We start from the raw sequence: 144,179 nt of genomic DNA, 5'->3' as shown, positions 1-144,179 counted from the left end.
GCTTTTGAAAGGCTAAAGTGTGCTCTACAGTAGATATGAACGCACATGGAGGCCAGTCATGGCAGCATGTGCCTCTTTTGGGTTCTCACATACACACATGCTTTCCATCTAATCCCCCACCCCTGCCTCCCTAATGCTGCGTTAGATTATTACAGCCGCATCTGAATTTACTTAAGACAAGCACCCATAAAACTTCAAATAGGGAGGTCTATGAGGCCCACTCGAACCCGCTTCCCCCCGTTTGGGTTGTGAAATACTGTTGTCTGTTGTTGGCTCAGTTGCTGACTAAACAATGCACAAAAACAAAAGCGCTCTGAGTATTAATGGCAGACCTGCACAAAAGCCTTTGCATGTGTTTGTCGAACTACAATATCAATGCTAGTATTCAGGGTCTTGATTCTTTAAAGTTACAGCCAGCAAATTTACTGGACCATCAAAATTTAGGGTTTATTCCAGTACGTTCGGGTTGGTGCCTAAAAGGATGTATGTCGCCTACAGGAAACATCTGATTAGTGCAATAAAAGGAGAACTACTTCAATTTATTTTATACATTGATTTGAACACAAAAAACATTTTGCTGTCAAAACCAAAAATGTGTTTTGTAATGGGGATTGCATACTAGTTTTTTCTCTGAAGCTACATGTGTCTGTTAACTTCAATAACAACTTTAATTCAACTAAGACAACTCTGTTAATGACAATGGCAATTAAAGTTGCAAACAGCCTATTTACACATCTAACAGACACATAGCAGCATCTGCATTTTTTTCTTTCTGCATTTACATTTCTGGCTCCGTGATGAATGATCAATATTCACTCTCCTTCTAGATCTGTTTTTAGTCTTAAACAACTCCAGAGAGAAATATCTGACTGCCAAATGTTCCACTATTACACTCTTTGTTCAGCAGCTAGTCGCTGATTTTGTTTGTCATCCGTTTAGTTCCAGGCAGGTAGCGTACAGTTGGTTTATCAGAGCTTGTTTGCTGAAAAAGCTGCGTGCTGGGTCCAAAAACTACGTTGATAAGAGCAAACCAGAACAGTTAAGTTGGGGGTCGACAAACCAAAACAATGAGCTAAAAGACATAAAAGCTCCATAGAGTTGAGGGGAACTGCAGAGTCTCACATGTGACTCCTTTAACATACAAGTCAAGTGATCCATCGTTGGTATAAAACATGTATTATAGCCGCTTTAAGTATCCAATTATAAAGTGGACAGTGATCTATGTGTATGAAAAAGTAATATAGATGATGGATTACGTTATGTGGGTTTCACCACACAAAACATGCACATGTGACTATAGGAAGGAGGCTCATGGGACACGTGATTGAGCGATTAGGTGATCAGCCGGGGGCTCGATGGAGGTGACATATATAGTCGCTTCTACCATGAGCAGTCAACCAGAAGTCCCACCGAGCCGACTTACCTCGCTGTGGAGCAGCTCCCTCCTGCGGCCCTGGGGCTCGGCTGGTTCACCGAGAGAGAGAGAGAGAGAGAGAGAGAGAGAGAGAGAGAGAGAGAGAGAGAGAGAGAGAGAGAGAGAGAGAGAGAGAGAGAAAAGATACAGAGAATAATGAGTAGAGGAAGGGAAGAGAGAGAGTCCGCTACCTAATCACTTTGTTTGTTCAAGAAGAGGTCAACTACTAGATTGGATTTCGCTAGTGTGTAGACTGTTCTAATGTAGGCCAGTGTTTTCACAGTCAGTCATCCTGGAGGGGGAGAGTGACAGCGAGTGCCGAGAGAGGGGAGGAGGAGGAGGAGGAGGAGGAGGAGGAGGAGGGCTCTCTGGTGGCGAGGCATGTTGGGAAGCTGTGCAACAAAGAGCTCTTAGCCAAACAAAGAACCAATGTTTTCTCCCCACATCGAGGCTCCCAGGCACTGTTGAGAGAGGCTGGCTAGGATGGCATGAGATTGGTTGGACCAGTATATCATATGTTACGGATCCACTGACAAGATGATGGTTCTGTGTAACGCATCCAATAAAAACTTGCATATCCATTTAATTGCTCAGCTGTGTTTTTGTTAAGTATTTCTTCAGCCACAGGTCAAAACCTTACAAAGACTCCTGGTGCAGCGTAGGGTCAATGTGGTCAGTCATCCACCATAAAGAGCTGCTAAACCACCTAAAAGAGGCGTTTAGGTTTCGCTCTGATGAATAAAGATTCAATCAGAAATGAAGAGAGAAACACTGAATATTTGTAATTTTTTTTTTAAAAGAAGAAACCAGCTAAAACTAAAAGCACTCTATTTTAAAAGTATCAGTTTTTCAAACTCGAACACTAGATAGCACTGGCTGGATTAGAGCTCTCGTCTATTAGAGAGACAATAGTTTTATTTTGTTTCCAGAGTGTGTGTAATAACACAAAGAAGTAAAGTGTGCTGTCTGAATGGGAAGCAGATGGCAGGGTTCTCATACCACACACAGGGCGCTGGCACCGGGTCTCATCCCGGCTCAAAGCCACATCTGGATCACTCTATCCCACCTCTTCCATTAGGCTGATCTCCCAGATGAGCTCATGAGCCCGGCCTAATGGAACGCCAGGCCACAGACGGAGTTACTGGAGTCTCTTCTGTAGTTCCTCTGTCTGTTTGTCTGTCGCTTATTAAGTGTCCCTCTCTCTGACAGTTTGTCTTTCACTCTTTCGAAATCACTTTATCCGAGTTATTTTCCATCTCACTGAGACTTTCTGAGAGTGTTTTAATATTCATCTCTCTCCAAGATTCTCTCTGACTGTTAAGAGTCTGTGTCTCTCTTTCGAGTCAAGTATAGTTATACTGTATCTATAATGTCTCTCCCTCCTGAAGTTTTTCATTTTCTCTATCGAGCAATTTCTGGACGTGTCTCAGTTTCTGGCTCTACTCTCAACTTTTAATGAATTTCTCTCCTGGTCTGTTCGTTTGTACGCACTCTCTACATCACTTTATGTGGCTTTACACCCATCTGTCTTTCAAAAAGAAGTTTCTTCAAAGTATCTGTTACTCCGTTTCTTTAATAACAAATGTGTGCACACACACACACACACACACACAGCCGCTACCATCTGAGGTATGCGGTACTATAAAATGGTTTCAAATTTCTTCCTCATTTACAATCTACTGCCAAGGTGCCCTTGAGCAAAGGACAGAGCAGGATAACTGTATAAAGGATAATTGTATATATTCCGTTTTGCATGGAAAGAAAGGAGTTTGTCTACCTGCTAGTGCCAACAGGAGTTCTCCTAAGCACTGTTGGTACACATCCAGGGCCTCGTGATCATCCAGTCCGCTCTCCTCCTGTAATGGAAGGTTGACAGCAAGGAAACACATTGTTTTACATCTGAATACCACAACACTTGAGCCATTCTGGGACTTGCATAATTACACTCATTTATTATACTAAATCTGTTAGCATTGCAATATTTGTTAATCAATGCTTGTTCACTCTTAAAATGTTTTGTCTGTTAACAGCACAAAGGCCACAAATATGTTAAAGTTTGCATGACTAACATGACGTCAGACAAGCAAAACCGCAAAATAAATGTTTTTGGTTCACCAATGATCATAACAGTTGTGGTTTGGAAAGTGATCTATTTAAGAGCGGTGGGTAAGTATCCTGCTAGTTTTGTTGTTTTGTTCACCCAGCCTTTGTGTGTCTCCCTGTCACAGCAGCTTCCAGCAGCAGCCCGATCTAACCTTAGCAATGGCAGTAGAGGCTATCTCCAGAGCAGCCAGCAGTCGTGGTTGGTCTCGAGACATTTCTGTAGTAGAAGGAAAAGGAGAGGACTACTTTGAGGACTACTGTATCAATCTATATGCACAATAAACATTGAAAATATGCAGAACTGTGTGATAGACGTCTCCCTAGCAGTATCTTAAAATTCCAGCGTTACGGACCTGAGATACACTGATTTTTTTAAGATGTCATTATATGTGACAGGATAGTTGAGCACATCTGTATCACACCCAGGGCAGCCACTTTGACCCTCACCTCTAGGGCAGGAGAAAAAAGGGGTTTTATTAACCCTCTGTGGCATGAATTTTTATTTCTTGGGGAAACTTTTTGTTTTTTTAATTAAATTTGTCCCCCCCAGCCTACCAGATATCAGCTCGCAACAATGTGCTGAAACACTGAGGATACTGAAACACAAAGGTTTTCTATAATACAAATGATAAGTGGAATGAAGGGAAACAACAAGCATTTAAACAAACATCAGCCAAAAATGGTTTCAATGAATCATAATATGAAACTTTAATGTCAAAACATCAAACAAACGTGAGTGTGTGTGGAGGCGTTAGCCTGTGTGTGTCAGTATTTGTGAAAGGGTGTGTGTTGCCATCGTGGCTGTATCATGGGCTGTTTCCCTACCGAGGTAAGTGTGGAACATCATCCTCTGATGCATCATCAACATCTTCATCCACAGACTCAGTGTCATTATCAACACATGCACAGTACGCATGTGCGCGCACACACACACACACACACTTTGCTCGGGGCAGCTGTGGCTCAGGAGGAAGAGTGGGTCATCCACTAATCAGAGGGGTTTTCCGCCTCCTGTCCGCATGTCGAAGTGTCCCTGGGCAAAATATTGAACCCCAAATTGCTCCTGATGGTTGCGCCAGTGCCCTGCGTGGTAGCTTGCCACCTTGTGTGAGTGTGTGTGTGTGAATGGGTAAGTGAGCAGCAGAAACATTGTAAAGCACTTCAGATACAAGTGCTATATAAGCAGCCATTTACCATTTACCATTATTCTACTGCCTGACCCCTGACCTCCTAACTGTGTCTAAAACCTAATTCTGGGATCCACTTAGTAGATAGTAAAGTAACTGACTATGGTGATAAATATGTATCCCAGCACATCTTCATGCATGATATTGTCCTAACAAGAGTGGTCTAAATGTACAATGTTTCCCTGAGGCAATGAATGAAAACTGTTTTAGTATGTAAATAAAAACAAACAATCACATATACTTCTTTACATACTCATGCATGCATGCATATATATATATATATATATATATATATATATATATATATATATATATATATATATATATATATATATATATATATATATATATATATTTATATATATTTATATTTATTTATTTATTTTTTATTTTTTTATTTTTAAATATAAAGTTATTTGAATTTAAACATGTTAAAAAGTGAGTGTGCCAACAATTGATGAGTGATCATATCAATTGCTGGCACTGTGTCACATGTGACTTTGCGTCCTGAAAGGACTGCTCCAGCCCCAGACAAAAGGTGTAACCTACTTCAACCTCTCATGTCAATGGACACAGACATTTCTTGTAATATCTTTTTTTTTTTTTTTAATTAAAAAAATGTATAGGGACGGTGTGAGTTCCAAAAATGTGGTTTGTTGACTGAGGGCAACACCATGCCATAGAGGGTTAAAGAATAGCATAATTAGTGTTTATTACTAGTAACTTATAAACATTTACACATCTACAATATTCAAGGCAGAAATATCTGCCTTCTTGTATACAGTGTTTTTATTCATATGCAACTTCACATATGGTATGCACCTATACCAGGGATAATGGTTATGGGGGAACAAATCTACTGAATCCTGATTATATGAAGAAACTTCTCAGTGTTTTATGTCAGAACAAAATCCATTAAAATTACAGATTTCTGACTTTGTGAAGCATAAACATAAGGATCACACAAAAAGGTGTCTTTTCATATTTAATGTGTGTTGCTGTGTAGTGTTAGAGGTGATGTTTCATGATCTGATTCATGAAACACTGAATTTTACTCTTGACAGTGATATTAAAAAATAAATACACTGACAATGACACATTGTCAAGTTGTCCTGTCATACAGCTCCTGACCAGAGAGGCCTAATGCCTGCATACAGTGGCCCTACCTCTACACTGAGCTGTGTTTTTTACCTCGGAGGACATCCCTGGAGGTCCGGGCCTCCTCAAAGCTCAGTCTGTTGTCTGAGGCCACCAGGGCTTTCAGTTCCTCGGCTCTGGACACATACTGGCTGACCTGCGGGAAGTCCTCTTACATTGACTCAACTTAATCATGTCAACCACGCCATATGTTCTACTTGCACACCATATGGTATTCATAGAGAATTCATACCAAGTGAAAGCCACTGGAGTTTAAAAAAAAACCCAATTGAAAATAGAGAGCAATCCAAATGTGAATGGAGGGAGTGTTTTCAGGCCTACCTTCTGCCTGAGGGCATCTTTACGTTGTCGGTCTGTCTCGTCTGGGGAGGGCAGAGAGAAGACATGTTTTGGTTTTACATTTAGTGAGTTTACTTTGCCGGTTTATTGTGGTGGAACAAAGGCGCTGCATTGTTGAAGGGCTTAAGCCACAGACAGGATATGAGAGTGGTTGTTGCTCTTACAGTGAATGGCGGGGACAAAGTGCTCAAGGGCACTGCAGTAAAGAGACAGAGCGGCGGTCCTCTCCCCTTCCTGGTCCTTCTGAACGGCCTGCAGGACCAGCGCTTTCTGATAAGAGGAAACAGGAACTGGCATCACTAAATGCTGACCTACTGCAACTCTTCATTGCTTATGCATGCGTGCAGAGTCATATGTGAACGCACATGTGAAGCAGGCTAACCCTAACCCTAACCCGACAAGCACATGTGTACATATGCTCAGTCAATCACACACGCATTATTCATGGACACCTAGAGTAGAAACACACATGCCAGAACATATTCCCCCCTTTCTTCTTATTCTCTTACCGCTTTCCCTAGGCTCTCTACACTTGGCATGTGCTCCATATCCACAAAAGGGTGGGTGAAAAACTCTGCAAAGGTGATCCGGGCATCTGGATTTCTCTCCAGCAGCCGCAACAGAAGGTCCCTGCAGTCCTTGGATACCCTGGCCCCTGGAGGGAGCTGGTGCACAAAACACGGCCTTATTATGTTGCACTCAATCCACAGGACAATCCAGCGGAAAGGACAGCAGATTGTTGCCAAAGACCTTCTAGTCTCACATCACTACTTTTTATCAAAAGATGACCTTAAAACTCTGTACGTGAATCCCTGGGTAATTGACCACATGCTAATGCGATCCATTAGTTTGACACAAGAATGCCAGTGTTTTGAAAGCCTTCCATCATTTAAAGCACAGTTACCTCCTTTAATTAATACAATGGTAATAAAAATGTGGTTTGTGTATGCAGCAGGCAAATCAGGACACAATTATTTTAATTGCTATCAATCAGTTATTATTTCTCTCTGACATATTAAAAACAAGTACCTAGAAACTCTTGTTCGACATATGTAAACATCCAATCATAAAAATATTTGCATGTTGCGTTTCTCAATAAGTCATTATTGAACAAGTCCTTGTTTCAGCTGAGTGCCTCCTCTGCCAGTCCTCCTTGAGTAGCCAAAGAGTATAGTATACTGGGTATATTGTGAAAGTATGCCATCTAGTGGTTTAATAGTTAATATTCACAAATGAAGCGGGGAAAATCTCCAATTCATGCTTTGGCTTTGGTAACAGGGCTGCACTGATACTTCCTGGGAAAATTACTGGGTAGCTCATTATGCTCTTCCACAGGTTTTCACTATTCATATAAGACATTTGTCATTTGCACAACACGTGCGTGCACTAAAATATGTAGCACAATGTGGCTCTGTTTTAGAGCACCAGTGCAAGCAGTGACTCATTCACATTTTTAACAGGATAGCTGACCGTCTCAGTCCAGCACATTCACTAATGAGGAACTCAGTTATTGCTTAATACTTACCTCAATAGGTTGGTTACTCCGGATCTTTTCCTCCAATTCAGCGTATGACTTTGATGCGAACGGTGCTCGCCCAAACATTGCCTCTATATGCATTCAAAGAATGTTGAGTAGATTATTACAAATTGATAATCTGCAGTTAGTACAGAGTGCTTAACAATGAAAACAAAGTCTAAGATGTGCTGTCAGATGGGACATATGTGATGGATCAAATTCCTGTAATCCATCTCATCTCTCCATTTTTCTAAAAGGTTATTAACACTACTGACATTAGCAATTTGTGTAAGATAAACTCACTGCATCATCTTCCCCCAACCCGTTAAATTTACTGAATCTTTGGACTGTTTTAAGCTGCTTCTAAAAACTCATCTTTACAGGCTTTTTATAAATCTCCATCCCTGTCATATGTTTTAGTTTGTTTTAGTTTGGTCTGTTTCTATTTGTGCTGTGTTGTATGTTTTTGTTCGTTCTGTTTTGTTCTGTTTCTCATTGTGCTGCGGTTTATATTGTAATTTAATTTTCTTTATTTATTTATTCGTTTACATTTTTCGCATATGTGTGAGAGGCACTTTGTAACTGTGTGTTTTAAAAAGTGCCGCATAAATAAAACTTTACTTACATCAGTAAACTCACATATCAAAAAAAACAAAAACAGGTGTCTTCAAAAATAAATAAACCTATTACGGTTTATGAATTGTTTTTTATTATTCTTATTATAACTGTTGTTATGATTGGTATTCTTATTATCAATTTCTTTTACATTGATCACATCCATATTGCTTTGAACTATGGGTATCTTATAAGTGAAGTCTAGTGAAGTCTGCACCCAAAGTGAACTCTCTTGCAGACTTGATAAATTGTGGATTTGGACAGTTCTCAGGCGGATTTCAGGGGAATGCACCTGTTAAGTCCATGAGTCTGCAAGTTTAGGGGAAGTCCAGACATTTGGATCAAGCCTAGCAGATCACCTGAAGCATTGTGTAATTCATGTTAATGGTATTCCACATTCAAAAGAAAGTGAACACAAAGTACTCACCGTAGAGAATGACTCCTACTGACCAGAGATCCACCCTGGAGTCATACTGCCGTCGGCACACCATCTCAGGAGCCATGTAAAGAGGAGAGCCTCTCAGGACACTCTGCTCATCCCATGGTGACATGTACTGGGCAAAGCCAAAATCTGACAGGAAATCAAAACAATCATAACAAATCATAACACATGGGGGCTCGTCCATTATGGTTAGTTAAAAAGTTTGTTTTGTGCCTCAGGGGGCATAGCGTGACTGCACAGCTGATGAGATGATTTGGTCCAGCTGCATGCTGGCTTTTGGGCTGTGTGTTCTGTGGCCAGGGCTAATTTGGTCTTTGGTTTTGCTTTGTTTTCTGATTTTTGGGAGATACACCATGTGTTCTTTGGAAGTGCTGGTTTCTGACCCGGTGTCGGATTGTCATGTGCCATTCAGAAGATAAATGTTACTGTCCTGATATGCTGTATACAAAGAGTTCCCTGTTAAGCTGTGATGGCGTTTCCCCTTAGGTTGCATCCATTTGTTTCATTTGTAGTGTTGTGGCGACGTGGTTAGTGTCAGTTGTTTTTGGACAACTGTCTTGGAGGTATATCCGTGTGATTTTGTGGGGTTGTCTGCTTGCAGATCACTTTACAAGTCCACTGTTTTTCAGTGCGTAAATACCTGCTGCAAGCTGCAAGAAGACCAGGGGTGAGTTGTTAGTACGTTTTGGTAATCAGGAAATTCTCTGGTCAGGGTGGTCATTTGCCCAAGTATGTGTCTGGCAGTGAACACATTACTATCTGTATCGGTAATTTGTAATTATGGTTTCCTTGTCGCTTTTTTTGAGGAGCTTATGGTGGTGTTTGTAAATAGCTGTAAAAAGGAGCAGTTGGTGCAAACAGCTGACCATTATGGCATTAGTGTTACAGAGAAGAAACGTAAGGAAGAGATTAGAAATGAGGTTTTGACCATGCAGTTTGAGCAGAAGAAGTTACAGTTAAAAGTGGACATGGTGAACAAGGAGAAGCAGCTTCAGTTGGAGAGATTGGAAAAGCAAGTTGAGATGGAGAAAATTTGGCAGAGCACTGAAAGAATGAAAATGGGGTTAGAACAGTCCAAATTGCAGTTAATCAGAGAGGGCAAGCTTTCTCTGGGGGGGTTTAGTACAGAGGATTCTGCTTCTGTTGGCTCTGCACTGGGTGGTATTGATGTTGTGGCTAATTTGCCTTTGGTGCCGAATTCAAAGAGTAAGTCCCTGATAGTTTTTCCACTCTCTTTGAACGTGTTGCTGATGCAAAAAAATGGCCAGATTGGGACAGAATGCTTATGCTTTAGTATGTGTATGTGCTGAGGATGATTTGGATTATGATACGGTGAAGTCAGCTGTATTAAAAGTGTACGATCCCTGGTCCCTGAAGCCTATTGCCAGAAGTTTAGAAATTGGGTAAAGAGTGATAAGCAAACTGCTGATTGCAGCTCTCTGCTCTCCCCTCCAGTTACCCATTTTGGTTCAGTTAGTTGCCTTAGTTTTGTTATACTTTGCTTTTATGCACTGTACAACACCCACATCTAATCACTCATGCACATTACACAACTGATTATACTGACATCCACACTGCATATTGTAAATATTTAATTAATTTGTTTATAAATTACCTTTTGTTAAACTTTGGCATGGTGTGTCTCTTTTGTCTCTCTTGACCCAGGTCACGACACATGTAAATCAGCGTGTGTTTAATTGCTGGTGTGAGGGTGCATGAGATTACCTGCCAGTTTTAGAACAGAACCGCTGAGCAGGATATTCTGCGGTTTCAAGTCCAAGTGTGAGATGTTTCGGTCATGAAGAAACTGGAGGGCACAGGCTGTTTGTGCAGACACAAACCGGTATATACATACAAAATAAGAAAAAATAATTAAAAAAGAAAAATCATAATGTAATACATTTTCTGTACTTTTCCCAGACATAGGTAGCTACCTTGACTGTAACTTCCTCAAACGGTGGGTTTGTACCAATTTTTCCAAATAATTCACAGGTGTACATAGCTGAAAAAGTGTCAAAATTCACAAAATAAATACTAAATAAAGAGAAAAAAATGTATGCAAAGAAGTTGTTGACATGTAACCAAAGCTGGCATGGTGATTTTTTTTTTTAAAAGATTGGCCACAAAACCTGGAGGTACATTGCACAAACATGTCTACCATATGACTACCGTTCCTAAAGTTTGGTCTGTTGTAAATCCTTGTTTTGTTTTGAAGAGTATCAATGTAAAAGTCAACAAGAAGATATTTGAAAACAGGCTTTAACCAGGTCTGGCAATAACTCACCTATCTGCTGCAGGAAACGCTGGGCCACTTTCTCAGGTAAGATCCTGCGACTGCGGATGAAGCGGGAAAGATCTCCTCCAGAACACCATTCCAGGATCAGATAAATGTTTTCAGTATCCCACTGATGAAGGACACAAGGAGAAGAGATTAAATCAGACACACACACAAAAAAAGATTCAAATTGGATACTGTTGTTTTGTTCCAAAACTTTCCCTACTGGATGAGTAGAAGTTTCCTGCTGTGCACCCTATATAATGGCCCTAATTCAACACCTGGCAGTCACGGTTTGGTGCTCACCACTGTTTAAAAATACAGGGCATAGTTTCATCATATCCCGTGGCCTAGAAAAATCTATTTTGTTAAATACTTAATCACATCCCTAATATAAGCTACAACTGATCTAAAAGCTATAGATGAGCTTACCAGAAAGTCTTTTAGCTGGACTATATGAGGGTGACGTACAGTCTTGAGGATTTCAATCTCTGTGAGCAGGTTCTCTGTAGACGCCTTGTTTAGAGTCTTCTTCCCAACCACCTTCACCGCCACCACCTCTCGACTGTCCCCCTACAACATCACAGAGAGGAACTTGATTTCATCTTTTACTTTCACTTTTGACTACAAAACTATAATAAGGAAAAACAGTGTCTGTCTGTGCAAATATGCTCAATGTGGCAAAGCAAAAGACAAAATTGTGAGAGCAGAAAGCACTTTTAGTAATGACTAATCACTTTCACATTCATTGAAATATCATAGTTTATTAAGTAAAGTGAGAAAAGTCCAGTAAAGTACCAGGAACTTCACTACTCAGCACCTTTAATGAATAGAAACATGAAACATGACAGTTATTTTTTGACTTATGTGATGTTTCTGCCTTCAGCTCCACAATCTCACCTTCCTGTAGGCTTTGTAGACTGTAGCATAGGTACCACTGCCCAGCCGCTCTGTGAGGATGAAGTCAGCCAGTTTTGGAGGGGCAAAGCTGGAGGACGAAGCCATGCTGACAACAGCATCAAAATTTCCCAAGCAGGTCTGGGCTGCAATGTATCAACAATCTGCAATTGATTTCAAGTAAATAGCCTGATGTTCGTCTTTCCACAGTGAGGTCAGAGGTCAGGTTCAGCTGCAGAACGATAATGTTAACCTTGGTCCAGGTAGTACAGTAAGGACAGTAAGGATTCATTATCTTACACAAGAACACTTTAACAGAGGTGGTGGTCTATCAGATCATTCTTCTATTACACTGTTCAAATTAAACAAACGCGTCAATTATTTCCATTTACTTTAAATAACACCAGTGTGTCTGTCTGTCACTTACAGTTTTACTGTCATACTTTTTGATAAACGACACACACAAGCGTAGCTACACACCTTGTCGAATTTTTGGATCTTAACGAAGCGGTTTATTGTACAACAGTGACAGCTTTTGATGAGGAGAAAACGTCAGAATACAGAGCGAACAAATTAACAAGCTAACTGAATTAGTTTGTTCTTACTGTCGGTGCGTCCTGAACACACGCCGAATTTCACACAGGCTCTTAAAAGGTACGTGATGTGACAAGCATTTGCCTTCCTCGTAAGCAGGGAAATTGTGAACCGAAAGTTTACTGAACTGAATGTGGTTTACCGCAGTTGCGTGGGCTAGTCATTTAAGTTAGCTAGCTAAAGTAGAGAGTTAGCTGGTATGTAAACAACCACTGTAGATGTTCATTTGTCGTTCGCCAAGAATAAAGCTGAAGTAGTTACATTGTTCTGCGTTCATTAAAAAAATAGATATGGAAACTGCTGACTTACCTGTAAACTAACAAATCCACAGCACATACATGAAATCCACTGCACATGAATAACGAGTGGATGATTAATTACATTGCTGCTGACCGCCCACTTCACTGCAGGTGATCCTCCTCCTTCTCCTCCTCCTCCTCCTCCTCGTCATCGTCGTCGTCTTCTTCTTCTTCTCGGTTTACTGGCGTATCACAAACAACTTTGTGGTGCATACCGCCACCTACTGTGCAAGAGTGTGTAGCATCGTGTCATTTTACCCTATTTCTTCACTTCTGCCCACTAACCATGTGTCTCTTAATAAAGTAAAGAGTGCCTTCCTGGCTACTTTTACCCCCTCTTCCTCTCTTTTTGTCCCCAGTATCCCCATCAGATCCCACTCCCGCCCAGAACACGGTATTTTTTTCCAAGGATGGCGAAGTCATGACCCTCCCTACTCTGCCTCTGATTGGCTTACCCTGATATTATTTCCCTAACCCTAACCAATCTCTCTCCTGATGCCTAAAACCTAACCAACCCAGCCAACGACGGTAACGAGTACTAGCCAATCAAAGGCAGAGTAGGGCGGGTCATGACTTCGCCGTCCTAGGAAAAGTTGAGAAGGGTCCATGGCTGTATAGGTCTAGCTGCAGTCTTGCAGACTCACCCTAACCCTACACGACACACCCACTTTACTACACGACACCCTCCCCTGACCCTACTAACGTTTTAACCCAAACTTAACTATGCCCCTCCTCATACTTGTAGTAAAGTGGGTGTGTCGTTTAGATATTTGCACGTTCGTGCTGCGGCTGCAGTTGAATATACTTGGAAAAATTTAGCGTCCTGCGTTGCAGCGATCTGCTGACGTCAAAATGTATTAGAAACATTAGAAAACACGTTACTGCCACCGTGCTGCCACCGTCCGTGCTGCAGTACTAACGGTGCGACGCCTGAGGAATATCAACCAATAATTAGCTGAAGCACGTGAAAGATCTATTATTTAATTGAATTATAAGAGCCATTAAGGAAACAACGCAGACCTCAAATGTTATTAGTTCATAGTCTTCTCAGGATAGTAATTCATTATTTTGACTAAATAATATGTTGTCAGATGTATTTTTGCACTTGTCCAAATAAATGAGATTTGTCATTTACACTGGTCTGATCTTGAAAATAATGATACAATACATATTTATATTATTTATATTATAACTATATTATATTTTTAATATGTATGGCGCATTCTCTGAAGTCATGTTGTTAAATTAATTTGATTTTCTTTTTTTCTTTTTTTTACCCTGGTTGCTGTTTTTACGATAGTGTGTCAGTGAGGCTTATATTTGTAGTAAACCCTCACCGGAAGTCAGCTGTCATTGTGGCTATGGTGGTCATTTAAAGATGGCGGAGTGCTTGGCTGCACGTTTGGCAGCTCAGGAGGAGCAAATCCGGCTTCTCGCCGGGGAAATCTCCTCTCTTCGGGATGGACTAAGCCGAGGTGCTCTGAACGCCACCGGAGCTGCTGTGATCACCCCGGAGCTGGAGACCCTGAGGACGGAGAATGAGAAGCTGAAGTACCGGCTGCTGCACCTCCGTCGGGGTCTGCAGGCAGAGCTGCAGCTGGAGGAGGTGGCGCAGGGCGAGAGACAGCACTCAGCCAAGTGTGGCAGAGGTCCGGAGAGAAACACCAGTAAAGAGCAGCAGATACACAACCGAGTGGATAAAAAGGTAGTGGTGAACACTGGGCCAGGAGACGTGAACCAGTCTGAATGGATACATTTGTAACATGATGCGGGAGTGAGGCGTAGCTGTGCAGTGGGCCAAATGACAAACTAATGTCCCCCATTTCCAGAAATAGCCGAGCGTGTTCACCGACATTAATAACAGGCTGATATTGTGACTAAGAGGAGATTATTGTAAGTGTAAAGACAAAGCCCTCTCTGCTTGTTACAGGTTGCAGCCCCAGTGACCAAACCAGGTGACAGGAACAAGGAGAAGAAGCAGGATAAGGGACAAGGAGCTGGAGGTGTGAAAGAGGTGGTTATTAAAAGAAGCACAAGACACTGAATTAACCTGCTCCACTGTTCACACTTTCTCCCAACAGGAACGTCACCTTCACATTTCAGTTTCTCACAAATAATGCTTAATAATCTCTCTCTAATCGTTGCCTCTCACAGAAATTGGAAATAGAAATGTTCACATTGAGGCATTGGAACTGGTGATGCTTGAATTTTAACAAATGAATGGGCATTATTTTGGACATTTCTTGACTTTGATTGCTTGTTTGTTTTCCTGTGTAGCTGAAGCCTTGGCCTGGATACATTGCAGAGCGCCTCAGCCTCTATGAAGAGCTGAAGACGGAGAGTGATGCCCTCCTGGCCCAGAGAGCTGCAAACAGCAAGCCCATTACGGTGGAGCTGCCCGACGGACATAAGGTGACGGGCAAGGCTTGGGTCACCACCCCATACCAACTGGCCTGCGACATCAGGTTAGTCACCTGCATGGGAAATGATGTTAACGTGGTGTGAGTTATGCAGATAAATCTAAAACACTTACACAGGTTTTGGAGTACAAGGCAGTTCCCTAATATTGTTCCTAATGTTTACTTTTCATTATCATGAATAACACACTATCACAATATCCATCTTGTGCGTCATCTTTCAGCCAGGGCCTGGCTGACAATGCAGTGATATCTCGTGTCAACGGGGAGCTCTGGGACTTGGACAGACCTCTCGAGCAGGACTGCTCTCTTGAGATCTTGCGCTTTGACAATGAGGACGCTCAGGCTGTGAGTACATTGTGTTGTACTGCAATATTTGTGCTCTGCAAACTGTCTTTTGCTTTTGCAAAACCTTTTATTTACTATTATTATTCATAGAATGGTTCCCCTTTTTGAACATCTTCATTATCAAGCAGTCCTACCTTTTGGTCTGCCAGATTACATTTCAGGCATTAACTCCACACTATAATTGTGTAGAGAATCAATAATAAAAATGTTGAAGCCACAGCATCCCAACAACAAACGTCCTTTAAGTAAAGCTATTCTTTTGTCTGTATGTTTTTTAAAGAGGTAATGCATCTTCATCTTATATCATCCTAGGTGTACTGGCACTCCAGTGCTCACATCTTGGGGGAGGCAATGGAGCACTTTTATGGAGGTTGTTTATGTTATGGACCCCCCATAGAGAATGGCTTCTACTACGACATGTTCCTGGATGGACAAAAGTGAGCAGCCAACATCTTCTCGGTTTAGCTCAGCTTTCCAACTCTACAGGATTTTTCTGGGATGGGTTATAATTATCAGAAATGGATATCAGTCATGTATTTCACTACCTTTTGAATCAGTTATTAATGGCTTTGCTATGTTGGACCAAAAAGTGTTGAAGTGTTAAAAATAGAACAGTCTTCTCCTTTTAAAACATACTTTGTTGAAACACAGGATCATCATGTCCAAACAGAACATGATTAAGTCATTACAGAAACTTAATAACACTTGCCAGAGCAGCACTGACCATGATCATTTTTAACGACCTGCTGTTTTCCAGGGGAGTGTCCAGCACTGAGTTTGGGGACTTGGAGACTTTGTGTAAGGGTGTGGTGAAGGAAAAACAGCCTTTTGAGAGGCTGGAGGTCAGCAAGGAGACACTGCTGAAGATGTTTAAGGTAAAAGAAAGACGACTCTGTCCACTGTCAGCTTGGGATCCTTTGCTTGTCTCAAAAAACAAACCATGGCTTATTAGTTGTCCATTTTTTTTAATGTTGGAGATGTGTACATTAAGGGCTATAGTGTCCCACTACAGTTTCACAAACTGTCTTCACTCAAAATGTCAGAAACAGGTATTGCCTATTTTTCTGGCTATTCTTGTTAGCATGGTTTTCATGCATGTAACCACACAAAGTGAAATCTTTGAATCAAGACAAAAACTCTGAGCTACAGGGAATAACTAACTCAAGGTATTTGTGCCTTCCAGTACAACAAATTCAAGTGCCGCATTCTGAATGAAAAAGTCACCACCCCCACTACAACAGTCTACAGGTTAGTTGGTTATATTGATGTATTTATGTTTAATGACAAGAAATATCAAATGCATCTTTTGATTTTAAAACATTATGTGTTCTTTTTTTTATCTTTGTAAACCTAACTGTTGTAACTTATGAATCTTGGTTAGATGCGGGCCCTTGATTGACCTGTGCAGGGGTCCCCATGTAAGACATACAGGCAAGATCAAGGCCATGAAGATCTATAAGGTATGTGGAAGAGACATGCAGGGTCCAAGGTTAATCTTTTTTTAAAGTCTGAAGTCCACAAGCCCCAAACTAATTTATGCTGTCCTCAAATAATGTGTTATTTTCCCCTCAGATGTTGTCATGTTGTCAACTTCTTAACAGGGAATTTAACCAGTTATCTCCCAAAGTTGTTTTCCTTATTTGCAGCTCTCGGTTTGATTTATGATTGTGTAAAATTACTTAGTAGTCTATATACTTATACGATATACTCTTCTACCTCTGTAATCAGAACTCTTCCACCTACTGGGAGGGGCGCTCTGACATGGAGACACTTCAGAGGATCTATGGGATTTCTTTCCCGGACTCAAAGATGCTGAAGGAGTGGGAACGTTTTCAGGAGGAGGCCAAGAATAGAGACCATCGCAAGATTGGCAAAGTGAGTCAGCGTAGGCAGTCATGTTCGAGCCCACCCAGCTAGCTTTAAAACTGGAAAGAGAAGCCCGGTACAAAGTGAATTTTGATTCCTAATTAATTGTATAATATGATGGCTGACTCATCTCCTTTGAGGTTCTTTTAGGAGTTTTTCCTCGTGAGAGTCTAGGTTTGTGGTTTTATACATGTGGTGAACCCTGAAACCAAACTGGATTATGAGCACAGACTCCAGGCAAATGTGAACTGCAAAATTTTAATACAGCAGGCAGTTTTCTATTATCAAACATGCTTTCAACCATAAAAAAGTATAAACATTCTGCATTGAACCTACCTTCATGTTCTTGATTATCATGTTAAACTCAGTCACGTTCACCAGCTGCAGATCATTTTACACTTTCACCCAGTGAGTAATTTTTGTTGCAGCTTTAGACATGAAAACCATTGTTTTGCAACTCAGTCATCTGTTGTTGCTGTATACCAGCTGAGGGCACTGTGCTTCTTCTTACTGGCACATTTGGGACAACTGTGAGTCATCTGAGCACCCCAGCTGGTTTCCCAGCATGGGAGATCCAGACGGCAGCACCTCAATCCGCACTGATTACAACGCGGTTCTATGTTACATGCAAGTGTCAAGATATCACTGTCTTCAACAGCAATATCAGAGTGAGGTGACAAAAGTGGCATGCTGTTTTAAAGATGGTGCTCTGTGGTGTGATCCTAAGCCGACCCCTCTCATTTGCACAGTGCATCATGAAAGCACATTTTCAAAAGCTCTAGATGCAGTCCAGTGACATGTGGATATAGAAAACCTCTAATCCCGTACTTTAATTTATTAGCATTTAAAATTAGTCAGTGAATAAGGCATTAGGAAGACGTTTCAGCTACAAAGCCTCATTCTCAAATCAGGAGAGCAATTGACAAAGCTTTATTGTCATTATAGTATTTGTATCATCATGTATCACCTCATCTTCACTGCCTGTTTGTCTCTATTGTGAAGGTGCAACTGTTTTTCTTCAATTACAATCTAGCGCAGAAAGATAGAAGTGAATGAATGTTCTTAAATTAAAACTACCGTTAAAGGCTGCTACAGAAATCATAGATTACTGGACCTGTATTTTAGATTTTTTGGGGAAAATGAATAAGATCTGTTTTCACATTCTTTTGAGGAAACACGCTGTTCTGCTTTCCAGTGTGTGTTAATTGGATAACTCCCTGCTGTGTATGGAGGAGTTTTGTGCTGGTTGTATCTGCAGATAAAGGATATATCAAGTCATTAAAAAGTTGTTGCTCTGCTTCACAGGACCAGGAGCTGTTCTTCTTCCATGATCTGAGCCCTGGCAGTTGTTTCTTCATGCCACGGGGAGCCTACATCTACAACACCCTCACTGAGTTCATCAGGGTAGGAGTTGTTTCAGTGCACTTGCCAAGTGCATTCAAGAAGGAAAAATAAATTCATTTGTGGTCGACACAAATGGATGCAGAAACACAAATGCTTAAAACCGCTTTCAACCTGTGTCCATGCGTCCATTTTAGGCTATATTTTACATTTCCAGTGTACTTGTCGTGATTGCTGGCTCATTGACATGCAGATCACCAACTGTTAACTTTTGCAGAACATGCAATCACCAAGGAGCTCAAAGATAAGCTGTGAGTATAACAGTGACCTGAATAGTTTAGTTCTGCTCTCTCAGTTTAAATACTGCCTGGAGCCTCAGAACGGGGTGGACCAGCCTTGTCTGCTCTACATAGTCTGAATTATGTCCTGAACTTTTCAAAGTTTTTTTCCAGTCACCTTAGACATACCTCTATTGCACAAACTGCACATTAAAAAGTCAGAAGTGTCAGAACCAAAAGTGTCAAGATTTGCAGATTGTAGTCCCAATGAGCTTGTCGTTTGACGTGTCATTTATCCAATTGGCCTCATGGAGTGATCATTTGAAAGCGTTCTGTTGGTTTAAAGATGAACTCCATGTGTTTGGGAAGTCACCATATTTCTACATTTAGTTATTAGGTTGCGTCATTTCTAAAGAAATTCTCAGTTAACAGCAGACCGCAGTACTGTCCTGAGTTAAGCAAACTTTAGTTTTCAGAGTAACTTGAACGCCTTTGCCAAGTTCAATGACTGTACAGGAACTTGTCCCTGAGATGTATTTGCATGTTAACAACTTGAGGAGTTTCACAGCACCCACTAACACACTGGACCAAGCCAAGAAGGCCTGACATACATTGCACAGAAACGGTGCAAGATCATTATCACATCACTTCAGTCTGTTATGACTGTTGCTTTAAAAAGGAAAAAAAAAGATATTTGCAGTAAATTGAGTCAGTTGTCACTCAGAACATGACATTCAGGTTTTGTAGCCCACTCTTCTGCTAAACTGTATTTAGTCAGGAAAAGCTGAGCATGCATTATCTGTTTTGGCACCGTCCTGTTTCATATTCACAGTTGAAATCAGTCCAGTTACACCAGTCTCCTACTATTTGCTGCTGAAAATCTCACCTGGACATTCAGAAGTCCTGATTTAGCTCAGCTCCATAAAGTACCTGTGCAGTCCAGCTGCTGTGTTTAGTTTGTTGATATGGTTCTGCTGTTGTTCTAGGATGAGTATTGGAGAAGAGGCTTCCAGGAAGTAGCCTCCCCCAACATCTATAACAGCAAACTGTGGGAGACATCTGGCCATTGGCAACACTACAGCGAAAACATGTTCTCCTTCCCTGTGGAGGATGACATCTTTGCACTGAAGCCCATGAACTGTCCCGGACACTGGTAAATTTAGAGCGCTCAGAGTGGAAAGATTGGAATTGTTTCCCAAATACTGTAAATCAAAATGTCTTTTATGCCGCGTTACTATCATATGATTTCTTGCCCTCTGGTTGTCCTCTAGTTTGATGTTCAGCCACAGGCCTCGCTCATGGAGGGAGCTTCCTCTGAGGCTGGCGGATTTCGGGGTCCTCCACAGGAACGAGCTGTCAGGAACACTTACTGGGCTCACCAGAGTGCGGCGTTTCCAACAGGACGACGCTCATATTTTCTGCACGATGGATCAGGTGACTGTATCAGTAATTTTCTGCAAGTTTGACAATAAAATGGAGAGTATTTTGTTTGACAAACAACTAATGCATGTATTTATTATGAGTCATTTTCCTGAATGCTGAACCATCTTCTTTTTTTTTCCCTCCTACAGATCGAGTCAGAGATGAAGGGCTGTCTTGACTTCCTCCGCTGTGTTTACGATGTGTTCGGCTTCTCCTTCCAGCTTCACCTCTCCACTCGTCCAGAGAAGTACCTGGGTGACATCGCTGTGTGGAACCAAGCTGAGAAGGTAAACTGTATCAGGCATCATAGTTACAACATAAGGTAGAAAATCAGCCCCAGCTGTCACTCAAATTTAGGTACATTTTCAGCATAACATCTGTCTTCCACCTATGAATCACTGTTTTGGTGGCAAAATGCACTGTCTTTGCTACACCTTACTTTTTAGCAAATAAACGCTGACACTGACTTGGCACTGTGAATGAAAACACTGGCTGCCTGCTGTGTGATCATAGTATCAGAGCTGTGAGTCATTGTGAATTTCCTTGAATCTGTAGGCGTGTTGTCAGAAAAAGACATCTCTCATTGGCTTGTCTTGATATCTATTATTTTCGCCCATTGTAAATTGCATATGTAGAAGTCCTTTAGGCAGTGCAAAGACCGGACTGTATGTCCTTTACTTGACTGCATACTTCAGTATGACTTCACGTCTCCAGAAAATCCCACTTTTGATGATTGGCCTGCTTCACAGAAATAGCTTTTTGATGTATAGATTTACTTTATATTTTAACCTATGCCTCATGTTTGGCAGCAATTGGAGAACAGCCTGAATGAGTTTGGGGAGCCATGGAAACTCAACCCTGGAGACGGTGCTTTTTATGGACCCAAGGTCAGTACATTTCTGATAGTTCCTGCCAAACGCGAAATCAATTAAATTCTCTGTGGTCTGGAAAGTACTCCAACGCTTTCTGTGCTGTTGCAGATTGACATCAAGATCAAAGATGCAATTGGACGTTACCACCAGTGTGCAACCATTCAGCTGGACTTCCAGCTGCCCATCCGCTTCAACCTGACCTTTGTGGGGTGAGTCACCTAATCAAAACATTGACACACTGCTGAGCCTGTGTGCTTTATTGCACCAAGGATTATATGTTAATCCTCTCCTGAATAAAACGTCTCAGCTTGTGCACTGTGTTCCACAGAGACTTGTTTTAAAAGAGGTGAAGAGTTCTATGCAAATTTGAACTCAGTGAGCAGGTGAGGGGTTGATTTATTATCTCACCAGGAACTTCAATCTGTAAACCAGCATGGTAAAACAATGCACAGCCTATATAGCAATAGACAGCAGGAAGTACATGAGTTACTGGAATTCACAGTTTGTGCATTAGTCCAATCAGACCAGTATTACATATGGAAAGGGAAGGGGATGGATGTGTAGAGTTTACCTGTACAGCCAATAGGTAGATGCAATGATTGTGACGTTAATGGTGAAACTTTGTAGCATTTTACAGGAAACCCTAATATTCTTTATCACATGATGTCTTACAGGAAGGACGGGGATGACAAAGCCCGGCCAGTAATCATCCATCGTGCCATCTTGGGCTCAGTTGAGAGGATGATTGCCATTCTCACAGAGAACTATGCAGGAAAATGGTGAGGTGTTTTCTGGTTGCTGTTGCATTTTAGAGAGTCATTTATTTAGAAAATGGTGCTTGTCACAAATGTTAAATAAAATGCCAAAAAAAATCTCACTGTAATATTAGCAAAATTTTAACCATGATGTCTCTCTGGAACAATTTAAATATTCACCCACCATAAAGATTTCAAGCATTAGTTCCTTTTTGTCAGTAAGAAATATAGGTGGTAATGTTCTGATCTTTACACCAGTATATCATTGTGAAGGTAGTTTTAATGTAGCCTGTCTGTTCTTCCACCAGGCCTCTGTGGCTCTCTCCGCGTCAGGTGATGTTAGTGCCTGTCAATCCCTCCTGTGAGGAATATGCCAAGAGGGTAAATCTTCAACTTCCCTAACTCAACCACATTTAAGTACAATCATATGAATGTAGACAGTAAATTGTGGCATTCAGAATCTTGGGATGCTTTTGAACCATATATTAATGAACAGTACTTCTGCCCCACAGGTTTGTAAGCAATTTACTGAAGCTGGTATCATGGCGGATGCTGACCTGGACTCTAGCTGTCTTTTGAACAAAAAAATCCGCAATGCTCAGCTGGCCCAATATAACTTCATTCTCGGTAAGGACATGTACTGTCCTGCAAGTATATAAGCACTGACTGACCTCTAATTTAAGAGCTTTTTCTGTTCATTTCTGCTCCTGACAAAGTTTCCTGCAGTCTGTTCAAAAGTACATTTCATTTGTTTCTGCCACAATATTGAAGGTCTGTTTTATAGAGAATATCATTGGTTTTTCCTTTGTAATCACTGATTGAGCAAACCACTCATCTTAAGTGTTCTAGTTTTGATGACCATGAGGGTTAGGGTTATATAATGTTTTTTATTATTCCTTTCAATGTGAAGATTGGTTTCCATTCATTTTTACTGTAGTATGAAACATCATGTCGTCATATTTGCTTTTGGTTTTGTCAGAAATACTGCTAATGCAAATGATACTGTATATGATCTTTAGTAAATAGAAAGAACTGCTTTGGTCCTTTTTTAAACTGCAGTGTTGTCAGTAGACTCACTATCAGAGGCTTGGTGAGTCAAAATAAACATTCCTAATTGGTTGAATGTAAAGCAAATGGACCTCCAAGTTGGCTAACCACCCACTGTTGTTGAACTCAGTGGCACAAAGCAGGGAATGTGTTAGGGTAGCTGTGCGTATGTGTGGTATGACTTTGCCCATGTCAAGCTGTTGTGTCTCCTCGTATCTTGGCAGTGGTCGGAGAGAAGGAGAAGATGACTAACAGCGTCAATGTGCGCACAAGGGACAACAAAGTCCACGGAGAACTGTCGGTGGCTGAGGTGCTGGCCCGCCTGACCCTGCTCAAACAGTCCCGCTGTCAGAACGCAGAGGAGGAGTTCTGATAGAGACAAAGAACAAACCGGACATTTGAATACCTCAGTCATCTCTTAGAACTACAGTCAGATGAGCAGGAAAGGGAAAAATTACATGTCACATAAAAGTGGTACAGGGAAAGTGTAATACACAGGACAGAAGTCAGAAAGTGAAACTGCTGAACTGATGGATAGACCTGTAAGTAAATGAACGGGGCTGCAACTTGCCCACAAGGTTACATGTGCAGGATGACTGTGGTGTTTTCAGTATGTATGTGGTCTTGGTAATTTAAGAAAACAATGCATCGTCACAATGAAGGCTGTGTGAATTTAGCACTGAGTTGTTTCACAAAGATCTGTCTCTGTGGGGAACTGTGTATGACCAGAAATAAAGTAAAACTGCTGAATGTGAGTGTTTTGTTTTTTGTACTTACACAACAGAAGAGGCTGATGTTTTTGCAAGAATTAGATTTCATGATAAACAGCAGTAGGTTTATTTTGTTGTGACATGCAGCCTTTCAGGAATTTTTCATGTTTTACTTATTCCAAAGTAATATCATGATAGTGAGCGAATGCTTTTGGCCAGCAGTTTTCAGTGTAGTGCCTAGGTTAATAGTTGACTGCTGTTGCCTAAATTAATAGAGGACTCATAACCTCTTCAAAAATCCAAACTAAAATGACATCTTGAGGCGTAGTTAAAATAAAACATAAAATGTAAACATGCAGTGGGCGTGGCAAGATGAGGACCAGGAAGTTCTGTTGCTTGTAATGCTGCGTTCAAATACTATAGGAAAGATGCGTGGCGCACATAAAACTCGTTTTAGAAACTAACTTTACCTCATTGATTTTGATGCCGCCACAAATACAGTTGTTACAGATATTGAAATTGGAACATTTGTATTAATAATGGTCATTATAATACAGTCATCACTCTCAAGAATATTGTAGTGTGCTTAGACCTAATCCAAGACGTGTGTGAATGGTTGAATGTAACAATCGCATTATGATCTATTTGTGTCAGCTGAGTTCCTCCTGTGTGGCATCTTAACGGCATTAATAAGAGAAACTGATTCGTAAAACTCCTCTTGCGTCAGACTACTGAAGGATCGCTGACGCTTTTTTCTCCTACGGGACGTGAAGACAGGGTCGTCTCACTCTGCGGCAACAATGGCTACTATCTGTCAGATATGGAGACCGGACCGAGGACGGTGCTTCAAAACCTACGGAATTGTTCTCGTGTTGTTTATGGACCTGGTCTTACAGTGTGTCAACGGTATGTTACAGACTTACGCCACCATTGTTGTGTGTATGGCCAGCTTACATATGTGTAAATTGACATTATCGTACCAACGTTAGCCTTCCTCTCCCTGAGTTAGCATCATCTGGCTAGCTAGCAAGCTCACATCTAGCAATGAAAACATGTGAAGCATTGAGTTGCACTGATTGAACAGATGTTTGGCAAATACAACAGACATCCGTGAGCATTTGAATAGTATTTTACTGACTGTGTTAATATTCTACAAGCCCTGGAAAACAGCTACAATGAGTTAGTTAACGTTACAGGTAAGCTAACGTCTTTGGCTGGGGAGGGCGTCACGTCGAAATTAGTCATATTTTTGGTGTAAGTTAACTGTTAAATAATTTTTAAAAAGTGACAAGACACAACATTTTAGAGACACCGATATTTTCTCATTATGTTTAACTCTCCAAGCAGAGAGTAACACCTTGTTGCCAACTAACACCTCTTTGTACTATAGGTTAAAGTTATTGTAAAGCAGAAATGTTAGCGGTTAGGAAAATAAGCATGTCTATGTTACTATCTTAAAGCGCCTGAACTACATCTTAATAAATGACTTAACATACGTTTGGCTTGTCATTCTCTTGTAACAATGACTTCAACAAATGCTAACGGTGCCCAATTCTGCAATCATTACAATATGTTTTGTATATAGTAGGTTTGTTTACTACAGTCATAGCAGATTTGGACTCATGTCTTATATCCTCTTTTTGCTTTTTAGGATACATGAGCTCTCATATTGGCCAGGAGCTCCCCTACGCCAGAGATGCCCAGCGTGGCTCTGTCATCACCAGCCCAGAGGTCTCTGCTCCAGCCTCAGGTAAACACTCAACCAGAATGTGTTTTAGGATGACATATGTGGGGGACTGCGGATGTAAATTAGCTTTGAGCTAACTCCGGTGCAGTACATCTTTTATGTTAAAAACTGTACACTGTCCCAATAAATAAATTCAATCAATATACATTTAAGGGACCCACTCTTACATTTTTTGCAGAAAAAACTTATAGAGAAATAAGGCACTGTTTTAAGTATTTACTACCCTTAAGTCTGAGGTTAATGACATGCAGTTATTTCACAGAATACATTTGCTGAAATCATATCTACTGTCTTATGAGCCTCACAGCACTCTCCTACTCAAGAATAGTGTTATCAGAAAGGAATTCATCACCAACACCACCAACTATAAACTGCAAATCTGTCTATATCCATAATATATAATACACAGGTACACTGGGTATTTGTAATGTAACATTTTTATTTCTAAAACTTTCATAATAGAAACAAGAATAGAGAAACAATGGCTAGTCTTGAAAGGATTGTTCAACATTCAAATGCTTTTTCTATGTTTTATTTTAAGTTTTCAAATGAAAGGTTATATTTTAAATTTTCTCCCTCTGTCACATCAAAGAGAACATTGCTCTCGTGTTTTCTAGCCTTCCTCATGGCACATTTCTTTTGCTGGCTAGTAGGCAGCCTGAATGGAGCAATCAGGAGTAAATGGCCCCTCTTCAAGGACTCTTTGATGGCCTTTTTGTTGAGGACAGAGTGTTAGTCATTCACTTCCCATTTTTTCCCAATTTGGAAAGAGATTCAAAGGGTTTCAGTCACAACCCTGCTTCTCCCAACACATACGCTGTTGCAACACCCATTAATGACCCCATAAATAAATTCAAATATCAAACTTGCACAAAATCTTGCTTACATCGCATAGATTATTCTAGTTAGAAATTGAACTCCTTATGTTTGCTATATTTCAGCCTCTCCTGCAGATAAAAAGAGCAACACTTCAACCTGTCCTAGTGGGGGATTGTGCAGTCGCTTGCCAGCTGAATGCATTAACTGCAGTTACCACCACAACTGCACATACGGGAAACCAGCTTCCTTCACCTGTAGACCCAACAAAGGAGTTCACTGTATAGTGAGTAGCAGTTTATGTTGTGATAACTGGCACATATGGTCTTATTGTTCTTGTAGCATTTATGTCAGCTGTGACACTAGAAGTTGTCTGTATCTTTCTTGATTAAAGTCACCAAGACAAATTGTTTTGCATAGTGGTAGAATCAGAGATTGTAATAAAAAGCTCTTGTGCTTTAATTTAGAAACTGTTTTGTAGTGATGACGTGATGTGTTTTTGTGTTTATTGCAGGGAGAGTCAGGACAGCAACAAACCAACTTCTCTCTCTCCATCGTGTGTCAGTTCTGCTGGCAGCTGGATCCTTCCCAGTACAAATGCAAAGACTCTACTAACTGCATGACAGTGTCCTGCCCACGCAAGCGATACAACACCACCTGTGACGTGTTAGGTCATGTACATTGTATAGGTATGAAAAAGGATCTGCTTTAAAGGTTGCTTGGTGTCTTTAGAGTAGAGATGACTCTTAAGATAGTCATCAGTGGAGTAAGTGTGTGTGTGTAGTGCCTGAGGGAAGTGTGGGTTTTTACTGATTTTCTTGTTCAGCCTATGTTTACAAATGGAACTTAGCCATTTGTGGTTTCTCTAAAGATTCCAATGCAGGGTTTCACATTCTTTCAGTGATAAATAATGTGATAATTTCCTGTTCGTCAAAGGGAAATGCAGAACATGTATGGGGAAGAAAATGGTAGAAAATCAGTTGGGGGTTTTTTTCTGATGCACATTTACAGTAACTGTGTATGTAGTTGTTAGACCACTGACATTTTTAATGTTGTAGTATCTGAATATCTTACATTTAAGTGATTATGGCCCATGTGGTTTTTAGTCCTCGTCCTCAGGACTTAGAGGACTTTTAGTTTTCTGTTGTCACAATAAAATAAAGAAGTATAATTTAAAATTAATATAACTATATAACGTTTATCACTCTTAACATCTTAACTGTCAATATGAGAACAGTATTTTCAACTGTGTTTTCATAATGGGTTTAGCAATATCTGACCAATCCTCATATCAACCAATCATAACGTAGTAAATAAGGTCATTCATGACAAAGAAGGCCAGTCACACACTTTGTTCTTATTAAGAGTTCTTCTCACTTTTTTCTTTTTTAAATAAAAGTTGCTCTTGACAGCTCAGTGAATATGTCTTAGGAATGTGTATCATTTGTAAAAGACCTGGTTTGAAAATGTTTAGTGCATATGATCCATGATCTCCTCAGATAGATCATCACACAGTCAAGAGCCAGACTGAAAACCAAAAACACAATATTTTACAAAATTAAACACATTTTGTTGATATGTCGTCAATTGTTATTTTCTAGAAATGTTTGTATATTGCACATGTGTCAAGGGAAATGTGCTTTCAGTTATGTTAATTTGTTTTCCTGAAATTTAATGTGGTTTTAGTTTTGTTCGTTTGTTTGGGAAATGTCCGCTAAAGGTCTTTTTCCTTTTGCAGGTAACAGACGTTTTAATAAACGTTTATTTTGCAACTGGACTGGAGGATACAAATGGTCAACAGCACTAGCACTCAGGTAAGCCTGCGAGTTATGGCCGGCTTTGATGCTGTAAACAGTCTTAAAAAGTCCTTGTTGAATCAGAATGTGTGCTCTAAAAGCATCTCTGATTTTCTCTCTTTTTTTCTCTCACCGCTTTCTGTAGCATTACACTTGGTGGTTTTGGAGCAGATCGATTTTATCTGGGCCAGTGGAGAGAGGGTCTGGGCAAGCTGTTCAGTTTTGGAGGCCTGGGCATTTGGACTTTGATAGATGTTCTTCTGATAGGGGTTGGTTATGTGGGACCTGCTGACGGTTCGCTCTACATTTGAAACAAAGCTCTGAGACATGGCTGGATGGTTTGCACCCTGTTCTGCTTCACTCTCAAAGAATGAAGATCTGAGATGCCGTGTTCTTAGCACGTTTGCCCATCTAAGCCTGTTGTGCAACACATCCCCATCCCATCTGCTAGAAAGGAAGTTTTTTCTTCATCACACCAAGGATGACTCTACCCACACAACCACCAGATCAATCCCAATCATTCTGCGTCCGTCTCCTGTTGAGATTCTGCAGATGGAGCTGTGCAGGGGGATGAGGAGCCAGTAATTATGTCTATCGGGTCAGTTTGACTTAACTGATGGTTAGGCTCTGTCATGCTGATATATAGATATGTTTGGTTTCCTGTGGAGCTGTGCTTTCACAGACATCCTGTCACCTTGGAGCCATGTGTTGCTCTTCCCTTATGGCAAGGTAAATGCATCAGTGGGGGTCAAATGGTAACCATGGCTACAGAGCTTTTATGGTAACAGTAGACAAACCGAAAGGTAATATTTATATGTTGAAAGAAAGCATGAATATGCAGAAGGAAAGTATATGTTCACGTGTTTTAACAGGCAGCAGATAGTTGTATCTGTAGATGAATACAACAGTTACTTTGCATGTACTTTTTTTTCTTACATTGAGTCAGCAATGCAGGCCACAACTGTAAGAACATTGCCCCAAGGGCAATATATAATAATACCCTGGCCTTTCAAAAGCTCATATCAAGTGTTGACAAGTTTGAGTTCATTGTTGAAGTTCATATGGTTTATGAATAATGCACAAGATGCACTATAGGTTCAGACAGCAACTGAAACCGGTAAAAAACCAGAAGGGAGCAGAGGTGCAAGAACTATAATTGCTGTCATCACTTACTGCAACCTTTAGATTACAATCTCTAACAATATGTGTTTGTACATATTTTGACACAGTCAGTTTTGGTTTCCCATGTTTGAGATATCCGGTGCATTCAAATGGTATTTTTCCCCAAACACATATCATTCTTCACATTGCAACAAAATACTATCTGTGTACTAACACTGTAGGATCTTTTCTTGATACTGTGTGGCATAAATTGGTTCACCTCTCAGTTCATGTAAATTCTGTTTTTGATGCCAAGTCATTTTTTTTCTGTTGCAACACTGTAAATTACATTTTTTTTAAGTTATGTAAATAAAATTGTGAAATATTACATGTTTATCTAATTGTGTTTCTAGTACTAACAAACTGTCAGTCAATATATGATAACTATGGCTAATGTTTTCATTTACTGTGGTGGATCACACTGCAACGTGGTCAGGTTTTACAGTAAAACAGTGAAGTTTGATGGCAAAAGAAAAGCTGAACAAGCTATTGACTGTAGAGTATAAACACAAATATACTTAAAGATCCCTTTCTAGTTTAATTTTCATTAAGCAAGCAGCCTGCATCATTAGTTGACTGTTTGAACAATATTCCTGGATAAAATCCCTCTTGATTTTCTTTCTGATGTTCTTTCAATTCCTTAAAGAGAGACACATTTGTCTTTTTTTCCATCACCTGCAAGGTAAGAGGTCCACGTCATTTGAGGATATTGAACTTGAGCAGGACAGATGCTTTGATTGAAGGGGCCATGAGCATGTTTCTTCTGATTGAATGCTGTTCTCCCTGCAGCCTCTGATAGGAATTCAGAGCTCTATTATTAGCGGAGGTCATTTTCACAGATGTCTGTGCTTTTTCTCACATTAAACACAGTGAGTGGTGCCAGAAGCCTATGTAACCTACAGGCGTGTGACAGAAGGAGAGCTAGCAGTGGTGAAACCTGTTCAGCAGAGAGTGGCAGGGTTATATAGTGCAGTCATTTAAGTAAATCAGTTATGCTTAAGTTTTTACAACAGCACCATTTAATTCCACAATAGATGTCGATGTCTCTGTGCTTATGTTACATAATGAGAGTGCAAAAAAAAAAAAAAAAAAAAAGCACGAAGCAAAAAAATAATTTCCTTTCTAGTACGTTCGTGGGTTTTGTGTCGACTTTTCCAATTGGCTGCTTTGTTCAGACTGTTGTAAATTTACTCCACCCTCATTCTAGTTCCTCAAATTTGACACCAGTGGCTCACAGCCTATACTCCCTCTCACTCCCTCCCACAGACTGATGCAAGTGTTAGTCATGTATCCTGAGTTGAGGAAGAGACATGAAATGCTAACCTATATTTATAGGGACACAATTTTGTATTTTATGTCATGTTATGATGAAATATTGACGAAAGGCTTCATAATCCTGAATCCACAATATATTCTTGTTGCCCCCGATTGCCCCAGAGGGACTTCAGTTTGTCTGACTCAAAATATGTGGTCATGTGCAGGCATGTATGAGTTTACATGCATTTGTGACCTTATGTCAGCTGTCAATGTATATTACATGTAACGCATACTGAACAAGTGTATTTTTGTATGTCTGTGTGTGTAAGTATGTGCATTTAAAACAGTATGATGAATAAGATGATGGTAGAACATAATGCTTAGTGCGCAATGATGTGACAAACTCTATAATACTGGACACATACACAAAGCTGGAAGGTACTCTTCTTTAACAGATGTGATCTGATCACCACATCTTACTGATTATGTCTGGGAAACATCAAGTCTGAAATAAACAACTAAATGACTGCACTGAATAACTTTGTATTCACACATCAATGGATACTGCTCAATTACAAATAATGGCCAGAGTGGTATTTGGTTTTTGCTATTATTTCTCTTTATGAAGTTCCCATTTGCTGTGAGTATGAAACCATTCTTAAAGATAATTATATAGAACTTCGTCTCATGAGAATAATAGTTTAATTTTATGGTACTTATCCCAAACAGTAATTATTCACATGGTTATAATGAACATCATCAGCAGTAGAGCCAAAATATTGTCTGTCAAAGACAGACAGTATCACGACTTCCTAATTTTGCATTGCTAATCATGGAAAGAGGAGAACAAAAGTTTATTCATCCCACTCTTACGCAATCCCACTTAGTACCATCACAGCTCTGAATTTTGAAGCATAGGTTCTGACCCTCTTTATACCTAGCAGATTGTGTCCTCACATTATGCTCACTCCTACAAGAGATAGCATCTCTAATAAAAAAGTGGATAAACAGAATACTGTAACAGCATGAATCCAAAAGTCTAACAACTATAAACCCAATGTTTGCTCCTTTTCTCTCACAATTTTCTAAGGAGCATTTGAAACCATCTGAGGATGTGGCACAAATTACAGTGCCCATAAATATTCACCTCCACACTTTTTCATTTCATATTGTAACACAACACTGAATCACAATGGTGTAATTAGCTTTTTTTGACACTAATCAACAGAGGACAATTTAACAGAGACATAAAAGCAAATTTCTACAGTGGCATCTAAATTAAGAACAAATATAAACCAAAATAAATGATTGCATGTACCGTTTGCTATGGCATACAAATCATCAGCAGTGCTTCCTTTTGTTTTGTTTTTTTGTTTTTTAAAAAAGCATGTGGTTAGCAGAATAAGAGATCACCTGTGTGTATTTGGGGAGTGACAAGTGTTTTCAACATAGCTGTGTATCCAGCTGTGGGACCATTTCATGGCAAAAAAAAGAGGAACATTCCAGATGAATTTGAGACAAAGCTAACAGTGGATAGGGAAGGGTACCAGAACACTTCCAATACTGAATAGCCTTCAAAAATAAATCCCCAATAAAAGTGTTTTTGTGAGAGCGTTAGTGAAGAAGCCACCAAGAGGACAATATGAAGGAGCTGCAGGTTTCCACGGCTGAGACGGGACACACTGAAAACAACAGCTGCTGCTCCTCCAGCTGCACCTTTACGGCTGTCACTAGCTGACATCTAGGCTAGAAGACATGTAGCAGACTAACACAAAATGGAGGAAAGTTATGTGGTCTGGTGAGACATCAAACACACGAAATCCTGTGTGTGATGCAAGTCAAACACTGCACATCAGCAGATACACATCATCCCCAGCATGTAACCTGTTGATGATGGCAGCATCATGCTGTGGGGATGCTCCTGTGTAGCAGGCCCTGGAAGGCTTGTGAAAGAAGAGGTTAACATAAATGCAGCAAAACAGAGACAGGAAAACCTGCTTCAGTCTGCCAGAGAACTGCAGAGGATGATTTATTTTCCAGCAGGACAACAAACCCCAAACATAAATCCAAAGTTATGCAGGAATGTACTGTATTCAAAACAACAATGACACAGTCCACTGGCCAATTCTGAATCCAAACCACAATCATCATGAATTTGTGGTGAGACGTGAAAGAATTGCTGTTTTGTCACAGTCACCATGCAACTTGACAGGGATTTAGCAAAGAAGAAAGGGGAAGTCCAGATGCACAAACCTGATACAGACACATCCACAGGCTCATGCTGTAGCTGTCAAGGTGCATCTGCTACATACTGACTTGTGTGGATGAACACTAATGCAACCACTTATATTGTATTTAGATTCTATAAATTTGCAGCAGTCTTTAAACGTTGACATTACACTTGTCCTAATGATCTGTATCCAAAACTTACACCCACTGGGAGTCCAATGGGAGTGATACCATCTCTGGATGTTGCACATACTAAGATATTGGGAGCTTGAATAAATCACCTCTGTGACTGGCCTGTTCTTCCATTTTGTCAGTTTTCTGTTCCTTGTAGCTGGCTGATATAGCTCATAACCCATTAATTCTCTTTTCATCCTCCCATCTGTGCAGTCCATTTTAAAACATACCAGTGTGCCAATTCTGCTTTCCAAGTCTGGAATCACTTCTACAGTTTTGGCACAGCAGCATTATCTTGCCTTACATATTGAAATGAAAAATAAGCTTGAGTCATTGTTGTTTCAGACTGTCACAACCACCTAAAAATGTGTCACAAACAAAAGAAAAAAAGTCAGGCCAATTGCAATTTTAGTGATTTATTTGTACAATAGGAATCACACTGTACAAATACCCCAGCTCAGATGTAAATGCAAGAACATAAGACCTGCTTGACTTGATCATCCCTCAAACCTCACTGTGAGCTTAGACTGATGGAAACCAATATGACAAGGAAAAATAAAGCTAAAAAATAAATAAAGCAGCTACCTGCCAAACAAATAAACATTTACAGGGCTAGAAGAGACCTTTCCCAACTAAGTGCCAAAGCATACTGAAAATGTTGAAATTAAAAAAGGCAAAAATAAAAAAATCATGTGAAAGTTCAACTGTCCAACCTTTATGGCAGTGGAGCAATTATGGCCTCAGTTTAAATAGCATGTAAAAATGGAACTCACAGTAGACAAATACAGAAAAAAGGCATATGGTGATATCCCTATAAGGTCCATGTGCCTATGCCACGCACACCACTTACATTTACACAGCATCCACAGACAATATTGTGAGCTTTTACACACATACGTCAAGACAGAGGACACTTTTCAATTAAAAAAAAAGAAAAGAAAAGAAAAGAAAAAAAAAGAAAGAAAGTGTGCTCCAACCTGCCCCATGTAGAACAAGTTTAGACAGCAATGTAGGTGAAATGGTCCATTTCAATGGAGTCTGTGAATTTTTCTCTCAAACAAATATCAATTTACATTCACTCAAAATTCCATTAGTAAATCCCTAATGTTACCATGTCAACTCAAAACCTCGTATAAAAATATAACAAAGACTGAAAACTGATGCACTCAACAAAAATATATCTACACAGTCTTAAATGTGAGGTGGGGGCTGAGCGACAAGGCCAAGAACAGCTCAAATTTCCATCATTTTATCTCTGGGGGGTAAGGAATGCATAAGGATCCTCTACATATCAAGTCTGAGTGGCTGCAGTCTTTCCCCTCTCACCAACAGTGACACAGTGAAAGCCACGGGTTCCATCAGGACCCCTTGGCAGCCTCATTACACCTGGTGGCAGGCCATCGGCGTTCTGGATCTTTCTACCCAGCATCGGACTGCCAACTGGACTGCTCTCCTGAGATGCCACCTGCTTGCGCCGCTGAACCCATGGGCTCCCTGAAGGGGTAAGGCTACTGTCCGAAGAGTAGTCTGCCCAGCGACGCCCAGGCTCAGGGCTCAGTCTGCCCTCGATGACTAAAGGAGACTTGTGGGAATGAGGAGATTTGCGTTGAGGACAGGGGCTGGCACGGGGACTCGACCAGGGACTGTTACGTGGGGACATCCCAGGACTCAGGTGATTGTTCTGGAAGCTGATGCCTGCAGTAGTGGGGCTGAGCTTGTTGCAGGACTGAGACTTTCTGGCCAGCCGGGGCGACGTCGGATTGCTCTCCGTCTCTGAGGAGCTGCAGGCCGAGTCGTCCCCGTGGTATTGAAGCTCTCGTACTCTGCTGTTGAGCGAGCGACTTTTGCGCATCCCTCCCTCCTCGCGCGGCCGTTCTTTGGGTACCTTCTTCTTGGGCGGCTTGGTGCCAATCAGGACAACTTTCAACCCCAGCGAACTGGCTCCTCCGTCCTCGCTCCCCACAGCTTCATTGGCTTTAACAGCAGCCTCCACCTCCTCAAACTCCACAATGGCACATTCCTCCATGCCCAGCTGGGTGTAGCGGCCGCTCAGCCTCTTCAGGTCAGCCGGCAGGTCCTTCCCGGGCTTCAGGACTCTGACAGAAGCAATGGCGCCATATGTTCCAAACGCTTTCAGCAATAGCTTCATCAGCTGCTCCTGCTGAGTGGCTCCTCCCTCACTGCCTCCATTATCCTTAGTGCCTCCTGTGAGAGCAGCCAGCTCTGGCCACCTGTGCAAATCACTTAACAGCAGCATGCGACTAGGCAATGACTCGCTGGCAAAGACTGGCACTGCGGACTTGCGTCGCACCTTCCGCCCCTCGTCGTTCAGCTCAAGTATCTTTGAGTGTCTTAGAGCGTAAGCAGTTGTTCTCCAGTCACGAGTCAAGTGCTTCACCTGCAAAGAGACAATGCTAGTGTTACATAGGTGGGACGCTGAGTGGTTTAAGAGGGCCATCTCATAAACACTAGGTCACTAATTTGATCCCTGTGACAACTTCTCTTTGTTTGAAGCATCAGTTGAAAAACATTCATTTAAGTCCATCAGCAGGATCAATTAGTAGTGTGTACCGCCTTCCTTTTAGTCATACTTCCTGAATCAATAACTGTACTGATGGCATTATAACCGATTCAACACAACCAAACATCCTGGTTTCATGGCATTATTCAATTTATCACTGTATAATGTGCCCATGTTTAAAATGAGTCACCTCACATTTGAATCCTTGTTTATTATAAAAATGAATGTGTGTGGGGAATCCGATAACTCGTGGAATAAACAGATAAAAATAAACAAAAAAAACACAACAACCAACAAATCTGCATGCATGAGCCTAAAGTAGCACCAGCTGTTGTGAATGAATGTGAGAATCTTATTCCATCCTCAACAGATAGTCATGTTGACACTAGAAACAGCCAATTTAAAGGAATCTCTTGCGCTTCAGTCCCTCCACAGACGGTGCTCTCAGAATAGGACACTCATTGGTATTCAATTCTCATGAGCCTCTGCGTCATTTGGAATTAAAAATGGCAGACTTGGAGCTTTATCAAGGTTTCCATTTTAAAAATGCTTTTCTCCAAGCCTTGCTTTAAACTTCATTTGAACATTTTGGTCAGTGTTCAAGTATCTTGAATGCTGGTTTTGGTTGTACGCTATACCCAGTCGACTACCTCAGAAATATCAAAATATAACATTAAAAAAAACATTAGCTACCAGTGGACTATTTAGCATATATGTACACTGTATTTTTAGCCTGTAATAGCAAAGACTTTGTGTGCAGTTTCTAGCCTTATCAGGACAGGTAATTAAAATTGATTTCTATTGTGCTTCCAGAGTATGCCTGAGTGCTTTGCAAACATGGTTACCTTTTTAAATGAGGTGAGCAACTTGACGCTGACAAACCCAAGTTTGTTGCGTCTGACATGTTTGAGCAAGAAGGCATCATGCTCCAGGTTCTCATCAGACAGGTAGTATTCGATCTGAACAACCAACTTTTGAATGAGTTCTGGATCTGGGGGCTGCCAGCTCTCCTCCTCCAACTCCCCTCCACTGGTCCCGGCACCGCTGTGTGTGGGAAGACAACATGCATCATGGTCAGCAGACTCTTCCCTAGTACATCATTGAAAGCAGCAGATTGCTTCATATACTCAACTGCCAGCATTACAACTGTTACACATTTCATTTTCATTAATACAATAAGCCAGAGGCTTACAAGTTGTTGGCAGGAATACATCCTCATCCCTCTGCAACATGCTTGCGCTAAGAGAGATCGACTCTGCTGCTATTTGCTTCCCCTTTTTCACATTTTCCTTGCAGCAGTGACAAGCTGTGTCTCTAGCCATAGTCACCATGCCTCAGTGCCAGACCTCGACACCACAGTGCCCCACCAATCCTGAAAGTGCCAAGACCTCTCCATCTGAAGGGTGCAGAATCGCAGGCTCACCCTCCCACACAGAATATGGTAGCTCATCAAATCCACTTCACACGATTTACAAAAACTGGTAGAAACACTGCAGAGCAGAGACTTTAGGCACATTTTGATCTCAGTCAGACACCTGGCTGACGCTGTGAAGCAGTGCAGTAAGTTGGCCTGGCAGATTAGAGTGAGGGTCTGAATGAAATTTTGTGGGATGACTCATCACCTCCTTCAGCATCCTCCCTCCTTCCCTCCCTCGCACACCCTCAGTCAACAGCTTTCTAGCCGGCTGACCACACAGCTGGCACGAGCCCACAGCCTCCTCAGAACTTCAGATGAAGACAACCACAAGCATAAAAGAGAATACTGTCAGCCAAACGAGATAATCTAAATATGTAAATTAAAGAAAACACAGCAAGAATGCTAGGGATACTGGAAATAGGCTGTGATTAAGTTCACTCTCAAATCAGTATTAAGTAGCACACTGTAACTCTCTAAAGGAATGTTACAGTAGCATGTAAAGAAAAATGACATTATGCACTTCCTCTCCCTGTGAGTTCCGGGCATGCTTCCTATCAGAGCTCGTGTGAAAATACATCCTGCGAGACAAACGTGTTGCAAAGCAAAGGTCTGCACAGGTGTTACAGAAGCTCTTTGTGCCAAACAGCCATTAAGGTGTAACCGACAAACAAACTGAAACGCTTGATTTGGAGAGAGCGATTTATTTTCCCCTTTGGCCTTTCTATCACTGACTCACTCTTTGCGCAACCAGTCCGAGTAGGGAACTTATAGGCCAGAGGATAAAAATAGCAGGCCATGACGCAGGGGAATTAGATTAAAGTGAAGGTGCCATCCTTTATCCTCAGGTGCCTGCTTTTCCCAGCACTGATGCTGCCTACAGGTGGTTAAACATTTTCCCGCCGTCCCACCCAGGAGATAATAATATCCCCGAGGTATGACTGTGAGGATTTACACTCCCAATTGTGAGCATCTATTGTCCTCGCACATTCTGATGTTTGCTGTCTTTTGTTGTCGCTGTGATACACCTGTTGAGATTGTGGTTTTATTTGTACAGCATCTTTTTACACAACTGACATTCTTTCAGTGAAACAAAAAACAATACAACTATACCCAAACTGCTCTGCTCATGTGTTGGCTGTTCACCAAATGAAGTTACCGGTCAATACTGTGAAGCGATAAAATCCGACGCAGAAATAAACTGGTAGGGTTGCAATAACCTTGACAGCAAGAGGACAACGTTTCATTCACCCTCTAACCTCATTGACCCCAGTGTTTAGCTTACACTTGTAGCCTATTTGGGTGATAGTTTACCCCCAATCTATTGAACAAGACAAATTTGACAAATTCATGAAAGTAAAAGTCTTTACAGGCCAAGAGAGCAGTGTTTGTTTGCCCTTGTTGTTACCACATCATTTGCTATTAAGACTTAAAAGTAGTAAATAACTCAAACCTTGATTTGTCATGTCTTCCGATTTCGTCCTCGCTACAGCTGCCTCCAAGGAAGTCAATATTATTGGATGACAATTCTTCGGGTTCCTCGTCTTCCGCCGCTTGAATAGCTACTGTTATCGTGACTGTCCCCATCTCCTGCGAGTGCTGATCCACGGTGATTACCTCATCGATACCCTGCTCCGCCGACGCATCTGAGGCGCGCTCCGCTGGGTTCGGACTGGGGATCCCTGCGGACCCACTCATGTTCCTCGAATAAGTCAAGGTGTTTCCACCCGCTCCCTTCCTTTCCTCGGTTGTAGCAGCAGCAGCAGCGCCTCCCTGGAAGCTTGTAATCTCGCTCGACTCGAAGTCACAGACAGGATACGGGGTGCGTAAAGCTGCTCGACGCTTCCTCGGGCACCAGCGATGGCGGAGAAGCACCCAGGTGGCTCCGAAGACGCGCTCCACGGCTCGCCAGAGACCCCCGATCCAGATCCGACCCGACGGAGGGCCCTGAGGAACAGCGGGGTTTGTAGCAGCCAGCGAGACGCAGCCTGGACCTGGTGAGACCGAGGGGCTGGAGCCTCCTTGTGCTTCTACTGCCGCTGCCGCTGCTACTGCTGCTACTTCCTCATATGTAAGAGGCTTTCTGCTTTTGAAACGAGCTCTGGGATTGGGCCGCGGCAGCGTCTCTTCGCACTCATTCCCAATCCGCAAGCAAAAACTGACACAAAGCCAAGAGGGAGGCAAGAGGAAAGAGAGGCAACGCATGAAGGCGTTCACTAAAGCGTGCATATTTCTGTTTCTCTTTTTTTTCACACACAGATCGTTACACACGGAGTGTTTCTTTTTTTCTGTGAGGACACGAATGCCCCGTTCACATGTGTCTAAGTAGGGGAGCAAATTCGCATGTTCCTCTCTAATTGGGAAATTGTCGTGCCAAGGACTACCCCTTCTCTAAGGCCCTTAATTGGATAATAGGCTTTTTAGCGTCTAGTTGCACGCAGGAGGCAAGTGGTGCATGTGCCTGGAGGAAGAAGGAAACATGAATGAATAGTAGATCTAGATCATTGATGGCAAGTCAGGGATTGCAAAGGCTAGTAGCCTACCAAAGCCCCAGGTTACACATATGGGATCTATAAACTGTAGATTTGTGCATTCCAGATTTTTATTTGGTGGTTTGGTACACAACTCTTGACCAGGGCTTCCACCAGAACCATTACCAAAAAGGACCACCAAAAAAGTCTATAAATTTTTCTCTATTCTTTTATTTTCATTATTTTATGTATCTATTTATCTGTCCTAAATGCTGTTTCAAAGCCTTTTCCACACTGCTTGGAATATAATTCTGGTTGATAAATAGGCCTAAAAACAGTTTTCTTGCCTAAAAACAGACATAGGCTATTGAGTATTGACTCTAAAGAAATATTAGAATCAATCTTAAAACCTTATTTGTACATAATTGTAGTAAACTCCCATGCAGGTCTGTAAAACCTCCAGATTCCTAGAAATAATCCTGAGGACATGACCTCCTGCTTGGCCTATAGAGATTACAGTGTAACTGTAGTAAAAAAATAAAGTAAATTATGATGTTTTTCCTATCGGAGAAAGCCACTAGGACCTCCAAAAGAAAGTGTGGGGAGCAGGAATTCATTTAGAATCAGAGATTTCTGTCATCCTATTTAATGGCATACACAGTTAATTAGCAGGGAGCATTAAACAGTCATTTGAATACTTCTCTGTAGGCTATACCTCAAGTTCATTTCCTTTGCTTGTTGTTGGCTTCCATCCTAATAACTCTGTAAATCACCCATACCAATTTTGTTGGCTGTTGCCAGCCCTGCATGAAATGTCTTTACTCCCCGCATTGGCAAGCCAGGCTCACAGCTGGTGGGCAGTCTGACTCATTCTCTGCACCACATGCCATACAGTGCTCCAGTTTGTGGACAATGCAGCATGGGGGAGAGGGAGAGAGAGTGAGAGAGAGAAACAATGTGAGAGGGAGAAAGAGGGGGATAAAGGAATAATATTAAGTGTTTCATTTCTTAGTGAGGACTAAAATCATATTCTCTCAGGATCATTTCAACTGTTTCCAAAGCAAAGAAACTTGTTTGAAGACTTATAAAATCATGTCTCATTTGTGATCAGACATATTCTGCCTTGTTTGATTGAATCTGCACTACAATTTCCAGAAAAACAACTTGAAGCAATAAAATTACAGTACGAATCAATGTGCATTGTGAACTGCACTAGAGGCAACATGAGAATGGAAAGCACCTGCAAGTAGTGTTGCAGCCCACTTCCTCTTTTTAGGGATGGCTTCCCCAGTTTGACGTAGATGACTTCTCTAAGGTCCTCTTTCAATCATCTGTGCCCAAAATTTGTACAAAAAAATCAACAAAAATGTACAAAAAGGGATATTGTCCACACTTATTTATGTCACTGGGGGTGTACAAATAGAGACACCATTCAGTGTAATACAATACCACAATACCACAAAGAAGCCTCCAACATGTCCATAAATCAACACCTCTCTGACACATTCTTGACAAAAATTAAATAAGAGTATAACTTCATGAAGATAAGATATATTACAGGGTTCTTGTATCTTATTAGATTTATCTAGGTGCACTAATAAGCTGGAGACTCAGTCAAGCTTTACATGCCATTCTAAAAATCCCTCTCCAGGCATTTCCTTCTAATTCACACACTAACACAGCTTGTTCATTTTGCATAATTACCATTTCCCCACCTTTGGCTCCCACTGCACCCCCAGCCCTCCAAGGTGAAGTCTCTCTTTGAATTGCATCACCAAAGAAACCCCCCACCCACCCGCCTCTTTCTTCTGTCTGCAGTTTTTTTTTTCTAAGACAGCTTGGGCTGCAGTTAGTATTGAGATATTGTGATATGGGTTTATACAAATCAACTGAATTTCTCTTAAGTTATGCGATGACTCTGTTGTGATCTTAATTGCATATGTAATCTTAATAAATCTTGTAATCAGTTTGTAGAACAGATGAAACCTCTTGGATGAGTATTTAAACATCTTCAAGATAAAAACAGCAAGTCCAACTGGCTCACATAGTACTTCTAGATATTTTATGACCTGGAAGTCTGAGAATCTTCATAGACACTTTATGACACACTTAACAATATGTGATTGTGCAGTAGGGACTGTTATTTGCAAATTGAATTAAATTAAATTAAAATTAATTTAAATTCAAATACAGTATATGAATCTACTGGTAGTATAAGTAAATTAATTATAACCTCAATGCTGGGACCAATAATTCAATATCAATCCCTATTCAGTTTTTGCTCACTGCAAAAATGACTAGTCTTCATGCAACATCAATAATTATGTGACATCTACATCATTAGCACAGGTTTAGAAACATGGGACCCAACCACCACCAGTAAAGAACCAATAAAAGTCACTTGGATGAACAGCACATCCAGTTCCCTTTGAGGTAGTAATTCTTGATGTAAGATAGAAGGAGACCTATTGTGTTAAAACCTGCTATGTCACTTGCATAGTTGCAGTAATTGTTGCTGTAAGCAGGGGGTACAATAGTTGTAGGCTAACATTAATATAAAGGCCACAGAGAGAAATGTCTACAGCAGTTTTAATAAAGAATTTTTGAATACTGTAGGTCACTGAAAACAATAGTTTGTTTTTTTTTACTCTTAGAGGCTCTCCTCTCTTTGTCTGCACAGATTGACATTATTGGTATGAGAACATGGCAGATGGAGGGGGCCTTGGTAACCAATCTGTTTTCCCCTTCCTTGTGTGTTTCCTCTCTCCATGTTTGAGCAGTTTTGCAAAAAATGGGGGATGGTTAAATTACCCCATGAGGAAATGTTAACATCCCTCCATCTCTTGCAGCTATGTTGAATGGAAGGCTGTTTTGGCATGTGAACTAATCAGTTTCAACCTTAGATATATCTTGCATTAATTTAATTGATTAAAGTAAAGAATAAAAAAAAATCCCTTCATTCTGCCTTTTTTACTTTGTCAGGTTACTGGGGGAGTGGGTTACTGTGGACCTATTGAACATTTCAGTCAAACCTGGTTATTCTTTGGATTCTTTGCTATGGGTATTCTTTTCATACTGAATGTTTCAAATAACCCAGTGCTACAGCCACCCTGGTTTCCTACAGCTAAAGTAATTCTTATATAGAGGTTGTTGCATAAATAATGAATTGACAGCTTGAAATCATTAACTCAGAGCTGTAAGTAATATCCTTTTCCCTGTAACTGTGGCATGACATACATCTTTTCAGCTCTTGTGTATAAAAAAAAACAAAAAAATCATATGAAATGGATTTAGTGACTGTCACTCTCCCAGTCACACATGCACACACACACACACACACACACACACACACACACACACACACACACACAGTTTGTAGAAAGGAGCAGATATATGACACTGATCCATTACTTATAATGTGATAATATGTTTACAAATAATGTCCCTGTTTTTACATTTGCATATCCTCTGCCAGTCAAAGTAGGGGTTGTGCTGTGCTGCTGTCAACAAATCAGCACTCCTTGGTACAATTACACCATGTTTATGTTTGCATTGCTTATGATAAAAAAGCCACACTTGTATATATTTGCTGTTCTAACAAGCAGCATATCTCATATCTAATTTCCACTACTACATTTATCCATCTCACTGCTAACAGATATCCTTAAGAAAAAAATACATGTAAATACACATGCAATAAATGTCACACTTACACAAGGAGTTCTTTTATACACTTTGTGGTGCAACCTGGACACAGCATCAGTGATGAACCTGAGGTTATCAGGTGACTCAGGTCTTAACATCAGACACCCTCATCCGGCCGATGCAGCAGGGATTATCAAGCCCAAAACTTGTGTCCAGGTAGCGCATTACGCCATTACGCTTCTTCAACCAGAGCCAACGGGAAGCCTTTTCAGTGGCTTCCAAGATGTTCCTAATGACTCTTCTTCTTTGCAGTCCACATATCCCCAGGAGTCCACTTCAGCTGGCTCACAGCGATTCTACCCATTCTTCCGACAATCAGCTACCAGATCTGCATACCTGGTTCTCTTCCTTTCTTGCGCTTCCTCCATCCGACCTTCCAGGGGGACAGTTAGCTCTTGCAAAACCACTTGCTTGGTTGCCATGGACATCAGGACCATGTCTGGCCTGAGTGTGGTCGCTACAATGGTGTCTGGGAACCTCAGTTGTCGCCCTAGGTTGACCAGGAACTGCCAGTCTCTTGCTGTTGTGAGCAGTCCACCCTTGGCCTTTGGCCGGGGCTGGGGCTGAGGCTTCTCCCCTCCTTTTTGGGTGTTACTGCTTACTGTAGCTGATGCCAGTGCAGTTGGTGTTTGCTACTGCCTGCAGAACTTGGTCATAGTGCCAATGATACTGCCCCTCTCCCAAGGCCTTTGGACAGCAGCTGAGGATGCTCTTTTCTGGCAGAGTTGGCACGCAGGTGAGTTTGCCAGACCCCAGCTGAACAAGTTGGACATCATACACTGACTGGGCCAAGAACTTGAATCGGTGTGGTTCTGCCTTTCAGAGTTCTGCCCTGGTGATCTTTTGGCCGGTTGTATGTTCCCACTTGGTCCAGGCCCCCTGATTGCACATACCCACCATTCCTCTATAGCGAGCTTCCTCCACCTCTGCACGTACCTCCTCCTGGATTAGCTTTCACCTCTCCTTTCCTCAGGATTTACTGTAACAAGGTCTTGAAATGCTCCCGAGCCCGGCCCGACCAGTTGCCACAGTGCCCATCAGGATGCTGTGCTGCAACCTAGCCTCAGCCTGCTTAACTGTTCTGATCTTGATGCCCACTGAGGGATCCTTGGTGTCAGCAGAATCTTGGTAGAGCAGGACTTCTTTGGCTCAGGTGACCTTGAACTCCTCTGCCAGACTGCTGAAAGGAAGCTGCAGCTTGGTGTTATGCCCGTACAGGGCGATGCTGCTTAGGCTCCACAACAGGCCTACCCATCCGCTCAGGGACTGGCTGATCTTCCTTTCGAAGCCCTCCACGATGGTGACTGGGGCTTTGTAGATTAGCAGTGATCAGAGGAGTCGAGGCAGGACATTCAGGCCTTGAATTTTCCAGGAAGCCCTGACTTGGCCACTGTGGAGAGCCAAGTGTTGAGGTCATCACTGGTTGCTTGGCGTGCTGCTGTGTCCTTCAGATTGCTGGTGAAGATCTTAACCAGGCTCTTGACTGGCTTTTCTGTCACAGATGGATGGATGTCTCCCAAAGAGAGGCATAACTGGTCAGTTATTCTTCCTTTCCTGAGGACCAGATACCTGGTTTTTGTGGGCTTGAAGCTTATTCTTGCCAATATAAGGAGCCATTTACGTCCTTGAAGAAGCCACCTGTATTCAGGCACTGATGTTGTCGTTACCATTAGGTCATCCATGAACACTCTGATTGGGGGTTATTGAGTGCCAGATTTCGACAAGGGACCTCTGTACTCTGCTTCCGCAGACTTCACAAGCATATACATGGCCTGTGCAAACAGGTACACAGAAATTGTGCAGCCAGTGATGACATCCTTTCTAGCCGATGACACACTAATGTCGAAGTCCCAGAGGACACCCTCAGACTAAAGTTGTTGTAATAGTCAAGGATGAAGTTTCGGATCTTCTCTGGAACATGGTATTTAGTCAAGGGTGATTCTATTAGCTTGTGTGGGATTGATCTGTAGGCATTAGCAAGGTCCAGCCACAACACTGCTAAGTCTCCCCTCCTTTCTCACGCCACTCTGATCAGTTGGTTTACCACACCTGTGTGTTCTATGCATCCTTGAACACCTGGGACTCCTCCCTTCTGCACTGAAGCATCTATGTAGGAGTTCTTCAGGAGAAATCCCGTTGATAACAATCTGGAAGAGGGTCTTATATTCCACACTGAGGATTGAGATCATCCTGAATTGCTCAATGTTGCTTATGTTCTCCTCCTTAGGTATCCATACGCCTTCTGCATATCTCCACTGCTGAGGCACCTTTCTTCTTCCTCCAGATCACCCTGTAGATCTTCCAGGTGACCACTACGTTTCTGTCCCAGTAGCTTCTTCCTAAATCCAAATGGATTTGCAATTAAGGCACTGCACTTGTGGGCCTTCTCTTTGCCCCTTCTTCCTGTGCCACTCAGTGTGCAGAAGGGTGATTAGATTTTTTCTTACCGCGCCTGGAAGTTCTGCCAGGGCTGCCTTCTCTACCTCATTTACCTTTCTGTACTGGATCTTGAGTGTCCTTCACTCTTGTCTAATTTGGATGATCTTGACCTCCTGTCAGTTTGGATTTGGTCCTGGAGTAGTCTCAGTGGCCCATTGTTTCTCAACACTGAGCCTCTCTGAGGCGATGCTGATTATGAAGGTGCTCGTTGTCTGGAGCCTGTGGTCTGCATCCACATCTTCATTGAACTGGAGCCACTCTGACTCTTGGCAGCAGGCCAAAAACCTGATGATGTTCTGATTGTCTGCTTTGGGGTGTAGCTCATGGATCTTGGAGGTTCTGGGCACTGTGGGGTGTCTTCGGGCCTGGCTCCTCCTCCGTCTCACCAGGTGCTGTATCAGATACTAGCACTTCTCATTGCACCACTTGCACCTTCCTCAAGCAGCCCACCTTGGTCTGGTGGATCTTTAGACCCCTTGGGTTTTTGTAGACCTTGCCCCCTCTGCAGACTGCACTCGTAGTTGTTTGCTCATTAGCTTCGGTTGTTACCAGTACATCCGTCTGTTTGGGGTGCCCTCTCAGGCACCCCCGGAGGTATTTCTCTGAAAGGCTCTTCGTAGCATATTTGTGGGTGCTTCCTCTCAAGAGCTGCAGCTTGGTGTGCTAAACATCCCTGCCCTGGGTGCTGTCTCTCCAGGCTGTCCACTGTCTCTCCAGTCGTCACCACACTATTAGCAGTGGTCATCCAGCCTTTTCCTGGAGGTCAATGGCATCACTATACTGTGTTAGTTCTTTGATACACCTTGTGGTGTAACTTGGACACATTGTCAGTGATGAACATTATAACAAAGATAAAATAATTAGGAAGAATACACATCATAGACTAGGGCAAGGATACATGAGATAAAGATAAAATGTGAAAAATACAGGAACAACACCTTTTATTGGCTCTGTGTCTATGTTTCTTCTATGCTATATGAAGCAAAGCTGCATAGATCTATCTATAAAACAAACAAAACACCGGTCATCAAAAGCATCACACTGATGATGGCCTCTGACTGAAACGTATCTGTTTCTCTCCACAATAAATAATAAAAAAATAAATCTGTGAGTGCCCGTGTTTTGTTTGTTTCATCCTTGCCACAACCATGCACCCAATACTCTGTTCAAGACTTGGAGCTGTGCACGCCGCTACTTTTCACTATAGATCCATCTATACTAAGCTGGAGTTTACATTGTACTCTTTCAATATGGCCTGTCACACAAACTGTTGATGATCACCTCCCATAATATGTGTCAGCCTGCGCTTCATGAATAGATTGTGACAGGCAGTGTGTGGGATGTCCCTTTGATGAATCTGGACTTGTGTTCTCTCAGCAACCGCTTATTACTGCCAGAGTAAAAAGGGTGAAAATACATTACACATTCTATTTTATCACATTTGGTGTTCTGTGGTAGTTCTGACTGAGACTAAATGGGTAGTCACCTGAGCTATATTGTCATTAGAGCAAAAGAAAGAGTGCCTGTAGATAAAGAGATAGTTATGACAGAGATGAATAAGTATATAATAATTCCAAAATATCTGAGAAATGCAAGAAGACTCACTGCCATGGCTTACTCACACACCTCACTGCAACATAACCACTGTGCTATTTCTTGCATCAGTTCAAAATGTCAGTCTGTTATCAGTGTTGTTGTGGTCATTATCATAGTAATCTCTTTCCTTAACATGCCATCCATTTTATCTGGAGTGGAAAATAGGAGCGGAGAACAAGTCCAAATGAAATGTTCACAGGTGTAGGTACAAGAAATTATTGCTTTTTGAAGTGTTTCATTTTAATTATGTTTGGGATTACAGTATGATGAAAAAAGGTGCATGAACAGTAGAGCACGAATGCTCTACTGTTAGGTGTAATTTAGATGTAATTTGCATCTCTACAAAGACAGTATTCTATCATAAAGCTTACGTCAATGTTTTAAAGTATTTGTCATACTTGCTAGTAGGTTGTCATATTGAGACTTTTTATATTTACCATACTGACATCACTAGGATTAGGATTTTGACCAATAGTTTGCATGGCATACTCACATGTTGCTCATATACTAGGCTACATGGCTTGTATCCTTCTACAAGTTGTGACATTACTCTAATGTTCATCTTTGTGTTGCTGGAAAGGCTGACTGCGCCCACATTTCAAAGGTCTATGTAACTGACCATAGCAAAGACTACTAGTGTTTGCTGAGGTTATCAGACCATTTGTTTTTCTGCTGCATTTACGCTGTAGGTGTATTCGGGCAGGATGAGTATGATTGGCTGATATTTACCTTTGCTCTGTTTAACTAAGAAAGCTCACCAGTGTGGTATAAAATGACAACAAGACTTTATAAACATGCCAGGGTTAACCTGACAGGGGGCCCTTGTGTTAACATGAGCTGTGGGCCCTTACTGACTGACTGTTCTGCCCACTCTCTGTACATTATATATGAGCCTGTCAAGTTCAGTCCATACAGCAGACACATACCAACCAGTGCTCCTATACTGGGACACTACCTGATCATCATTCATTGCTGTTTGTCTATTATTTTGCTGTTATTTCATTAAAGACAACATTTATTTTGTAGTATACACAATGTAAACACAATATAAACTGAAATAATAAGAATCAGAATCATCTTTATTGGCCAAGTATGTTTAAACATAAAAGGAGTTTGACCCCAGTTTAGTGGCTCTCAATGTACAACACCAATGAATAACAACACCACAATCTTCTGAACGATATACAAGAAATGATATATATAGGTGAAACCGTTTCTGTGACCTGGAGGTCACAGGATACAAATGGTGCAAAGCAGTGAAGAGTGCAAGGAGTGCTGAGATAAATATTAAATGGTAAAGAAATGACGTTACTCTATATACATATAGTAGGTGATTATGTACAGTATACACAGCTTATTCAGATATACAGTAATAAGTGAAATGTATTGTACATTTTATTGTTAATAGGCCTACAGAAAAAATAAACTTTAAAACTACATGTTAACACAGGCCTCTTCTACAAGGCAGCGCAACAATATTGAGTAATAATAACAGATAATTATCTAAAAAAAAAGGTGCAAACTAAACCATAGAAAAACCCAACTTAGCTAAAGAAACAATTATTGAACTAGTTTCCCTACGGAGTGCTTTTCAGTTACACGGGAAGTGAATATGTAACCAGGCAACCCCGCCGTTGCCATGGCAACAGTCCTTGTCTCCGAGCTCCAAGTTTGAAGTGCCTGAAGTAGAGATGAGCATCGGTTTTGGAGCAATTAAGTATAGCTAAACTCTAGGTACTGTAGCAAATCAGTTAGCATCTTTCTTTTAACAGCGGAACTGGAGTTGAGCTCAAGACTGAAGTGTTTTTTCTTTCAACGCCCGAGATCGCTCTCAACTGTTCTGCTAACGTTAGCTAAATGGAGTCGGAGCAAAGTGAGGGCAGGACGATGCATAAAAACAACAACACCAGTGGCGACAATAAATGGGTGTTTCTCACCCCCATGGTAAATACCACTTGTAATAGACTTTAACCATTGCTTCAATATAATGGGCTAACTTAGCTGCAGTACGTTAACTGTTGAAAGGTTCAGTAGGAATACGTTTACGTTAATGTTAGTTGAAGTTTGTAGCTCAGCTAGATGTTAATGTTTGAGCAGGATGTCTGTGTATTATTTATTGCAACACAGTTTACCAATTAGTAAAATATCTCTGCAGGTCAACAGCTGCAAGTTACACCTTACATCTGTCAAATCACTAGTACCAGAGAGAGGCCAGAGGATGGTGAGTCACAACGAGGAACACACTGAAAGACAACCTAGTTAACGCTAATTGCTTACTGTTTCAAATGCGTGCTTCACAGTTCATCATGTTCACCGTTTTGCAGGCGGACTCTCATGATTATGTAAAAGAAACAGATACGAGAATCACCCAAACGATAAATCCTTCTAACCCAAGTAAGCTTGACTTAGTTCACTCACTCACTCACTCACTCACTCACTCACTAGTCACAACTCAATAGTTTTTGTTGCGATTCAGCACAGTGTAAATAGATTAGTTTTTGGGAGCATAGAGGGAATATGAACAAACAAAAAAACACAAATGATCACAGCACATCCATGATAATAACAATAACCACAGTCACAAATTAAATACAAAGTAGTTTTTCTTTAAAGAGTACAAAAGTGTATATACATAGTAAAAAAAGTAATATACACAGCAAGGTGCTTTACATTGGGCAGAACACATTAGTCCCTACCCTGAACAAATTTCAATGCAGGGTCCCAAATCTTATTAAACACACCTCCTCTATCCTCATTATAAAATCTCAGTCTCTCCAGCCGTAATGTTCTTGACATTTCTCTCTACCACAAATCATATGTGGGTACAGAGTCCATTTTCCACACTTGCAAGATTAACTTTTTTTTTGCAATTATCACTCCAAACAAAACAGCCATTTTTTCATACTTATTGGCCAAAGATATGGAGCTTGTTGCTCCAAGGATGGCTATGAGAGGAGTTTACTGCATGACCAGAAAGAATGTGTTAAATTACTAATCATAGACTTACATCAGTTACAAAGAGGTGAAACATCAGGAAAAATGCTATGTAGAAATGATAGAGTCTGTGTAACATTTTAAACTGTATAAGACTATGTCTGACATCGACTGAACAATCATGTATACTCTTTAAACATTCGTCCCAGACCTCATCTTTTAGTTCCACATTCAGCTGATCTGCCCACGCCTGGTTATGTCCTGCTGTGTTCAACAGCTCTGTTATGTAGGATCTGATAAAAAAGGGAAACCGCTAGTAACAGGATCAAATTTATTTATTGCCTCCAGGAACTACAGTGTTGTATATTAATGAATGAATAAAGTATGTAAATAATCTTAGGGACTGATTGTTTTACTAAACCACGTCCTCCGTAGAAAACAGAAATCAGAGAAGGCTTGCTCAGACACCCTCAATGCCAGTGCCTGCACATAATCTAGTATCACTGTCAGGTGGTGCTCCAAGTGGTGCAGTTTCACATGCTGCACAAGAAGCTAGATACAAATCCAGGAGACCAACCCACAGTGCAGGGGGCACTTACTACCGTCATTCCTTAAACCTTCCTAAGCCAGCAGGTAAATATAGCAATATCACTTGACTGATGTTTAGATTGTTTTCTTTTTTGCAAATATATAGCATTGATTTTTATGCAATACATGATGACGTATATACACTATAATATATATACATATACTGAGTTCAGTGTGTTAATGTCTATGTCAGGCGGCTCTGGAATATATAAGTACAATGCAGTTCCTGGTTCCCCCCTCACTCTGTTGCCTTGTGACAGTTTTGCATCCAATTTTCAACGAATCGACTTGGACAGGTACCCTTTGTCTCTTATTTACATTGAGATCCTGGACTGTAACTTTAAGAAATGTATCTGTTGTAGTACAGAGCATGTTGGTAAACTGTATGATAGACATGCAATGTGTCATAGCAGTTCTATGTAAGTTTACTTGCAATTTCTTTCATATTCTTGTGTCATCTGCATGTCATTAAGCATAATTGGTTTTATGAACTCTATATGACCTTTGCAGTACAGTAAGACTTTCATTTAAAATGGCAAGTGCTTCAAATTACCACCAGGGAGCAGCAAAGTCCCTTAAAATACCCACCTACTAGTGTTTGCTGACAAAGAACTACTTAACCTGTGCAGAAATAAATCAATCAGTATTTACAGTGAAGTATTAAACCAGTGTTTTGCATCATTAAATTGCATGGCTTGAAGATAAAATAAACTTGTTATGTCATGAAAATCAAGCGTTGAACTTTATAATCCATATTAAGCCCAAATCTTTTTAAATGTTTTTTTTAATTATCCAGGCACTGTCTGGAAGAATGCCCCCAGCTTGGCATTATGGATGAACTGCAACTTCTCAACCTCCAGCACAATCTCATCACAAGGATCCAGCATCTTTCACATTTGCAACAGCTTGTTTTCCTGAACTTATATGACAATCACATCTCTGAAATGACTGGCATTGAAGCTCTAAGCTCTCTCAGGATCCTCATGCTGGGGAAGAACAGGTTAGTAGTCACCACTGAATTCACAAGTAAAACAAACACATGAATGGGTCGGATTTGTCTGAATACCTGTGTTACATGTGGTAGGCAGTACAGCACAGTGCATATTTGTGTTAGAAGTGCATGAGCTGCAGAGTGCTGTTTAGAAATCGAATAGCTTTATTGTTGTTTAATGGTACATATTTAAAGGAGATCTCAGATTTATTTATTTTTATTTTTTTCAAAGTTTGCAAGGTGGTCAGGCCACATCCTGTAGAATAAATGTTCCTTGGAGGATATTCAAGAATCTTGTTATTTGCATGTAGCATTTTATACATTTTATACACCAACCCGCTGCTACATGGCAGGCTGCAGAGATCAGTGTTTTCAAACAGGTGCCTACTTCAATTTGAAAACTCTTCATCTTGGTGGTAGTTGCTTTTGTTTCAAAAGGTCAACCAGAGGAAGCTTAAAGTTACAAGTTACTGAATGACATCAAGATTTTACAGGAAAACTCGCATTTGTTTCACTCTTTGTTAAACGTGACAGATGTGTTTTCAGACCCATTTCCAGGGCCATGTGTGGTTCCTGAAGAGTAGAGAATACCAATGATTTAGGTTTCCATTGGCATTTTCAAGAGACTGCAGCCTTTCATCCTGAAGTGTAATTTGATCTATGTCCATATGGACAGTCCTGAACAATAAGTCACTGTACACTACTGTATGTTCAGTGTCCTCAGGTGGGAATATAATGTTTCAATATGCTTGTCAGCCACTTGTCTGTCCTCTGCTTGGTAACTGTTAAAAAGACGACAAGCTATAAAATGAATATACAGTATTACCCATTTTCCTGTGATGCCAAAAAATTCTATTTTGCATTTGATGTGTGTACAAACAACAAAGTAATTATATAGCTGTCTGCAATTGGTACATTTAGTAATGGGCAAATATGTTGTTCATTGTTGACATACTTTGTGACAGTCATAATTTACATTTTTTTGTTATATTTTTTTACTTCTAATTATCACTTCTTCCTTATTCTTCATAGAATCCATAACATACGCTGCCTTGGAAACCTGTCCAAACTGAATATCCTGGATTTGCATGACAATCAGGTACCACTTGCTTGCAAAAGTCTGTCCTTCACTATCCTCCCACTTGAAGCATCTGTGTGTTAAGTTGTACTAATTTAGCTGCCCATGTTGAAACAAAAGGAAGATCATGATTCAACTGTGAAGTTCAGCAGCAGGAGTGGATTGACTCTTCTACCTCCTCCACAATGTGGATAACTATTGGTTTGCTCTGCGAGATACTGCACTCTAAACACTAGAGTCAAACAGACATGACAGCTGGAGGCCGGGCATGAGAATTCATGTACTCATGCTCACTCTATCTCGGTCCACTGGCCTATAAAATGGTGCGTACTCAAAGCAGTCATCATAGCCAAATTATCCACTTCTAACACCCTTTAAATAGTGCAGCTCAATGTTGTTGCTTGAGTGCCCTAAACAGTGTCAGGAACAAATAGATAATGTGGAGAAATTAACCCAGAAATCTGATGGATGTTATGATCCTGATTTTTCTTACCTCAGTTTTTAGGAACCTAACTTCAGCATTTGTTTTAGTTCCCACCACTGTTAGAGAACAAAGGATTAAAAACCATCAAACCCCACAAGCTCTTGTCTAGGGTCCACTCCCACACCCATTTCCTTAGTGATCCTAGCATAATTTATTCAACAGGCACAATAGTTTCTATGTTTTCAGTTTAAGGAATAGGTTCATATTGTAGCAGATTATGCTGTTCTTCAATTAATTTGAGTCTAAATCTATTATTAGGGGCTGTTTAGTCAGCCTCCACAACAGAGCGTGGCTGACAAATCAAATGACGTAAGATGAGGATTTTAGCAGCTCCTGGAAAGAGAAGATAAAATAGAACGGCGTCCCTTGGTCAAATTAGTGTTTTGCCAGCATGCCGCCTACACCGCTCCTCAGAGAGCTACTCCAGAGCCCTGGAAAGACTCCTTCCCTCTCTGATGTTGGCTGCTCTTTACACAAGCTTGAGTCCAAATTACTATTCTATTACAGCTACAGTGTTATGTTATTTTTGCTGACAGAGGTTGCTTTGTTGCACCTCTGTCCATCTTTTGTGTTTTCTTACTAGGTCTCTCAACTTACTTTAAACAATTCTGATAATGTAACAAGGAAATGAATTAATTCGTTAAAAAAACCCCAGAAAATTTGGTTCTGTCCTTGTTATTTAGCGTTAGCTATTTGTTGGCAGGCAGCTATTGGAGAGCAGATGATAAATCTATTATTCAGACCGGGACAGGTTGTTTTTCAATCACTGACCCTAAAACCTTCTGTTTTGTGCGCTTAAATGACTGTTAACCTTTATTCAACATTTTTCAAACTCACCAGAGACCTGACCACCCAAATGTAATGCAAATTGCTTCACAATGATAAAGATGATGAAGTCCATTAATGAAGCAAGCAAATGAATGGGTGAATTAATTAACCGTGAAACTGCAGGGTAATGGTTATTCTACCCAGACAGGTTGTTGTTTACTCACCACAGGCCATAGAACACCAGATGTTTGTCCTCTTTCTTTTTGTCTGTGCATGCTTTAACCACAATCAGTAAATCACTGTCATCATTTCTTCTTTCCTGCCTCTTTACTCCCAACCTATCTTTTTACTCGTTTGTTTCTGTAGCAGGATGTCATTTCATTTCCAGTTAGCTGGAACTATTCAAAAGGAGATATTCTCTTTGGGAGTGTAACATCCAACCCACATTCAGTCTCAGTGACCAAGGTTAAAATGTGACCTGACACTGTTGAATAAGCAGTTAGTTAGTTAGGCGGGGATGTTTTCCACTTGGGCAATTTGACTTGACTGTTCACAGGAGACAGTCAAGAATGCTTTACAGAGTCTATAAAATGAAGAAAAAATATCACCCAGTTAGAGAAGTTGGTAAAGTTCACATCCATGGTAGAAATCGCATCCCGTAATTGGAGATGATGTTTTTGATTAAGTTTGACTGAATCTGTCATGCATGGTAAGCACTCTGGGTTAGGGTTAAGCTGGGACAGGGACTCCCCACAAGGATGCTCTAGGCTTCGCTGTCATTAATGCCACCTTGAACACAAGGTTATCTGTGCTGGTGTCCTCTTCTTTGACAATACAGGCCATTGTATGAATTGTTTAAAATATGATTACTGTATTGTTTACAAGAAACATACCAAGAGCTGATGTTACTATTACCTCTTCTTGACATGTCCCTCTTAACAATGTCCTACTTGCTTATTTCAAGTGTTCAGTAAAATGAATTCTTACTTGCGAAGCACAGGTCATACATTTACCATAGTAGAACCACCATACCATACTCTGGGTGCCTGACTTGCATCAACGGAAAGCACCTCACTCATGATGTGTAACACAAGATCCAAAATGTTTACAAATTAGGTTTAGGATCCATAATCTGTGTTAGTGTGTGTGTTGAGATACTGTGTCTGTGTGTTGACAGGTGTCTGATATAGAGACGCCTCTCTTGCTTAGGTCACAGATGCCCAAGTCTAGGTCAGAGATAATGTTAACCTTGTGAGAATATAGTATTGTCTTATTTGGGCAATGGATCTTTTTTTTCTTTTTTTCTTACCTTGATCTATTCAGAGAAGGTTCACTGAGCAGTTTTCCATCCACATTACATTCATGCACTTCATTTTGGATATTTGAACCTTCCTGTCACAAACCTGCACTTATAACCTTTGAGCTATCATTGTCAGTGTGATAGTGTGTCATGATTGTCTGCTGACTGAGGCTATTCACTCCATCGGTGAGACCACACACATCTATTGTAAAGGCCTTTGAATGCAGCATGATGACCTCACTCTCTTATATCCATCAACAGATGAGACTGTTTTATGTTAGTGTTTGGAGTGGACCTGATGAACTGTGTTTATTGTCATTCTCTTTTAACTTTGCTGCTACCTCTCCATGTACACAGGCTTTCAGTACACTTGTACAGTGACCTCAGACACTTCTTTAGTTATGGCTGGTATCTGTAATGTAAAGGCTTTTTTTTCAGGGAGACCAGTAAGCCTGCTTATTTCTATAGCTAATGGAAATGTACCTGAACTTTTAGTTAAATTTGGCTCACATTTAAATTAAAATTTGTATGATTAGTGCTATACAGTGTAATTAATTGGTTGACTGAAAATGTACTTTTAGATTTTTCCCAGATCTACCTCTTCAGCCTGCTTTAGTTCCAATTGACCTATTTATGCGTTTCATGGGTATTGTATTTGATGGAATCCTTGAACCCCTGCTGCTCTTTTAACCTTTTCTACACATGTACAGTGTGCTCTATAGAGGGAAAACACATCATTGTCAGGGTAATAGCCATTGGGAATTCTCCTGATGTATTTAAAGTGTCACTCTGACATGGGCCCCTAAATATTCTCTCACAGAAAGAGAGAGGGGAGAGGGAAGGGTAAGATTTCACCATTGACTGACCCTCAAATACTTATTTGTTATCGTGATTTTGGAGGTTAAACAGGAGTCACAGCTTGATGTGGCTTACTGCATGTCATCACTCAAGATGCTCACAAGTGGTACAGATTGTTGCTGTGATATACTTCACTCTGAGGTACATTAGAGTAAAGAAAATGTTTCTGTTTTGGAGTCAATTAGCAAAATGTGTAGCCTAAGGCATTGCAAAGAAAATTGAACACAATGCTTTTTTGCTTACGTGCATCCCAAAAAATAGCTGTGTGCAGGATAAAGAATTCTGAGTAGGTGAAGCATTGATGATCTTAAAATACATGGTTTGAATGGCAGAGTGGGCACTGAATGTATACAAGTATGTTATGCTCTGCTAGCCTTTCCTCCCTCTGTATGTCTCTCTATATGCAGAATAGGATTATCTAGACTGCTGTTTTCATTAATTGTATGCTATGCACTATTTTTGTCATACTGTGCTTTCATCCAGATCTGCAGAATAGAAAACATATCTCATCTGAGCGAGCTGCGGGTGCTGAACCTGGCAGGAAACAGCATCTCCAGAGTGGAAAACCTACAGGGCCTGGACTGTTTAACTGAGCTCAACCTACGACACAACTGCATCTCTATAGTGGTGAGAGGCCTCTTTCCCGATTAGTGACAACTTAAACACTGTATTCACTGCATGCTTCAGTCATATAAAGGAAAAGGCAGTAACTGTTCACAGTGAACAAACGCTCGTCAACCTAGACTGAAGTTTCTGAAGCCTTTTCACTCTGTGTGGAATTACCGCTCTTCTGTTTTCATCAATTTCAATGTGCAAGTAGGAGTAAGAAATATTGTTAAAATGTGTTAGAAGATTTGCACCAATTGAAGTGATAGATGCAGGATATAATAACTTTTGTTTTGGCGGTGGCTGTAGAGGGGTTTGACTAGTTTTTGTACCCCGCGGTCTAACACTGAGCATTGAGGCAGCTGCACTGTGTCTTATTTGTAGACATTCTAATGCATCATACAGATGTATTTCCTCAGGCTTGTAATTATCAAAACCTGGGCACAGATTGTAAACACTGAGCTGCCCTGCAGGGAAGGAATTATACCACGGCCAAACAGCCAATGCTGTGGATGTCCCGGAGTGTGGCCATAATGCCCCTTCTAAAATTAACTACCCACATGGCCAGTTTGGCATGCCCTGTTTTGAACTTGTTGTGCCCTTGAAAGACAGTTGCGTATTTCCTCATTTAAAACTATATGCAACGCAGCAAATAAACAGACTCAACATCTCCCAGTGTCTCCGTCATCACACTGGACATCAACAGTAGCGCAAGATTTCTCCCACTCCTGCAAATATATGTGTAATATGAATGGAAACATTAATAGCTAACCTGCTTGCTAACATTAGCTAACAATTATGTGATTAGCACAAGCAGCTAAACAGTGTAAAGTGAAAGTATTAATACACATTGTGCTTTAAAGTTTACCAAGATATTGCTGCATAGTGTTAGCTAACCATGAACATACATAGAGTTTATAACTTGCTGTGAGCTCTGACGAGTTGCTACTTTTTCAGCGCAATGCAACAATTCAAGTCATTTTTGTGACTTCTCCTATGATCTCAACTCATGCTAATAGTTGCATGGGTGTCGAAACTTATTCAGATTAATTTTGATCACACATTTATAGACTTTATTTTATCATTAATATAATTAATTGTTCACATTTTTAAAAAATGAATCGGACAGCATTTTGTGAAAAAGTCAAACACTCAATGTACAGTTTTGATAAACTCAGTAGTGTTTTTCAATCCTCTGACTCCTAATTGTTGATTGTATATGGTTTTGTGCTCATACAATATAATTATCACTTATTGTTATTGCACTATTGATTTTGGCCTTGATGCCCCCAAAAATTTGTATTTATCAAAGGCCAAAGTGAGCCAAAAATGACTTAATTCCAGGCCTGCCCCTGTGATTTGTAATAGCTGAGAACAGACTTCAGCTCAGGTGTTTAATGTCACCTGCACTGATGAAATTGTTACAGCTGCCAATGATAATACAAAGTATGAATATTTTTCGGCATACTGATGAACAAACAATCACACGCCATGCACCTTGATAACTACTCCTCACTAGATAAAGGTGCTAGTAGCATGCCTCATCTTTCATCTTCATGTCATCTCTTTGGACCGTTTTCCTCTGTTATGAGATCACATGTAGCAGTTTTTACCGTGACAAAAATAATAAACAGAAATTGCATCAATAGAATCTTTGTAAGACAGTCTGTGGTGAAATGTATCTTGTTGACGTTACCTAGGGAGACGTAGCTCATTACCCACAACCTCCCACTATCTTTCTGGCTCAGTGCAAGAGAAACTGGATATTCTAAACACGGAAATTCACTCCCCTTGGTTTCTATAGTTTTAATCTGATAAACAGAACAGTGCATGCCAAAACAGGCCCCTTCATTTGTATGCAAATCCCCTAAGCCCTTTCCTGCTTTTTGGGGTAGAAAATACGAATGGAATTCAACATTGTGTTGTATGAAACCCCTTCCCATCACTCACCCTGTCCTCTGCCTGGAAGTTCTGACCAAGAACCACTTCCAGTCCTAATTATCTTATGTGATGTTTTATTTGATACACAGAAGAGGAAAAATGCATCCTCTCAGCAGATTCTCCAGTCTCTGTCATTAGTGGTGTTTGCTGCCAAGTGCTTATAACAGACACAAAGTAAATAACCATCCTCTAGGTGTCGAGGTTTCCCTGTGATTCAAGGCAGATGAAAATTAGAATTCTGGAACAGAAAAAAAGGCTGAGTGACTTTAAAAATCATTTTAAGACCTGTTATATATTATATTCTGTAATCTACATCCACAATTCACCGTTGTAACCATAAATCTCTCACATCCATTACATTTTCAAATAAATTATGGTTTTGTTACTTTAATGCTTACAACACAATGGTGATTCATCCAATAGTCATTTTTGAAAGCCTGTGCTGTTTACACTTGCTCTCAGGTAGGTCTTTCCATCAGAGAAATCCTGTGGCAGTCAGTAAGTGATGCATCTACATTTTTGGCAGCAGCAACAGTGGTTTGTTTGAAAGGGTATGAGCAAGGATAAAACAGACAAAGCAGAAAGGCATCACCCAGAGGCAGGCTGGCTTTATGGATTAGCAGGAGTTTTTCCGATAGGCTTGTCTTCATGTGAGACCAGTAATGAGTCAGGCATCACTACAATCGAAAACGTAAAAAAATTAAAATGCTGTTTGGTAGCTCTGCTGTAGATTAATCAGCTCTATGGCTGTGGTCTATGTATGTGTGTGTGTATGATAGGGTCATAAATTTATCATATCTCCTGAATCCATAATTTTTCCTCTACTAATATTATGTGGGTCTGTTCTACCTTTTTATATACTTTTGAAATGTGTGACTGAGGGGACCTAATAAATAAACATGCTTACTATTATTTACTATACTTAGATTACAACTTGAATTATAAAAGACAGGGTCAATATAACAGCGATAATGAGGATTTTTTGCAGTCTTCCCAGGATGTGAAGTTTGTGAAGTGCAGAAAGCAGAAAAAACACTAACCAGAACCATACGAGAAGTCGTCCTCAGAAACTATTTGGAAAAGGGCAGGCACTTTGAAAAAATACTTTGCAGGTGATTGGATGAACTATCTGTCTATCACCATCTATCACGGGCTATTCCTTCTCGCTGTCATCACACCTAAACCACGCCCGTAGCTGCCAGTAGTTCTTGGATGCTGATTAGACGCGAGCTGTTGGTTCGGCCACAAGTGCATAACTTGAAGCCCGTCAAGATGGATTCTCACGTGATCTCACGAATCCAGCTGCCTCGCAAGGTACGCAAAACACTGTCATCCTATAAAACTGTCCAAACTATTGATTGACAAGTGATTCATGTGAAGTGTAGTGCAAACACAACACAGCAATGAACACCTAACACCAGATTGTAGTCTGAAGTTGTGTACTTGTGTACTGCACAGCATCTACAATTAGTGTACAATACCTGAGGCCAGATGTCTGCCAGGCTCACATCTCATGTCCATGTCATTGAAAGAACAGCCACAAAACCCAACAGCTTATAATCTCTGAAAACTCAGCATCCAAATGTAGCTGTGTGTTTATTTGAGCAGCTTTCAAGCTTTTTTGTGGTATGTGTTGCATGCAACAGAGACAGCGGTGATGAGAGGTAATTCTGAGTTTGTTGAATAATGCCTCTGCCAGAGCTCAGAGAGTGTGAAAAATGAAGACACGCAAGCTTTCAGTGAGAGGAGGGTGGAGCTGGGATAAAGAGGTGAAGGCACGGGCACACACAGACACACAAATAAATATACACCCAGAGGCATACAGGCACACAACTGCACATCAAATCCTGTCAGCCCATTGGCTCTGATCAATCATTTTTTGTTTTTTGTTTTTTGTTTTTTTTGTGGAAAAAGAGACCACATTGGTGGTCGATTGTTATGCAGCACATCAGCTCAGTGATGACATCATTCTGTCTGAGACAGGGCTATATTTAGTTTCAGACAGTGTGCAGTGGCTGCTGCTTCACTATCATCCATGCAAGGACTGGCAGAGACAGAGGCTCTGGGAGTGTGGTGGAGGCTCAGTGTTAGCTAGCACTGGATAGCATGACTTGCAGTTTTTTTAACGAGTCAAACAGAACACAAGAACACAATAACATTACACTGCTAATATAACAGAAAATCCACACCCATTTTTTGCCTCAATGCAAATTATGTAAACTTAGCACAAAAAGTAAGGAAATTTGTGTTTGGCAGATTATTTCTTTGTTGTAACAATGCTTCTTGGCAATAAATCTTAAACCGTTGGAAAGCATGTTTACTTCCCTTTTAAATGGTGCCACAATTGTAAGGAACATGCATTTGTGGGATGAGCAGCAGAGCTGAGTATGTGGGTTGCGCCCATGAAAAATATGCCAAATCTTCTCTGCCAATGCCAAACAGCATATTCTGCCATTGACTCTTGTTTGGGGTTTGGTGGATTGGATGATTGAAGTTTGAAGAAACAAGACATATTGGCAATTTAACAATTTATTCATTTAACAAACATAAGCCTCCGTAGCGTGTGGAAGAACCATACACAATTCCATGCATTTGTGTCAAAACCAATTGATCTAAGTCCATCCAAAAGAAGAGAGTGTAACTGTTAAGGGCAATACAACAACTCCTTATCCAGAGAACCGCTTATATCATTTACTACCTTGCATGCTGCTGTCAAAGTGCTCTGTACAGTTCTGAAACCAGACTGATGGGGTTTAAAATGCAATGCTCAGATAGAAAGCAACGCAATTGATTATTGATTAGCTTTTCTAAATTTTTAGCTAAACAGGATAGTTTGGAGATTGACTGGTAGTTACCACCTTTTTACAGAAGCAATACATGCGCTGCTTTCCACATTTAAGGAATATTCCTGGATTAGGGATGTTGGTTTTGGTTAATTTTGCTTTTGACAAACCGACACCTGTTAACCGATAACTAACTGTTTAATTTTTAAGAAAAGTTGTATGCAATGTTAGCTTTCGTTTGTGAGAGCTGTCCAGCAGTCGGAGGTCAGAGTTAGCCTGTCTGCCCTGGTTAGTTTGACTTTTAGCTCATCCTTCTTCTCCTCAAAGTGTTTTCATTCATTTAGTCACAGTAGCTCTAGATGGCATAACATACTTGGGCTCGAGGTACAATGAATAATAATATAAATATATGGTGACCCTGATTATAAGACGACACTACCTGTATTTCTTAAAGGTAGCATGTTTATTTGCTAAGGAGTTAAAAACATCTGTGAAATGGCTTAGGGCTAATTCAGGATCAGGTTTAGGTCCTGATTATCACCATATAATTGTTAGGATTTAGAGAGACATTTAATGCTAGAAATTCAAATTCTTTTGGTAGAGAGACAGCGCAACATAGAGACAGCAAAATAGTTCCTCACAAAAATAACAACCCCTCCCCCCTTGTGGTTTGGTCCACCCTATATTTATTGTAACCGTCATGTGCAATGACATCATCCTTAATTTTGTCAGACAACCAAGTTCATGTTAGAATTAATTATATCTGGATTGGTTTGTTGGCCCCAGATTCTAATGGAGTCCAGTTTTGGTACCAAGCCTCTGACATTCATGTGGATTAATCCAAGGCCTCTGCAGTATAGGAAGTAAAGAGGAGTATCAACTAAAACTTGACTAGTAGTCTCATTTCTCAAGCCAGGCCCTTGGTCATAAAACGAGTTATAGGGAATTAGCTTTAGATTGTCAATACTTACACCATTTTGACCATGCTGACCATGCCATCTGTGAGTGGTAATACCAACACTGGGGATAAAATTAGCCTAGTAAATCTAGTAGGAAAGTTGGCCTATTTTGTTAATCAAGCAGATAAAGTCCAGACAAAGGCTCTCTAGCATTGCTCCTGATGTCACATTCTGTACTGTAGTCAGCACTTTGGCCACTGAAATGGATGAAACAAGACTGAGTTACTGTGTACTACATTTATATGATTGTGTGGATTTTCTTAAAGATGAGACTTTGTGCTGCAGTGGTGTACTGTTCTCCACAGACAAGCTAGCATAGCCTTAAGTCTAGGCTAATATGCCATTTGAATAGAGACTGGCAACAGTGCTGGAGGAGGCTGTGAGGCGGTGGCTGCAATATGGGCGGACGCTGACGCAGCTCATTCAGACTGCTGCTGGGAGTGTCCTCTCTCCTTCGCTTGCAGCATGTGCAACACTGCCCATCCACACACACACACACACACACACACAGACGTTGACACTATTCATTTCCCCCCCTCACTGCCATCTGATTAGCTGAAGTCGTTGTGGTTGTGACATTGCCTACATCCCTGTTTGTCCTCTCCAACTTGCCAGTCGGCCAGCTGCTGCTCTTCGCCCCACCCCCTCACTAAATTCTGCATTGATTTTGATGATGAATACACAACCCCCCATCCCAGTCAGTTTCCATTGAATTTATTCCAGCCATTGTTCTAGCATGATGAGGCACAGTAACTAGCTGCTCGGTATGTGTGTGCGCCTGGATGTATATGTGTTCCAGTGAGCAATCTGAGTTAGCTTCCTGCAGCAGGGGATCTCTGCATTAGCGCAGCACACGCTCTGCTCTCCCTCCCCTCCCCCATCCCTCCTCATGCTCTCTCTCTCTCTCACACTCTCTCTCTCCTGCCCCTCCTCTCCATGTGCAGACAAGGCAGCGTGCTGTATGTGTGTGTGTGCATGCGCAGGATGGATGGGGATGCTGTGTGCTGGAGCTGAGAGCTGCAAGGTGACTGAGGGAATGGAGAGGCATAAAGAGCTCTGACGACAGTGACGATGCAGTGCCCTCTCCCTGAGCACCTTCTCCTCTTCACATCCCTCCATCTCTCTCTCTTCCCTCTCCCTCTTTCTCTTTCTTTTTCTAGACTGAGGTGGACCGCCTGCCCTGCTTGCAGCGCCTCTTTCTCAGCTGCAACAACATCACCAGGTAAGAGCTCGTACTGCTTAACTCCCTCCTTCCCGCAGGGCAGGGACAGGGATAGTGGCTGGACAGTGCCATGTCCCCTCCCTTGGCTCTTGGCAGGGCCTGGCCAACAAGCTTCAGGCAGAGCACACTCAACACACATCCATGCGCGCACACACACACACACACACACGCACACACACACACACACACACACACCCACCGGGCACTTTCTGTAGCCTAGAAAATAACAACCTGGATGTGTTCTGTACAGTTAGTAATTAGCATACTGTTACCTAAGAAATGGGTGTGACAATTTTTGAAAGTTATTCAGACAACAGAGAAGAAGGGTGAGAGAAGGTATCTCACTTCCATGGAAAATTAATGACAGATTTGAAGATTGAGTGAATTCATGAGCAGCATTGCTAGGTAAGGGTGTGTAGGATGAATGAGAGGTGTGTTTTGTTACTTAGTGCAAATGTCAACCTACTTTACACACTTTTTCCATTATGTGTAGTCTGTTTTTTTTGTTTTGTTTTTTTTTTTTGCTTCTCCCTTGTCTGACCCAAGTATTTAATCAAGATGTCCTAGAGTTAACTTGTTAAAGCAGCATAGCCTTCTTTCTTTGCCTGGAGGAGGGGCCAGCATGTGGGATTCAGGGTGGGACAGTGTTCATTAGCCTCCTTGACGGTATTGTAGTCACCTTGTACTGTGATAGATCTGACCTGACATTTCAAGACAGCCCCACTGTTCAAGTGTCTATATGATTCACTACCTGACACACTTGTCACAGGGAGAATCATGACAGAGAAATAGGCAAATAATCTATTTGTATTCTTAAAACCACTCTAAACCACTCTTTTGAATGTATGCTCATAATGGCAGTGTGAAACCTGGTGTATGTACCTTTTCGGAGATGTACAATGCTGATAGGAGAACAGCTGTAGTCTGTTGCTAGGTAGAGGGGCAGAACACACTCATCTACTTGAGGCAGCCAGTTTGTCCAGTAGAGGATGTTACAGCAAAAATTATTTTCTTTTTTTATTTTATATTTTTTTCTGCCTGAAATACATTAATAACCTCATGCAGCAGGATATATGTGCAGTAGGAAATATGTGTGTGCACATAGCACACACATATTTTTGATATTCACCTCTTATTAGACCCTTAATAGCACCCAGGAACCTCACATGTGGACTTTTCACCACTGTAACTACTTCTGAGAGGTTTCATCCCAACAATCTTCAAGAGGACACTAGTCACTGTTATTATGAATGCAATAATTATGCACAATATATGAGATTTAGTCAAGCACCATAGAGTTCTCTTACATAGTCTCTCATAATCACTGTGAAGAACACCCTCTTCATTATTACTACAATATAATGGTCTCTATTATAAGTTATTGTATGTAATGACACAAAGTAGTGTACATATATGGGAATTAATAACATACAAATAGCCTAGGTTACTGGTTACTGCATGTATTAGACTGATATTAGTCTAAGATTGCCAGACCTACAACAAACTACATTCCAGTATAGAAGCGTGAGTCATTCTGAGATAATAGAAATAAATACTCTCACGTGTTTCCATTTTTAAATTTCCTGACTACTCAATCCACATGCAGAATTAGCTTTTTTCTTGTGAGATGTCTCTCAATTAGCTCTGCAATGCTAATATTTGTTCCCTAATGGGTGGATTTGCTTTAATACTTGATTAGAGGTTATTATCTGACCCTCTTTTGCAGCCAAAGAAACCTCTGGCTATGATCATTCACAGTGTAGGGTAGTAGGTTCATAAGTAGTTCCAGGCAAATGATTCATCTAAGTTATTATCCCAAATTAGCATTGATAGAATCTCAACTACCTTGTAGAGCATGACTGTGCTTTTTCATGTCTCCTTTTGCTACAGGGTGATCTCAACAGTGTAGCAGATTTTTCTCTTTTCATTGCCCCCTGAGTAATCTCAGGCTGCCAGTGTGCCTGTGAAACTGTCAGTTGTTTGTGTCTTGTTTTAGTTTGGCTCCATTCTGTCAACACAAGCCAAAATTAAAGGTTTCAGAATTAAGAGATGGTTGTCTTCTTTGAATTACCTGCTGGGTGACTCAGGCTTCCTAGTACTTTGCTGGGTCGTCATGCCTCTGTATTATTGTGAAGCATTCAGTGCACCTGGTCTCTGTATTAAAAACCCTTGTGAATGTGTGTGTGTGTTGCTTTAACTCTCGATCTCATTCAAAATGTTCTTTCTTTGTGTCTAGTTTTAATCAGCTAGCCTGCCTCGGAGAGTCGTGCTCCCTTTCTGAGCTCACCCTGGATGGGAATCCTGTAGCCCTGGAGACATGGTACAAGCAGGCCGTCCTGCGCTGTGTGCTTCATCTGAGACAGCTGGACATGAAGCGCATCACAGTAAGGCTGAACTGTTTAATTGTGTCTGCATATGTTTACTAGAGGAAAACTGCCCATTGGCCAAATTCTGCTAATAATAGCCTTTGCTGCTAATATTTTTATAATTTAGTTTATCGTCCTTACGGATGTTTTTCTATCAAACATAAGGAAGATGGATGCAGAAATAAAATAAAATGGATACATTTAATCCCTCCTGTCTATAATGCACTTTGTATTTACAAAAGCCTGCGTTACCATGGCATATGTTGATCAGTCATTTAGTGAATGACTTAAACCTTTATGTCACTGTCTGAACACACAGTATGTTGGTTAAGGTACAGTACATGTTGATTCTTGAGTGTGACTCTGTCTTAACATACATGCACACTTTATTTTGATTTCAAAACAAACCTTGGATGAGTTTACATAGTCAGTGTTGCATTCACTGTCAGTGGGGCATCTCCAAGCTCCTGTACATCTTGATGATTCAATAGTGATTAGTCTCTGTTCTCTGGAACCAGTGCTTGCAGCATTCATCATGTTCTTGGTCATGTATTAGAGGCAAAAATGTATCCTTGATTAAACAGGGATAAAGAGATAAGCATTTACAACGCATATAATGTATAGCCAATCTAACAAAACAATGATTATGCTTAAGTGTAATCATGAGGACATTTTATTTATATAGTTTGCCAGAAAGTGCTACAGTGAAATGTCAGCATTTCTTTTAGAGGCTTTCAAGCAGGGAGCACCCAGGTCTGAGCTTGTACTTTAAAGGAATCTCTAAGTACCACACACCTTGCCCTTAGAACATACTGCTGATATGCTGAAAAAAAAAACGTGGTAACTCCAATTTCAACTATTTTCATGTTTTTACTTGAATGTTAAAGCACATATACTGTAGTCCTTAACAGGTTTTGCCAGTTTCATATCCTCTTGGCCCATTAAACTCTTTCAACAAACTACTGTCTTGTAGCTGTCAATTCTGACAATAGGGCTGTTTTTTTATTTTTCTGAAAGTTTACTTTTGAGAGATGCAATGTTCTGATTTGACAACAGAAATGTCAGCTTAGTGCTGGTTTTTCCATCTTTTCAAACTGTGATATAATATTGCTGGGGGGAAGATTCCTAGTAGCCACTGAAGATCTCGATTTTTCCCTTCAGTTTAGAAAAACTTGCTCCCAGTGCTCTATGCTGTCAATGGAAATGACATCAGATTATTTGAAATAAAATCGATGCCTGACTGCTAGAAGATTATCCATTATTTATGAATGAAATGTGAGTCAATACTGCAAATGAGGAGATATAGTACTACTGTTCTGCTTTGAGGTATGTTAATAAATGCTTCTCTGTCTCCTGTGGGGATATTTGTGCTAGAACTGTTTGGATTATTTCAAAAGCTAAATGAAGGATGTTAAAACAACACATAGACTGGAGCTGTCCCTAACTAAAGAAATTATCAGTGATTTTATAGTCATTATGTTTTTTGGCTAATAAAGTATATAATCCTTCTCTGTTTGCATTATTTATGTGCAAATACATAATACATATGGCAAATAGCTTCTTTATTGAAGAAGACTGTTATGTTTGTGAATATTGTCACTGATACAAGACTTGTATTTATAATTTAGTATCACATATTACTGTATTAAACTGGAAATACTGCAGTTGATTGAAACCATAACAACAAAATAATCAACCTAATAGACCTTGTGGAGAGTGCTCAAACAAAGACAGTATTGTTAGTCAAAAATAACACCCTCTGTAACCAATAAGATATTGATAAATTTCACAGAATAGCATAAGCACCATTAGAAACTGTTCTCCTTAAAAAATATTTTAAAGTAGTGACACACCGGCCTAGTATCTTAATTGCTACTCACTAGCTGACATCAGTCCTTAATTGTTGTGCTTTTTGTTTTTTTTTTTTTTTTGCCTCTGTTGACCAACAGCTGAATATCCCCCAGCTCTCAGCTGGCACACTCAGATTGTGCTGGCAGCATTGCATTCTGGGAGTTTTGGCTGTCCCCAACAGCTGGGCTCAGTTGATCCGAGACTGAAAATCAGACAGATAATCCTGTGATGCAGCAGGCTGGTGTGAGAATCTCTCCCAGCCTCCACAGTGGTCCAGTTCTTGTGTACAGAACAGTCTCACTGACGACGTCTTTTGTGGTTCCCCGCTCTCTTGAATAATTCAGAACTCATGAATGGAGCAACAGTCTGATTGCACTAGCTATCTTTTTCAGGACGAGGATCGGCGCATGGCTGGTGTGCAGGCTCGAAAAGAGGAGGAGAAGAAGAGGGAGAGTCACAAGCAGACCATTCATAAGGTACCACTCTGATCTGATTTGCTCTTGTTGTCTTCGTCTGCCTGCATTTAGACTATAAATATGTAGCAAACACACAATGACGGCCTACGTAGCAGACAGTAGATTAACAAGTGTCCTGTGAAGCCACTGGTGCCCTTTTTCATAAATTGAGTGTTGTATGATAAGTTATTCTTGGTAGGAAGAAAATCATTAGTTGCAAAGGTGTAATGTTGGATGGAGGTTTGAAAACTGCATACTGTATGTACTGGATAGTATAGCTTTCTAAAACCATCACATATTAATGATGAAATGTGATTAACAGTGTTTTACCCATCAGCTGAATATTATATCTAGCTTAAATCAAAAGCATAGCACAGCAGTAGACCATTAATTACGAGTATGCAGGTTTAAGTAAGGATTAAGTGTATATTTGGACATAACCAACCTCTTTGGCATCTTAATGGTACATTTTATTATGATTTATATGTTTTCTTTCCTTTTTGCGCAGCTCACCCATTAAAACATAAGTTATTAGAAAGCACTTTTTATTTGTCTTCTGACTTATTGTTGAGGCTGTGTCTTAGAGGGCCACTAAATACACTTTTTGGACAAGTGCCTTTTGGAAACATTTTTAATTTATGGGGGAGGGATACACTGCCCCCAGTGGTTCTATATCTATAAATGGGTCGGTAAATTATACTTTATTTCTTTAAATGGTCTAAGATGTTCTCTCCCACACAGGCAATTAATCTGTTTCGCAGTAAATGTGTTTGTGTGGATGTGCTCCTGCTGTCTCTGAGCTGCAGTGGTGTCTTTTGCTGAGAGATGGTCTCTGTACAGAACTCATTGTCTCTTAGTAACCCAACTCCTGCTAATCCCTGGTGTTGAGAAAATGTTATATTGAATGCCTCAGCCAAGGGTTCACAAGGGCATAGGATTCACTATGAATTGATACTGACTCACTCCTTCGTTGAGGAGTGGCACATTCCATAACTAAGCATATCAAAACTACAGCTTGACAATTGAAAGACAGCAGAAGAGCAGAACTCTTCTCTCTTGCAGGGTTGGGATGTCACTTTTACTGTTGTAAGAGCCCAGAGTTAAATCTGAGGTACCAGAAGTAAATATATTGGACCAACAAATTCATATACAATTTTAGATCTAGCTTAAGTCAGGTGGGGCATCTGGCAGTAATGCCAGTCAGCGGTTTTCAAATGCTATTCAACCTCATATCTTAGCAAGGCAGAGGGTATCAGTTTGCCTCTGACTAGGTCAAGATAGACAGAGAGGTCCCACTAGCTTATATGCCCCCTGTATTTTGCTCAGGAGAATTGTCACTTGAAACCTTTTCTGTCCTCTGTTTGTTTGTGTGTGTGTGTGTCTTGTGTTCATCAAGGAAAAGCGGCGTCAGGCAATCCGTAATGCAGCACAGCAGTGGGAGGGCGTCAGGGCCTGCTTGGAGCTGCCACCAACAAATGGCGCTAAAGAAGAAGTTAGTCCAGAGAACAGCCCTGCCCACACCCCCGCCCAGACCAATGGCCTTGCACAGGAGCCTTCTCCAGATGAGCCAAGGTACACACCACATTAGCCAACGATGAAGTCACAATTTTTAGTTAATTTTTCATCGGCTGGTATGATATCAGCCTCATTTGGGATTTGGGTTCCTGTTTGGTCCAAAAAGAATCTTGGGTCTACATCTGCTTTACACATTGTATGAATACAGTAAATCAATAGGACTAACATCATGACTTTGTGTGATGTAGCTTAGATAGGAATCTGAGAACATGAGGGATTACTCTATCTTACGCCAGGTTCAGGTTACAGGGGGTTTGATTTGGTATGCTCTCAACTGTTGAAGAGTAGTTTTTTAAATCAAATTGTAACCCTTCAGAGCTGTTGACAGATTAATTTTAGGCACCCTGGTAATTCCATATTTGCTAAAATATTGACAATTATGTCAGTGCTTTGTGAATGGATGCGCAGTAGCCAATGAAATCCAAATCCATAAGGTCAAAGGACATAATATTTAAATTGACAACCATGATGAGTCAGATGAGATGGAGAAAAGTGTCTTTTAATGTACACTCACCAAGCACTTTATCAAGAATAACTGCAATCTAATGCAATCCAATACAACAGCTCTGCCATAAATTCTACTTTTACGAAACTTGTACATTTTCAGTTTTTGTTGACATTGTCAGAAAGGTGATAATCTACTTTGTTTATTAGTGAGGTTGTAGTGGGTGGTGGTGGTGTACTGGAGTGCTTTATAAAAAGTTTTCTTAATGTTTTGTCCACACATCTTCCCATTTACTTGAATGAGAAAGTGTTTCCAAACTTTTGTACATGAGTTAGAATGATCACTAGTGGTTTTGTTTGTTCCTCATCCGAGAGTGTTGTGAAATGACTAGTTTTCTCTGTTGTTTTATGTTTTTTATTAGACGGGTAAGCCCAGGATCTGGACCGGAACGACCATCAGGGGGAACAGAGAGCAGACTCCGCACCAACAGCCGTCCAAACAGCCCACGAGATCCCAAGTAAGACCAAAATACAGCTCTGACCCTCCCAATACAAATCTGCTGTGGGGTCCAAGTTGTGTGTCCAAAGTTGTCATCAGCATGCACTTAAATGCCAAAAAATATCCTGTGTTGATGAATTTGCAATGTTGTCTATATTGACCAGTAACTTTATGAGACAAAATCAGATTTGATTGCTTTGCTGATAATAATTTAGAGACTTAGCTGAAGCATCTCCACTTCATCAGTTAATTAGAATTTTGCTTTTTTAAATGTTGCATGAAGTAACATTTAAAAAGGGTATACAAACAGACAAAAATGCCAACCAGCCACTGACAACATTTCTGAAGTTTGAAGTGCAACAAGTTATTGTTACAGTGCATTATGTTAAAAAATCCACTTCTTTCATTGACAGATGAGGCATGCAAGTTGGTCCTCTATCATTCTGACACCTTTCTCAAGAAACAACCATTTCTGTCTGTTAGATCAGAGGCCAGCAGCTTTTCACTGCACCAGATAGACATTTGAAAGATCTTTCACACATGTTGAAATAGTGCCCGACACTGCAATCATACAGGGCTGCTGCTGAATTTTCCAGTGTCATTTTTTGAGTGTTGTGGTCATTAGTCTCTAACTATTTATCATACAGTGCATTCACAGTGTATACGGTTTCACCCCCACCTGCTTGAAAAAACATTCATAGAGGCTGTTGGTTGGCTGCTCCTGCCTACCTCACCTCCTAGTCGCTCAATTTTGTTATTTTGTTGTTTAAGCTGCACTACCCTATTTCTTTATTTATTGGGGGCAGAGTGGCCTAGATTGAACACGGAAAGAGATCATCCAGGTTACAGATTTGATCCCTGGAACAGCTAGTGCATCAAACCCATCTTGAAATATCCTTGAGCAGGACAGTGACCCCCTTACTTACTCTAGAGGCCTGAGTCTTGGCTGCTCCCAAGCTCTCTGCTAAATCAGTACATGTCTAAGATATCTGAAGACACAGCTTTCTTCTTCCGCTGTTTATAATATGACATTGGACGTGCTCTAAATCAACAATCTGTGCCGAGTCTAATGTTAGTGTAGGACTGATATACCCTCCTAGACAGAATGTGAAACAGGTCTGGATGAGTTATGAGAAGGCGTGCTGAGATGAAAGTGGGGGGCGGCTATGTCAAGGACTATTATTACAATTTTCAAAGACAGCCTTTCCTTCCTGCATCAGGATATGAAAATGGCCCTGAAGCACAATCCTTCAATGGCAATGCTTTCCTTTACAGGGTGTATTATAACCTCAGTCATGTGCCTTAACAGGTATTGGTGACGAACAGGACTCACGTGATTCAATCTCCCACACTCTTAAACTGTGTTCAGACAGAACGTCAAGTGAATTTTCACCTCATGTTACTTGCGTGAGTTTGACCGCTGGATCGTTTGTGTTTATTGGCCCCAAACAGCCAAAATACATAACTGTACATTAGCTGTACATTAACTGTAAATGAGCAAGCAATGGACACACTGACCATGTCTGGGGGAGTGTACCTCTGAGTTTGTGATATGCACACATTTTTTGCTCAAGTTTAAATATTTTTAACTCACACCACCAGTTGTACTACCAGTAACTTGAAAGTTAGAGAAGCAAGGTTTGTGATTAAAAGATCAAAGGGTAAAATACTCAAAATGCCTGGGAATATGTAAGTGGGAACATTAAAGGTGTTTCCAGCAGAACTTTTAAGGCTTCAGTTGCTTCAGCTGAGCTGGCACAACCCAAGTGTGTGTGTGTCTGTCTGTCTGTCACCCTCCCTTCATCTATACTATATCTTCTTTCCCAGGCTGTAGCTGTAATTTAGAGTGTGTCATTCATCAGTGTGTGGGTTTATAGAGGGCTTATAATGCTTACACATTGTAGCCCAGATAACCTAACATAGGTGTTGAAGTGCTACATGCTGACAAAAATTACACCATCCTCCCTCATGGCAAACATAAGGGGGTGGATGATGGATGAACTTGTCCCTGTTTTTTGAGGCCCTTGAATCAACACTCTTGCCTCACTATCGCATGACATCACATATCAGGTCCTTTGGGTGTGAATTCCCAGGAAATACTGACAGCAGGTGGACATTTCTTCTTTTGCACCCTGAAGAGGCCAGATCATAGGCTGAACATGGCCCATCCACACATCTGGATCTGCTATGTGGGAGCCAGGGGAGCAGGGCAACCTCCTAGTGTGTGTGTTTGTTTTCTCCCAGAACACAAACTGAGGACTGCCCTCCATATCTATAACACTAAGCCTGCTGTTGTTGTTCAATCAGAGAAGGCTGAAGAGTAAAACATAACTGTAATTGATTGAGTTTAGAGTAGTCAGAACAATGTATATGATCATTCTGAAGTTCAGAAAAATCTGGAAATGGAGAAAAAGTTGTTAATTTCTGAGACAACACATTAGACAACACAATGTTACACTTTTTGTATATTTAAATACTAGGGATGCACGATATTATCGGCACGTCATCGGTATCGGCCGATATAAGCTCTAAAACGAAATATCGGCATCGACCGAAATGAACATTTTCTGCCAGTTATGAGAGACCGATTTGTTGCCTTCTCCTCTGCCACATAACTGTGCTTCCCTCCACGGACTGCTTCACCCTGACGGTCCCGGTGCTTCCTCCGCAGGCTCCACTTCACTCAAGCTGCCTGTCAGACCCGCTGCTTCTTCTAGCGAAGGCTAGCTGGCTGTGCTTCCCTCCGGCCATGCTGCTGCTAAGGCTCCGCTAGCCTCTCAGCAAACATTAGCCCCGGCTCTCCGTGTGGATCCAACCGGAGTATCGAGCCCCGGTTTGTTATTCAGGTTAAAGTGGGAAAAAGCAGCTGATCTGACGGGCAGCTTGAGTGAAGTGGAGCCTGCGGAGGAAGCACCGGGACTGTCAGTGTAAAATAGTCTGCAGGGGAGCTGCTATGTTCGGCTGCACAGATAAGAAACACCTTGGCTGACAGGATGTACCACTCTGTTTGGAAAAAAAAATCTTCTTCTTTTTGGTTTATAACGGCGGTTGGCAACCAGTGTATTAGGTGCATTACCGCCACCTTCTGCTCCGGAGTGTGGACCAAAGATTAAATCCTACACATTAATCCTGTCTGTCTAATAAACTCAAAGAAAACTCTACTGCTCCACCCACTTGGCAAGTTCATTAAAGTTTTAACGCTGAGCTCCTGAACTCCAGTCTTCCTAAATTCTTCCTTCATATATTGTCTTTCTTGGTCATACTTAGTACAATCTATGATTGCATGTGTAATAGTCTCCTCAGCCAGCTGGAAAAAATATGTGCATATATCGGCATCGGCAATCGGCCACAATGAGTTGGAAATATCAGCATATTGGATATTGGCAAAAAATCCAATATTGTGCATCCCTATTAAATACTCCTTGGTATTTCATACAAAGTTTGTAGGAAGGTTTGACAAAGCATGGAATTATGAAGTTGTGGAAAAGTGGAAAATTTGTGCAAATTTGGATATAAACTGCATATAAACTGCCCATTGCATGTGACACACAGTAACCTTTTCTTATGATGGACTCTGATGATACATAATCATATCTTTCACTTAGAATTCCTGAGTACAAAAATAAATTTGTTTCTAAAAGAATGTTTCTGCAATTGCTTTATGAACAATGTTTGCATTGTTGGAATTCTGAAAATTCCACCTTTAAAAATTCCCACTGTTCGGAGATTGGGAAAGAGAAATAGATTCAAATACTGCAACAAAACAATTTATGTCCACACATTTTTCAAATGAATGTTTGTGATGAATCATAATAGTTAAACTGATGTTTTTGTTTGTTACAGACAAAGTCACAAGGGTTTAAAAACAGTTAAAGCTAAAAAATAAAACCCAAATACACTGCCTCAGAATAATTAAATGTGATGAAGAATAGGGAAAAAGATTAATCTGCACCAATCAGTATTAATTGAATCAGCTAATTTCCAAAAAGCCTGGAAGTTCACTAGCCTCTGAAATGTGGCAATTTAAAGTCATGTTCCTCACTATTTCACAGTCCTTGTCAGAGCAGAATAAACCTCGGCCAACTTTTCTCAATTACATCAAGACTTTAAAACCTTCACAGTTGATATATAATAAGAGTGAATGAGATGTGCTAATGGCACTTTCAGGTTTTCTGTTCATCAGTATTAATTTCTAGAGTGGTAGATGTGATATATTGGCTGGCTGTATATTAAGGAAAACACATGATGTCATCTTTGGTCGCCTCTTGGCAGCCCAAGTTTGGTGACAAATGAGAATGACGGTGAAGCAAATGTTGACAGGAGATTCCTCATGATATTTTCAATGTGCTCCTAACATGAGTTATGGGACAATAGCTTGTGTGCGTGCCACAATGTGACTTTGATGCAGGCCCAAGTTTAACAATCTAAGATTTATCTGACCCCATTTTTCCAAAGAGATGGGAGTAGGGAGGCATGGCAGTGGAAGAGTTATTACTCAGAAATCCTATAGTGGAGTTGGTCACCATGTGGTCAAATGGAAAGGCCTTTGTTCTATTCATGCATTAATTTAATAAAGAGTTGTGCCGAGATCCTGAACAGGTGGTTTCTCAGGCACATAAATCAGTTAGCTATATTCATAAGGGTGATAGAGAAGTTTAACAGGCCTCTCAAATCAAACACGAAATCTAAAACCATCACACACACTAGAATTGCACAGCACAACAATCACACACAACACTCTGCAAGACTCAGCACCCAAAAAACCAACAGCTGCAACACAGAACCATTTGTTTTCACTTTTTAACAGAGGGAACTGATGAAATACTGTTTTGTAATGACAGCTCAGATAATAATGTTTCATATTTGACACTACCACACAGTACTTAGGCAATTGGAGACATGTGCATGCTACAAGCCATGTCTTTGGGGGGATTAAGTTGTTGAAAGATGACAGATGTCCTTTTTGAAACTCCTGTAGGATTAAGTCAGATAGCCTTAATTGAATTAGATTCTGAGACTAATAGGCCAGAGCAGGATCCATGTAATTGTGATAGATTCTTCACTGTGTCTTCTCCACCTTGTTCACTTCTTCTCTCAGCGTTAGTTGTTGAGTTCATGTCAGGAAGGGATTCAGGGCCACCTGGCAGCCTTTCAGCTGTGATTATGGGGGAACAATATGACACAGTGCAGAGTGTGTCGATGGCACACTTCCAGGCGTGCAGAAGTTACTCTCATTCTTTATGTGTCTTATCTACATGTTACGCTCCATCTCCTGCACCGCTCTCCAACTCCTCCTGATTTACTGGCTTTGGCAATCCTAACATATTGGAGGCGTGGCATATCCTGATGATTAAACTGTCTTTCAGTGTCTGGCGCCTCCCCGTCTATTGCTGGCCAAGTCCCATGTTTGAGTCCGTTTGTGCTTGCTACAGGTTTTGATACTTTCATATCACACCTGCTGTCAATCAATGTGGTTTCCAATTGAATGTACACCTTATTATCTGGCAGAGTACACTTATAAATTGATATTGATGTAGTCACACCTGCTTGAGGATGCAGGGATTTTTTTTCAGTTGGAGTTTGGTGATTGGTCACTGGGAATAATTGGCAGCAAAGATGAGTCTGCCACACCATATCCAGTTCTCTTAATATATCCATGGGATCCCCCGACACTCTACCATGACCATCCCTTGACATTTGATTAAAAATGGCTTTCATACAGGGTTCATGATGGATTATCCTCAGTAACGTGTAAGAGTAATGTGTCTGGATATAAATGCGATTATTGAGTGGGACATTCCCTGCCAGTCACTGGTTTATTGGAAGAGGGTCAGACTGTATTACACGATTAATCTGGGTATCAGGCTTACTGGCAAGTATAATTTGTGGGTTGTTTTGTTAGGTTGTAGCTTTCTTAGAGCTTATTTAAAACTAACTGAACCAATTAAAACTGAACTCCAAGGCAGACTATGGCCTCAAAGCAGAAATTAACTGTGTATGTGTGTGTGTGTGTGTGTGTGTGTGTGTGTGTGTGTGTGTGTGTGTGTGTGTGTGTACACACTGTACACATGCAGTATTTGTAGACTCACAGACACAGACCACACAGACACAAAAAGTTTCCCAAAGACCTCACAGCCATGGTCTGACCTGGTCCTGCACTTTGTTATGTCCTGAGGCACCTGACCAGTCACCTGTCTTTTACACAAGAATGAATCAGTGAAAGTAACTTGAGGCCAAAGTATCACCCACGGAGAACCTGATGTCAATGTCATGTCATGTTCCTCCTCCAGCAGCTTAAACATAACAGAAATGAAGGATGTGGGCTCTCTGAATATTCCACTATGATTACTAGTTAGCAATTACATATTGGCCATCCTTACAGCAATCACTTGAATCCAAAGTACTTGGCTCTCTCTTCTTACATAGATTCACACTGGGAAAGGGTTTGTGACTGCATAAATTGCAAACTTATACAATTAATATGATTAGTTTGAGTCACATACCCTGAAAGAAACAACTATATGTGGATCTATAGGACAACTGTTCACACTGAAAAGTGGATCTCTCCCTGCAGTTTTTTAACTTACGTATACCTCCTCATTTAACTGGCCAGGTCAATCTATTATACCTCTGATTTGGATGATAGCCCTTAATTCTCCAGTTTAATTATTCGTCCTTGATCCCCTTGTTGCTGCTCAGGTAGGGGAGAAGACTGCTACTTTTCTCAGGTAGAGAGAGGAGTCATCTCTGGGGGATCAGGCTTACTGTACTTGCAGCAATGGTGGCCTTTTCAAAGAAGCTTGAGTTACAGTACTCTACAGCTTCACTGTTTCCCTATGTATGTACCTCTTTGTCTACGGTATGTATGCTGTCCTTTTTCCTCTAGTTTTCTTTTCCTCTCTCTGTCCCTGATGTTCTTTCTGTCTTTATCTCACTTCACTCAAACACACACTTGCTAAAAATCAGTCTCAACAAGAATCTTGGATTAGAGTTCTGTAATCAAAGGATTAGTCTTCTAACCACTGTGGCTTACTCTTGCTGCGACATTAGGAGGGTGTGAAATATGAATAGGGGTGATTAGTTTGTTGGCGGGCTGAACCCAAAATGATCAGTGTTGAGTAGCGTGCAGCCAGTAGCCATTTGATGCCCTGCTATGCTGAAAAGTCCCCTGAGTGTCAGCAGACCCAAAAGACTGAGCACATGGGCTCGGAGCAGGGAGATTATGTCTCCTTGAGACTCACCCAGATTCTCCACTCTCACGACTCTCTTATAAGGGAAGGGGCACTTCAACTGTTGTACAGGAGAACAGAAAGCAATTAGGCACTACAAATAGTACATTGACTAGACCACTGAGTGCTCTCTAGCGATGTTGCTTTTTTTCTTCTCTCAACACAATGCCTGCTTTTTCAAACTAATGTAACCAAAACATTTTTAGTTGAAAGATATTCTTGTTAACCAAGTGGCAATGCTGTTCTCCAGAGGAGGAGTTGGCATCACTCTATCTCTAACTCTATCAATGTAAGTGTGTGTACTTATGTGTACAGACCCAAGAAACTACCACATCCACATGTTTGTATTTCAGTCAGACTTGAAGTATCACAAGGCAACACAGTCAGTGCAATCATTAAAGATGACGTATATAGAATTGGTTTACGAAGAGTGTTTATGCGTTTGTGCGTGTGTACTTTGCAGGCTTGTGGAGGCAGGGAGCGGCAGTGTTCAGAGCTTGTCCCTGTCTGACAGTCATCTGGCAGAGCTGGATGGAGATACCCTGCGTTTATTCGGACTGGGAGCCTTGGAGGCCCTGGAGAGGGGCTGGGGAGTTCAGACCGCTGGTGCTGTCACTGTAATAACTTTCCGCTACATCAACTTTGACGCCATTGTACCAACGCTGCCGCGAATAAGGGTCAAGTTCCCCAATCTATCGGTGAGAGCAACAGCTACATCCCATCATGACCCAAGCGACAGAAAGACTTCAAACTGTCTGTGAATTGAACCTCAAATTTTCTGTTTGCACTTAAAATATTACTGGTCAACCTTTTATTGTATAATATTCTTTATATTAAATATTATAAATGAATAATTTTGCTCATGTAACATATAATTAGTTGGACATTTGAACCTGAAGCACCTCACAGTTACTAAGAGTAATACATGTTTTTAATTGATTGACTTTTGCAGTCATTACCATGATCAACCCAATGAGTTACACACATTAACAAATATAACTAAATAGTTATACCTCCCCAAAACCAACTTTTGGCTTGTTCCACAGCACCTAATCTTCTTGGAAACCAACATCAGCCGTCTGCCCCAGTTGGCGGCCCTGGCTCAGGTGAGGCGTCTGGATCAGCTGACCATCCACCCAGAGGGTAACCCAGTGGTCAGTCTGGCTCTGTGGCGCTCCTTCGTCATCTACCGCCTCCACCACCTCAATCTACAGAGGATCAATGGCCAGGAGGTGAGACCCAGATCAATTTCTTAATGTGGTCCTCCTGCTTCATAAAAGGGGATTCTCCTGCTGCCTTTGTAAGACACAAATATAGTAACTTTCTTAAATACAACTTATTATGTCTTATTTATAAGTTTGTTTAATAAACCACTTGAGAATTAGAATACCGTAAATTAGCAAATTTGAAGGTTAATGTTACCAGCCTTATACTTGGGGCCCATGTCTCCTGTAATGACATACCTGAGGTTTTTGCCAATAAATTAGAATTCATTTTCGATTTGACTTGAGATACACATCGGTTACTATCTGTATGCATATGTGAGGTGTTTATGTGTGTTTTTATGTCCATGCTAGGTAACCATGAATGACGTGATTGCTGCAGAGCGTGTGTTTGGGACATTAGGTCATATAGCAGCCACCGAAACTCCACGCTGCCGGCTTCTTCTGCTGCTAGAGGAGTCCAGGTGAGAACTTGATGTCAGACACACTTTACCTCAACATAACAGGAACTACAATTTAATGAGAGGTGTGCGCTGGGTCCTGGATTGTGTATGTTTTAATGTATGGATACCCAACTGTGTACATGTTTGAGTTACAGCTTGTGAGTGTGTAGGCTACATGTATGTGCATGCCTGTCCGGAACATCGCGTGTGTACATTTGTATGAGCGTGTGCATGTTTGTGTGAGACAGTGAGACAGAGCCTGGCACCGAGGAGCCAGGGGAATTAGACTGTGTCTTTCAGGGTAAGGGTGGGTACTTGGCACTTGGACACAAACATTCCTTGCTTTCCCCAGCCAAAGCTCTTGAGGTCTGTCGCTCTGGGTCAATGAAAAACATCCTCGCAAAGTAGAAATATGCTGAATTTATCATGCATAAGACGTTTTTTTCTAAAATAGCTATAATCCTGTGGTTGGTTATAGGCATTGGCTAAATTGTAAATTGTGAAAGTAAAGCTTCTCGAAAGATTAGAAAACTGGCAGATTGAATCACATGACTGCCTAAGAGAGTTGTATTACTGTACATGTACTGTAGCTCTCATAACAACTGCCGTTACGATGGAGAAAATTACAGAACTGTATTGCTAGTAGTAGAGTAAAAGCAGCTAGCAGTCTAGTAATAAAGTTAATCTGCCTCGGTGTCCTCAGTTGCCCTTTCAGAATCCATTTGTTACACAAAAGTTGTCAGATTTGACTTCTTATTTCTCAAAACCTCCCTACTGTAGACTATATGTCATATAAAGTGTATTTTGTTGTTTAAGTTAATTTGCACTAATGATAGGTAAAAGCACTTTTTCAAGTTTATGCTCCACATTCCTTTTTTTTGCTGTATGCTGTTGTGTTGCTCAGTGGGTTGGGAGTTCAACATGAAACACTGTTGAGATGTCAGTCAGGTCAGTGTGTAGAGAAAAGCCCTAACATTCCCAGAGTTTGAGGTTTCATTACCACTGAGATCTCGCTGCTGTAAGGTGCCTTGAATATTATGTTCCAAGTAGGATAAAATATATCTGAACAGTTCTATTTGACAGAGATATGATGTGTTTGTTTTGTATAGTTCACCACATTGAAATACAGTAGCACGGGTTGGTCGCTGTGGGTGTGCTATTATAACTGCCAACAAATGTAAGTGGACCTTTAAATTTAAAATGAAAACTTGAGTTTAAATGCAAGTTTGTGATTTTTTCTGCTTTGTTCATTACTATAACGCTGCGGACAAGTTGTAGTAAAAAGAAAGAAACGCCTGAAGTATTTTTTCACTGGGAAAATTTGTTGTGATACTTCCACATATTGCTTCAGTTGATCCCTCACCCTTGCCCTTTTGCTGAGGAACAGAAGATCTCACCTCTTTTACAAATTTCATCACTCCGGGCCTCAGCTACTAGAGTCAGAGGGTGCTAATGTAGCAACAAATACACCTGTTATAATGCTCAATGCCAATGCTGTATGAATACCTTGTATCTTTGAAAATGCGACTATTATTACACAAGACCTTAAAACAGTTTTCATTGGCTGTGTTTGTAAAATTCAGTCATCAGCTGATGGATCTTGTTAACTTTTGGCTCAAACCCAAAAAGAAAAAAAAGATTTTACAAGTAGTGTTATAAGTGTTTCATCAAACATTACATATTGTTTATAGTATTCGAGTAGTATTTGACTGAGTTTGATTTTGCTACAATCAAACCACATTCTGACTATAACTTCTGTTACAATAATTACTCTATTTAAAGGACCAGTGTGTAAGATTAAGTGGCATCTAGTGGTGAGGTTGCAGATTACAACCAACTGAATACCCCGCCACTTCCAAGTGTGTAGGGGAACCTACCTATTGCGAAAGGCCCTCTTTAGAGGCAGTGTTTGGTTTTTCTGTTCTGGGCTACTGTAGAAAGATGGTGATGCAACATGGCGGGCTCTATGCTTATACATCCATGGCTCTATGGAAGAGGACCATGGATGTAATACATCCATGAAGAGGACCCACTCCCTATGTAGATATAAAGGGCTCATTGTAAGGTAACAGAAACACAACAATTCTTATTTCTAGATGATTATACACTAATGAAAACATACTTAAGCAATTTTTTGCTTGTGTTATTACGGTTTCCATGGGGTATGACTAATACCTGGAAAACAATCACTCATGTCAGTAGAATCTTATGTAATAACACCTAGTTAACTACTCCAGCAGGTTGGCTGACCCTTAGTAACGACCTAGCAACAGAGACGATTAATCCCTGTTGATTAGTCCCTGTACAGTCAGCCAGCAAACTTGAGCTAATGCTTTGCTAGCTCAATCTCATTGTAACTAAGATATCCGCTGATTATTTTTTTCCATGGACAGATTTTGCTACTATGTCTGCAAACTTCACAGACGTTTTTAAGCTAGTAGCGCTGTAGCACCACACCAGCACAGCTGATGGAGGATGCCGGAGTGGAAGCTGAGATATACTCTCAACTGAAGGGAAAATGGCTAAGTTTTGCTGTGTATGGGGGTGCCAGGTAACGATGAAGAGTGAAGAAGGGTTCGGGTTTTTTGTGTGTGTGAGACTGTGTGCGTGTGTAACTCATCCCACAGTCTCAGAATTCAATCCACTCGGCAAAGGGTCTGTTTTGTTTTCCCCACAACCCCTAATCAGTTCAACTCAACTCAACTCAAAACTGCGCTCCGAGTTTTCACCGTAGACCCCCCAAAACAAAACAAACGAAAGACACTAGCAAAGCAACACAGTACATAAAATAAAGCCAGAAACGTCAGATAGGTCGGACCACTGTGTTTAACTATATATCTTCAAATGTTACAGGTACGGCTGAAAATGACAACAGAAAAAAAAAACAAGTTTGCCAAGTTCACATATCTCCGCAATTCAAATTAACCACCAGTCGTCTAACCAGGAATGACTGTTGTTGTTAGCGCAACGTCACAGTCTGTAGTGCTAATGAATGGCGGAGTAATATTTTTAGTGATGAGGCTTTTTTTCATCTGAGCACGACTAGATGTGCTGTCATGCTGATTAGAGCACGTTCTAAATGTCTAGTTGACCAATCAGATTGCTTGGTCGGAACTACGCGTTGTATAATTATGAATTTCTGCCAATAGATCCCCCTAAACCTTAAACACTGGTCCTTTAACAAATATGATTTCTTTGATGGATACATAATACTAACCTTTTTTGATTCCCATGATTCTCACTGACACTGACAAACGTGCACAAATGCTGTAAATACAGAACACATACACACACACAGGTCTATTTTCCTTAAACTTGTTTTTACAGCACCTTGATTGTCAGCATAATGTGTGACTGACACAATGCAACGCCTTTCGGCACAGACAGACACTTGCACACACGCATGCACGCCCACACACACACAGAAATACACACACACACACACACGCATGCATGCACACACACACAGACACACACACACTTAACGAACTGTCTCATCTTATATGGAATGTTTGCCTCCAGCGTCCTCTGCAGAGACTGTTTCAGCATCCTGGCACTGGCCTGTGGAACATGTTGGAGCAGTAGTTTATCACATGAGATTTAATACTGATAGGTTGCAACATTTGATTTAGTTCCCTTTTAAAGCCCCCTGCTGTTTTAAGTGTACACATCCTGCTGCTGAGTGAGAGAAGAGTGAAAGTAAAACATTGGCATTGATGAAAATTTATTCAAATTTAAAATGATGAACATGTAATTTAATGTCATTTTGACTGCTGTCATATCATGAATTATGGTGTTATGTTATTATGGTGTAAAGAATTTCATCTAGCCAGTCGTCTGTGCTGTCTGTGCTGTATCTGCTGTTAGTCTAGATGGATTTCTTAATGGTGAAAGGTATGACTGTTATTTGATGGACACAAGAACACACCTTTATTACCCTGATGTCACTCACTTGCTGCCACTGTGTCTCCCCTCGTGTTGGTCTCTACCTCACACTCTCTCTCTCTCTGTCTTCACCCTGAAGGAAGCGTCAGCTGCAATTCCTGTTGGAGGGGCGTGGCAGGCGGGCAGGGCTTAGTCCGGAGGAGCTGCGAGACAACGGGAAGCTCCTGGGAGAAGGCCTGAGCAGAGCGCTGTTCAACTACCCAAGCCGAGACTGCAGTGCAGACAGCCCCGAGGTCAGTTTTGTTGTGTTCACTATAGTTTTTTAAAATAACAGCCTAGTGGTTTCAGTAATGTTTGAAAGTAATTGAAAATTTCAAATTCATTGTCAAAAAACTCTCATCTTTGACAGAATTCATGCTGCCATTTAAGTTTCCACTTACTAGCGTTTTGCTAACACATGAAACCTACACCACCAGTACTGCCAGATGTTGCATTGGCTGACATGACATATTCAACCAAATACAGCTAACATGACCTACACTTACTCCTTGCCCCAGACATTACTTAGTGAAGTCAAACTCACTCTCAGTTTCTATATCAATAAATCAATGGTATATGGTATGGTACAGCCCACTCAGCAGTTGTTAAGTTTAAGTCTGTCATCAAACAATACCAAGACTTTAAAGCAGTGTATTATGACATTTTTGGCACCATATGGCCTCTATTATGTTCCTGGTGGAAAGCTCGCAGTAGCACTAATGCAGATGCAATACAGTTTTGGTATGGCATGCTTCAACAAAATTGTACTTGTATTTCTTGCACATCATCTTGTACAAATTTAAATGTGCATCAAAGTACAATTTTTAATGTGATTAAAGACATAGGCTGGCTTTTTTTTTTAAACTTTAAGACCTCCTGTACAGAATCAAACGTTTTGGTTTCAAAATAATATATTTTCTGTTGACAGCACTGATACACCTGTTTGTTAACAGTCTAAATATCCTGGATCAAAAACCATATATAAACATTCATTTTAAATTATGATACATCTACTGAGTGCACTCTTTTATACCTTCTCCATAATTCCCAAATCCAATTATCTAGCTCCACAGTGGTTCCAAATGTTGCTAAAAATGTAGGGAGCAAGCTTTACTCTGCCCTTCTGTGATTTTTTCTACCACTGCACTTCATCTTAAAGTAATTATTACAGTCAGTTAAACCAAATCAACATTAAGGATATTCTCTTCTTTTCCTCACAGGAGGGCACTGTGGAGTCATCGGAGCGTGCTGCCATGATACAACAGTACCTCCAGGAGTTGGTCCAAAGGGCGTCAGACACCAATTTGAAGGGTGAGGCTCTTCACAAGCTCTGGCCCTCCATGTTTGCAGAGATGGTGAGGGACTGTGTGTTGGAGATGAGGGACCGAGCGGCCTTCCGCCAAGCCAGCCTTGCAAAGCTCTCTGAGACCAAGTGAAGAGGACCAAAGGTTCACTCTTAGACCACAAATACTCATGTACACATATGGACATGGCTTTCCCCCGGGCGTCCCCAGTGCTCCATCTTATAATTCATCTGTAACACATCATCACTTAGTGACTTTATCAGTTATTAACATCTTTGGAACTGAAGGGTATATTTCCCCAGTGTCTGGGAAGTTCTCTCTAAAGATGGATGTAGACTTATTTTAAAGAAATTCTGATGACAAAGGCGTCTTGATTGAATGTAGATTTTCACTGAAAACACGCTGTCTGATTCGTCAGTGCTTGGAGCTGTATCATACTTGAAGAAAGTTAAAGGGATTTGTGGTGCATTGTGGTCCCTACAGAGCATCCTCTGCACTTTAAAAGCCTTCTGAATGACCCCTCTTCACCATCATCAGCTGGAAATGACCAGTGTCTCTTTTCTGGAGACTAGAATGATTTTTCTGTGTCTTAAATCTTATTTCATGCATTGTTCTTTCATTTTCTCCTGCCTGACATAAAAGAGGGGCACACACAAGGATATGGACTTTTCTTTGTTTACCACTGATTTTCTGTATTGTACTTAGTATTAAAAGATTCTGTATTAACACTCAGTTTGTGTACATGGTTTACACGGTTGTGTTCACTAGAAATGTGTCTACAGCAGGAGGGAAGAAGGCAGATGTTTCTTTCATCAGGCACAATGTGTGAATGACTGGACCTTCAAATACAGCTTTCAAAAATGTAATCATGCAGTCAAAACAGTTGTTTTGTTGTAGGTGCAGTTTACACTTGACAGTCACTTTGAAAGACAGAATTATCAACACCTCACAGACCACTGATCTCCCACAAGGCAGAGGCTATATGTGTGTGCGTGCCATTCCCCGCTCAGTGCTAGGTGGTCCAGAACTCATAGAGGGTCCTCTGGGTAGTGTGAACTCAGACTGGAATGTCCCTGAAGGCGTAGAGGCTTTGGCAGGTCCTCACCACCTGTTCCTGCTCCGCTCGCTCAAACCATCCCGCAAATAATTTTTTAACCCTTATTTAATCAGGCATGTCGGCGGAGAACACAGCAACAACCTGGAGGAGTAACTGAAGGGGGATGGAGTGCCAAAAAGCTCCACACACACACCGAGGAGCAGACAGGTACTGCTGTCCAATGTCATCAGCTCCACTGGAGATCAATGCCTTGCTCAAGGGTGTTGAGCGCTCAATCTAAAGTTGAATGTTAAGGTAGTTTGTCCTTTCTCAAAGTTGGGTTGTTTTCCAGTTTTCAATGGCATTAATGAGGTATCGTTTTAGCTCTCAAAGTACTGCTGATCAGAGAGTTGACTGCTTTAATCTCACTCATCCATCCCGTGCTTTACCAAGGAACCACAAGATGCAAATGTTTACTATCAAAAAGCTGCAGCAAGTTTATTTTGAGCAGCTCTGATGAAAAACATTGTTTTGTGCCAACACTCCTTGTCATTTTTTGTAACAAAGGGCTGTCAACATTGTGAAAGAAGTCTAGTCCCAAAGGACTGACAGAACTCCACGACTAGTGACAGCATGCTTCAGAGATACAGAGACAGAGAGCGACAGTGACAGCAATGTCTCATTGTTAGGAAAGGAGTTTAGATGTCCAGACAATGCAATATTTCCTGAAGCCCGCACAGTCAAGAAGGTTCAACACATGAACATGAAGTCCATATGTGTTGGTGAGTAATAACCCACAATCAAGCTGTTGCTCGAATTAAAAATAGTGTTTTTTTCTTTATAGTGCCTGACACTGGCATCACGAATAAACGTCTTTTTTTCCTTTTTGGCAGAGTGAAGACACTACATGAGCACCAGTCTCATTCATATCATGTTTTTGCTCTGTTTGCTGCAAGATAAGATACTGACTATTTCTAGCCAGCTTTCTGTGAAATTTGGTATGAATATTGATGGTCCTCAGAGAAAGATTCATAATATTTTAGGCAATCTTGCCTTTGGTCTGTGATAAGATTTCCTGGAAAAAAAAGGCTGGATTTCCATCAAATTTGCTTTAAATGTTTTTCCAGTTGTAAAAATATCAAACCATAAATGGTTAGATTACCACTATATATGCTCCACATTTCTATTTTAGACACTCCATGAACTTCCCTGTAGTGCTACCTTCAAGCCAAAGTGTCAGCTTTTCATAAAAGAGATCTCCTGTTAGGGAAAAACACTTGATGCTGATATACAGAGATATACTTTGTATACAGTGATATACTTTGTATATCACTGTATATTGTGTTCTAATACTAATGCTATAGTGTGTACACTACATCCTAATGTTCTGTAAACTATTTTTTTTTTGCCAAAGCTTCTTTTGTTGTCTAGTCTTTTGCGAGCCGTTGCCAAAACTACAGCATCACTGTTTGTCTTCAGCTGTTAGTAGCTTCTCTATTTCTTTTATTGCTTGAATTATGTGTCGACAAACACTACTTTCTAAAATCATGCCAATGTAATTTATCTTATTTTGGGATTTTTGCGCAGTGTTTTTCGGTCCAGTCACAACAGCATCATTGTCAAGCCTCGGCTCTGCCAGCAACACACAGTGGAAATCAGTTAAGAGGGGCCTGGGTATTGAAAAGCAATTATGTTTGTATGAAAATTGTCACTTTTTTCTACATATGCACTTTTTCAGTGATGATCTGCTTTAATTCCAACCAAACTTTCACTTAACCACAGAACGGTCCCACTGAGGCAGTACAGTTTCACCCTCAAGTGCCTTTACACTCACCATCTGTAGTGCTCAGTTCATTATGTAAAGTAATTACATTTTTGTTGTACCCACTTTCCCTCAGTCTGCCTTTACTACCTTTAAATTTGTTTACATTAGTTATCTACATTTCTCAGAATACCAAGCAATAACCCCCAGAAACATGCCTAAACTTATTCCAGGAGATTTACAGTAGCATTAGATTGGCCTAATCATTTTGTACACATACAAATACCTTGTGAGAGTAAGAACAATGGAGTAAAGTGAGAGACACATCACTATTGCACTAATATGGACTTACCAAGAGGCTTTGTCCATGCAATATTATCTGCACAATTTTGTGTTTGGGTGAATGACAAGCAATAAACCTAAACACTGGTTTGGAGGCTGCAATGTTGATGTGCTCGACCCTCTGATAGACTCTTGTATAGTCTGGAGACATGGCTGCCAATTCGTTCCACCTCACAGGACCAACTATTAGTTTCTCCTGGAATGAACCAAGTGCATTGTTTATTGTGAGCCATGCACTGCAAAAAATAACCACTTAGAACTGTGCTTTCATTTTGGCAGGAGGTTTAAGATCAAGTTTTTATTTTTGCTAAATTAGAGAAATTTACCGTGAATCAGATTACATTATCATCACATTATAATCATTGTTATCAGTGTAGTAATCTATCTGGTTTGTTCAATATTTTTTGATCAGTTAAATTTTCACTGCAAACAAGTGTAAGCCATAAATGCTGAGGCACACATAACACAACACTATATTCTATCCTGTGTATTTTTTCCAGTGTGGTGTATATCTAATGGCATGTCAGTGCACATTTTTGTTCAGTGTCAGACTCCCATCTCCAAATCTTGTCTGGAGAGGTCTTCAATGGGTCATCCAGAATGTTAGTTCATTAACGATGCTTTAACTGGAGGCCAAGAAAGCAGCAGGACCAGACGGTATCAATTTATGTGCTGACCAACTAGCGCCAGTATTCACAATGGTATTCAACCTGTCCCTGGCTCAGTCTGTCATAGCCATGTGCTTCAAGAAGTCTGCCATCATTCCTGTGCCCAAGAAAATAAGACCAACCTGCCTGAACAACTACCGCCCAGCGTCACTCACCTCTATAGTGATGAAGTGCTTTGAACAGCTGGTCAAAGATTACATCTGCTCCTCACTACCTAGCACACTCGACCCACTACAGTTTGCCTACCGTCCCAACCAATCAATGGAAGATGCCTCAGCACACATGCTCCACACCACCCAATCTCACCTGGACAAGAAAGGGAACTATGTGAGATTACTGTTCATTGACTACAGTTGAGCATTTAACATCATAGTTCCCTCCAGGCTCATCACAAAGCTGAAGGACCTGAGATTAAACACCTCACTGTGCACTCCTGATGGGTAGACCCCAGCTGGTGAGGGTAGGGGGACACACCTCTTCTACCCTCGTTCTTAACACTGGAGCACCACAGGGCTGCGTTTTGAGCCCCCCGCTGTACTCCCTGTACATACATGACAGTGTAGCCACTTTTGAGTCAAACACCATCATCAGGTTTGCTAACGCAGCTGTGGTGGGCTTGATCACAGAGAACAATGAAGATGCCTACCTGAAGGAACATAACAGCCTTTTCTCCCTGCTGCTGTCGAGAAGAAGGTACCCCAGGCCACTAGGATCCTAAATGAGGTCACTGCCTAAGACTGATGTGCACAAATGCACAAATTAAAAAAAGTAAAAGTGACTGGCGGCATTACATTTCACTGTGATTGCACCTTATATGATTACGTGTGACAAATAAATGTGATTGATTGTTTGCCTGTGAAGGGTTTGGAAACATTTGGGTTAAAGGCAAATTCCTGAGCAGCATCAACATCTACGCACCAGTGAGGATGGTCAGTGGGGGCAACAACAGGTGCAGCTCTCATGCAGAGTCACACAGAGACGCATGTTTACGTATATACAGACTTGCATTTGTAGACATATTGATACACTGATAGATGTCACAGATTATGTTGGCCATATAATGAAGCTGCTGACAAGCCGGCATGTTCACAGGCAGTGGCTATAATGAGCTGCATACTGTATGTCACATAGTGTGGTGTAAACCCTGAACCGTACATGGTTTTGTTCTGTAAAATTAAACAAGCATGCTAAAGAGAACAATACACTGAGCTTTCCAGTTTATGGAAAAACCTTGAAAGCCATGTGACATTTTTCACTAAGCTTAAAAGTATTTTGTTTCATTCCAATTTGTTTTGATCACCAAGTTAAGTCCTGAATCCCAATGACATGCTTCCACTTGAACTATGCCGCCCGCCCACCCCATTGTCACATTTAAGGATTTTTAGGTTTTTGAAATGCAAAAAAGTAGATTATCATTCCGTTTTGTGCCCGCCGTCTGAGCTGCCAGCTTTAGATTTGAACTTGAACTGCAGCCGATGAATGAGATCATAATAGTTGCCTGTGGCTTCAATATGGACATTCAGTATGAGACAGATGGATGTCAGAGAGTCACAGCAATGACCAATTGTGAAACTAAATCTTTCTCTCTCTCCCACACACACAAATCACATCCAAGCGCGCCACACAAGGGGTGGGAAAAGGAGGAAGCTCGCACCTACATATTTACATGACACACACAGTCACACACACAGAGAGTACTAGTTGCGGCAGGGGGCGCACCAGAGGGTGTCGGTTTCCAGCTTTCTGTCATTCTGTGTCTTTGTGCGTAAAAGCAGAACCGCCGGAATCACCATGTTGAGGGTCCGGACTTTCTACTGCGCCAGGATTTAATTCACAGCTCAGGGTACGAAATTACCGATTTACATGGCTCAGCACCAAGTCTCTGGAGGGAAACCCTGCATTTCCACCTGGATTATTGTTTCGAACATGAGGATACCTGCGCTTGGAAATGAATCCTGCAGAGTAGGATACATTGTTTAGAAAGTACAGTGAAGTAGCTTCTACTTCACCATACCCGCATCAGTGATCTACAGGTACGTCGACATGATGATATGTGGGCTGTTTATGTTGATTAATATTAACGCTGTTATTAATAATCACTGTAATTTACAGTGAATAGTCTAATTTGAAATTTATGGAGAGATTTCTTAATAATCTCTCAGTGTTTACTGTGCAGCTCAAGCATGTTTTTCTCCTGATTTAGACATCTTAAAGTGTGCAGGACTTTTTTTTCTTGTCTGGTTCAATGAACAAGGTGCAAAGTAGGGCTGAGTTATATGGTCTGGGGTGAGGGGTGAAAGTCTCTCTCCTTACTGGACCTTAGAGCTGCTGTCTAAGGGGGGTGCAATTTTTCAGCCTAATGAGAAACCTCTCTCATTAGGAAAGCAGAGGTCAGAGGTCAACTCACATGGTCAAGTGGCAAGAAGTCGTGTATTTTTTATCCTGAGTCACTGTCTTGAGGGATTGTCAGGCAGGGTAATGCAGTGGCAAATGAATTTTAAATGAAAATGAAAATGGATTTTGACATTCACAAGATAAAATGATATAATTGTGATTTAATACTATTTGTCCTCCAGAGAATTTATGCCTATTTTTATGTGAGTTTTACCCTCCACTGCCTCAGGACTGTGGCCACACAGACAGCAGTTGTGTTGGAAATGTCACTACCACTCAGCTGTATGATAATATAAACATCTCTATTTTCACTTCAGTGTCCAACCTTAAGAATCCAGGAGCTATGCAGCAAGACTGTGTCTGGACTATCAGGTGATTTCAGAGGAATTGTTTCAATGATGGATTTACTAATTTAACAATAGCAATATTTTAATATAATTATTCATGTATATTCTTGGTCATGAGCCAGTCATGTAATTGGTGTAAACCTGCCAGTATTACCAGTAATCCATCTTGTCTGTTGTCTGTAGAGTTTCTGTGCTGCTGCTGTTGCTTTGGTCAGACCCCCTGAACTGCCAGCACACAACAGACCACAGGAAGGTAGGTGAACAGCAGTTGTGTAGCAGTTGGTGCTGCTGGAGAAGAACAAACCTGTGTTTCAACATGTGTGATCTGTCTGATGATGGTAGACCTCCCTTAAATATTTCCAGGAATTTCTTTGTTTGTTTTTGTTTTATCTATCAGTTTAATTGACATTAAACACAGACAAATACCACCCTAAGTTGTAGACTTTCATTCCTGCTCCTTCTGCCAATGAGAATACTCCCAAGGGGGACCTGACCTGTGTGCTAATCCGTTAACTTGTAATGAGAGTGAGAGTGAAAAGTTCTGTTGATTGCAGCAAAACAGAGACAGCTAATGTCAGCTGTCAGCAAACCACCTCTTGAACTCTGGAGCCACAGGAGCCAAGTGGAAGAAACAAGCAGATGCACCTAGTGGATGAAGCTGACTGACAGATCAGCTCTCCAGTCAGTTTGGAGGGGGTTGGTGTGAGTCGGCTCCATGTGTTTCCACCGGGAGTCCAGCTGTGTGACCTATGGCTGACCCGAGACATGACAGTGGCGTTGAGTTACAAAGGCTGAAGCAGGGTGAAGGGGTTGGGGGGAGGTCTGAGTTCTCTCTGAATAGCTACACAGGCTGATTGACAGGGGAAGAGCTTACTGCCAACTCTCCCTACTGCTTCTGTATTCTCTTTCCATCCGCTAAAAGTCAAAGGCAGCTGAGCTTTTACTACGGCCATGTGTTTGCCCAGAGAGGTTGCTGTGAATGGAGACAAAGTGCTCCTTAAAGAGCAGGATTTCCACGCGGCTCCACGAATAAAGCCGGCTTGGCACAGGGCTCCTCCTGGCAGGTTCCTCAAACAGAGAGTGCAGTGATCGTTGCTAATACGTCTCTGGCAAAGTTGCACAGAGGGATAGAGTCAACAGTGAGAAACGCAGGTAGCCAATAGGGGATAGGCCACTAACAGACACCCACTAATCAGCCAAATCAAGGCTTTATAAACGTGAACAGAGGTCTGTTTCACGAACAGTGGAGGGAGGCGGAGGGGCAGGATAGTCATGTTGATGGGATGAGGTCACCGACTTGAGCTTTTATACAAGGCCATTATCTGGGGAGATTAAAATCTCTCTGATGGAGGTTTTCCATCAATCCTTGGCAATCACTTCTTGTGGCACTGTCCTGCGTCTATGCACTCTGTGGTGTCTCTAATTGAGACTGTTGTGTCTCCATACAGGTTCCTCATAGGGCAGAGCCCCAACAGGAGTTCAGGGCAGAGCATGGAGAAATTCAGGGTTCCTGGGGCGCCTGGGGGCCCTGGTCAACCTGCTCCCGGACCTGTGGAGGAGGAGTACAAGAGCAGAGCAGGCCCTGCCTGCCTGTTTACACTCCATCCCAATACCCTCCCGTAAGAGTAGGCATTCACCACCATCAGCCAGGCCATGTTGTTTCAGCCCTACGGCCCACAGTTCCTCTGCACCGCGACACAGCCAGGTACTCCAACAGCAGCAGTCGTGGAGAGCTGAAGAAGGAGAAGGAGACAAGGCCTGGTGGACGCAGGTGCTGTATCACTTGGCTAACTGAAGTGTTGAAATCACTATATTTACAACTGGATTTTCTGAACTTTACAAGGCTGTATGTTTAGATAGTGTTTAGATACTGTATATACTGTAAGTTAAAAAAGGAAAAACTTGAGTAAATGAGTGGAGACAAACAAAGAATGCAGATGCTTGCATTATGCATGCAGATGCAGATGCTTGAATATTAAAATAATGTGAATCATACGCTTACACCATAGCAACCCAACTGAAAACCTATAAGAGATGTTGGACTGACCTTTACCATCATCAAAACACCAAATGAGGGAAAATTCTTTCTAAGAATGGCGTTCATCCCTCCAGGAGAGTTGGAGCTGCTCTGCTTGCTCAATACCTAATTAAGAGACTTTATATTTGTTTTTCCTTTAATTTGTTACCCATCTGCAGTAGGGCTGTAACTAACATTTATTTTCATTGTTGATTAATCTGTCGATCACTGTTCCCGAAAGCCCAAGGTGAAATCCTCAAATGTCTGCTCTTTGAGGATATTCAGAAGATTCCCATTTAATTTACTATCAAAGAAGATATAAGAAACCAGAAAATCTTTACATTTGAGAAGCTGGAAGCAGAGAATTTACATTTTTTTGTCCCCAAAAAATGACTCAAAAAAATAAATTGATCATTGAAATAGTTGGCGATTAATTTTCTGTCAAACGACTAATTGATTAGTTGACTAATCGTTGCAGCTCCAATCTGTAGCTTCCTACACAAGGTGCTGCACAAATAGGTGCAAATGAAAAAAGTTAATAATTATCATCTATTATCACAGTTCATAATTACTTATTTGACTTGAGTGCTACATTTTTAAATACTAAAGAAATACTGTCAAAAAGATATCTACGTCTATTGGAAGTAATTTAACTGCCATGATGTTCAGTAAAGAACGTGCTGTATCTTTTCAGTATCGCAGCTCTTGTCTTTGTTGAGATCTGCAAGCCCTTAAAGAGTCTGTACGTCTGCGCTGCATGCTGAGCAGCCTGGTCTAAAAGTGACTCTTTGGAGCCATCACTGTGGGCCATCTGACTGCCCACCAGAGGAAAGCCAGTCTTTTATGGATGGAGTCAAAGGCTCGGCTTGTGCTTGGCAGCTTTGTGACCTTCTTCCTGTTGAGCTTGCCTTTAAACAAATAGCACTGACAGCTGAGTAATGGGGGGTTGTTTGAGTTGGAATCTAAAGGAGCCAAATAATGACAAAAGCTCCTAGAATTCTGCTACTAGCGCTTCTCAGAAGTCCTACTTTCAGATGGAGTGCCTTAATCGTTTCCTCAATCAAAGACAACATTTAGCTAAGACATCCACAATAAAAGAAGAAATTAATCCAATTATTCCAGATGACCTTTGTTGTAAAATCTTGTTTTTTGCAGGGTAGGTTGTAGAAATGTTTGTTTCTTTAGATAAATTATAGGTACAAGCAGATGAGGCACACTGCTGTACTGTAGCTGGACTCAATTTTAGTCAGTGGGGATATGTGTTGGTCCAAAGATGGAGGTGATAACTAGTACACCATCATTAGTTCATGTGTTAATCTCTTCATGTTTGTGTCTTCAGGAGGGTCAGTCACATCATCCCAGGGAGGTACGGCTATGGGAGAGCACCTTTTGTTGCTCCGTTGCAGACGAAGGCAGACCAGAGCTCTGGGACGGCTCGCCCCCACAGACAGAGACGCTCTGCTGTGGTGGATGCCCACCACCCCACAGCTAGAGGCCATGGTGGCCACAGGTCAAACAACCTGGACCTCTCCAACAACCTCCGCTACTACAGCAGACCCTACATGCAGCCCAAAAATAACCAAGTCTGGGCCCCCCTCTACCAGCCTGGCACAGCCAACCAGGCTGTCCAGCAGGAGGTACCATCAGGGGGCCAGACCTCTGGACCTCAGCAGCACCAAGACAGACCCTACAACCCCTTGCCTACTTCCCTCTGTGCAGGAGAGCATGCTCGCTACCGGCTCTGCAACAGTAACGTACGCAGCACTTCTTTTTATTCTCAGCATGTTGGCTGGAGATCAGCTGTTAAAGGATTTTATGAGGTTCAGATACATAAGTGATTTTTCTTATTGCTCTGATTTCTTATTTAATCCTTTATCATTTTTATTGATCAGTTGGTGAACCAACATCTTGCAAAATCAGTTTTTGCAACAAGATTTAAATCTGGAAATGTCTACTCAAGAATGAATTGCAGGCTGATTAGACACATTCAGACTAGTCAGGGAATATTGACACTCTTGTGTGAAGAGTCCCTTCCTCTCCTTAAAGTTTGAATACTTATGAACAAGTATTATGTACGATCAGCACAGATATAGCAAGGGTTGATGGTGATGTCTGAGTGAAGGGGAATATTGTCAGTCATCTATTTTACAGCTTCATGAGGTGACTTCTACCTCACACTTTGCCAGATTAGACTCAAGTCCCACACGGAGTGTGCATATTGATGTTAAGTTATTGTTGGTCAGTCGCAGGCATAGTTGTGTAACAATTCAGTTCAGACAATTTGTAGCCGGTTCTAAGTGGAATCGATTCTTTATTTCCATTCCTGATTTACACATATAGTGGTCTAACCAATGCTCCAACAACTGAGTATGAGATACTGAGATGCCCTATAGTGCACTCTGGATAACCAAGACTAAGAATTAGATAAGACTTGAATAAGAACCCTTAACTTTGTGATGTTGGTCAGTATAGACCTTTAATTTGCTTTGCTTTTTTAAAATTATTGTAGAATAAAAAGTTACAGCCATTGAATATTGATATTAAATATCCACTGGCAGCTTCAGCATAAAAATATCAGTAAAGCTATCGGCTTTCAAAACCTCAGCAGTTAAAACTCCAGCTGTAATGCACAAGGGTGTGGATGAGCTTTGCTTATCTGTACTGAGGATATGGAATTCATCCTGTGCATTAAAATAAATTCAAACAATGTCTGCTTCTGTATATTGTCTCTGGTGTGTAATGACACAGATATTCAAGCAAAGTAAAGCAGAGCAGGGGCTTGTTTAGACAAAGGAGGTACAGAGAGATGTCAGGGAGGTTGAGTTTCACCGGGGAGCTTTCAGAAGTACTGGACTCTAACTGCTTTTGGCGAAAATGCCTGAGCTACAAGCATGAGGTTAAAACAGTTAAAACAGAGGCGGCTGACTCCAGCAGTCAATCAACTGCTACAGACCATGACAATGAGAAATGTGAGCTCGCTGCAGTCACAAGAAGATTTACTTGTTGTATTCGGCGTCTTCATGGAAAATAAATGTGTGCATGCGTGCGTGTGTGTGTGTGTGTGTGTATGTGTGTGTGTGTGTGTGTGTGTGTGGTCCATCCTCAGGCCTGCCCTCTATCCAGTAGACACATCAGGGCTGTTCAGTGTTCTTCATACAACAACCAGCCTTTCATGGGCAGACTGTACGAGTGGGAGCCTTTCAATGAGGGTAAGACAATTAGGCCCTAGAGATACACATTTTCATTTAAAACATTAAAATTATGGAAAAGTAATGATACCTGTATATCTGTATATACATTATAAAATATTAAAAATTAGAAGATTATAATACTGTATATAAGTGAAAAATACAGTGTGTCTCTCTTGTGATTGTCAGGATCCCAACCTTAAAAGCACTCAGTCTAAAGGTCATGAACATTTCACAATTAATCACATTTTCACTGTCACGTCTGACCTGTGACCTATATGATCTATATCATGGTGTGATGTAAGGACTGCAGTATGTCACCTGTCTGTAGGCTCCCTGACGAATGTTCATTTATACAAAACTCACTGACCTCACTCACCTGAAGTATCCAGGCAACAGTCAAAACACCTCCTGAAATGCCTTTTCTCCGAGAACACTAATGGAAACAACAGTCTCCAAATTAATATCCTGTCAAACAGATGTGTATTCTGAGATCTCGTCTTTGTGCTGTAGCCATGACTGACGGGTAATGCAGACGTAAAGATTAAATAACCTCAGGTAAATGTAAGAGGTTGAGACTGGACTATTCGACACTCATCTTGAACAGTGCTTAATCATGCACTTGTACATCTGTTTAAGAAATGTCTGGCTTTTGGGCTTATAGTATATCTAATTAATAAAGCACCTGAACAGAATGGAAAGAACAGGGATCAAGATCTTTTGTGGTCACTTACCGTCGATTTTGTGACACAAAATGAAACAGGGAATCATGTCAAAATGAAAGAGCTGGTTTCAAACTGATATCAGCATGAGATACTTTATATTGTTTGTTTTATCCAACTTTTTTATGCTAGCGTTTAATACTTTTCTCATTGTTGGAACTTTACTTTTACGTAATTGATAACTTGAGACACTTTCTGAATTATTCTGAATTTGCAAACTCCTTTCTCTGTTACTTTTGGGCAGTTAAACATATTATTTCAAAGTTATTGCTATGTTGCCATTTGCTGCAGTTTTGAAGCAGTAGTCAAAGAAGCCAAAAATATTATTTTTGATCTAATCAAATGTTTTTTTAGTGCTTTGTTGGCTAAAATGACATACATGTCGCCCGAGGTTAAGACACTAGCCCTCCTGTGATTGTATTAGTTATAATTAGTCTTAATGGGGACATAATGTTGCCCTGTGCCCTGCATGATGTGGTTTTTGCGCTGACCTCTGACCTTTTGACCTTTTAATGCTGCCACAATATTTTAAATCATCATGCTTCATAAATTATATATTTTAGGGCCAATGCTTGAATATTCTTCTGCTATAAAAAAGGCCTTTCTGCATATTTACAGTTCTCATCCTTTGACTATCCATTCACTATGCTCTACAAATATAGCTATTCCTCATAGTTCACATATTTACTAAATATTGTATATTTATGTTCATATGTGAAGTTACATTTATTGAGAAATATGATCAATGTATACAGTTGCTTAGACACTACATATTAAGATGTAGATTAATTTGTATTATATACTGTTCATCATATGTCTTTCATTATCATTTTATGTAGTTCTGTTGTTGTACTATTTGTTGCCTCTGTATGAAACTAATATGTTATATGTGTCACTAATATGTAAAATGTCTGGATACTTCTCACAGTCACCTAAATCTCCTTCCAGTTAATGAAGATCAGCACTGTGAGCTCAACTGCCGAGCCATAGGCTTCAGGTTCTATGTGCGACAGTCAGACAAGGTGATCGATGGGACGCCCTGTGGACAGAACAATACTTCTCTCTGTGTGGCGGGAAAGTGTACGGTAGGCCTCTGTACAAACAATTATTTTTTAATTTTCAGAAAAAGAAAATATCCAGGAAATGGTTTTCCTTCATTATGCTTCATGTTAATGCCATTCTGTGGATCTACTTTAAGAGTTTTTCCATCATAGTTCTAATTTTCTATACAGAGCTGTACTAAGGGTTGTAGCTGCTGAGGACTCGTTAATGTACAAGCTTTGTTCGTTTTGGGATTTGACCCTGTAGCCTTTTATTCACAAGGTAACTTCTTTGCTTCCTTTAGTCTACTGCTGTCTCCATCTGTACCAAATGTATGGTATTTGTGACAATGAATGTACATCTGAAAATAATACAGTCACATCTTTTGCTGTAAACACTAGCATGATCTCCCTTAAACTGTTTTTTTGTTTTTGGCATTACACATTTATTTTGTAGAAGTGGTTCAAGTATTTATTGGATATTCCTTCCGTGCTACAGTCAGTTCATGTTTGACAAACTATGACCAAACCTTAATGATCCAACCTGAAGGTTTAATCCCAACCCAGAGATTATGTGGATCACCATAAAGTACACATTTAAGTGGTGTATAAGAATTCGGACAATACATTTCTAGTATGACCATATTTGTACGCCTCAGGTATCACACATACCTGACATGTTCACAGCTGTGACCAGGAGAGGGCAGCACAGCATCACAGTGAGCTCTTCCCATATAACGTGGAGGAGTGAAGTGGAGGTCAGGGGGAAGTTTTTATCCCCTTGGGCCAAAGCAGGAGATCTGGGATCTCAATGTAGGACATATTTGTACTTCTGACCCCATATTTAATACACACCATGAAAACACACCTGTGAGCGCAGAGTTGGAGAGGCATAAGACGCTGTGTGGGCCTGTAATGTACGGCTGGCTATGTATTCAATGTGCTGGATTCACTTTAGCGTTCTTTTGATCAGGGTTTAACTCTGAGAAATATGTTGAAGTAGGAGCTTGTTTCCAGTTGGCCATGCTGACCTCGCCGTGTATTTCCCATGCACTGTAATCCAGCGACAATCTTTGCAACATTAAGATTTAATCAAGATAGAAAGCCCTCTGATCTCTCATTTTAGCCTTGATCACATTTCCACTGTTAATACACAGGACATTGTGATCTATCACATGGGGAGTGGTGAATTATGATAATTAATGATGGGAACTAAACTGTGATCTATGAGTGGAAATCATGCAACTGCACACATTTGGAAACAGTGAGAAAATATTGATCTGCAAATGTTAAGCACTTATTTTCCTGCTCCAGACTTTTTCATCTGATCATTTTAGGATTCAAACACATCAGCATTTTTTTAAGGAAGAGAGATTTTTCTCTCATCACTCTCCCCACTGAGATTTTCTCAGCTGGTCCAGCCATTTGAACTGGAGATCCCCCCGAGCTACGAGCCAAGAGATAATGCAAAAACATCTGGATTATTTTAATACAAATCAGAACTGCTCTCATCACTGAAATGAAATAATATTGTGGGAATTGATAAACTCTTGAAGTTGGCGCTACAGGTTCTTCTCTCCCCACCAGAGGTAAGAGGACCCTGCAGATACATACATACATATGACATATGGAATATACATAATGATCAAAGCAAGAAATGTTTTTGCAAGTACATTGCATTCAGAAAGTATTCAGACTCCTTCACTTTTTTTCATATTTTGTTATGTTGCAGCCTTATGCTAAAATCATTTAAATTCATTTTTTCCCTCATCAATCTACGCTCAGTACCCCATAATGACAAAGTGAAAATAGGATTTTAGAAATGTTTGCAAATTTACTAAGGAAAAACTGAAATATCACGTTGACATTAGACCCTTTGCTATGCTATATAAATTTGGCTCAGGTGCCTCGATTTCTCTTGATCATCCTTGAGATGTTTCTACACCTTGATTGGATGCATATCAGAGTAAAAACCAAGCCATGAGGTCGAAGGAACTGCCTGCAGAGCTCAGAGACAGGATTGTGTCGAGGGACAGATCTGGGGAAGGCTACAAAAAATTTCTGCTGCATTGAAGGTTTCCAAAGATCACAGTGGCCTCCATAATTCTTAAATGAAAGAAGTTTGGAACAACCAGGACTCCTCTAGAGCTGGCCACTCAGCCAAACTGAGCAATCGGGGGAGAAGGGCCTTGGTAAGAGAGGTGATTAAGAACCTGATGGTCACTCTGGCTGAGCTCCAGAGATCCTGTGTGGAGATGGGATGAACTTCCAGAAGGACAACCATCACTGCAACACTCTACCGATCTGGGCTTTACGGCAGAGTGGCCAGACGGACCCTCTCCTCAGTGAAAGACACAGGAAAGCCCGCTTGGAGTTTGCAAAAAAGCACCTGAAGGACTCTCAGATTGTGAGAAACAAGATTCTCTGGTCTAATGAAACCAAGATTGAACTGTTTGGCCTCAATTCTAAGTGTCATGTCTTGAGGAAACCAGGCACCGCTCATCACCTGCCCAGTACCATCCCAACGGTGAAGCATGCTGGTGGCATGTGCTGTGGGGGGGGGGGTTCAGCGGCAGAGACTGGTCAGAGTTGAGGGAAAGCATAGCCAAGACAACACAGGAGTGGCTTAGGGACAACTCTGTGAATGTCCTTGAGTGGCCCAGCCAGAACTGGTGTGGTAGAGGGAGCGAGGGAGCGAGCAGCACAAGCATTCAGCAGCAGCACAGAGCAGGAAGGAACCACACAGAGAAGAATGAGGAGTTGGCAGCTCAAACTGATTGTTTGAAGTGTTAGTCATCATTGGTGCTTGTTTGCATCAGCTGATGGTCAGCTGGTTTGGTGCACTCTGCTTGACCTAACATGATACTTCATAACTTGTCAAAATACTATACTAAGAGATGGATCAAATTTTAACAAAACTTGTAAATTTAATCAGTTATCAGATTTTTACATTGAAACACTTTTAAAAGATGACATAATATAGATTACTAATATAATAATTCATCAGAATTAAAAAAAACAGTTACTTGAGTTATAACCTCTTAAAAATGTATAATTTCATGTTAGGCTGATGTGAACATAAAACATAAATCGCATTTAAGTCACATTCTGAGATCACATACTGGCTAAGTGTGCAATAAGTGCAGTGTTCAGATGTGGCCCTGGTGGCTTCCAGCTCTGCCCAGGATCTAACCAGCTGTTGAGGTCAGTGGATGAGGAAGGAGTGAAGAACGGTCCACTTGAACAGTTTCATGGTTTCAAATACTGGAATTTTTATTCATGTCATTAGTATTTTGAAAGCTTTGCTGGGCGCATGCTGAGTGAATTGGCTGAATTCTTTGGGAAAGTCAAGCTGCGTGAATAAATTTTTCTACTCGGTACTCCAGATTGTGTTTTACAACATGTTTCACACATTCATTATATATGATTGTGGTTTTCAGTTATTTCTCGATGGTAAGACCAGCTGTAGTGGAAACCAGAGTGTTTACCCCCTTTCTGACCTGAAAAGACAATAATGACAAACCAAGATGGATATTATGTTTTAGTTCAGTACCACCCTGTGCAGCTCTGGTCTTCAGAGGCTTCAGAGAGTTTTCATAGGTCACGTTTCCTCTAAGGACAGCGTGTGTTCTATGTGTCTATTTGCTATTTTTATTGGATATTTTCCAGACCAAAAATACCAAGAGGTAAAAATGTGATGTAAAACTGAAGTGCAATAAACCGAACACGTGTTGATTACAGTCTTATGAACTAAAACACTGCTACACTATATGGATCAGCTGGTATCTCACATCCAGTCGCACCTACTGTACAAACTGGTGTGCTGTCCCCAAGGTGCTGAGAAGTGTTAATGATAGACTACCAGGAACTCTAATACCCCTGATTCAGAGAGGTACCACACCATACAATGATTTCTAACTAATTATTCTAGTGGAAGGAATCCAGCAGGTGAGAGTCTGTCCCCGCGTAGCACAGAGATACTGTGGTACATTTATCTTGATGCACAAAACACATTGATGACATAGTGAAAGAAACAGCTATTAGCAGAACTGTGTACATTTTTCTGGAGGAAAAAAAATAATTATGTTGAAAGTTTGCTCTTAGCACAAATAGGTATTTGTAAACACTGTTTCCAAATGAAACATTGAAGGCATTTATCATTTAACAAAAGGCACTCACTGTTGCACAGTGATTGAAAGCACACATGCAAAACATATTGTGACACCTATTGCAAGGGGTAGCTGGTAACTTACACACTTGGTTAGACAAAATGACAACTCATAATATAGACAGGCTCTGTTAAACCTGATAGAATGAATTAATTAAAAATGAAAATTAAATTTTTTAATTGCTGCATACTGTATTTTGTGTAATTTTATAGTAGAGAAGACATTGTTGCCTCCAATCACAGACTCACAGACTCACGCTACAGGGAGTAAACCTTTAGTGATGTGTTAAGTATATAGTCTGAAGAAACACAATCATAAACCTTATGGAAATTGAGCCTGTGCTGCAAGAATCTGTATTTCATGAACATGGTGTGACAGCGTTCCTACAACTTTATACAGATATGCTGTATGTGCACACTGACACGTCACATGCTACTGGATTTTTACTATGTCCTACATTACCATTGTTTATTTTCATGACTTAAACATTAGCAACTTTTGGAGAGTGATAGAGGTGGAAGTTTGAATCGACACTGCACACAAAAATCAGCTCACAACTCTTCAGTATTTCCTCTGTGAGTTATTTGACGTAGCAGTGGTGTCTGGACGTAATTTGAATCTTGGCTTTCACATCAGACCCATTGCGGTTCTCTGCTGCAGGTTGTGGCAATGAACAGATTTTCAGATACTTAATCACAGTAATGAAAAATGAATTGAAAACATTTGGACTGTACTTTTGCTTTAGAGAGAAATGTGGCTCAATTAAACTGTTATTTTAACTTTTCATATTAAAGCCGTAGAAGATGTGTGATTGCAGTGGCGACACACCGCTGCTGATTACAGAGGAAACATTGGCTCTTACGACGCTGCCAACAGTTTGTGTGGTCCCTGATACTTGTCCCTGACACCTTTCATGCTGCATGAATAACAACCTAGCTCTGTCCATTTGACCTTTGTCCCCTGGTCCCACTACAGGCCTCCATATTTCTGAAACTGATGTAGTGACAACCTCAAATTGGTTAGAGAGAGACAAGTCTATCAGGTTTTACAACCAAAACTAATGGAAGGTCCTCATCATGTTGTATAGTTTTATTCTTCAGCAGCACTTCAGCTTTTGTCTTATGGGAGGGACTTGTGGGATCTTATCCTCATCTCACTGCCTGGATTGTTGACTAACACAAATTGTCTGCTGTTTTAGCACCAGGGTGATTGTCCCAAACTCTCTGAGATGGGTTTAGTAATGTGGTTGCTAGAAGTTTGGACAGAGCATAACAAAGGTTTTTGTGGTCTGTGGCCTAGACTGTTGTCCATCAAAAAGGTCTGAGTCTACCCACATGTGTTAAGTGCCCAGGGCATTTCAAAACTATAGTAATAGAACATGGCAGATTTCGAGGTTACTCCGTTGTTTTTTCTATGTTGATGTTCAATTTGCCCACGCACATTAAAATGGCCTGCCAATATTTTTTCATTCCATTTTAGTGCCTGTGCTTACTCACAGACCATCTACATCCTGAGTGTAAGAGGGTGCAGACAAGCCAAACAGTTGCCCAGTGTTCAGGACACTCAGCTCTCTCTGTGTGTGCTGCTGGGGCATTGCTTTCCTTCTTGATTTGTTCTGTCTCTGATGTGAGAGTCTGCTTCCAAACTGCTGAGTAGCACTAGACTCTTGATTGGGGTGGCTCAACACACACCAAATGAAATGAATGGGTTCAGACATGCACTCAGTTCATTGCCTTTATCCGTTTGTCGTGTGGTTTGTCTTAAAATGAGAACAAACCAAACCACTTTCTGTCTCTCATCTCTGGATTGTTATGAACATTAGATGCTTTGCAATGATTCTGTTGATGTTGAGACTGTAAGTGTTTGACAGATCATGTAAGATACTAAAAACTCCACTAAATGGAGTTTCAGACACTTTCCTTTCCTAATGATAACATTGTGGAACTAATTATTTTGTTCATTGTGGCAACACCCACCCATCTGACACCCATATACAATAAGAGAAACCATACAAAGATTTAACGTGCCTTAAAATTATATTTATATCCTATTGGACTCATCCAGGTTTAAACAACTACAATGTCAGTACGTAATTATAGTATGTGCATTTTCGTAAGCTAAAGTTATTTTATCTGCATTATGTCACTTGTTGCATGTAAACTTAGAAGGACAGCTTTGTGTCATTTTACTGAAATTATACAACTATGAATGATTTTTGAGAGTCATGTTGAGTATATTTGGAAATCTGATCAGTAGTTTCTATTGTTTCTAATAGTTTCTAATAGTGATTTCTATTAGTAGTTTCTATTCTATATAAACTTAATTTTACAAAAAACAACTTTTAAAAGTGCAAACAAGGAACATGTCTTATGGATCACATGTGTATACAAACACGTTGAAAAAGCCAGCTCTAAAGCATTGAAACCCCCTTGAATTTAGTTACTCATTTCGGATGAACAGTGAAAGAAAGATCCCTTTATGGTGGGAATTCCATTCAGCTGTGACTTCTCTCCCTTTATACCAAGGAAGTGCATTTGAGAAGGGTGTGTGTATTTTTAAAGGGCGATCACTGACCACACACTTCTCTGCTGGCGGTGGTGGGCCCAGCTGAGGGTAAAAATCTATCCAGCCTGGACTATTCTAGACACAGTAGTTGGTTTACACAACTTCCTACTGCTCTGCACAGTTAGGTGGGAGACAATGATGAAATAATAGAAAAAACAGTTATAAAAGATGAAAGTTGAAGTCTTGTTGGTCTATATAGATTATAAATGTGCAGGAGTTAGCCTCTAAAATGTTTGAATTCAGGTTTTACTGGAATTAAGTGCTTGCTGATAACAAATGCAACATTGATCAGACAGATTTCGGCATGCATTGTGATGTTTTGCTCTCTCCGAATAAAGATGACAGCTAGATTGAGGCTACCTCCAACCCAGTCACAACCACAGTCTTCCACCCTGACTGGCATGTTTCCCAGCACCCAGAGCACAGCTCAGGCCCAAACTCATCAAACAACAGCCAGGCCACTCCTCACTTCTCTCCTGTCTGACAGCTGCATCTGTTTTATGCATTCCCCACTGTGGTGGACAGGCAGACTTGTTAAAAGGGGGATGAGTGCTCTGATATACAGCCTGCCTGGCACAGACTTGAGATACCTCAATCCCATCTCTGTCACGACAAGCCGCAGCTGCACGCTCACTGTGTTCCCCACCATTACCCACTGCAGATGTTTATGGATTCATGTCAGCAGAGCCGGAAAGATGCTTTCTTTACAATTAGCACTTGTAATATCAGTCTACAGATTTTTATATACTACTACATTTATACTATGTTAATATTAAGTTCTTCTAAACGTATGACCTTTTTAGAGCCATGCTAGTGTCATTGCTCCATGGCGATGTAGGTTGGTCAGTTGGTAGGTCCACCACTTTGAAATATCTCACCAACTATTGAATGGATTACCATAAAATGTTGTAGATAGGGACAACCTATGAGATCACAAAACTCATGGTTCGGGTTGTATCATGGATTTGAGTCACGGATCCCATCATTTTTCGGATCAGCCAAAACAAAAGGGGGGGGGGGATAAAACAATAGAAGGAACTTTTGCCCATGGTCTTAAATGAAAACAACATTCAAGATGGTCCAATGGTTAATTAAAATCTTAAAATATATAAAATATTCAATGCTCAATTGTTAAATTAAATCGCAAAATGAAGCATGATACCTTCCTCCTTTAAACATGGTAATGAATGAAACAACAGCCTGTGTCCACATCATCAAAACTTGATGATAACTTACAAACAAAACTTGATGATAACTCCTGCAGCTTGTTGAACGAGCCACAAAACTAACATTCACTGGGGAAAAGTGCATTGCTAACATCCGTTAGCAGCTAGATAGCTAATTAGCTGCTCAACTGCAGCACATTAAACAGCGTGTAAAAATACCTGCAGATGTCACTATGGACCCGTTAGATGCTGGTTTGGTCGTTGCTTTTGAAAATACCTGTTAGGGGGTGTCTGTCTATGACTTGTACCTACAGCAATTTGTTTACTTTATTTTAAATGAGATATTAAAATTTGCAAGTAATCCGCGGTGCACGTGCGTGCCGAACCGACTATGATATGTTACACCACTAGTTATAGAGAAATTCATAGTTCCAATATGATGAATGCTACAGACTTTTATCCCTTAAGGTTTTGTCTAGTGCCTGGAGGTTCATGTTTATGGTTTTGAGTTAAATGTCTCAACAACTACTAAATGGACTGCCATGAATTTGGTTCAGATATTCTCCATAGTATAAACTATAATACCTCTGGTGTTCCTCTAACTTCTCAGGGCAAAAATGTTATTTGCCCAGTGCTTAACCATACATACAAAATTAATGACATTCCTATTAGTCCCAGGTGTACTTCCTGTTTAGTGCTAATTAGCAAATGTGAGCATGCTAACATGCAAAACTAAAATGCTGGAACGTGGTAACCGTTGTACCTGCTAAACATCAGCATGTTGTCATGGTGCGCATGTTAGCATGTTGATTTCAACATTTAGCTCAAAGCACCACTGCGCCTAAGTACAACCTTACAGAGCTTTTAGCACGACTGTAGACTCTTAGTCTTGTGAAATTGTCAAACCTGCACTTTAAGAGTTTGCCTGCAAACATACAAACTTACTTACTGAAGATATGGAGCTATTTCCCTATCTTTATTCAAGAGCGTGGTATATCAATTTGAGAGCATAATTTATTGATTTCACGTTCAAATTTTGTAATTTGTCCCTCAAAACTCTGCCCTCGCACTCAAATAGCTTCTGCATGCGCTTAGATTTGCTCTGTTTCTGCTCAAATTGCTCCAAAAGTCATCAATAAAGCAAGGGAAGTACATTTTATAAAGCCCTGGAGGGCGGGAGTGGATGAACCCACTTAAAGAGTACCCGCCTGTACGGGACGCTCTAAGAAGTAAAGCGAACAAGCTTGCAAGGAGGCAGGGATCATTTCATTGGTCAACACTAAACCTGGCCTTCTATTGGTTGGGAGATTTTGACAGGGTTGTTGCACAAAAAATCCAAGAGCAGAGGAGAAATCTGAGAGCAGAAGTTTCACAAGCGCGCAGAAGCAGCCTGAGTGCAAGGAGAAGAGCTGAAGCTTGAGCACAGGAAATCTGCGCAAGCAACATTATATTTGAGTGCAAGCACACAATTTGAGTAGAAACAGAGCAAATCTAAGCACAAGCAGAGGCTATTTGAGTGTGAGGGCAGGGTTTTGAGGGACAAATTATAAAATTTGAACGTGAAATCAATAAATTATGCTCTCAAATTGATATACCACGCTCTTGAATAAAGATAGGGAAATAGCTCCATAGAAGACACTTTTTGAAACATTTTAATGCAAGTGGTTCTTCTTGGACTACAAGGCAAAGTAGTGGTTCAGCTAGTGCTTATTTTTAAAGTGGCGTGTTACAATGGCTTTGTCTCTAATTTAAAGAAAACAAAACATAAATGAACAAAAATATAGACTTATTTTTGTGATACTCATTTAATCCCTGACATTTTCTCTTGCTCTTCTCCCCAGGGAGGTCAGAGTTCAGGTTCAGCTGTAGAGCAGCAGCCCTGGAGCTACAGAGATACAGTATCCTGCCTAATGACACTTGTTAGGCTGCTTACTCTTGACTTGCTGTCAAGAGGGCTTGAATATGAGAATTCCAGTTGGTGGACAGTTAAAACAAATGGTGGCTGTGATGTTAAGATTTGAAGGAGATGACAGATTGATGTCTTAGTTTGGACTTAACTTCCTGGATGTTGATGGTCCCTGTTATCCCTCTACTAGCTTTCACTGGCCCACATCGGCCCTTGCTGGCTCTGGACGACCTGTGTAACTCCGGTAGGCTTGAGCACACTGGATGTGGGGGCCACACATTTATTCTTCACCTCCACACCTCTGTTGGGTTCTGCTACAGCTCATAAAAGCTTTCTTCAGGAGACAGGCAGGGTGGTTAACCTTCTAAGTGGGGGCCACATTCAAGCTGTGAGAAAGCAGTGTCTGCGTTTGATGGGTTTCCAACACACTGGTGGTTCCTCTGTTCATATCCTGTATTTCACATTTGGTCTGTTAATTGCCAGTTTCTGATTAATGCTTCTCTTTTGTTGTATTTTTTCCTCAGGCATGCCTTGCTTTACTCTTAAAATTGCTTTCCCATATACAAAAATTGTGAATGAGTATAAATAATTTTTTCTATGACGGACATTCTTTGCTACAGCCAGGCTTTTTTCACATATTTTCCAAGTAATCTTGGTGTTGTACCACATGGGACTACAAGACCATGGGAAGAGTAAAAGTGTTCAGCTCTGTGTTGGACTTCCATTTCCTGATTGTATTCTGGCAGTTCAGCACAACAACATCTGGGCCACTGACTTCAGCTATTGGTGTCAGCAGAAAAAAGAAGTCTTATCTTGGTAGGAATTGACAGGCTGCTGTTTCTATGATGCTTTTTCATTTTCCCAGTGTGGCACCCTTTAGCCCTTTAACAGTATGCTGACTCATGATATCGTGATCATGATCAACAGCTGTGTCGTCACAGTGATCTGATTTGCTTAACATGTGTGGTCATACAGGAGACTGGAAAGAAAGCAGCATTTCTCGGCAGCAGTTTTGTAGGTTCTGTGTGGAGACTAGACTGATGGACGGGGAGTCTGATAGACGATAGATGGCTGATAAGATGGATGCATGATGGTGATTTGGGACAGCTGGTTAGTGAACTAGGTAGCTAACATACAAAAGGTCGAGCTTTGCAGTGGAGTGTCTTTCGAGGGCAGAGAGCAGTGGGTCCCAGTCTGGTCTCCGAGACAGATTTATGAGGGTATACTACACGGATACGAGGCTGTATTTTTAGCGATCACACAGGTCTCCCTCAGACAGACGGCTGTTGACAGTGATTGGCTGCTATCTGGGTGGCTGTCAATTGAAGAGGCAGTTGAGAACATTTTATGCCTCATCGGTTTGTTTGGAATGTCAAGAGATCTGGAGCGCTCAATGTGTGGTCAGTGCTCGCTGGGCGCCTGGAATTTAGGGTCATTTGAGAATAAGATAAGAAACGTAGGTGTGAGTTTGTGTGAATGTTGCACTTTCATGTGTGTTTAGAATTATAGGTGTTAGAGAACATGTGTGTGAGAATATATCTGTTTGTGTGCAAAGTCAAATACTGTTTTATAAATGTGCGTTTCTATGTCAGCATGTGTCAGTGTGTGCTTGTACATGTGTCTATCTGTGACTAAGAGAGTGTGTCTGTGCTGTAGGATTCCTGCTGTTGAGGGTCAAACCCCTTTGTAAATTAGACTCTTATCTGATGGCGTCTAACAGCTTCATTAACAAAAGGCCTCCAGCAGGTGTATAAAGACACTTAACACAGACATAAAAGAGTTAACAGAACTTATCTTGTCTGTTTGTCCCTCGTCTTGTCAGTCAGTCGCAGTTAAAATGCCACTGGATGAGGTCAAGACAGTTGAGGTCTTTATCTCACAAGGTTGAAAACATATATTAAGATTAAAGGCAATGACATTGTGAAAGATACAACTATATGCTATGGAATTGTATCCACTTCAAGTTTGAATCATCAAAATCCCAGCTTTAACAAACATCCATCACCTTTAAAAAGTCCACCACTCACACTGTGATTATTGATTTATTAATGGACAAGTTTGTCATTGGCCATGAATAGAAAATCACATTTACATGCTTTCTTCTTACCCCACTGGTGTGGCTTTATTCTGTGAGTAATACTACATATGTGCAAAATTAAAGCTGCACTCCATAAAGATCAGTTAACTCAACATGGAGCACTAGTCTCCTGCCTGTGAAAACAGTTGTATATTGTCTTCTGTGGCTCTGGAGGGAGCTTTTTCTTAAGTCTGACAAAAGTGATGTTATCTTTTTTCATTTTAGAGAATACAAATTCTTCATTATAAACTTGGGGTATGGAGTCTGAAAAGCGTTTACCAGACAGACAGGGTCTAATATAATACAAAATGCATCATGGGAAGGGTAGCTTTTCAAGCTTTCAGGGACTAAAAGCCAGGATATCTAAAAGCTGTCTTCATTTTGACCATTTTTGTTTTAATCTGTGTCCGGCAAGCCTCAACTTTATGGAAGTGCAAAACTAAATCAGTGGGACACTTTAACAAATGGTTATTCATACAGTAGCTTGGCACCTTGTTGTGACAACAAAAACAGCACTATAAGAATAAAAATAAATACATGTTTTTCTTGTTCATAACCAGCCAGAGCCTCTTGCATTTCCCACAGTTGGCCAGAGTAGAGCGAGTCACCACTTGGTAGGCTAACCCTTCAATTCAGGCCTTACTGCTGACAGATGTATGAAGCTACAGTGTTGTATGTGCAATGGATAGCCTTGATGTTTATCTAAACACCACAGATAGAGATGGGGAACTACTGTTTGACATTCGTGTCTGGTGGAAATCCATTTGGTGAAAACCCACGTGTAACACCTGTGCTCTTGTCTCAGGATGGCACATGGTAGGAGACTTCTGATGTACAGTGACTATTTTATATCTCCTCTGCAGGATGAGTCTGTCATCCACTGTCAGCTGGTCTTTTGAATGAAGCAGACAAATAGAAACAGCAGCTTCGCTCAGCCACACCTTGCCCCTCCCAGTCCAAATCCCCTCTCGACCTGCTTTATTCATCAGCCCGTCCTCCTCCACGTTCGCTCCTGCCGTCTTCAGTCAAATACATTGCTCGAAGGAAACAATCATGGGACCTACATGCCTGGCCTTGCTGACTAATATGTATCCCAGATGTACAAAAATCATGTGTTTTCTTTCTTCCTCCTTTCTTCCTTTTCTACAGATTGAAAGTGTAGACTGTTTGGAAGAGGTAGATAAAAATCCTCTTGCAATTTATTTTTAATCCCTGAGTGAGAGCATGTATGGAGCATGATGTAAGGTCACTTAATGACAGAGGCGTTCCTGCTGCCAGGTAGAGCGTTTCCCACTGAGGCCACACCTGCTAAAAATCTTTGCAGTTCTGCTAATGAGCTTCGGATTAAAACGTCCACCGAATGCCAAATGCCAAGAGAGGCTGGAAATGTGACAGAGAATTAGAACAGGAGTTGAATACAGCTATTGTATGAGTGTATGTCTGCCGGACCCTGACAGTGTACAGTCATGTTGAGCCCACCTGCTGTAGAGCATGACTCTGACGTGTGTGGGTTGGAGACTGGAGGAATCAGGCGCCTGGAGCCAAGGTTGCTTCAGGGCTGACCCACTTGTTGAAGGAAACAAAGACCCCAGGGTGTACTGGAGAGTCAGTCTGGCCCCACCCGACCTCTGGGCGCTATGCCTCCATAATGAGATCTGTCCAGATCAGAGGCTGATCAGGGTAGCAGAAGACGATGCCTGTAGGTTTATCGTGACGAATGGGCTGCTGAAAAGAGCCGTTTCCCTCCTACACGTCTGCAGCTGTGCTATGTTCACTGCTGCAGATTGTTATCGTTTAACTGCTCACTGTGCAAACTGACTGTCCATGCTGCTTCATGGTGTCTGTGTGTCCGTGATGGAGAAGGGATTTAACTATAAAAACAAAGCTGATTCAGAGAGCCGTTCATGAAATTCAGTGCACTGCTGTTTTGTTTGAGAAAGACACATGCTACAGGCAGGATGAACTAGGCCAGGTAGGATTTGTGTGTGCGTCGCAGCTGACACTGTTCCAGTAAAAGCCAAACCAGTCGCAGGTGTGCAGATGTTTGTTTCTTTCCACTCTTCCTCACACTCAATGCCTCTACTTGCTCTGTGAAACTGCTTTATTGTATATTGGAAAATGGGAGCAGGGTGTGATTTATTGAGTATATTGCCAACACTTAGTGCACACATAAATCTGAATTCCAAATCCTTCTAGTAGCTGTTAATTTTACTGTGAGCATGGTGTTTAAAACATTGCAAATTTGCAGTTGGTAACATCAAGGTCAAGGGAATCCTGTATCCAATAATTTAGTAGCTTACATTTTTACCTCTTTTGTAGGTACAGGTGAATAGAGTACTGCATATGTATTACTGTAATTATCTTTCACTGCCATATGTGACATTTGGCATATGTTATTCACCCATTATATATATATCCCTCTTGATATCAAATCTATTCCACTTTTGATAATTCCCTGAATAATAATAATGAATCAATTTCAAAAAGAGATTATAGCAATGATCAAAAAGGTTGTTATGTCTACTGTTCTCTCAAATTAGAGAATTTATGAACAAGCTACACAGTCCAAATTGTCAGGCAGAATAGCTTCCAGAATATTGTCATGTAAACAGCCATGTTTTTATTATTATTCATTTCAATAAGAGTGAATAACTTATAACTCAGAGTGTTTTTCCCACACACCTCTATAACATGAAATGTCATTTACAGTAGTAACGTAGGTTGAGCGCTACTAAAGCATACAGTGTATGCTTAACATTACTTTTCACATGATAAGTTTGTAAAAGTCAGGGCAAATCTTCAGTGGTTGCAATAGGACTTTTAGCAGTTTTATTGCTTCCTTCTTTTGTATCATCTCAGTCCATCTGTCTGCCCCCCCCCCCCCTCCTCTCCTTGTACCCCCACCATGTGTGTTCTGGTGCTCAGCCCATCTGAGCTACAGCCTTTCAATGAATACAGTAGGCTTTGCTGCAGCCTGTTGTGGTCTCTGTCTGCCACTTCAGAACAGTAAAGTTTTCATTTATCTCATGCTTATTCCAGCCCTGTGCTTGCAGAAGTCTCTTTGTGCAGAGAGAGGTCTAGCCACAATGTCCCCAATGCGCTCGGCCTGTCGATATAATGTTATGAGAAAACCAACTGTCAGATACGCGGATGAAGAGTGTACTTCTTACCTCAGTGTGTCCTGGTGAATTAGGGTTTAATGTCGTGGAAACAATGGTGGTGCAATAGGAAAACCATATGATGGATCGGGTCTTTTTGGCCGCAGCAGTCATGCCTCCGGCGTTGCAACGTGGCTTGTAATTAAGTACTTCAGGGGGCTCATGGAAGAAAGAGCACAAAAGAATCTCATTGTTTTTGAGTTATTGTTTCTGTATATTGAGAGTGTGCAGAAACAAAAAAAAAGTTTTTGACTTCAGGACATTCATGAGACCACACAACCATATTATTTTACCCCTTTTCTCATTTTAATCAAAGTATTATGTACAAGCATGAATGTGATCACCTACATAAGTTTGTATTTCTGTTGAGGCGCTTTCAAAACTCATTCTGTTGACATCCTTAGAAGATGGCATGCTCACCTGCCAATTATTTCCACACAGTTTTAACCACAGTGGTTTTGCTTATACGTACATTTTAGCCCCACAAGAATTTCCTTCCTCTCTAATTTTTTCTGTCACATTGAAAATATTCCCCAAAACTTCCTCTCTGACTTCCAATTTACTGTCAACAGCGGCTGCCACACTCTCCTCTCTGCCTCCTTTCCCTCTCCCGCCCCTCTCTCCCTGCTATTCATTTTCTACCTCTTAGTCTCCCTCCTCTAAAAAAGCCCTGGTCCACCCCCCACCTACCCAAGCTCAGTTTACAAGGGGAGCTCTTAGAGATCAGTTCTGTAGTGAGAGGGGTTTCTCTGGCATTCTCAGAGCTACAGAGGCGAGGAAGAGGCTGACAGGAGCAGCCACTGGACCCGTGTGGAAGCCTGAGTGACTGGTCTAACATTTCTGTGGCCACATGAGAGAATGCTGTCAGGACTGGCTCTGCTGCTGCTCGCCTGCCTCCACATGCGTGTGCAGGGGAAGCCGCGGTCACAGGTAGGACCTGCTTCACTTCTGATGGGCCCTGGAGGAACCTGGGAGAAAGTGGGGATTCCCATTAATACTAAGGCTCTGCCTGTAAGAACCGCATTGCACGATGCATTGCTCAGTGTAAGTTTGTTCTGGGCTCTCTCTCTTCGCAGTGGTCGGTATGCTACTGCACGCTTGTCATCAAAAGAAATCCTGTAGCTCTGATTAAGATGTCTAAATCCACGGATGTAGATGCAAGTACACATCTCCAACCAGTGTCTAGTGGTTGTAAGCAGCACTGGTAAGTGTCACTCCATAATTTGGACTGTCAGAGTGGCCCCGTGATTCTGTGGTCCATCTACTGAGTGGAAGTATTTACAGTATGGCTGTTTTCACTGTGGCTCTGCTTGCTCTCTGAGCTGTTTATTTTTCCACAGCGCATTCACGGGCTGCTTGTGGGATTAGATTTCCCTCCTAGTGGAAGACTCGGTGAGCCAGGCCTGTCCTGGGACTATAAAGACGTACTTGGAACTCTATTAGGGATGGACTGCGAGCTTGAATTAGCCTGTCGCTCGGCTCAGCTAGTTCTAGCTCACCTGTGTTTGCTGATGATTAATGAGGCTAGTGTGTGAGGTGCCTGAGGTCGTTAATACAAGCTTGTGAAGTGCCAGCGTCTTGATAAGGATGTCTGTGCCAGTTTTTTATGACTCTCAACTACATTACTATCAGTTTTGTATAAATGTTGGAATCTGCCAATGTACAAGATGGGGTTTGAGTTTCACAACCTCCAACCTCTAACATCACCATCAACAGGACAGCTGACATCACCTGCTAAATAAGTGTGTCATGTATTTTATATAAATATCTTGGGGTTATCTTTCTTCTGATGTCTTTTTGGTATTTTTGTTAATTATGGGTCACATGTTAATGAAGTTTTTTTTTTTTCAGAGCCAAAGTTAGAGCAGCTCCTTACAAAGTAACAGTGCTCGTATAACTAGAATACTTTTACACTAAGGTTAACTACATGAATAACCTATTGAAAGCCATCATTCTATGTCTTTGGTTGATGTTTTAACCAAGAGCACTTACACTCTAGCCTTGGCAGCCCCCAATGGGAATCAAACCCATTACCTCGCAGTGTTAATCCTCAGTGGAGTCATTCTGTTCCCAAAACAGTCCATCCAAATCAGACCAGTGATGTCAGGAGAAACCCTATGCGTTTTAATGGCTGTAGATTCATCACATTCAATGCTATTTCTGAGTGTTTTACAAGCACGAGGCTTTTACGAAGACACCGTGGCCTTCGCCCCGGGCTGTAAGGGCAGTTTGTGGTGTGGATGAGGCCTCTTTTTACTGTCGGGATCAAAGGTCTCCCCCACTCAGGCCTACTCTCTCTCTCTTCACCGCTTGGCTACAAATGCTCATGAGCTTGCAGCTTGTAGGATATCCTGTTGCAAAATGAGGATGTCCACTTTGACTTGTAGTCCTGCAGACCTGCTATTTACCAACAGCAGTACAGTATAATGTGTGTGTATACGTCCATTTCAGTGGGGAAAGCAGCTTGTAAATTTGATGGAACCACAGCTGCCACTTGTCTTGTCCTCAGCTCATCTCTTCCTTGTGACAGTAAATAATCCTATTTTGTCTGTATTCCCATTTTGGTTTGACACATGTTGCTATTGATTTCATGAAACGCTATGTTGTGGAGAGTCGAAAGCTGAGTGATTACTATCCAAAACACAAGAACTCGGTTTCTGTTTGTGGTTACAAACCACGGTTAGTCTTCTAGTTAGTGTTCCCATTGTAGCGGAGCCAGGAGCGAAAGCTGTGGGGAACGAGCAAATTGAATAAATCTGCAAGTTCTGAGCTATTGATGAAGTCACATTTTCCATAAAGTACATGGATAACAGGGCCAGAGTTGGAGTTTTAGTTCGATTTCTTATTGGACCACCTGGGTTAAAAAAGTTGTTACGTGATGGTCAATTTTATTTTATTTTTTTCAAGGAAAATGCTTAAGTGGTCTGTCTTAGTGTCAGATTTCTTTACAGTGCTTTGATTTCAGTGGTAGAAAGTAACTCATTATATTTACTCAAGTACTGTACTTCAGCAGAATTTCAAGGTACTTGTAATTTATTTCCATTTGATGCTACTTTATACTTCACTCCGCTACATTTCAGAGGGAAATATTGTACTTTCTACTCCACTGCCTTTATTTGACAGCTTTACTTACTTTTCAGATGAAGATTTGACATAATGGATAATGTAACAAGCTTTTAAAATACAACACATTGTTAAAGATGAAACCAGTGGTTTCCAACCTCTTAGGCTTTTGACGTCTTACATAAAGCAGTGTGTAGTCGGGGTCACATTTCAGATGTCTATGAGTTGTTAACAGCTCCATTAAATAGTGATTTTTCCCTCTAAACTTCTCACGTGGTTTAAATAAATGTTCAAATGATCCAATATTTTACCAAAAATCTATTTGTGTATCAGAACTTTGTTTTTTCTTCTTTCCCTAGGTTGGGAACCACTGGACTAAACTAGCTAACTGTATATAAAGTAGTTCAAACTATCTAATAGTGTTATCTAATGATGTCATATATAATAATATATCAGTCAGAGGGACGAAACGAGTACTTTTACTTTAATACTTTAAGTACGTTTTGCTGCTAATACTTATGTACTTTTACTTAAGTAGGATTTTTCATGCAGGACTTTTACTTGAAATGGAGTATTTTTGCATTACTGTATTGGTACTTTTATCTGAATACTTCTTCCACCACTGTTTGATTTAAGCATACACACAAAAGTGTGATGTATGATAAATGGTATATAAATGGGTGAGGGAAATCATCTACCTGATATTGAGTTCCTTGTGCAATTGTATCAATGCTGATAAATATTTTTTAGGTCATTCAATACCTTTATTTCTTTAATATTGGTATACCTGATTTAGAAAATCAGTACAGATTAATAGATGTGACCTGAATTCACCTCATTGGCGCAATTCTTGAAAAAAGGAAATTTCTCAACATTTTCTAGTTACAGCGTACATATTTCACACAGGATGTAACAGTAAATCAGGGCTAGTCAGTTGCTTAGTCAGTCACTTTATTAGTGAGAATATCACATGTGAACTTGATGGCATTATTGCCTCCACAGATACAGATGTGTTTGAAGTGCTGACTGAAGTAAAAGCAGTGTCGCCTGCCCCTTGCTCATTAAAAGTAGTTACATCCACAGCATCCTAGCATGTGGGGGACAGATGCTGGTAGCCGTGACAACAATACTGTGCATTTTTTAATGAGTGAGAGGGGGTATATCATTGTAACATACTGTAATCTTACTTAATCCCAATCTTATTTAATCAGTCTTATCAGATTTTTTTGTCTATGTGTGTAAAATCTCCTTAATATTGTTTCCAGACGCAGCATCATGTCTTGAGGTCACCTCCACTATAAATTCTTTGTCGTCAGGATGATGTTGCCTCAGTATTCTCAACGTGGAAGCCAAGTTAGGGCTATATTGCATTTCCAGATGAGCCGGTGTGCCGGTGTGTCACAGCTGACCAAGTCATGATAACTTCATTGGCCATTTGCCAGAGAACATTATAACCTTCCTATGTGTGAAGAGCAGTAGAAATCCCTAACGTGTTCACCAAACAACCCTCTTTAACCCTATGCTCATAAATATGTTTTAAAATACTGCTCTACTTCCATCCCAGGATGCATTTTTACAGTAGGAGCACAGATCGTAGCGTGCCTTTATTCCCTGAAGTCTAAAGTGAGGAGTACCAGCTTTGTCTGGTAGGAAGTCTGCCCTTTATTACTCTAATGCAGCTTTTGTTCTTTTTGTCTGTTTCAGTATAATTGGTGTGGTGCATTTGAAGATAGCGAAAACATGTTTTGAAGGGGAGCGCATTCCATGTCTTGCAGTATTGTTTTTTGTTTTGCTTTTTGTGGTCAGTAGGAAAGCTGAGAGAGAAACAGCCAAGACACAGGTTAGAAGGTTCTGATGGGATCTGAGCGTCCGCCAGCATGGATTCATGTGGATTCAGACTTGGGGGGGGGGCTTAACCACCGCACCATCTCCAGACTAAGAAAACATCCTTTTATTCATGCAGTAACCTCTTCTATTTCATTGTTTTTTTGTAGCATTTGGACCAGCAGCATGTAGCCACGTGAGTTTTTCTGGGCAAGACCGTCAGGCCTGAGAATTTTCATTTTAATAGATACTGCTATCAAAAGCTGCTGTGACACAGACTGCATTTCATTGGCTGCTTACATATTGTTGATGTCGAAATCCCTTAATGTGTAGCGTGGCCTTTGTACCAACAGTAGTGTGCTAAACCTATCATGGAAACCTTGTATTGGGGTTGAGCTGTGTCTGTCAAAGCTCCTGTAAGCAATATGACATTGTACTGATGTACAGCCACATTACTGCTGATTTACAATGTAAAAGACATTTGGATATAAGACATTTTATTTATGAATTATTGTCTTGGGACTGTCAGTATCATCCCCCCAAAAAAACATTTTGTGCTTTATATTTTGAGGCTGTAAGACACTAATTTCAGGAATGTTTGTTTTGCATATTTATAATGACCAGGTCAGTAGTTTGAGTTATGTTGAGCCATAAAACTTAATAAAATACATCAGTTAAACAATAAGATAAATTACAGAGATCAAGGGAGAAGGAGGCAGAGAGATACATATTGTACCTTGTACATACAGTGTCCAGGTTTCATATGGCTTCTTAAAACAGCTGCCCGCATCTGGATGCAGCTGATGCAGTGTGGTCCAGTCTGAAGCATCTGTTGCTTTTAGTCAGTCCGCTGGCCTTGGGCTTCATGTGTCTGTCAGTTGCAGATTATTCTCTCGGCACCCCAAACATTGGCTGACAACATACACATGCTAGACAGAGAAACTGGCGCCTTCACTTTCTAAACTAGCTCACATGCTTTGCAGTTTTTAGGTAGTTTTTTGACACCTAACCACTGCCACTCAGTCTGTCAGTAACTGAGTATGAGTAACTGAAATGTAAGATAACGAAATTCATCTAAGGGACACAAACACGTTCACACCCTCTTCCAGCTACATGTAGAGCCTGTTTTCCACCATATTTCAAAAACTTAATTTAATACAGTAAAGTCTGTTGAAAGCATGCATGTTGCATCTACCGTTGCTGTTAATTTAACCAAGATATCATTGTGGGTTTTTAACTTTTTATTCATATTAGCATTCCTCTTGTTGAACCACAAACCAGGCCCCCCACACGGATAAAAGCACTATTATTTCAAGGCAGCTGTAACGTTATACCAGAGCTGTCAGGCAGAGATTTAGTGCCTGTGCAACTATATATCTTGACATCGTGCATGTTTAGTGTTAAGTAATGTTACAAATGTCTGATATTTGCTTCTCTTTCCCCTGAATTCTTTGACATTGGCTTAGACCGATATTGGTTATTCACTGCCTCTAAATCTTTATTTCAGAGAAGAGGCCCCTCTGCACACATGCAAGTGAAACACCAAACTGGGAATCATTTTTACAATTACACTTTAACAGACAGATCAAGCAGCCTGTGCAAATCATTACTTATTTCTGCACTTGAATGTGTGTTATGTGGTGTGTCTACTTGCAATAGTTGTTAGAGATGTCAGTTGCAATGTATATTCCGTACAGTATGTAATGTTTGAATGTTTCATGGAACGTTTTCTGTATTAATCAGCAACACATTTATTGAGTCAGTTTACCCACTTTACAGTTAACTAAAAAATGGTTCATATTTCTATATGTATTGTAAAAGAGCTCGTAGTGATAATTATCAACCAACTCTGTAGTTCTCTTGAACTTTACTGAGCTTTTTAGCATCTTTCAGCTCATTATTTTGGTTTTCCAGCCTGCAACTTTACTTTTTCGGTTCACTTTCTCCGTTCTCATCAACTTCACTTTCAGCAGCAGCAAGCAGTTGTTCTGAGCGACAAAGCTCTGATAAACAGCACCAAACAGCATACAGACAGACAGACATAAAGTGTTTGCAGCTTGTTGCGCTGCTGCAAAGTGATCCAAAATAATTATACTATTTTTCATGTACAAAAGTAATAGTACCACTCACATGCCAAATGATGTCATTTCTGAGTAGCCTAAGCTGTTCTACAAATAACATTTCCTAAGACATGTAGCAGCCTTGAAATAAAGGAGGTGAAAGAAATCCTGGGGTTCAAGAGGTTAAGTGAAATCCCCAAATTCACATGACCCCAGAAACTAGTTGTTTGTTATTAATTTTAGGACCCAACACACTCATTTAATGTGTTAAGATTAACATCTAGCCCTAGAACTCACAGTTCACAGTTCACTTGGCGGCCAGCAATCATAACGCTGAGCACTGTCCGTCTACACTCGGGGTCCACACCCCAAGGTTTGGATTTTCTCTCTGCTCTTTAGAGTCTTTTCGATAAGTAAGAGTCTGAAACTCACCTCTCAGGACGTCTGTGTCTAATTCTAAATGTCTTGTTGTGTTTTCTGGGAGTAGAAGAAATCTCCAGTGACAAGTGCCTTTGGCTAAACTGTGTGTGAGTTCAGTTTGTTACAAAAATTCTGCAATATGATGAGTTTAACCCAGCTGCATTGTGTGGGAAAATACCATCAGGATTTACTTTAAGATTATGTTGTTTTCAGTGTTCGCGGGTTGACTTGGAGTCGACTCCACCGTCCTGACACATGTAACCATTTCCAGATGAAGGTGGGCTTCAGCGACATTTTAAAAATCTTGTTATAGTTCCACTGAAAACAGGGTGATTTCCCTCACCAGATGGCACTAAGCCACCCACAGAGTGAAGGTGAAAAAAGCATTGACGTAGTATCCGAGTGTAGAAACTAGACCTAGGTTGGGTTCCGCTCTGCCTCTACACCCACAGTTTTGTCTCTTTGGCAAATTCAATATTTTAAAAGGTGGTCTTATCACAGCTGCAAGACTTATACTGCAAAATTGGAAGATTCCTAGGTGTCCCACTGCGAAGGAATGATGATGGATTGATGAAATGATTAAGATTTCATCATATGAGCACATGTTGGGAAGAATTAATAGTGGGGGGAAAACAACAGACATGAGTTCAATTTTGGTTGCATGTTAAACTGAACTTAAAATAGAATGTAAAAACGTTAATTAATGACTGCACATTTTTCATGTTCATGATTTTATTTCATGTTAACAGATGGCCGTCTTCTGCTCTGTGTAAATGTCCTGTACAGTATCTGCTCCAAAAAATACAATTTTAACTATATAAAAAAAAAGAAAAGAAAGAAAGTAGACCTAGACTCCGAAGCTGCCTCCTGCTTCATCAACCACTTTCTGTTTGAGTTCTGCTGGGAAGATTTAGTGAGGCTCTCGCTTAGCCAAGGCTGTGTTCATGTGTCCTGACACCAGCGACACCTCATTTTGATGGGTTCACAGTTAAGGTCATGTTTGTCACAGAGAGCCTTGGGGGCAGATGTGACAGTGTGGGGGGGATTATTCAGGGACAGATTAGGATGTTGTTTTCTCCAGCATGCTACTGCAAAGCTGAAAAGTTTGTCTTGACAGTTTAGTGATTTTAATGGTGCAGCTGTCTAAATCACTAGATATCAAAAAGTCCCTTAACTCTCTAATGCTTCCTGATTTGTAGGTGTAAAACCTCTTGGCTCTCCCCGTATCAAAAGAATGAAAACCCTGTGTGTTTTTTAGTCAACAGTCATGCGATATTACATTGAGAGTTTAGATTTTGGATCCATAAATTACACTGCTCTATTTATATGTTTTTATTCAGACATTTTCCCATCCAAATGGCCACAGATAACCTCTCACCATGTCAGCCTCTGTTTTATGAGGGGAACATTTTTTCCCTTTTTCAGGCAAATGCTGCCTAGCTGCTATAATTGTGTTGTTTTAGGTAGGAAGGGATTTATGGTGAAAATGGAGACGTGGAGGACATATTCATTGGTAGTCATGTCACTGACAGCCCTCCTTGACTGCATTTTTGGTCATTTTCCACAGTCAAAATGTCCTCAAATGTGTTTTACCCTGGATACTTTTATCACTGTAGCATTCTGAGCTGCTTCATATTCACTGATCTGTAAAGTGAGATCATGAAGCACAGCAGTGCTTCCCTGAATGTTATCATGTTATGTTTTATCCTGGCTTTATCCAGCCCCATGCGGCACTGTGGCATAATTCCACACTGACCACAGAAGCGTTTGGCAGATACTTTTTTTTTCTTAGTTCACTGTCCTTTTCTCTCATCGCTTATTTCCTGTGTGGAAGGAGGCACTCCATGTTTGTTTTGGCCCAAGTGGTGTTTTGGCCCAGAACAGAGGAGTGAACTGCTACGGATGGGAGAGAGCCAGACTCTCTTCTTGAGTTCACCCCAACTGCCTCAGTCCACTGCCTCAATCCTGGCCACCATCTCCCTTGCTATGCCTCCCTCTATCCCCCTTCTCTTTACCTTGTCCACCTCCTTATCCTCTGCTTACTCCCTGTCTTTCCCCCATCTGTCTCCATTGGCTTGCAGCTGACTTACTGCTAGTTCAGCTAAACCCATGGAGAGGACCTCACTTTTTATGACTTATTAGACACTTCTTGTAAATTTGTTTTCATCATTCATCTTCAGAGTTACGTTTGGCACCTCACGACCACATGTAAAGCTCAGCTGCCACAAATTAGTCTGTGTTGTTCAGGGAGTTACCATATTTAACATGCTCTTTTATGAATGTGAGGACCCAATGCACACATTAATAAAGGGAAATATGTTTGCAATCAGGGAATCCACATAGAAGTCTTTGGAGAGCTGCAAACTGACTAGAAGACCTGGAGATTGGCTGCTGTCCAATCACAGAAAAACTTAGTGTGATTGTGTCTTTCCCTGCCCATGAGGACCACTCTGTTGGTTTTCTTATTGGTAGATTAAGTCCATTTTGGCACTACAGTGCCCACAACCCAGTGTGTCTGAGTGTATGACAGCTCACTGGGACCAGTTTTGACTCCCGCACCACCTGTTTGCACAGTGAGTTGCTTTTACTGCTGGTTTGACTGAATTTATGGACTGCTGATGTTAACTGTTCTAATTTTACTGTGCCCAGGTTTTCTGTAATTTATTACCACCAATATCACACAGAAAACTCACACCATGGAGAATTAGGAAGGAAATTCAGGGATTGATTCAATTTCACACCAGAATGATGCCTTCTGGAAAATAATGAGATCCTTGCTAATTAGTTATTCTATTATTGTAGTTAATAATGTGAGCAACTTCAATCAGCTTTGTAAACTGTTTCTTATAGCTAATTTGTCACTTTGACTCTGTGGTCCATGTGCTTTACACCTCCTGTAAACTTTAAACAACTATTTCACTAAAGACTTTTATTACACACTTTGATACTTCAGCTACAGCTGTTTCACTCTGTAATGCTCGTCACTCCATACTTCCTCATTTAAACTCTGTGGTCTCAACTGTCTCACAGAGTCTAGGCTGCGATGAGTATCTGGGATCAGGAAAGGTGATGGACAAGTGTGGCGTGTGTGGAGGCGACAACACAACCTGCAGGCTGGTCTCCGGAGTCTTCAAACACAGTCTGTCCAAGATCGGCTACCACAAGATAGTGGAGATCCCAGAGGGAGCCACCAAGATCAACATCACAGAGATGGTGAAGAGTCGAAACTACCTAGGTGGGGAAAAAAAACCAAAACATGATAATTACTACGATACTTTATTGTTGTTGTGCTGTGCGCTCCACAGCATCAATTCACAAAGTGTATTTTGTAGTTTCACAGCAGAGATACATTAGCTAATTAGAGCAGAAGACTTCAACCTTCTTGCTCAGGACTGATCTGATGTTTTTATTCTAGCTTCTGTTTTACATATGGGTGAATTTTACTCATATGTAAGAACAAAAGCAGCTTTACCTTTTGACTAGGACTGAAAACTGCGAGCTGCAAACTAGTTCAGGCAGTCAACTCGAGCCTGCCGCTACACTCACACAGCGTACTCTTCTCACATACAGTTTATCCAGCAAACCCTAGTGCTGGCGTACTTATTCTGTCAATGTTCTGCTCACTCTTTGGCTGTCATGCCTGCTTCCACACCACATCTGAAAAATATGCTGTCACTTGCTCCTTCTGCTGCTGCTGTTCATATAACATTACAAAAATCCCACAGTCACTCTGTATGGGGTGCGGTGAGGCCCCGAGTCTATATTTCCCTGGGGGGAAAGTTATCATTGTCACTCCCAATCCCTGCTGTGCTGAGCTTAATATTTTCTTCTGAGGAGCGATGAAGACAGAGCCTACACACTAAATATTAATGTACATATTGTGCATTCACATAATAATCCTTTCCATGTGAGTTGGCTGACTGAACAGTTTGGGAAAGAACAGTTTGTGAAAGACCAGAAATGGTTTCTTAGCAGTTAATACAGTAACTAAGCATATCAATATATCAAAAACTTGCTGTAATACTATTTTGGTATCTGTTGGTTTGCCTGAGAATATGGTTTTTAAAGTTTTGTTGCTACAGAGTCTTGGCAGTTAGATATGCTTGAGATCTAGAGGGTCTTAAAACTGAGAGTTTTTATTGCATGACAGAATACAGTCCAGAAGGTTGAATGGTTGGTATTGATCAGTATCCTCCTTCTGTTTTGTGCTCTGAAGTGGAAAATCGTGGTTACTCTTCTTGATTAGCCTATAAAATATAAGACATCTTAGTGTTTGTTGATTGGACTACTTGCGTTTTCTTATTATAGCTGTAGATTTTTTATTTTATGTTATTGTAGCTGTTTCAGTTTCTATACAGGTTTATAGTTTTTTCAGTTGCAGTCTGTTTGATTCCCCTTGAGATCTGCCTGCTTTCCAGCTTGCAAAACATGCACAAGAAATAGGAATCTCCACCACACGTACTATCATGTTACAGATTAAATGCATGATACCAAAGAAAAAAAGTTTATGGAAGGTCATGACAGACATGACTTAATGTAAAAAATATTTTTCATTTGATGCGTTGACATTTGACATATTAATTCTATTTGTTCCAGCTGTGTGCCCAGACGCAGGCAGCAGCTGCTTGAACAATTAATTAGATTTGTCTGATTAAATGGCAGATTACCAGGTAGCAGTGTCACTTTTTCAGATTTCACCAGCGTGCAGCCTTTCACAGGAGCCTCTGAGCGAAACGCACTACATAGATAATTGGTGTCTTTATAGAGCTGCAACAGTGGGACACAGAAGTGGGCTGTTTTCAGAAGTGACTGCTGGAATGTCAGACAATGTTTAATGAGAGCCATGCCCCAGCTCAGCAGTAGGTTCGGAGGAAGAAGGGAAGGACTTGATTCCCCCCGCAGCCGTTTCCCTCGAGGAAAGTGCATAAACATGCTTTCATTAGAGGATCTTACCCCTCAAGCCTCACCATCCTTTTTAATTAAGGTGAGGAATTTCACCACTCCATAAAAAAAACTAGGAAAACTCTAAGGATGGATTCAGCGGCTGCCTTTTAAATCTCAACTGCTTGGTACGCTCTGCTTTCATAGATTTGAAAAGAGGATTGTGTACAGCCATAAACATGCACACTTTCACATACACATATGCATTTACATTTACATAACATTCCCTCACTTTGTCTCACACATCCAACACTTACACTCACATACTGTAATGTTACCATCATTTTGGACAACGTTTCAGTAGCAGCCAAAAGTTTTTCACACATAAAATAAACAGTTCATTCTGAAATAAGAGTCCTTTCCACAATGTTTAAATACACTGCACCGCCTGAAAGTGAAGTGCCAATTTTAATTGCTTTTGAAAACAGGAGTCATCTTCAAATGTAATTTTTGAATTGACATTGACAAAATCCAGGTGCCAACATTTTTTTGTCCAAAATGGATTTATAGGTTTTGAAATTCAAACAAGAACAGGACACAAGGGCAGGAATCTAGCAGGATCCACATACTGTATCCTCACCACATCCTTGATTTTCCCTCAATTGGCCTCTGTTCTGTGCTGTGCATCTCTAATGTGCTTTCAGATGTCCAAACACTCTTTTATAAGCTTGTCTAATGTTACACTTCTAATGCTTTTCTAATGGTCTTTTGTATTTAATCCATGGAAGCAATGGAAAACATCTTGGGAGATTTTTTTACAGGATTTGCATGAAAGATTTGCCAGCACTAACAGATTGTCACGTTTATAAAAGACAGTGCTTCGAAAGTGCACGTGAGAGCACTTATTCAGTTAGCTGTAATTATGTTTTTGGGTGGAGAAAGTCAGTCCGAGCTTTTTTTTTAAACTACAGTTCTCATTATGCCGAAATGGTTTTACATTAAACAATAATTATGTGGAAGAGACTGTGGCAATATTTTCCTTTTTGTTAAAGCTCAGGACTGTCAGTGGTGATTGTGTGGTTATTCTCTCCGTCCCTTCCAGCTCTCCGAAGCCGATCGGGGCGATCCATCATTAATGGAAACTGGGCTATTGACCGGCCAGGGAATTATGAGGGAGGGGGGACCATGTTCACCTACAGCAGGCCCAATGAAATCCGTAGCACGGCTGGGGAGTCCTTTCTCGCTGAAGGGCCTACCAATGAGATCCTAGATGTTTATGTGAGTAACCAATCAGCTTGGACCTCCAGATATTTACAGTAGTGATTCCTCTTTTATTCATAATGAAAAACACAAGTTTGACCTGAGAAAATAGACTTGTCATTCCATCTGAATTTTTCAAAATAAATTTTTTCCATTTTGGAAAAGCACTCTTCAAATATTTGAAGGTGAAGATTGTTATTTTAGGATTGTTTGACTGAGTCTCATCTACTTTCCCTCAGATGATCTTCCAGCAGCCAAACCCTGGTGTTCACTATGAGTACATTCTCCCCTCTGAGAAACCAGTTGGCCCTCAGCAACCAAACCACAAACCAGAAGGTAAATAAAATCCACTTCTCGCAGTTTATTGCCATAACTTTGTCTGATTGCTTGACACATGCATACATTCTTCCATGAAACTTCCATGTGCATGAAACATCTGACATCACTGCGACTCCTATCTATTGTTATGTTTCTTAGTCTTTTTAAACTCCCATGTCCATGTCTTAGGGAATGCTGTGAATGGACAGGGTGGGTACGACCTTCACAATAATCCTCAGCAGGAAAACTACAACCCAGCAGGTGGGGGGGGATACCCTCCTCGTCTCCCCGACAACCAGGTACCCGCCGTACAGCCACCCAGACGTGAGAGAGAGTACAACTGGAAACTGGCTGGTGCTACAGAGTGCAGTGCCTCCTGTGGTAAAGGTTAGACAACACAGTTTATGTTAAGTATTCATGTTTTAGTTTTCAAGCTGCAGACTAGTAGTGCAAAAGGAAAGTAAGCTTGCATTTGTACATTACATGTAGAGCCTAACTTTAATATCTGCTTTGTGTGCTTTTTAGGTTTCAGACACTCCATCTTTCACTGCGTCCACCGATTGAATCATAACCAGGTTTCAGACACTTTGTGTGACAGCAGCAGCAGACCGACTCCGCAGGAAGAGCCCTGCAACCTGCAGCCCTGCCCGGCATTGTGAGAGACCACACTCCTCTGTTCTCACACCTGTGCACACTTCTGAATATTGCTGAATTTAAAGGACTTCCTATTCAAATTCGACCCAAAAGGATGCACACTAGTTTTATGATGACTATACAGTTTAGAAAGTTACTTTAAAAAGTATCTTGAACTGAACAAATTACAACATAAACAACATCATGTGTACAGTATCTAGTATAAGTTTTCTGGCATATCTTCCTAATAACATGCTCTTGTGATTTCCTCCTGAGCAGCTGGGATATTGGAGAGTGGTCAGAATGCAGCAAGACCTGTGGCCTGGGCATGCAGCACCGGCAGGTGCTGTGTCGCCAGGTTTATGCCAACCGCACCCTCAACGTCCACACAAGTCGCTGCCAACACCTGGAGCGGCCCGAAACAGCCAGTACCTGCCAGCTGAAGATCTGCAGTGAGTGGCAGATCCGCTCCGAGTGGACCGCTGTAAGTGGTAGCTGTCAGTCACATGACTGAATCACTGTGCCTAACAACACTTGTCTGACCTGTCCCTGCAGTTAGTGTACAACATCGCCTTTAATGAGATAAACCTTATAAAAAATAGATAAAAGTGCTGTGCATGTTTATTCCTGAGTTCAGTATCATACCTGTTTTCTTTTTGTTAAAGATATTGTTCAACATTTTGGGAAATACGCTTATTTGCTTTTTACCTGAGAGTTAGGTGTGAAGATGGTACCACTCTCACATCTGTATGGTGCCAGTTAGAGCCAGCAGCTGGATGCTTAGCTTAACATAAAGACTGGAAATGGGGGGAAACAGCTAGCCTGGCTCTAACCAGAGGTAACAAAATCCAATTACCAGCACCTCTAAAGCTCACTAATTAACAGGTTATACCTTGCTTGTTAAATTGGTGGAAAAAATTAAGTGTAAAAACAAAAAAATGCTTTTTCACAAAGTGTTATGTGCCAGACTACTTTGTGGCCAGGACCAGTTGCCAGGCAACCAAAAGAGACTCCAGGAAGTTATCGGTCCCGGCCAAGAAATGTTCCAGCACATAACTCCCCATAAAACAGCAACTTACTTGTTTCTTAGTGAGCTTAACAGGTGCTAGTTGTTGAGAAACTGTTTTCAGTCTTCATGCTAAACTAAGCTAACCGGCTGCTGGTGGTAGCTTCATATTCACTGTATTAATCTTCTCATCTAAGTCTTGGCAGAGGAGCAAACAAACTTATTTCCCAAAATGTTTATTCTTTCAGTTTTTGTGATTCTCACATATGGTGGAAGTTGCTTGAGTTCCCTTTCGCCTCAGTTTACTTTGATGACTTATAAAGTATGAAGTCTGTTAACAGAGTGAGCATTCAAGTGCTGAATACTACAGTGCAGAGTGCACATTTTATTTCCTTTTAGTAGGGCTCTAAGGTACATAGGAACATAAAAATGACATACAGTGCACTGCATATGGCAGGAAGCAGCACACTCAAGGAAAGTCCAGTTCTTCTAGAGATACACTAAAGCCACTCATGTAAAAACACAAAGAAGTGATCCAGTCTTTCCAGCTCCCTCCACAGTTCAGTTTTAACCATGTGGCCCATGTCCCTGTAGTGCTCGGTGCCATGTGGGCTGGGTCAGAGGTCACGGGATGTTCGCTGTGTCAGCAATGTGGGCGACTTTGTTCTTGATGAGGAGTGCAACATGAATCTGCGACCCTTTGACGTAGAGAACTGTGACATGGGACCCTGTGCCAAGAGCTGGTTCTACACTGAGTGGGGCAGTAGGGTAGGTGTTAGAGCCACAATCAAAGGTAGTAACTTCCATTCATGTCTTAGAACTGTAGTAGTCATTGTATAGGTCTGTCATCATGCATCAAGCAGCTGTTGTTGATAACCAGATAATATATAGATCTTTTAACATAGATTTTGACAGCTAGAAAGACAGTAAAGTTTGGTAAGGTCTGCATACACAGATTACCTTTATTATAAACAACTAATAGGCCATAATTCAGCCAATAATCTTGATGCCCTTATGCGTTCTGTTGAATGATCGTCTAGAAGCTAAGTTAAGGAAATGAGTAAAATAAGAGAAAAGAGAATGTTTTAAGATAGAGACTATCAGAATGGTTAGATACAGAAGATGATGTATATGGGAGAGAGACTCAGAGAGGATGTGGAGTCAGTTTCTTTACAGACATCCTAATTGAATCAGGTTATGGCCCAGTATCTAAGTATTTTACACAAAAATAAAAGTAGACAGATGTGTTTTAAAATGACTGGGGATACAGGTTTCCAAAAAGAAAGTGTAAAATGAGTGTTTACTCCATAGTGCTCTGCTGAGTGTGGGATGGGTGTACGGAGCCGGGGAATCCTTTGCCTGACCAACCACGTCGGCAGCCTTCCTCTGGAGGGGTGTGGCAGCGAGCGGCCTGCAGACTCTCAGGTCTGCAACAACGGCCCCTGTGAGAATCGCATTGAGTGGTACACAGGCCCCTGGAACCAGGTATGAGGACAACAGAAGGTCATGCTGGGCTTAAGGGGGAGTTGTCTGGAGCAGCTGTGTACCTGGGGTTTTACAGTGACATTACATTGACATGTTTTTCCCTCTCTGTATTTTTCAATGTCTAATTAAATCCATGTGGTCTATGTTATTGTTGTATGTGAGCCAGTGCTCTGCAGAGTGTGGCGCAGGCAGCCAGCAGAGGTCAGTGGTGTGTCTGATGAAGTCAGATGAAGGATTCACTGTCATGCCACCATATGAGTGCTCCTCCCTGGAGCGGCCTCTCAGTCAGCAGAGCTGCAACCTCAAAGCCTGTGGAGCAAAGTGGTACCACACTGACTGGAGTGCTGTGAGTAAGATACATAACCCTCTCCCCTCTTGCTGTTTAGATGCACATGAGCAAGGCAAGGCAAGGTCTACTTCCTACTCATCCCACTAGTAGCATTGTGGACAACAAGGCTGAAGCAGTTCTCTGGGTGGCTGTGTGATAATAGTTACCATGTAGATATTTGCAAACATGTGTTCCAGGATTAAAATGATTTGGTAAAAAACACAAAACAGTGACAAATAGTAAAGGGTGGAGGGTGGAGTTTTTTATTAAACTGTGACTGACTTCTGTCCTCCCAGTGTTCAAAAACATGTGAGGGCGGTTTCCGCGTGCGGGAGGTGCGCTGCCTGTCTGACGACATGCTGTCCAGTGAGGACTGCGACGAGAAGCTGAAACCAGCAGTGAAGGAAGACTGCAACCCAGAGCCTTGCGTACCTCAAATAGGTCAGTCATCTCCCAAAATATTATCTTGAATAGTATTGACCTGCATAATTGGGAAAACAAGGGTCATTATAGTTAAGAGTAAACGGGTCCCTGAATACCTGAACCCCAGAGTTTGGTAAAGAGTAGAAGTTCATACACCATTGTGGAGCTACGAATGTTGGCAACACTCTAACCAGGCTCTGTTATCATCTGTTTGCTGTCAGCTTTCTTGATTAGAATTAGAAATATGAAATCAACCCTTGTTTTTGTTTCAGATGAGAACTGCAGAGACAAGTACTTCAACTGCAACGTTGTGGTCCAGGCTCGCCTCTGTGTGTACGATTACTACAAGACTACATGCTGCGCTTCATGTTCAAGAGTGAACCACAGACAGTCGATCCATCGGGCCCGCAGCTAGCACTCTCTGCCAGAGTCGCTCAACTCCATGCAGGGCCAGACTCAGTACCTGCTGCAAGCTCCTGGACCAGCCAGAGAAGTGGACAGGCTGGACCTTGCCTAAAATGGACACTTGATTTATTTGCCTGGGATGGGAAATGTAGAGAGAACATTTCTGTCAGTTCATTTGGAGTCAGCTGCTGGGAGAGAGGAATAACTTAGGATAGTGAAGGACAGGAATCCACTCACTGGATAAACAGAGCCCTGGCAGGGTGAGAGACATCAGTAGCAAACCAAGGAGCCTACAAACCATTAATGGAATTTAACCACGTCTTTTTTTTTCATTGGAAGCAGTTTGCAGCCATCTTTCACCTACAGTATAATGTCTCTTGTGGATTACATATGAAGAGGAGAGCTCCTGTAACTGTTAAACATGGACAGTGTATAGACTGTGTCTGTTCTAATATGGTTCTTTACAATCTACAGATTTTCACGTGCTGTCATATGAAGTTGATACTGTCTCACCTATTATCAACTATTTAACACCTTCTTTGTTCACCAAAGATATGTAACCTCATCATACTGGAGACAGTAACAGATAAACACTTTTTTTTCGTAAGAAAAAAAAAACTGTGCATCAAACCCACAATATTGCAAATGGTGTATCCATTATGCAGCATTGCAATGAATGAACTCACAAAGAAAATATCTTTGTGGCCCAGATAGGATTTTTTTGATGGCCTAAGCAGTGGAAAACGACCCTTTTTCCTGCCTGCACAGCCATGAGGTGTAAATGCAACCTATGTAATATGTATGTACATATGTATGTATGACAGAGTGAATGATAAAGTTTTTTTTAAGAAGTTCTCAGACAGTCCTTCCAGCAACTGAAGAGAAAAAAGCCCTCTTTATTTATTTGTGTGGCTCCCCACGGAGGACACTGGTTTATCGGCCACCGGTGGCCCCTTTTTGGCTGCGGGGATAAAACCTTTGCTGCCTCTCCACCAATCACAGTCTCAAAACTGAATGTAGGCATTCCACAGCCTGCTGGATGGTTGAAGCAGATGGTGAGAAACCCTAATGTATTTTTGAGTTGAAAACAAACTGCATATATATATATACTGTATATATATTTTCTTCTTCTTCTTTTTTTCTGTGGGAGATGATCATTCCACAATTGTATAATTCCTGCTCCAGATGAAATCACCAATCATACATAATTGGCTTATCCATAAAATATCAATATGTGATTGTAAAGATAAATCATTACAGTATTTAAAACTGTTGATCTGGTATGGTATGCATAAAGTTTATTTTAAAAGTAAATCTTTGTTTATGAACCAGCATCTTCGGAAGACCTGTTTTTTCAGTTAGATACACATCCTGCACACTGTACCTCTCAAATGTTCAATTGTTTTTGTGTCGTAGCTGTTATCAGTTCCCTCCGAGCACTATAAACTTACCTTGGATCCATAAGTACTATATATGTATTATTGTTAAAATTCAAGATGACTTCCGGGAAGATGGCGGAGTGAGTAGGCACATAGTTAACTAACTCTTTCAAGTCCGTTCAAATAAACCCACAAAATACATGCAACTTACCTGACAAAAGTAAGTTATGAGAGGGGAAATCAAAAGAAGAAACGTAAAACAAGACAAAGTTGAAGAACAACCTGTAATGGAAGAAATTTCCGAACACGATGCTAGCGAACATGAGGAAAGCGCAATGGGAAAAATGGACCGACAAGACCACATGGAGACATTCCGAGCTGGGCTTGCTACTATCAGCAAACAAGAGTTACTACATGAGCTAACCACACTTAAAGACGAACTGAAGAGAGAGATTAAGCATGAAATCCCTAATCTCTGGCAAGAAATAGACTGTAAGCTCACAAAGTACAACAACAAACTACAGACACAAAAGGTGAGCATCACCAAAGCCCAGAGCAGAACTGGAAGAGTGGAGGATGGAGGCAAATGATACACTGTTGGTGATGCTGGATCAGACACGTCAGATACAAGAAAAAATAACTGATCTTGAAGGGAGATGAAGGAGAACTAATATCTGACTCCTCGGACACTAAACACCAAACTCAAGTTGCCTGAAGGAACTAATTCTCAGATCCAACGAGTCCACAGATCCCTTGCCCAAAAACCAAGCCTGAGTGCTGCTCTCAGATCAATTGTGGTCAATTCTCTATTGTTCAAGATGAAAGAAATGATTTTGAAGAAAGCGTGGCAGAAGAAGATACATGTAGGGGGCAAACAAATCTTTGATCATGATTACCCCACCAAAATTGTCCAGAAAGGAAGGACATATGTGGGCATCAAAAAGGTGCTGAAGGAAAAAGGAATCTGTTTCCAGACACTGCTCGCAAAAATACAGATACATTGGAACAATGGAGTGAAGATGTATGAAAACACCAGGGAAGCCACATGGGACCCGAAGGAAAGAGGCTACACGGTGGATGTACCTTACCTTGCAAGGCAGTTGGATTCGCAAGATGATGCGAGAATCCATCTTGTCAGGCTTCAAGTTATGCGCTTGTGTCCGAACCATCAGTGGTTCGGACCAATCAGCATCTTATAAGGATTCTTGTGTGATCTTGCAATGTCTTGATTCCAGCTGCTTCACAAGGTATGATGGTGATAGATGGTTCATCCAATCACCTGTCAAGTATTTTTTGAAAGTGCCTGCCCTTTTCCTAACAGTTTCCAAGGACGACTTCTCAGATGGTTCTGTGTAACAAACCATCTGCCGCATCAGGTTAGGACATACCAGGAGGGGACACCGAACCTGCAGTGGAGGGAAGGATGTGAGGAATGTCAGAGTGGCAGCAAGTGAAGGAGAAAGAATGGAGACGGGATACAGTGCACCGAACAAGAGAGGACTTTCAGTGGAGATCTTAAAAATGTTGTGCTTAAGGAAAGAGTTAACATACAGGTATGGTTAAGGACCAAGACAGCATGATTAGGTGGATAGGGGATGATGAAAAGATTTAAATGGGCAGACCTTTCAACAAAGAATATTTGTTAAGCATTGAATGGAACTTTTCCCACATACTGGATTAAAATGACTATGATACAGAAAAATGGATCCACAGTGGGAATATTAGAAATCTTTCAGACTTCTTAAGTTTATATAATACACTAAAAACCAACTGAAAAAGGTCAAGTTATTTAAGTGGGACATGTCTAGACATTGTTGGGTATAGTTCTAGGTCTAGGGAGGGGCCCTCTTCAGAGATGAGGATTTGGGGAGGAATGAATGATCAGCCCATATTTGGAAGTCCTCTATATTTCTTGTTTGTGTTGTGTTAATAAATGTTCATGATTATTTAGTTCAGAACTGTCCAGGAGCACATTTTCAGCGAGTAGCAAAACATAATGATGACTGACAATATCAAGGTAATGTTACTGAATGTGAATGGTCTAACCACTCCAATGAAAAGAGAAACGGTTATGACAAAACTGAAAAAGGAACAAGCACAAATCATATTCCTCCAAGAGACCCATTTATCCCAGTTAGAACCTGGAAAACTAAAAAGGTATGCCTACAGGAATTTATATTACAGTTCATATAAAGAGGGACGCAGAAGAGGAGTTGTAACATTATCAAACACAACCCAATTTGATTATGAGAAGGAATTCAAATATAAAGGAGGGTATATTACAGTAAAGGGGAGATTAAAAAATGAACCAATAACACTGATAAATGTATATGCACCCCCAGAAAGCAATAAATATTTTTTCAAGTCCCTGTTTGATGTCATAGCTGGAGAAATAGAGGAAATCTTAATTTGTAGGGGAGATCTAAATGTTGTTATGAATCACAGTATGGATATACGAGTCTCAAAAGAACGAAAAATGCAGTTAACAAGATCCATAAATATGTCATTGAAGGAGATGGGGATGATAGATATATGGAGAAATCTACATCCTTTGGAAAAAGATTTCACACATTATTCAGCTGCTCATAAAGTCCATTCAAGGGTAGAGATTTTTTTTTTTTATGAATGTAGGTGATAGCCATAGAGTGAAGGAATGTAGGATTGGAGGGCCAGATGTGTCAGACCATTATCCACTCTATTTAAAAATATGCCTAAATAACAGAGAACGACATACAGTATGGAGACTCAATGTGGGTATATTGAATAATGAACAAAGAAATGAGAAGGTAAAGAAACAGAAATAAAAAGATACAAAGAAGAAAATAACAATGGAGCAGTGGACCCAACAATATTTTAGGACGCCATGAAGGTGGTCATTAGGGGAAACTTGATAGCTCAAACTGCACGTGTAAAAAGTGTTAGAGACAAGCAGAAAATATACTGAAAGAGTAAGTGAATTGGAGCAGGATTATCAGAATACAAATGATCCAAAGGTATATCAACAAATCAAGGTCTTGAAAACAAAGAGAAATGACATATTACTAGATGAAAAAAGTTTCTGAAACAGAGCTACTATGAAACAGGCTCAAGGGCCACTAAACTACTACCAAAATGTACATGTAAACAACAAGTAATCAATATCAATCAATCAATATGCATAAAATCAGAGACCCTCACATAAGTGAGTTAACATATATATCAGAGGATATAGAGAAAATCTTTCAAGGGCACTACAAGGAATTATATACACAACCTGCATCTGTAGATGAAGAGGAAATGAAAGCATTTCTAAATTCATTGGAACTGCCATCAATTGGCTATCTACAAAATTATATACTAATGGCCAATATTACAATGGAGGAGTTAAAAGATTAAAAAATAATAAATCTCCAGGTCGTGATGGATACTAGGGATGTGCAGAGGCCCAGTATTTGTATTTGTATCTATTTTTGTTGGGGCAGCAAAATTATTTGTATTTGTATCTGTTTTCGAATAAAAATGGAAAGAGGCTTAAAAATCCTGTTTTTGTTTTTATTTCGCTTTTAATTTTAGAAAATTAAAGTGTTACAATAAATGTTCATGAATAAGCTACCTTATGAAGGAGGTCCCCACAACAGGTCTCCAACTGGAGTCTCCCAGATCATAGATGACTGCGCTGACTACTGAACTAAAACTTTGCTCATTCCAATTGTGCAGACAGACCTCTACCTATTTATACAACCATAGCACAGAGACAGCACACTGTGTAACATGTAGGGAAGAACTTCAAAGGCAATTCTTGCTTTTCACTTCATTTATTGCCTATTTTTACAACCTAACTTTGTGGAAAGGAGAAGGGGAACAACAGGTTATGGAGCGTCCCTTGGGAGTACTTTGCGTATGTCAGTAGCTCAGCTTTGTCTCTGGGGAACACCCCCAACTCTGGGAGTTATGTCCAAATTAGGAAATGTGTGTCATGTAGCAGGTGGATGTGACTCTCCTCGTTGAGACCTGCTGATAGGCGTAACAGCAGAGCAGAGGAGAGGGACTGAGATAGTGATGTAACCGACCTGTGCGCTGGTATTTGACATCCCAAAAACAAATCATTTTTAAGATATTAGTATGAAACAAATATTTGTAAAAAAAAACCCCACTATTTGTGCTTTGCCGAATAACATATTTGTTTTCAGGCACACCCCTAATGGATACCCTGCAGAGTAGTATAAGATGTTCAGGGATGAGCTAGCACCACTACTCATGGCCTTTTTTAATTGAACACTTCAAAATAATAAAATACCACCATCATGGACTGAGGCAATAATTTCAGTCATCCCAAAACAAGGAGGCGATAAGGAACACTGTGGGAATTATAGACCAATTTCATTACTAAATGTAGACCATCAAAATATATCTAAAAGTGTAGTAGACGTGCACATCTCATAAACTTCAAAGAGGTGCTAGATCAATGAAACAATGTAACAAAGAAAGATGAAGTTCTGCACACTGTAGCTGCCTTAGATGCAGTTTATTGATATTGAGACATCCATCAGTGATATTTTGAGCTACATGCTCTTCTTCAGACATCTTCTAACATCACTGGTGGATGTCTCAATATTAATAAACTGAATCTAAGGGAGCTACAGTGTGCGGACTTTCATCTTTCTTTGTTAAATGTAGACTATAAAATAAATACAACAATTATTTCTAAACAACCACCTTCATAACAGAGATGATAGAAGAAGATCAAACAGGATTTATAAGAGGACATCAAACACGGGATGAGATCAGAAGAACCCTACATAGTGCAGATCAAGCACAAAAGAAATAACAAGGTATTATATTAGTAAACACTGATGCAGAAAAAACATTCAATCGTGTAAAATGGAAATTTCTATGAAGTGTCACAACGATTCGGATTTAGCCAGTTAATCAATACAATGCATTAACAGCCCACTGCTAGAATTAAAATAAATGGAAACCTGACAGACAAAATTAGTTTACAGAGGTCATCTAGGCAACGATGTTGTCTATCACCCACTCTATTTGGTCTTTTTATACAGCCTTAGGCACAAGCAGTTCATCAAAACACAGAACTTAAGGGAGTTATGGTTATCTCCCATAACTGAAATGATACTTTTATGCTGTCCTGGTAAGATATATCATATGTTGCTGCAAACCAGATTACGCAGCAAAGTGGAAGGAAATGGAAAAAGAGGTTGGAGAATATTCAATCCAGAACATTATTGGAGATGAAGAGCATACCAGAAAATTAAAAATCATATGGACTCAATTACATTGATTACTCTGGAATTATGGTTCAGGATAATAAAAACTTACAGGATAAAGAAAGATAGAAATATGCTAAAATGGATAGCATTTGATAGTAATTTTAAACTGGCCGGGTATGATAAAGGATTCAAACAGTGGGTAACCAAGGGAATCACAGCATGATGTGCTTAGAAGGACAGGAAGCTGGTGAGTTTCCAGCATTTGGAAGATAAATATGATTTGGGTAAGCATAAATTCTATAGGTACCTACAACTAAGGGACTACTTTAAGAAGGAAATGAAAATAGACCCCTGCGTGGAAGTGAATGGTGTGATCCAAAGTATAACCAGTTCATACAAAGAAACAAAAATTAGAATTATATCCGCACTATATCAAAAGTTGACGACAAATAAGTGTTCAACTAAATATATAAAAGAAAAATGGAGGATCAACATAAAATTTCAGATGATGATTGGCAAAACATATGGAAAATACATCAAACATCCACCGATTCACGGATATGGAGGGAATTCTCTTGGAAAAATCTGATCCGTTTTTTTTCAATCACGCCCAAGGTCAAGAGCAAACATTTAAACATAAATCTGCCATGCTGGAGAGAATGTGGAGTATTAAATGCAGACCACTCACATATATTTTGGAAATGCCACAGAATATTAATGTTTTGGAAAATGGTATGCAACATTTTGCAAAAGATACTAAGATATGATATCCATATGAGCGACATGGTACTCTATCTGTGTAATTTCACTGAAGAAAATGTACAAATGTATGGGATATGTATCTGGTCAAATAGTTAATAGCTAGTAAAAAAGCTTTCACAAGGAAATGGGGTAAAGTGTATCCTCCTACCCAAGAACAATGGCTAGAGATAGCAGAGGAAATCTACATAATGGAAAAACTGACACACTGTTTGAGATTGCACGAAGCACAGCTGGAAATAAAGTGGGAGCAATGGACATCATTCAGGATCCAAAACAGCGATGAAGACTATGGAAAGGACATCTGATTTAGTTGATGAAACTGTGAGAATGGACGGACTGCTGAGGATGTGACAACAAAAAAATATTGGTATTGTTTTGTTTTTATGTTTGTTTGTTTGTTTGCATAGTTATCTGTTGGTTTTGCATATTTATGAATGATGAAGTCATCAATAAAAACTAAAGTGGAAACACAAAGTTCAAGATGACTCAAGTATAAATCCTTTTTTGAATGTTCCAGCATGATGGCTTGAGTCTTGAATTTCCCAAAAACAAAATACCAGAATCCATCAGTATTCAACATACAGCTGCAACTGATAAAACATCTGTATTTGCTATATCTTAGATTTCAAGTGTTAAACAGTTTATTTTCATGAGGAGTGTTTTTGAGATTGTGTGAAATAAACAAAATTATTGATTATTTGTATAGGTTACAGCATATTTTCCTTGTGTGATTCCCAAATGCAGTTTCACATCACAGAGAGGGTGAGGGAGTGATGTCTCTAATTTATGTGATACGGAGGGTCATCCATCTAGAGGACAAAGACAGCATTACAACTAAAGATTTATAGTAGAAGTTCCACCTCTTTTAATGATATACATGTTGATTTAATGCACGTTCATCTTCATGAAATTAAATAATGAAATTTTGATCTGTCAGTCGGTCATATACAGTACATTTTATGAGATAACTGTCTCTAACAAAAAAGACTAAATATATAAATAAGAATCTGCTGCACACAGTAGCAAATTAAAATATTTAAAGAATTATATTTCTCTTACTTGGGCACAGAAACTAACTAACATTTTTAGAGAAGTGGTTGAAAGCTCCAGAAGAAGCTAGTATATGGCGTCTGAAGGGTTTTGCAGAGACATGAAAGCTTCGATCTCCACCACGGTGCGAGGTAATTACATTGTAGAGCAACTGTACTGCACATTGCTTGGAGGTGTTTTTGGTTCAACTTGACCCCTGCCTAACCTACCTTGCATGTATCAATGCTGATGTGGTAATGAGTTATTGTTATATTCTTTTGTGTCCATAAAGGTATCTGGGAGAATGTGGGTATGGTGTGTCCCAGGCGTAACGCTGGATGCGTGAGCAGCGCGTGTGCGTGTGTGTCGCTGAACTGCTGCGTCTCTCACGCTTGCAGCGTCCACACTGGAAGCGTGTCTGCTGCGGCGCTTCTGCCACTGGCAGCCCTATCTTTCTCGTTTTCCCTGTCTATTTCTGCTGAGAACCGCGCGCGTCACGCGGAGAAAATAGGCGAGACCTCGAATCTCTAGATGAAGCGCGCGTCTCACGCGGGCAGTGTGGCCGCTCTAACCTGTTAACATGGGCGCCGAAATGAAAAGCAAGAGGTTCCGCGACGCACACGCGCTGCTCACGCATCCAGTGTGTCCCAGGGGTAATGCTCCCAACTCACTGTGTTGGTCAGGCTCTCACCTTGACTGATCCCAGCCAGCAGCTGCAGGCTTTTACTTTTCGTTTGACTTTACTTTTTGTTTTCACTCCACAACACTTTACACTTCATTGTTCACGCATTCACATCTACATTACTGATGTTACTGACTGACACACTCCATATTTGTAATTATTTCTTCAGTTGTTTACTTTATTATAATAAATCTCTTTAATTTACTGTCATCTGTTGTGTCCGTTAACACATTCGTCATGGCCTAGGAGCCAAGTTCTGATGTATCTGACAGGTTGTCAGTAGGATGGTGGACCTGGAAGTTTTTATTGGGCAGGGTGTGACATCCCTCTCTCTGCCTTTTGCTTAAGAGATTGCTTTGGCTTCCTGGCTGAGAGCCAGTGGGCGGGGGTGGAGAGGACGTCAGGAAACTACCTGCACCTGGTTAGTTTAGGCCTCAGCCTATTTAGGTGGCTTCTTTGTTAACCTTCTGCTCTTCTCTTGTTCCCAGGCCTCCACCAACCAGATGGGTTAGGGTTTGGTTTTGTTTTGTTTGCACATACTTCACTCTTCCACACATTGCATTCATTACTGACTGCTGACTAACATTATTATATTTTATTTTAAGTTGACAATAAATGTCATTTTAGAAGCTTTATTCATGTGTGATTCCCTTTTTTTCGCTGACTCTGAGCCAGTCTGTGACAGTGTTGTGTTGTTTACCCTTTCTTTCAATTGTAAATCATTTGGTTTATGTCACAAGGTTAGGCTTGCAAGCTTTCTGGCTAATTTCTCTCAATTTGTACCCATGTCAAGTTGATGGTCTATGTGGCTAAACCCTGAAAATAACTCGACTCAGTTCTTTTCCATCTCTGATGAAATTAACCAAGACAAATAAAAGCAGACAAATAAAACTGTGCAGGCAGACTGACCGTGCCAAAGCTGCGGAAACAAGCCAGCACTTGATTGTTGATGAAGCAACTCTGGTCAGGTTTGGCCAAGGCCTCATCCAGCAGGTTTTTGATGAAGTACATGCCGGTCTCCACGATGAGGACCATCCGTTCCTGGACCAGGTGGCCCATTAGAAGATTTATAAGTCCAGGCTCGTTAATACGCTCCATCGCCTGGACAACAGTGCAGTTACTTAAATCCAATCAACTTAGCTGAAAAATTATATGACAGTTATAGTACTTTATTTAAATTTCATTATTTTGAATGAAATACACTATAGCAAATGTGCAGCCCAGACTAAATGGAGGTTACTCCATTGGCACAGGCACAGCTACATGAACCTGAAGTTACTGTAAATTTTCATTCAGATTCATTTCTTCAAACAGTAAAATGTCACAAGTTTTTCTCTTCCTACTTAGATTAAATAATTTCCTTTGGCCAGGCTTCAAATGAGATTTTATGTCCAATGATCAAGACCATCTCCTGTAGGTCTTACTGTTAGTGACACTAGCCAGACAGTTGTTTTTAAAATTTATATCCTCAGAGAAGTGACTAAGCATCTTATTCATATTCATTGATGTACTTCACATACTGACACCTTCCGCTGGCAAACACCCAGCAGTTGAAATGGAGCTACTGTGGGTTGATTGTGCTTTTCATCGTCCTCCCCCACAACTTGAAACAGTGTATTTACAGTGTGTGTTCAGTGCTCATCCTAAACTTCCTGCAGTTTAGCCTCTTTTTGTTTGGCTCTCACTTCTTCACCAAATACAGTATCTCTCTGTTAGTGATGGACTTCAGCATCTCAGGAACAGGAATGTGTTTTCTTCTTCTACTGTCTGGAGACTTTGATACAACCCTGACTACTGTTGGTATGTGATGTGGGCAACTTCAGAAGTCCATTGTTCTGACCTCAGTGTAGCCTCCCACATTGTGCATGTTGATACCAGTTATCCCAGTCCGTGAGGCATGAAGACGGAGCCAATGTGGACCTTCATCATGTCCTCCAAGCAACCATTCAGGATGCCGGCTGATCCTCACGAGCTCCTCCGGGTGTACCTGGTCAGCCAGGCGGTGCATGTCAGTCCACTTCACACCAAAACAGAAGTTAATCAAAACTACCATCATTACGAAAAATATTATTAAATCAAATAACTTCTAATCTATGTGATTCAGAGACTAAACCCATGTGCAGCCTAAACAGAATGTACAGATGCTTTCTGGCAGTTACTTTGTACAGACAGGAAACGAGAAGTTTCCTGCAAAGCGAGAGTTTTAGAAAAGGTGTATACAAAAAAATATGATACAAGACCCAAGCAACAGTAATTAAAATAAAAAAAACTATGTGTAAATGTACTGACAAAGTAGGGAATTTAATGATTGCTAATTGTTTTAAGACCTTTCAAAAGGTCAAACTCTTCAAAGTTAAAGATCATCACTATGGTTATCACTACAGTTTGGATTTTATATCAACAAAAAATGCAACAAAACGACATGTAAATTAACTCTGTGCTGATGGTAAATTTATGAGGGCAGAAGAATTTGAAGTACAGTTTAGTTTTTTATAGGTATAGATGATAACCTGCCTTGAGGACGGCCTCATAGTATTACTTACCAACCATGTCAAACAGACTGCAGGAGAAAAATGTCAGAACTGTTTAAGTCAAATTTACTTCTAAAGTGTTTTCCAAACACGCACACAGTTAAAAATAATAAAGATTACAATATAGAACATAAAAGCAATATAAGGCAACTTGCGCCATTTGGTGACACTTCACTTAGGAACATTATATGGAAGATATAAGGGGTGTGTGAGTCTGTGAGTGTGTGTGTGTGAGAGAGGGAGAGTCTTAAAAATGATTTCCAACAATGTCTCAAGAGAGATGTTACAGTTTTCATCCTCTTGTTTCATAAACCAGACTGGTGTGGTTGACACTTTGATCCCCCTGTTGCCACTTAAAACATACAAAGCTTCAAGCTTTTTTAAGCAAGGACATAGCTCAGTGTTATTAATAACAGAAGATACCAGGCCAGTTGCAGAACCAAAACATCAACAGTTTCGGATCTACAGGACTCCCTTTTTTGTCACTGACTCTGAGCCAGTTCGTGACAGTGTTGTGTTGTTTACCCTTTCTTTCACTTGTAAATCATTTGGTTTACGTCAGAAGGTTAGGCTTGTGAGCTTTCTGGCCAATCAATTTCAATTTGTACCCATATCAAGTTGATGGTCCATGTGGCTAAACCCTGAAAATAACTTGACTCAGTTATTTTCCCTCTCTGATGAAATCAACCAAGACAAATAAAACTGTGCAGGCAAACGGACCCTGCCAAAGCCTTCATTAATAACAGAAGTTACCAAGCCGGTTACAGAACCAAAACATCAGCAGTTTCAGATATACAGCTCTAATCCAACCAATGACAGAAAGAAAAGTTACAGTTGCAGCAGTTTCAGGGCTTCAGTATGCTTCAGATTAAAGTAAGCA

General features: G+C 40.8%; 6 protein-coding genes and 2 pseudogenes across 9 annotated transcripts in view; 4 read left to right on the top strand and 4 right to left on the bottom strand.

Moving 5' to 3' along the window:
• Positions 1-13,179, bottom strand: part of ulk3 (unc-51 like kinase 3) — a 19,147-nt gene extending 5,968 nt beyond the window's left edge. The window contains exons 1-14 of one of the 2 annotated variants that reach the window (XM_067595496.1): positions 12,850-13,179; positions 11,950-12,092; positions 11,482-11,622; positions 11,059-11,179; positions 10,500-10,595; positions 8,760-8,903; positions 7,727-7,809; positions 6,711-6,866; positions 6,366-6,471; positions 6,184-6,224; positions 5,896-5,998; positions 3,670-3,734; positions 3,192-3,270; positions 1,424-1,464 (exon numbers count right to left, since the gene is read on the bottom strand). In XM_067595496.1, coding sequence (XP_067451597.1) covers positions 1,424-1,464; positions 3,192-3,270; positions 3,670-3,734; positions 5,896-5,998; positions 6,184-6,224; positions 6,366-6,471; positions 6,711-6,866; positions 7,727-7,809; positions 8,760-8,903; positions 10,500-10,595; positions 11,059-11,179; positions 11,482-11,622; positions 11,950-12,054 — 1,281 coding nt within the window. In that variant the 5' untranslated portion in view covers positions 12,055-12,092; positions 12,850-13,179. Of the gene's footprint in view, positions 1-1,423; positions 1,465-3,191; positions 3,271-3,669; positions 3,735-5,895; positions 5,999-6,183; positions 6,225-6,365; positions 6,472-6,710; positions 6,867-7,726; positions 7,810-8,759; positions 8,904-10,499; positions 10,596-11,058; positions 11,180-11,481; positions 11,623-11,949; positions 12,093-12,551; positions 12,774-12,849 lie in introns of those variants that run through there. The other variant, XM_067595503.1, reaches the window with a different exon arrangement.
• Positions 13,180-14,179: 1,000 nt separating this feature from the next.
• tars3 (threonyl-tRNA synthetase 3) lies at positions 14,180-23,935 on the top strand. Its single transcript, XM_067595485.1, has 19 exons — positions 14,180-14,544; positions 14,770-14,853; positions 15,117-15,304; positions 15,481-15,604; positions 15,917-16,041; positions 16,362-16,479; positions 16,788-16,852; positions 16,986-17,064; positions 17,333-17,479; positions 18,776-18,874; positions 20,076-20,242; positions 20,361-20,523; positions 20,661-20,798; positions 21,321-21,398; positions 21,492-21,592; positions 22,058-22,162; positions 22,447-22,519; positions 22,651-22,765; positions 23,410-23,935. Exons 1-19 carry the CDS (start codon positions 14,218-14,220, stop codon positions 23,556-23,558), a joined length of 2,445 nt encoding a protein of 814 aa, XP_067451586.1. The 5' UTR covers positions 14,180-14,217; the 3' UTR covers positions 23,559-23,935.
• Positions 23,936-24,645: 710 nt separating this feature from the next.
• tm2d3 (TM2 domain containing 3) lies at positions 24,646-29,743 on the top strand. The gene is made up of 6 exons (XM_067595539.1): positions 24,646-24,801; positions 25,547-25,645; positions 26,584-26,744; positions 26,973-27,147; positions 28,197-28,272; positions 28,400-29,743. Exons 1-6 carry the CDS (start codon positions 24,696-24,698, stop codon positions 28,563-28,565), a joined length of 783 nt encoding a protein of 260 aa, XP_067451640.1. The 5' UTR covers positions 24,646-24,695; the 3' UTR covers positions 28,566-29,743.
• Positions 29,744-33,475: 3,732 nt separating this feature from the next.
• Positions 33,476-39,498, bottom strand: larp6a (La ribonucleoprotein 6, translational regulator a). Its single transcript, XM_067595477.1, has 3 exons — positions 38,464-39,498; positions 36,442-36,640; positions 33,476-35,473 (listed from the first exon to the last, which is right to left on the bottom strand). The coding sequence occupies exons 1-3, from the start codon at positions 39,237-39,239 to the stop codon at positions 34,367-34,369; spliced, it is 2,082 nt and encodes a 693-aa protein (XP_067451578.1). The 5' UTR covers positions 39,240-39,498; the 3' UTR covers positions 33,476-34,366.
• Positions 39,499-43,004: 3,506 nt separating this feature from the next.
• On the bottom strand, positions 43,005-46,370 carry LOC137188983 (uncharacterized; annotated as a pseudogene).
• Positions 46,371-48,826: 2,456 nt separating this feature from the next.
• On the top strand, positions 48,827-85,778 carry LOC137186475 (leucine-rich repeat-containing protein 49). Of its 3 annotated transcripts, XM_067595455.1 has the most exons (19): positions 48,827-48,906; positions 48,994-49,165; positions 49,377-49,442; positions 49,546-49,615; positions 50,591-50,788; positions 50,937-51,039; positions 51,540-51,743; positions 52,767-52,833; positions 56,706-56,849; positions 63,672-63,733; positions 65,970-66,117; positions 68,343-68,426; positions 69,802-69,977; positions 70,847-70,942; positions 78,616-78,850; positions 79,199-79,384; positions 79,730-79,839; positions 83,843-83,996; positions 84,963-85,778. In XM_067595455.1, the coding sequence occupies exons 2-19, from the start codon at positions 49,079-49,081 to the stop codon at positions 85,176-85,178; spliced, it is 2,406 nt and encodes an 801-aa protein (XP_067451556.1). In that variant the 5' UTR covers positions 48,827-48,906; positions 48,994-49,078; the 3' UTR covers positions 85,179-85,778. The 3 variants fall into 3 exon arrangements, with proteins under 3 accessions (XP_067451556.1, XP_067451565.1, XP_067451548.1); XM_067595464.1 differs by having other exon boundaries at positions 48,829-49,165; positions 50,666-50,788; XM_067595447.1 differs by having other exon boundaries at positions 48,829-49,165.
• Positions 85,779-90,525: 4,747 nt separating this feature from the next.
• LOC137186468 (thrombospondin type-1 domain-containing protein 4-like) lies at positions 90,526-136,592 on the top strand. The gene is made up of 18 exons (XM_067595434.1): positions 90,526-90,887; positions 91,566-91,620; positions 91,779-91,848; positions 93,044-93,366; positions 94,952-95,366; positions 96,719-96,821; positions 98,471-98,607; positions 124,001-124,205; positions 126,954-127,129; positions 127,351-127,447; positions 127,619-127,816; positions 127,955-128,084; positions 128,342-128,546; positions 129,663-129,836; positions 130,380-130,553; positions 130,720-130,899; positions 131,178-131,322; positions 131,577-136,592. The coding sequence occupies exons 2-18, from the start codon at positions 91,592-91,594 to the stop codon at positions 131,717-131,719; spliced, it is 2,904 nt and encodes a 967-aa protein (XP_067451535.1). The 5' UTR covers positions 90,526-90,887; positions 91,566-91,591; the 3' UTR covers positions 131,720-136,592.
• A 3,532-nt stretch (positions 136,593-140,124) lies between these two features.
• Positions 140,125-144,179, bottom strand: part of LOC137188977 (xaa-Pro dipeptidase-like) — a 13,892-nt pseudogene continuing 9,837 nt past the window's right edge.

Source organism: Thunnus thynnus, chromosome 1 (genome assembly GCF_963924715.1).
Source record: "Thunnus thynnus chromosome 1, fThuThy2.1, whole genome shotgun sequence".
Taxonomy (NCBI): Eukaryota; Metazoa; Chordata; class Actinopteri; order Scombriformes; family Scombridae; genus Thunnus; species Thunnus thynnus.
Note: the sequence above shows the minus strand (reverse complement) of the source record. Positions and strands in the feature narration are given on the sequence as shown.

What these genes read in the sequence shown, in the direction of transcription:
- tars3 (XM_067595485.1), top strand. Translation starts at nt 14,218, where the DNA reads ATGGCGGAGTGCTTGGCTGCACGTTTGGCAGCTCAGGAGGAGCAAATC. An exon ending in ATGAACTGTCCCGGACACTG is followed by an intron (nt 20,243 to 20,360) that starts GTAAATTTAGAG and finishes GTTGTCCTCTAG; the next exon opens with TTTGATGTTCAGCCACAGGC. An exon ending in TTTTCTGCACGATGGATCAG is followed by an intron (nt 20,524 to 20,660) that starts GTGACTGTATCA and finishes TCCCTCCTACAG; the next exon opens with ATCGAGTCAGAGATGAAGGG.
- tm2d3 (XM_067595539.1), top strand. Translation starts at nt 24,696, where the DNA reads ATGGCTACTATCTGTCAGATATGGAGACCGGACCGAGGACGGTGCTTC. An exon ending in ACAAAGGAGTTCACTGTATA is followed by an intron (nt 26,745 to 26,972) that starts GTGAGTAGCAGT and finishes TGTTTATTGCAG; the next exon opens with GGAGAGTCAGGACAGCAACA. An exon ending in TCAACAGCACTAGCACTCAG is followed by an intron (nt 28,273 to 28,399) that starts GTAAGCCTGCGA and finishes CGCTTTCTGTAG; the next exon opens with CATTACACTTGGTGGTTTTG.
- larp6a (XM_067595477.1), bottom strand. Translation starts at nt 39,239, where the DNA reads ATGCACGCTTTAGTGAACGCCTTCATGCGTTGCCTCTCTTTCCTCTTG. An exon ending in GGAAGACATGACAAATCAAG is followed by an intron (nt 36,641 to 38,463) that starts GTTTGAGTTATT and finishes TCCCACACACAG; the next exon opens with CGGTGCCGGGACCAGTGGAG. An exon ending in TGCTCACCTCATTTAAAAAG is followed by an intron (nt 35,474 to 36,441) that starts GTAACCATGTTT and finishes GTCTCTTTGCAG; the next exon opens with GTGAAGCACTTGACTCGTGA.
- LOC137186475 (XM_067595455.1), top strand. Translation starts at nt 49,079, where the DNA reads ATGGAGTCGGAGCAAAGTGAGGGCAGGACGATGCATAAAAACAACAAC. An exon ending in CTCATGCTGGGGAAGAACAG is followed by an intron (nt 51,744 to 52,766) that starts GTTAGTAGTCAC and finishes TATTCTTCATAG; the next exon opens with AATCCATAACATACGCTGCC. An exon ending in TCAAGTTCCCCAATCTATCG is followed by an intron (nt 78,851 to 79,198) that starts GTGAGAGCAACA and finishes CTTGTTCCACAG; the next exon opens with CACCTAATCTTCTTGGAAAC.
- LOC137186468 (XM_067595434.1), top strand. Translation starts at nt 91,592, where the DNA reads ATGCAGCAAGACTGTGTCTGGACTATCAG. An exon ending in ACACAACAGACCACAGGAAG is followed by an intron (nt 91,849 to 93,043) that starts GTAGGTGAACAG and finishes GTCTCCATACAG; the next exon opens with GTTCCTCATAGGGCAGAGCC. An exon ending in ACCAAACCACAAACCAGAAG is followed by an intron (nt 127,448 to 127,618) that starts GTAAATAAAATC and finishes TCCATGTCTTAG; the next exon opens with GGAATGCTGTGAATGGACAG.